The following is a 144,179-nucleotide window of genomic DNA, read 5'->3' as shown; positions in this document are numbered from 1 at the left end:
TTTCAGCTATAAATCTTCTCAAAACTCAATTTAGTAATCAGTCTCAAGGCAACAATAGTGTTGAAGGCTGAACCGTAGTCAATGAGTAGGATTCTTATGTAGCTGTTCTTGGTGTCAAGACGTTCTAGGGAGGAGTGAAGGTCAAGTGATATGGCATCTGATGTGGATCTGTTGGTCTAATAGGCAAATCAGAGTGGGTCAAGAGTAGTGGGGAGGCTGGAGTTGATTAACACCATGACCAGCCTTTCAAAGCACTTCATGACCACCAAAGTTAGGGCCACTGGGCAGTAGTCATTGAGACATGCTGCATGAGCCTTCTTAGGCACAGGGATGATGTCTTCTCCTACAATTAAATAAAGGGAAGGATTAAGAGAACAGAAGCAGACATGGCTGTTACTGCTGGTGCGGATAGAGAGAAGTGATGAGGTGTTCCAATATACTGAAGTAAGGAACCACCCAAGGCTACGCAGGATCAGGGATGAAGAAGTTCTAGGTGGGATGAGAGATGGTGAGGGATAATGGTACAAGCAATAATCAGACTGGGAGAGCATGAGCCTTGGTGGGGAGGTGGTGGACTAGCCAAGACAGAGTAAGCATGAAGTGAGGAGTGAACAATGTGCCACTTACCCTGGTGAAGCAAAGAAGGGCATTGACTACCTTGTGGTTCTGCTAGCCATTCTTCCACACCCTTGAGGCTCTCCCAGGTAGTGACCTCAGACCAGACTGCCAGGATCTGGTATCATGGCCTCCTCTATTGGTCCTCCAGAAATAGAATGCCACTTTTTTGCAACCCCTTGTCCAGCAGGATCTCCAGGTCCCTGACAGAGAATAGTGGCAGCATTGTCCCTGTCATGAAAATTCATGAGAAAAATGGGCAGGTTTGGAATGCCAATGCTTGTCTGGTTGCACAGAGGCCTTTTAAACATGGCATAGGTGCCAGGGATGCTGGTTTTGGTGGATATCCAGTGAATGGAGAACCGTTCTAGGAATGGTACAGGGTAAGATGGAGCCAGAATTAGATAAGAGATACACCATATGGGCAGAGTTGGTCGCTAACGAGGGGAATTTGAAATGATGTGCAGCAAGTAACCCACCTCCTGACCCCCCAAGGCAAGTCCATCATTTACAAAGCACATTATTCCCCACTTGCCTGAATGAGTACAGTTCCATTTACACTCAAGAAGCTTGACTCCATCCAGGACAAAGCAGCCTGCTTGATTGGTATTGCATCCACAAGCATCCACTCCCTCCATCACACACAGTTGCAGCAGCGTGTACTTTCTACAGGATGCACTGCAGAAATTCACCAAAGATCCTCAGACAGCACCTTCCCAACCCACCTTCCTCTACCATCTAGAAGGACAAGAGACACCACCACCTGCAAGTTCTGTCCAAGCCACTCACTATCTTGACTTGGCAATATATTGACGTTCCTTCACTGTCGTTGGGTCAAATCCTGCGATTCGCTCCCTAAGTGGATCAACCCAAAGCACATGGACTGTAGCGGTTGAAGAAGGCAGCTCACCACTACCTTCTCAAGGGCAATTAGGGATGGGCAGTAAGCGGTGGTCCAGTCAGTGATGCCCACATCCCGCAAGTGAATTAAGAAATTCAAGAAATCCTAATATTCTTTGTGGTGAAATGCCGCCAAAACATTCAATGTAATTCACACAGCTGACAAAGTAATATTCTGCCCTTTGCTTCCCTGACTCAGTACAAACCCTTTCAGACCATTACACACTTGTATTGCAGCTACCTCATGAATTTTGCATTTCCTTCTACCTTGGCTTTTTCTTTTGGTCACTCCCAATGAGCACCCACATCGTATGTTAACTGATTGAATTGTCTTATTTATAATTCTATCAGTATGGTGCAAGTTAAGTGCTGTGTCTTTTCTCAACAAAAGCAAGATATTTATCTGAAACACGCCTTACTATTTCTTCAGTCATCAAAATACTTCTCCAGTCTCTGTAAAAATTGTAGCAGCAATGAAAGTTCACTACAGTAACTTTCTCTAGCCTGATCAGACCAATGAATTAAATAAAGGCTGTCATGCTAGGACCCTCATCTCTATACTGAACATATCTTCAAATACTCTTTTTCAATCACTGAGCTCATAAGTTAAGTGGAAATTTTGGCCTAATATTAAATATGCTGGTTCTTCTCACAGCAGTAAGTTTTATATTTCATCTTCTACTTTTCAAGATTGGAACACCACTTTTTTTTTTCAGAGTTCATTCAGGAACTAGGTTTTTATTTTCGTACAGAACTCTATTGATTTTGTGCAATTGAAAATGATATTTATCACGCAGCTTCCCTCTCCTATCAACCTATTATCTGACAGAATGTTTTGTTAAAGAGCAACCTGGCTTTGATGTAATGAACTGCAGATGTTGTTTTCAAATGAATCAAAAGTCAGTCAGCGCAGCTACATAGCTCTATTTTATCTCCCACCTCATTGCCATTTTTGTTGGTTTTTACGTCTTTGCACAAATGAAAGATCAAACACCTTTGTACTTGACTTTGTAATTATGCAATCATGGGAAAAGATTACTATTATGATCTAACATTGATATTATATATGTTTACACTTTTTTGAAATCTGGCTGCAACAGTAGTCAATGAGAATTCTAAAATCCCAGTAATATTTATTTTGAGGGAATACAGAAAGGACTGCCAAACTAGTTTGTCTTCCTAACAGATTTGGTGAAAATGTTGAAATCTTTGCTACAGTGTATGTTGCAGTACTTTGTCATTTCGAAGCTATATCTTAGTTTTTCACTCTGATTAATAATCCCATTTGCATTCAATTTTGTTTCCTCCGATAGAACTGCTCGGTTAGTGTGCCAAAGTATTTCCATTTTTACATTGTTCATTAAGGGAAGCATTACAACAAGCATATTTGCCACACTAGTGTTGAAACAAATCTTCATTCTATGACCAATTTTAACAGAATATTGCCACTGACAATATGACATGTTATGTCGCATGGAATTCACCAAACAGAAACAGCCCTTTCAGCAGAACTGGTCTATGTCAAAACATGCCTTTTCCCATCCCACAACATTTCATCTCATCCAGCCATTTCTTTCCACTTCATCCATTAATCTGGCTTTTCCTTAAATACTATTTGTCTGAACCACTCCTTGCGCTATGTAGCAAATTCCATATTTTAACCAATCTCAGAGTAAAGATGATATTCCTGAATTCCCTATTGGAGTTGAAGAGGACTTTCATTCATAAAACTCCTTCCACAATGTCACATTTCAAACCTTGTTAAAGCCTATAAACAGCTCTGTTGTTTAGAATTATAGTCACTATTGAAAATTAGGAAATGCAGTTTTATTTCTGGTTATCTAACAGTTATGATCTTCGACAAAAGGAATCATTTAACTACTCCTAGGTTTTAAAAATCTCAGTCACCAACTTAAAACAAATCACCTCTTTTGTTCTTCTTGACATCATGGACAAATTTTAGGTCCTTCTTTTTAGTTGCATGTAATTATTATATTTATCTTTGTAAATGTATATTTTCTTACCCTTGGAGTTTTAATAGCCCAGCAGCAAGCTTTTGTGCTTTTAAAATTTGTTCTATTTCTACATATTTGCCTCACAGCTCAATGAAAATTTGGCATCCCACATCTTGTCTCAACACACACACAAACAAACTGAGATAAAAACAGTTAATATAAAAATTGAATTTAACTCAGTGTCTTAATTTTATTTCGGGTCTGATGCTTTTTAGTAGGAGCTAATTACTGCAGATGCTGGAATCTACTGGAAATAAAAAATTGCTGGAAATCACAGCGGGTCAGGCAGCATCCATGGAGAGAGAGCAAGATAACATTTCAAGTCTAGATAACTGTGTTTAGTTGAATTGATGTTTTGACTATTCTGAAGGTTTTGAGAAAGAAAAAATTACTTAGAATCATAGAATCATGGAAACATACCATTCAGTCCACAAAGTCCATACCAACCCTCTGAAAAGCAAGCTAACCAACCCACAATCCTACCCTATCTCCTGACCCTGCATTTCCCATGGCTAATCCACCTAGCCTGTGCATCCATGGACGCTATGGGCAATTTAGTATGGAGGGGCCACCTGTTCTGCACATTTTTGGAATTAGCAGCTGTAAACATTCCTGTAGTTGTTCTCCAGTGAACTGAAAGTTGACACAAATCAGATGAGAGTCCATCTTTTTCAAGATATTGCAGTTAGATACTTTGGCTGCTTCAGCGACAGTGGTGATCTAATGGTTTTGCTTGCTCTACTTTCTCAGTTTGATAGAATTGTCCTGAAAGCCCGTTGGAATTGTGCTAATATACTTTTAGCAGGAAGCAACAACAGCCACCTCATCATGTGACTGTTCATGAAGTGTCACGACATTGTCCAAATAACACCAGTTTTTTATAGTCAAACAGGTTTAATTGGAAGCACTAGCTTTCGGAGCACCGTTCCTTCATCAGGTGGTTGTGCACTCCGAAAGCTAGTGCTTCCAATTAAACCTGTTGGATTATAACCTGGTGTTGTGTGATTTTTAACTTTGTACACCCCAGTCCAACACCGGCATCTTCAAATCTTGACCAAATAAGGTGTTGTGCTAATCCAATAAACTGGTTGAGTTGGTTTCTCCTCCCTGTATTTTCAGTCACAGGTCTTTTGTTTGAAAGGAAAATCATTGCCATTTTAATGAAGGTGTCAAGGTGTCTGACCTACAATGAGATATGTCCTCTTTGCCTTCTGTGACAGTAAGGTAGTTTTTTAATCCACAAGAGACATCTGGTAAGTCTTGGAACCCATCTTGATTTTCAATCTTTTAAATGTAGCTTTTCCAACATAGCACTAAAGACGTAAAATAGTGTCATCCTGGTACTTGGTATGAAGTTAACATTTTCTCATCATCATCATCATCATCTCCACCATGTGCTGCCTGTCTGAAAGCAGGTCCTTTGTCCATAGTAGTATGTCCTGAGGCTAAGTGTAGAGGCGGTTCCAAACAACAAGAGCAACTTCCTCTGAGGGGTGGATTGCCAAATTAGGTTCTTTTAAGCTCATTACAAGTGCATGTCTGGAGTGTACGCCGAGTTTCAGTGGCAGGTCAATGGAATGTTCTACCTGTCCCTGGACCTTTTGTACTCAGACCTCCAGACACCATATTTTTAAAAGCATTTCCACAGTCACGCTCCACCAGTGCAGAAACGTCCATCATCGTGGGTAATGTATCTAATGTAGATTGGGGTCACATTCTGATGATCACAGCCCCTGTTTTTCCATTTCCCTGCAATTTGGAAGCATGCGGTCCATTTATTAACCCCACTTGCCCTTCAACATGTCAAGAGATCTGGTGAAAACCAGTGCCGTGTTTCAGCGACCCCTCCCGAAGAACAAGGCCGGAAGAAGCTGTCAAACGAAGGAAGATCCTCTTTCCAAGAGATGAGTCTGGCCCAAGTCACTGAGCCAGCCCAGATGGTGGTGGCTTTGCCAGTCAGTGCCTATGACACCTGGAGGTGTGACTAAGTAGTCCCACTAGAAAATGATAGATCTCTTGTGCACGGATAGGGCAAGAGCTATTCGATCCACCATGCCCTTATAAATGCCAGTTGCAGCCATTGCACTGGACATTTCCAATGCATGCCCCATTTGCAATCAATCTCTGTCACTTCAATGCACCGACCTATGTTATCTAACTCACAGCACTGTGCAGCTGCCTCTCTCCTATCTTTCATAGATCAACGTTTCCATCTGAGCTGCATGGCTGGACAACCAGCCAGAGGGTCCACGCACATGGAGTGGCCTGCAGACGCATTGTCCTCTGGAAGTCACTGCCACACACAGACCTTGGAGGTCAGATAATATTAGAGGGTATGTTACTTACAACACTTAACAATTCACGTTCCATCAGCTCATTGACATTGCATCACAACTCAGAGAACCTAGATATCATAGAGTTTCTCACCAAAGGCGTACTAGGGCCCCCAACACCAACACAAAAGCAGGCTTTGGGAAAAAGCACAGTCAACAAAATGCTGCTCTAGTACAAATTATAGCAGAAATTAAAGTTCGCTGCTGCAGCTTTCTCCAGCCTGATCAGACCAATGATCTAAACAAATGCTATCATGCAATGGCCTTTATCTCTATACTGATCATATACTTAAATATTCTTTTTAATCGCTGGGCTCATAAATAAAGTGGAATTACAGGCCAAATCTTAAATAACTGGATCTTCTCACACAAATTTCAGATGCACACATCACATAAAGTTTTATTGGGTTGCCACGAGATCCAACTCTTTCACCACAATCAACCATCTTCCATTCAGAGCCTGTCACTTGTAAAAACATAGAAACATGGAGCAGGAGTAGGCTATTCAGCCTCTTAAGTCATTCAATCTGATCATGGCTGTATCATCGAGCTCAGAACGCTAGTCACTCCCCCATATTCCTTATCCCTTTAGTCACAAGGGTTATACCTACCTTTTCTTGAAAACACAGAATATTTTGGCCTCAGCCACATTCTGTCGCAGAGAATTCCACAGGCTGAAGACATTTCTCCTCATCTTAGCCCTAAAGAGTTTACCCCTTATCCTTAAACTGTGACCCCTGGCTCTGGAATCCCTCATCATTGGGAGCATCCTTCCTGTATCTGACCTGTCTAATCCTGATGAAGCTTCAGAGGTTTCTATGAGATCTCTCCCCCTCATTCTTCTAAAGTCCGGAGAATACAATCCTAGCTGGCTCAATCTCTCCTCACACATCGGTCCTGCCATCCCAGGAATCAATTTGGTGGAATTCACAACTTCCCGTACCACATCCATCATGCCAGATTCACACAGGGTCAGTCACATTAATAGGGATTCACAACTCTATCTGCTTCTATTGCTGCTCATAATCCCAGGTTAATGTCTTTTCATGCCTCTGTCCTTCTGCGGGAGAAGACTGTGCAGAACCAGTGTGAGTGTGGGTCACCATATGGGGCTGTGGATCTGAAATCAGGATGCTCGCAAAAATTCAGGAGTAGGCCAACTTGGCAGGAGACCAAGGTGAGTGTGCATGTGTGGAAGAGCAGTTTGGATACCTGCAGCCATCTATGAGAAATCCTGCAAATCATTCCAACCACACATCAAACACCAATAAACCTCAAGTGAGGCTTCTGCATCTAGGGACCAAGAAAGCTTTTTGTTTTTCCTCTGAAACTCTGGATCCCACTCACAATCCAGGGTCAGGCAATGAAAAAACCCCAACAGCCAGGCCCATCTCTCCCAAAGAACGTGCCTGAGATGAACAGCAAGAACCTCAAAGAAAACAGAATAAAGACTGTCCTCCCCACCCTCCGCCACTGCAGAGACTGCCACCGCTGGGCATAATGTGTCGAGGGTAGACTGGGCAGGGTCACATTCTGATAACCACAGCCCTGACACAAAACTGCATGTAGAGGAGCAAGTAACAACCGAAGACTCTGACACCTGGACGACTGCTGGAGAACAACCCCTGTCATAGCATTAGTCATAGAGATGTACAGCACGGAAACAGACCCCTCGGTCCAACCTGTCCATGCCGACCAGCTATCCCAACCCAATCTACTCTCACCTGCCAGCACCCAGCCCATATCCCCACAAACCCTTCCTATTCAAATACCTATTCAGATTCCTTTTAAATGCTGCAGTTGTACTAGCTGATTCTGAAACAGGTGATGAGACCCTGGACTCAGTTATCCAGGAGCTGAGAGAGGTGCGGGGACTCGCAACATGTAGCAAAGGTGCCAAAGTTCATGCACAAGCTTGAGTGAAAAGCCAAGGCATCTGCCCAAGTTCTGTCTGATGTCATGGCTGCAGTAAGCAGGCATATGGCTGCCTCCAGTGAGTGGCAGTAAGCATGGGGAGCCAGGTCCAGCAAAATAGTCAGTATCTGGAGGGTATGTGCCTGCATCTTTATTCCATCCCTCAAGCCACAGATGTGTTCACTCAATAGCTCAGTGACAGAGGCCAGCAGGTCTTGACCTCACTCAAGCTGCCTCAAGAGGCAAAGGAGGTGCAAATATACACGGCTAGACATGAGGAGCAAAAGGCAGGCAACCAGGAATTGGCCTCTCAGAAAGCTCCAGAGTTGTCACAACAACTCTCCTCCACTAGGAATCCAAATGTGGATGTGGTTGCGCCCAGAATTGTGCAGGATATGCCCATTGTGCCAGAGCCATCAAGGTCCACTGCCACCAGAGGACACCTGCCAAATGGCAAGGAGGGAAAACAATCAACAGGTTTCTGCCGGCTCAGCTGCAGCTGTCAAAGCAGGACCCAGATGTAGTGGTCGGAAGAGAAGGATGAAAGAGTGCTGAAGTCACTTTGAATGCTTGAGTGTCAACCTTTGGCAGAGCATTAAAATGTAAATAGATGCCCTATAATTTCCTGCATACCTGTGGTCTTCTGCAATCTCTTTATACTTTTAACGTTTTGCATTCCCTTCTGGAAAAGTTTAAGGGGAAATAAGTACGCTGGATATAGACACTAAAATAAAATTAAGAACTGCATTTGCTGGAAATCTGAAGCAAAAGCAGAAATTGCTGGCAAAACTCAGCAGGTCTGGCAGGATCTGTGGAGAGAAAGCTGAGTTAATGTTTCAGGTCCAATGACTCTTCATCAGAACTCATCAGGATGGGCACCTGCGCTTCCGGTATAGTGTAGCAAAGATGCTTTCCTGCACAGGTCTCATCTGGGCAGACCAAACTTTCTGGGAAGTGAGAATATAAGCCACATGGTCGTGTTGCATCTGTCAATCAGCATGGAGTAGCCCCTCTATAACTCTGTGATGGAGAGTTGTGAACACAGCTCAGTCTATCACGCAAGCCAACCTTCCAACAATTGACTCCATCTATACTGCTCACTGTCTCAGAAAGGCAGTCAACATCATCGCAAACCCCTCCCACCCCGCTTATAATCTCTTCTGACCTCTGCCATCAGGCAAAACATACAAAAGCTTAAATACACATACCAACAGATTCAAGAACATCTTCCCCACTGCTATTACATTTGTGAATGGACTTCTCAAATTTCAAATCTCATGTTAATTTTGCTTTTTGTGCAGCTTCTCTATAGCCGTAACTTTGTATTCCTCCCTCTGTTCAGTCACCCCATCATCTTTGTTTGGTATGAGCTATTTGTATTGTACCTAGGTACATGTGACAGCAATAAATCAAAACAAATAGACAATGTCCCTTGCACACAAAGATCTGTGTGTTACAAACATGGCCCCCAATTAAACCCATAGAGCTCCATGCTGATAGCCTGGCCATCAAACTGAACAAGAGCTTAATAGTGCAAAGGAAATAAAGAAATTACAATATATGACAAACCAAGCAATGTAAGGTTTCACAATTATAAAAGAAACACTCCCTTAGGAGCTGAAAGGCTTTTGCATCAAACTGGCTATTACTTCTGAGTTCCCGCAATTACCCATGCAAAGTCATTAGTTCTCAAAGTCAACAATTGTTCAGTTCTTGCAGGCTTGTCCACCTTGATTTATTACTGCCCTAACTTCCCCAGGAGCAGCATTAGCTCCCTCTTCATTTCCATCTCACTGCCCTGACTTTTCATCCAAGGATACATGTCCATCTCCTCTGCTAAGAAGTCATCCCATCGTGGAACTAGATTGTAAGACGGTACAGCAAATAGGCACTCCTCATAAGACTCTGTCCACGGATAGCTCAGTGTTGCTCCTGGTTAGTGCAGGCAATGGATGCACATCTCCAGAACCTCAGTTGTCTGTACCATGATAGTGGGCCACATTATCATGTTATTTGGCTTCAACCTTAGAGTCTCACATTAAGCTCATTAACCATGCCTTCTGACAAAATTCCTTGTCATCCACAAGGCAGCCCTGGAGATGATGGGACATGCCAAACATTTGAGGAACCCAGCAGAATGTAAGCATCATGGCAGCTCCCAGGATAGTGGGTGCATACCTGCAGGAATTGGTGCATGTGGTCACAAGAAAGCTGGACCCTGAGGGAGTGTTGACGAGTGAGTCTTTGGAACACTTTGCCACAGGGAGCTGAAGGGCCAGAGTATTTGTATATACTTCAGGTTGAGAAAGAAAGATTATTGATCATTAGGGGATTTAAGAGTGATGGAAAAAGGCAGAAAAGTGGATATGAGGAGTGTCGGATCAGAAATGATTCTATTGATTGACAGAGCAGGCTCGAAGGGCCAAATGGCCTTCTTCGGTTTTTATTTCTTTCCTCGTGGTTTTATGCATCACACTAAAAAAAGACATTTGTTCATTCAGATCCTCAGCTTTACCTGGTACATTGGTCTTACAGGTGGCCTCCCACGAATATCAGGCCAGTGTATCTGGACTGTTTGAGTGCTTCCCTGTTGTCTACAGTCAAAAGTAAAAGAGAACAGAAACACCAATAAATACAGTCATGCTTTTGGAGATGAGGCATTCATGCAGGTAGTCAGGTAGAACAGTGCTGTGAAGGGAGAATAGTACAGTTTAGATTAGATTAGATTCTCTACAGTGTGGAAACAGGCCCTTCAGCCCAACAAGTCCACACCGCCCCTCCGAAGAGAAACCCACCCAGACCCATTCCCCTACCCTATATTTACCCCTGACTAATGCACCTAACACTGTGGGCAATTTAGCATGGCCAATTCACTGACCTGCACATCTTTGGATTGTGGGAGGAAACCGGAGCACCCGAAGGAAACCCATGCAGACATGGGGAGAATGTGCAAACTCCACACAGACAGGTGGGAATGAAACCCAGGACGCTGTGAGGCAGCTGTGCTAACTACTGAGCCACCGTGCCACATTCTGAAACTTTAAAACAGATTGGAGAGAGGTTACAATATTGAAGTAAAATAACGTACTACAATGGAATATCAATGCATGTTCTTCAGTTTACATCATTGCACAAACCTAGATTCCAATTAAATGGCACAATTCCTAGCTGTCACTCTGTGAATTTCAACTTTTTGTCTAATAATTTAGTTTACAAATGGAACCAAACTTTGGCACTACTCATGTTCACCTATTCCCTATGCAAAGGATTCAAGAATTACACCTGTATCAGAGAGTGAAGTTAAGTTGAGTTGATAGTGGTGTATTGGTAATGTTGTTGGACCAGCAATCTGAAAGCTGAGTTAAAACTCTGGGGATGTGTGTTTAAATTCCACCACAGAAACTGGTCAAATTTAAATTCCATTAATGAAATGAAAGGTAATCTTAATAACATTGACCATGACAATTGTCATCATTTCTTGCAAACATCTATCAGACTCACCATATGACGTGTGGAGAAGGAAACTGGCTATCCTTATCTAGTCTGGCTTTCAGGTGAGTCCAGACGCAGAGCAATACAGTTAACCATTCAGTTGTAGAGCAATTATTGGAGGGCAACAAATGCTGGTATTGCCAATGGCACCCACGTTCCTTGATAGAATAAAGATAAACCTCCCAGGCCCTGTTACCAGATAAGTGGATGGAGGACAATGCAAATAAAGGTGAACCAGAGAAATTTCTTTCAGAAAACACAAATGCCACTGAAATTGAGAAAATATCTACAGCAGATCTGAATTTAAAAGACATTATAAAGGATCTTGTAAGTTTTGAGCACATAAACGGAGATACCCAAGTGTCATCCTTCAGTTTATCAACTACGTGAGTAAATGCAGTTAAGCCCTTCCAGTGACTATGTGAAGCATTTTAAAATCTGGTAAATATTTCAGTTGCAAGTTGCAATTTGGATATCCACCCTATGGCCATGGATAATATATGTTGGCAAGATGTGCAACTCTAATGTTTACAGTGCACCCAGACCCACAGTCCAATTGCCAGAACTAAAAAATTTACCCCAATGTGAAAACCACCAGAATACAATTATTGGGAACATGGGACTTAAAAGTTAAACCTATAAAATAATTTATAAAGGCAACTGAACAGCCAGTGTGAATTAAAGTTTGTCTCAGGATGGGCCACATTTGAAGTTTCACTACTGTAATAAAGTACAAAGCACTTAATAAGTTGATACAAAGTGAATAATATAATATATATAAGAAAATTCTCAACTGCATCTCTTTGTTCAAGGGAAGAAAGAATTGTACTTAGTACGTGCATTCAAATTTCATGGAAACTGATGAAGTTTATTTATTTCAAAACATTGGTGTTCTCTAATTTACAGTGATTCTTAAATGCATGTTAGACACGCAATGTTTCCTGCCAAAATTATGTATTTGTGATGCATCTTTTGTCATGGTTTGATCCTAAAAAATGCATTCGGGTAAATCTGCAGTTTTGCAACTGTTTGAACTCCTCCGGCTCTTACATTTCTGAAGTGCCTTTTTAACCAACTTCTGTTTCATATCCTGCCTGCTTATAAAGATAATAGATGTTTAATGTCAATCATTTTATGTCTTCTGGTATATTTTTCAGCTTGATACATAACAGCTATATGTTGAAGTCATCAAATAGAATTGTTTCTCAGATCTGTTATATTTTAGCTTAGCATATATGCTACCATGCAACTTTGATTTGCACCCATGATAGGTCTAGATTCATGTTTAGCATATTGGCAAGAATTGCATACCAGACCTACATCTTCAATTTTCTGCCTTGTACTTATTTTTCCTGGATAATATTGCAATCAGAAACATAACAACATATGTTTGGAATACAGGTATGCTGAACATCCATGTACTTTAGCCAATACCAAATTCTATTGAAATTAAAATTCCAAACATCCTTCACATTCATTACTGCTATAGATCAGACCAGATTTCCTCAAAATATATGAAGAAGGTAACCTCTTCCCTAACTTTTTCTTATTTGAAAGGTAAATGTCAAGTGCTGTGTTTCAGTTGCAATTTGATTGGTCAAACTACTCGACGTTAAGGGAAACACAATTTATTCGAACACTGTAGTTAAAATGCAGCAAAAGAAAGAAGAATTTGGAATAACTTCAATCTATTGGAATACTTTAACAGAATAAGAGATGCAGTAACTATTATGAATTGACTGTTCCAATGCAGTAACAGCCCATAAACACACCATTGGCAAAAGCCTAATCCAGAACACAGATTTGTCTTGCATGGAATCCAACAGCCCGGGAAGGGAACCCCCAGCTATTGGCTGTAATCAAGAGAGGGAAAGATGTCTTCCACTTCTTCAAGACCCCAGCAGTGACTGCTGAAAGCTAAACCTAAGATCCCTGGTTTTGTGGGTGGGAGGTTGACCACACACAGTCAGGCTGCTTCTGTTGTTCCAACTTTTAAAAAAATGCCTGAAGATTCAAAAGTTGTTTATCTTCTCATTGTCTGATCAGCACCTGTCTCCCAATCTCTTTCTAAAAGAACTCAGGACAAAACATACCTCTTAAAGCCACAGCATCATCACATTATTAATATAGGAATCCTGATCATTATGTTAAAGGAAGCATTGCAATTATATACATGACCACCAGACATTCCAAAGGCAATAAGGTACTTCAGAATGATATCACTGCTTTAACTTAGGGGAAAAAACAATCATTTGTGTGCAGCAAATTCCAACAAATAGCAATGAGAAGCAGCATAATAAATTATTTTTTATCATGTTGATTGAATGGTAACAATCAGTCAGGATAATTCTGCTGCTCTTTCAAAAATGCAAGGAACTTTCATTTCCACTTGAGAGGGGCCTCAGTTTAACACTTCATCTAAAATCCAGGGCCTCTGCCAATGGTGCACTTTCAATGCTGTACCAATGTTGATATTCTGTTTAAATCTTGGAGTGGCACTTGAACTCACAGCCTCCTGATTCAGAAGCCAGCAGCACTGCCAAGCTAGGCTGCCCTGCAATCCCATGAATATACAAATGCTTGGAGCAATGCAACCAGGAGAAATCAATTGTGCTTCATTATCTGAAAGCAGAAGGTTTCTTCCCCTCCATCAGACATCTGCAGTGAGATTTGATCAATTGTTACACATCTGTTTGTTTAAGTGATTTTTTTTAACCACTTCCCTTTAAATGACGGCTGCTGCTGGCACCACTATTTACTGACGACAGCAGCGTGATGAGAGCTTTAATACAAGAAAATAATTAACTCAATGCTTTGTAACAATTGTACTCCAGCCATGTAAGTACATAGTGCTGGCTCAGAGCAGTGACTCTGCCAAGCCCAGTTCCCAAGAGATGCCATCACCATTTACATTAAAGCGAAAATATTCAAAAGAAATCTGCAAGCGGAATGGCAGTTCTTTGATTTCGAAAGGAGGTACTGCAGGGCGGAAATATGGAGCTAATTATGTGGCACACATTTGATGATCTCATGATCACATGGCACAGGGTAAGCAGTGTCTACTTTCAAAATTATAACTGTATTTTCCCAGCCCAATTTTGAGCACCGTTTGGGACATGGCACACACAGGATTGAATGCCCCACCCATTCCCAGGGCAAACGAGGTCTTTTGGGCAAGCAAGCGGTTTTAGTGTGGAGATCATACCAACTTCCTAACTACCCCCTAAACAAAGCTCAAGGTGGGCATGGTGGCGGATGCCTGGATGCCAGTTGAGGTCATGAAGTACCACTTCAGGGCCTCAATCTACCATTTTAGTATTAATCCAGTGACAGGCGGGGAATTTGCCCCCTATAGAGGCCACTTAGCGAACTGCCAGCAGTCTCTCGGTGGGGAATGGGCCATCATTGCGCCTCTATGCCAAATCGAAGCACCCAGCATCGGGAAGAGGGGTGTCAACTGAAAACCACCCCTCTGTGCTCACTTCCAACCCTTTCTCGGATCGTTTCTCCAATCACTGGACAAGACTGTCATCACAGTTATCAAATCCCTCCCGTTGCTTCACTCAGCTGAGCAGTTTGGTTGCAGACAGGAATGTGAGAAGTCTAAACTAACCTCCGACATTATGTTTTTACAAATGCAGGAACGTGTATCAATTTATTTTCACTATTTATGACGCATATCAGCTTCTCAAAAAGCACATTGATTGAACAGAAAAACAAGCAATTAAAATAGAACCAGAAACAGAAATTGCTGGAAAAACTCAGGAGGTCTTGTAGCATCTGTGGAGAGAAATCAGAGCTAACGTTTCAGATCGGATGACCCTTCCTCAGAACTCGGATGCACAACATCCACAGATTTTTTGGGTTTTTTTTTTAAATAGAAACAGAATGGTTCCAGAGATGTTCATATCCGCTGCATCGCCGAAACATCATATTATCTCATTGCGACAGATAGTATTTAACCTACTGTCTATTCCCAATTTTTCCGGCTTCTGGTTCATATTGGTTAATCTCCAATGGTCTTCTGTGGTTTGGAGGAAATGCTGCTCAGCAAAAGTGTGCATAGCGCTGGAGGAAATTTTCTTTAAAATATGCATAGCCAGCAGAAGACAAAGCTTGATTGGTTGCTGGGAAATTCGACTTGGTCAGACTTCCAGATGAAAGATACTTTGGTTGAGTGAAATGCAGATCTCAAAACTTTTCTAACAGTGAAGAACAAATGTACGTTGAGGGAGAAATATAGAAGGTACGGAATAGTTTGTTCAGATTATCCAGGGAGAAACCTTTCCCTATTTTAAACATGTACATTCTGTCTTTAATGCTGTGTGATACTTTTACAAACTTATGCCAGTTTGTTAAACAGAGGAATTAAATTAGTGGCAGAGTATGGTTTTCTATGCAGTGCAGTTTGAGGAACCCAGAAATTCAAAATTGAGGTGCCACAGCACCACCACGAATAGAAGTGTGTAATTACATTGTGGTACCTCAATGCAGGCAAGTTTCTTTATGGATGTTGTTAAAAGAATTTATGTTGAAGAGTGTTGATAAGCTTTGAATATATTATGGATAGCTCAATGTCATATATTCAGTCGTGTGGATGGCACCCTCTGTCAGAAGTCATATGCTAAAGACTGTTGAATTATGAGATTTCTCACAATGCGTTCATGGTAGAAAAATGTTACATTTTATTTTGAGAAGAGAATTAGACACTAACGACAATATCTGCAGAACAACCATTTGTAAAGTGGATCATTTTTGGAGGTAATATTAAATACTAAATATTAAATACTAATATTAATACATAAAACCGATTCCTGATGAAGGGCTAATGCCCGAAACGTCGATTCTCCTGCTTCTCAGATGCTGCCTGACCTGCTGTGTCTTTCCAGCACCACACTCTAGACTCTGATCTCCAGCATCTGCAGTCCTCACTTTCTCCTACAAAACTTACTTGTTCATTTTAAAAGGATACCATCATCAGGCCAAAATAAAAAACATGTGGGTCTTATTATCTGTCAACAAATGAAGAGTCTTCTTTCAGTTCATTTGTGGCTCGTTTGGCATTTGCATCATGAGATTCCTGATTCATGTCCCTCTCCAAGTCTTGAATACACAAATCAAAACTGATGCTCCAATGTATTACAGATGGAATATTGCACTGTCAGAGGTGATGCCTTTCAGATGAGATGTTCGGCCAAAGCTACATTCGCCTTCTGGAGTGGAAGGGAAAGATCCCCTAGGCACTATTTCAAACAAGAGCAGGGGGGTTACCACCAGCATCATAGGCAGTACTTGCCCCTCAGTCAACATCGCAAAAACAACTTATTGAGGTGGATAATATCTCTTTATCCACACCACATGAGACCAGTGCACAGCCGCAGTGCTGCTCAGCGTTTGCAGCATTTGCATTGCGAGCGATGGTCATAGAGAGATTTTGTTTATTGGATCTAAGCTGAGTCTTACAAAAGCGGGAACTTACCAACACGGTAGCTCATAGAAAATGTCGTGTCAAAATCTGTCAGAGGCACTCCATTCTTGAGAACTAGAGGGCATAGCTTAAGGTGAGAGGGGAAAGATATAAAAGACACCTAAGGGGCAACTTTTTCACACAGAGGGTGGTACGGATACGGAATGAGCTGCCAGAGGAAGTGGTGGAGGCTGGTACAATTGCAACATTTAAGAGGCATTTGGATGGGTATATGAATAGGAAGAGTTTGGAGGGATATGGGCCGGGTGCTGGCAGGTGGGACTAGATTGGGTTGGGATATCTGGTCGGCATGGACGGGTTGGACCGAAGGGTCTGTTTCCATGCTGTACATCTCTATGACTCTATAACTGTATGCGATTGGCCTTTGAACTTGCAAACAGAAATGTTCGTTTCTTCTGACTGAGGGGGAAAGGTTTCAAATATCGTCTCGTTGCCATCACATTGTCATTTGACAAAACTTATTGAGTACAAATTGGCTGCTAGATTTTCGACAATAATAATGATTACATTTCAAAGGAATTTCATTGGCAATAAAATATTTTGAATACTGGTCATGAAAAGTGCTACATAAATGCAAGTCTTTTTGTTTCATTGGAAATTGAGTTTTTAAAGCTGAGAGAGGAATAGACAAGACAACTTTTACATGTTTGAAACGCTTGGATTATTAATTATTTTAGCAATAAAATTCTGGCGGAAAATTATTTTAGAACCATTACTTATTGCATTACCATAAGGGAACATCTTATTTAGAAAAGCTCAGTTTTAAGAAGCTGATTACTGACTCTAGATTCAGCATGTAATAAATACAACAAAAATATAGCAAATATGCAATTATTTAATGTGGGAATGTTTCTTATTTCTGTTCAAACATTATGTCGATCAAATATGCAGGTTCTGATTTTAATTTTTGTTTTCTTCACTTTAGCCACTCTGAACCAGAGGTGCTGCATTGGTCAGTTTATAAATCCTCCTGTATAAAGTACAGCCTTCTTGTGTAGTCCCTCAAATTACAAAAAAAAAGCCAGCAAGAAAACATGTCACAAATGCGTAATTCGCAAGTGCATAATAAGAGCTATTAAGATACAAAATTGTCATGGAGCATTTTATTGTGAATTACTTTCCTGGAATTAAAGGTTAATTTTCTTTTTGGGAATTTGAGTTGCAAGCTAAGGTGCAATACTTTTCCAACGTTCCAACTGGATGCTGATTTTTTTTTCCCCCTTGACTGGAGGAGGCAAATTTCCTTCGACCCATCTGTCTGCTTTGGTGTCAAAGTATTGATGGGTGGCAACAGCGCGGGAATGATCCACTTACTCTGCCATTACATTTCTGGCTTTTGTGTTGATGCAAAGTGGTTTCAGATGTGCATGACTGTCAAACTCATAATACACCTTGCGAGCTCTGTCTTATGAAGGGCACTGTAACATGGCCGTAATGGTCTCAGACAAGCAACTGCGCAGGGCAACAAACCTTTTGGAAAAAGAGAATTTTGCAACTGACACTCCAGGCTGTGGGAGCTTGGTGCAGAACTTTTCTCCACAACTAGGTCAGTTTAAATATTGGAGGAAGTATGGGCTGAACTGTTTGCTTTATTCTGATGATCTGATGAAATCGGACTTTGCACCGCACTGCCAGTGTCCGACACCCACGCAAAGTCCAATGGGGGATTTCTGTCATTTTTCGCCTCCTGGCCTTTCCAAGTCAGATTACCTCTTCACTCCTGAACTACATTTCTGTTCCTGCATCCACCTACACAGAGACAAAAAAAAACGCCCTGTAAATGGAAGGAATGTGACGCTTTCCACTGACTTACCTTGACGGTATTCCTATCTGATAGCCAAGTTTGAAATGTTTCAAGATCAACTACCTTAAAGTGCGATTAACGATCTTTTTTAAAAAAAAAGGTCTCTGTCAATTTCAGGCTGATGAGCAGAGATGGTTCGGTGTTACATTTGAAATTCTCTGATGCAGAATCCCTGACTGAGAAGCAGTGTCAATGTGTTCAGTATATAACTCCACACTAGCCACTTTAAATGGATTTCGTTTGACGTGCTTGTGTATCAGAGATAGCCAAAAATGTTTGATCAACCAATAACAAATATGATTCTAACTAATGAAACTATGGAGTGTTTACTTCTCAAAATATAAATTGCATTAACTGCCTTATAACAGGGATACTCTAAATTTTGATTTTGTTTTGTAACTTGACCACTCTATTTTGATTATGTTTCCAAAGCTATAAAAAAAATAGCAAATTTCAATTGCATTTTCTTGGAAATTTATTCTATGCATTTGCAAGCAAATGAACGTGACATATGACTTGACTTGTTCCTTTCTTTCATTGTAATATCACATGCATGCAAACATTTATCCATCGACAATGTGGGTAGATAAGAAGGCAATAAAATCTGGCAATCGGAAAGCCTGAAGATCAGGAGGAAATGATTTAACTTTGCCACAGGCAGGGGACACAAAGTGACTGGCCCAATATTGAAATGTTTTAATATCGTGGCGGGATGTTCTTCTGGGGCAGTATATGGTTAAACAGTACGAAAAGTAACATTCATAGCATCCTGCTGTGCCATAATGGCTTAGTGCCTAAACAGACAATACTGCACTGTTGTACTGAATCATTACTCAATTTAAAGATGTAAAGTATTAGGAGAGATACTAAGTTGTGAAATAGCACGTAAAAGTTTGACTGCTTCACGGAAAATATTATCAAAAGAAAAAATATTGTTGTAGTATTTTAGCATTGCGTTGAGCAGAACATTCCCGTTCAGATGTTCCAATTTTCAGAGACTGCATTTGTACAAAGCACACTTTGGACTCTGTTACAATCCCCAGAGAGACTGATAACTGCTTAAAGGAAATTGAAACTTTCGCTGAGTAGCTGAAAGGATCTCCTAACTTGATGTAAAATATCAAGACCTTTACCTACAATACGCAAACTAAATGCACAAAGTTAAAAATCACGCAACACTAAATGCAACATCGACAGGGCATTATTTCAGCAGGCAAGTTGTATGCTAAACAGTCGAAAAGATTCCCTAATTAACATACAAATTGCTTTCTACGTCTTCCATTAAGTACCGCTTCATTCCTCGGGAACTGATCCAAACTAATTCTTACTTTTTTTCTTGATCGAGCTTAGTAGCTTTTATTCCTAAACTGATTTTCCTGTATGGTCTGGGGATCCCTCACTCTACCTCAAGGTATTTGAATTTGCCAGCTTCGTTTAAACGTCTGTGACTGGGATCTCTTGAAGCCCAGTTAAAGCTCCTTCGCACATTTTGTCTGGTGGATGACAGAAACATATTGCCTCTGTCTTTCTCTTGCTCTGTCTCTGATTCGTGCAAATTGATCTTGTCTGTGAACTTTGGTGTATTTGGGGAACCAATTCCAATCGCATGCGCCTTATATCCAGGTATTAATGTTAGGTAGTTTTCACATGCACACCTCAACTCTTTTTGGGTAAATTGCAACCATTTACAAAATCTAACAATTCTAGTGCCTCCTCGGAACTGAAAAAACAGCAGTCTATCCGCATCAGCACGACCCATCTGGTCAGTGCTTACAAATGTGAATATCTTGTACTTTCTTCACAGTCAGAAAACCTGGCCTTCCGCTATAATTAGATTAGCTTAGATTACAGTGTGGAAACTGGCCCTTCGGGCCAACAAGTCCACACCGACCCGCCGAAGCGAAACCCACCCATACCCCTACATTTACCTCTTATCTAACACTACGGGCAATTTAGTATGGCCAATTCACCTGACCCTGCACATCTTTGGACTGTGGGAGGAAACCGGAGCACCCGGAGGAAACCCACGCAGACACGGGGAGAACGTGCAAACTCCACACAGTCAGTCGCCTGAGGCGGGAATTGAACCCGGGTCTCTGGCGCTGTGAGGCAGCAGTGCTAACCACTGTGCCACCGTGCCGCCCACGGCTCTTGAGCAATCAAGCCACACAAACTTGTTATGGACCAGAATTCTTAACAGGTCACATGACCCCATTCATCCGTCCTTCGTACCCCAAATTAAGGGGAGAGGACTGAAACACAACAATCTTATAAACCCTGCAATAATAACAGAAAGTGTTGGAGGAACTCACCAGGTCTAGCAGTATCTGTGGAGAGTGAAACAGTTAACATTTAACAAGTAATAAGACTTCTTCAGATCTTAAACCTCATATGTGTAACAATTCTCAGTGCATAATCCTCACATTCCCATGTTCTAAACAATATAAATCAATAAGTGACAATAATTGAAAATGGTGAACTGAATGATAACTTTCACAACGAGAAATAATATTTGCTACATTTTCCAGTGTAGGAGAACAATCGAGTTTAATTGTTGAATTCCAAAGTTTTCATTTACATTCAGTTAATACGTATGTTTTGTGTATTTCTGCTGTCCCAGGAAACATTCAAATAGGTTAACCCAATGCTTTTGATTTTTAATACATTTTCATGTTGTATGACAGAGGCGAATGCCGTGATGGTTAATGGAGAAGTAATAAAAATGTCAGTGAGATGATTGAAATATTTATGGGGTCTATGCAAATATATTATATTGACAGACACAAGGACCATATATGATCGGACTGTTCAACGTGAATAATATTCTGTCCTCTCACTCTCACCAATGTGCTGATATGATAGAATGCCTGCTTCCCTAATCAGAAATATAAGACAGTGTAACTATGGTCCACAGGCTGAAAGAGAAAGCAATCGTCAATGTAACTTAAAGGCAAAACTAAAATAAGTAAATTATTTTGCAAAAATAATTAAGAGAATGTGTAAAATGCTATAAATTATGAATTGTGGCATCATTTTTCATCAATTAAGTGTTATATGGCATGCGTAGGAGCGCAGTATTTAAAATAGCAAATGTTAGGAATGAAATGTTAGACCACATGTTTTAAAACACTTCAACATTTCTATTGACCTGAATTAATCTTATGAAAGATAGAAGCTTTATTATTGCCCATATTTAGTTCACACGAAGTTTTCCCCATTATTATTGTTTGATTTTTCAAATATACATTTTGGCGAATTTTGAGCTTAAATTAAGGGATTTATCGACTTGGAAATTGACATTTTGCAAAGCCTGTACCATAGCCAAGAACTTCTAAATCAGATGCAGTCAAAGCAACATGCAATTAAATGCTACCATCTCTCAGCATTGTGCTTCAATCCCATCAACCGACCAGAGGAGTATTGCAACAGTAGTAGGTTGTGGGCTCATTCCTGTTCAAATTGATTGAAGATTAATCAAACATTGTAACTAAGTATAAAAGAAACAGTTTCACGTCTTCTTCCTAGCTGACATTATTTAAATCCTAAAATACAGCTATGGTTTATTATGCTAAGCACCGGAAAATAATGAAGTATTTTCGGTAGAGAGAAAAGCATATAATATTGAATATTTGGCAAATACTTCAAAATAATTATAGTGTTTTTTATCGTGTGGCCAGAATTTTCTGTACAATGTGAATAGCATAATCTATGGAGCTCAAGGTAATATTAAATGCTGCATGCATAACAGTAGGAGACTTAACCCCAGCTAACAAAGTTATTATAGGCACACTGCAGTGGGGGAACATAAATTTTCACAAACCAACAACTTACATTTATACAGCATCTCTGATAAGAATATGTCCCTAGGCATTTCACAGGAGCACTATAAAACAAAATATGATGCCATGCCACGCAATGAGACAGCATGTGCCCAAAAGCTTTATCAAAAAGATGGGTTTTAAGGAGGAGAACGGTAAAAAGGTGTAGGGAGGGTATTCCAGACTTCAGGTCCCAGGTAACTGTAGGTACACCACCAATATTTAAAGTCAGCGATGTTCAAAAGGCCTGAATTGAAGTGTCATGATATATTGAAGATATGTGGAGTTGGACTACATTATAAAGATAGAGAGGGCTGAGGCATGGAGGATTTTGCAAACAAGGATTTATTTTAAACCAAGGATTATTCGCTTGAATAAAACATTTTACAACAAGATTTGGGCAGAGCAGACCTTCCCAAATCTTGTTCTGACAGCCTCACTGGACGTCAACTTAAATGAGCCATCCTTCTAACTTCCCAGCTGCAAACTGCTTTATACCTTCAGCTTAAAGAATCTGAAAAACAATATCCAGCCAGGCATGCTTACGTCTGGTGGATTTGTAAGTTAGCCCAGAAATGATTATATGTGCCTGAGCTTCCTGCAACGCCTGTTTCCAACTCACAGAGCTCTTTAAATGAAGGTTAACAACTTCAGGAAAAGAAAGGTTGTCATTGCTTTTGATTAGTTCTCACCTCAAGCAACGCCAGATGTCATCATGATTCGTCTGTTGCCAATGATAGTCATGGAGACATAGAGATGTACAGCACGAAAACAGACCCTTCGGTCCAACTCGTCCAGGCCGACCAGTTATCCGAATCTAATCTAGTCCCATTTGCCAGCACTTGGCCTATATCCCTCTTAACACTTCCTATTCATCTACCCATCCAAATGCCTTTTAAATGCTGTAATTGTACCAGCCTCTACCACTTCCTCTGGCAGCTCATTCCATACACGTTCCACCTTCTGTGTGAAAAGGTTGCCCCTTAGGTCCCTTTTATATCTTTCCCCTCTCACCTTAAATCCTCTAGTTCTGGACTCCCCACCCAGCTATAGCTATATTCTATTTTATTTAACAGTACTCCTATTTTAAACAAGGTTAGCACACTTACTGTTCAGACAGTATGCACGTATTTTAACATGCGGCAAATTGTCATGTCTGTTGTGGAAACGTTTCATTTCGTATGTTACTAAACATTAATAGCAGTGCTACCCCGCTAGGACATGCCTCCATGCAGAACACTACTAATACTTGTTGTCGGAAGGGCACATTTCAGCTTACCCCGTTCCCTGGTCGAATCTGTCAGAAATTCTCACAGCATAACGTTACTGTGAGATTATGTAAATGATGCTGTCAAAAAGAAAAAAATCTAACTCTAATTTTCTCCTAAAATCTGAAACGATTTGGATATCTGTCAATTTTAAGAATGGGGTTTCTGATGGTACTTACATCAACACTTAGCAAGTATGAGAACAAGCATTATTAAGAAGCGTCAATCGTAATTTATATTGATCGTTAATGGAAGAATGTTGGATTATACGAATTGTGAATAACACACCAGACGAAAGAGGTAGCACAATCTGAATCTGTACGCAGGAAGGTTTGTACAACTTCTGTCAAGTGAAATGCAGCAGATGTACACTGGAGGATTTTTTTATTGTGGACATTCATAAATTAAACCAAAATTTTCATATCATCAATGCAGATGCTTTTCATATAATCACAGAATGCTAAAACCTACTAATTGCTAGTGGGAGCTTTCGATAGCACAGATATCGTATAAACCAGAGGTCTGTACCCAGAGTGATAAACACAAACTGTTTAAGGCCACGTCTCCCGACAAGTACGATATTGGAATGATAGGGGTGATCACAAACAATACAAACTATCAGAGCTGTTTTAATTCTTCTAGTTGCGATTATGTACTTTGCTTCGCTGAAATTTAGTCATTGGAAGATAAAACAGATGTAAAACAATGAATTCAAACAGGCGCACGGACCGCGATATACAAATTATAACTCTTGGTAGCACTTTTGACTGTTAGTGTGGTTACATGTTGTATGGGGCAATCCAGGGCAGTAGTAAAACAGCCCGGGTCTGAGCCTTATCGTCATCCTTCCAACTTTTAAGAAAAGCAAAGGGGCGCTTCATGAGAAAGATACAGATTCCCATCTGTGAAGTTACAACGATTCTCATCACACTCTCTGAAAATTGTTAGCATTTCGCAAAAATCTGTCACTAACCTCTCGTCTGATTGGCTCTCCATTTGCGAAATAACAAAGAAGTTAGTCAAAATACATGGAGGTGCACGGTCTTTAGAAATCAAAAGTAAACAAAAGTTTTTTTAAAAAATAGTAAGTGTCTGGCTGAAACTAAATAATGTGAAATCTGAAGTGCTACATATTTATTTTCTGGGTCACAAATCCCACGACACCAGGTTATAGTCCACCAAGTTTATTTCTGAGTGCTGCTCCAAAAGCTCGTGATTTCAATTAAATCGGGTTATTTCGGAGTACTGCTCCGAAAGCTCACGATTTCAAATAAACCTGTTATACTAGAGCCTGGTATCCTGTAACTTCTGACCATATCCACCCCAGTCCAACACCGGCACCTCCACGTCGTATTTATTTTCTGAATGTCATGTTATGTAATTGCTGTGCTGATTCTGTCAATATAGCAGGTGGTCGTATGGCATGGCAACTGGAATTAAGTCCTGGGCTAACGGATGTCCGGAATAAAGTGAATGAGGGGGAGAAAAAAACAACCAAATAGGACGATTTTTGTGAGGAGTTCTGTGCACCAAGAAAGTGGGTTGTTTTTTCTCTCTGTCTCATTCACTGTTGACCCTTGAAGAAAAAGGTTTTTTTTTGTTATTGGCAATTCAATAATGAAACAAATAATGTTGCAAATGGCAAGCAACAGTCGCCCCATACATATACACACACATACACACACACACACACAGAGGTATGATGCATTTCTCGTCTGGTTTGATGGTTGTTTTATTTCAACATAAATGCATTTTTAAATTCAAAATATAAAAATATAAAATGGACCGCGGGGGGCAAAAATATTTGTACATTTACAGTCTCGGATATACATCAAAATGTTCACAACTTGTTCACATGGTCTGTGGCGCCAACCAATATCTGTATGCGTTAGCCAAGGGTCTGGGTTCATAAAGCTATATTCAAACACACTATACATTACTGAGGAAGTCTCCCATTGCCTGTATGGGAACGGGTGGTATTGTATTTGTGGGCGAAGCCTGCATTAATGAACAGTAAAATCGGGTTTCTTTTTTTGGTTATATTATGGCTTATATTCCTATCAGCTACAATACAAATATGATTTCTCGACATTTCACAAATATATGAAACGAGATCAAAACAGATCGGCCTCCCCGTCACCAACACCGCGTCTGAACTTGAGGAATTGTAATTCACTGGCGGCCAGGGGACAGAAATGCCTTTAGCGGATCCAAGCACGAAGTCTTCGAAATATCTTTGATTATTCCCAACAGTTCCTTAAAACCGAAATGACATAAAACAGCAGACCCAAAGTTCCTGGGAGGAAGCTTTTATCGTTCATTCGATCTCCTGTGGAACTCCGTTTGTTTCTTGAAAGAGGGCACCATCGTTGGTGTTACGCTCGGAGTTAAGTGTGTGGTGGGAGGGGGGGATGTCTTTTACGTGCTGGAGGCTGGGATTGAGAGGCCGTGCGCACTGCTAAGAGTTTCAGGGGGTTTGTTAACAGGGCTCACGGGTTTTCTCTCTGACGCTGAAAGAAAAGCAGGGAGAGAGCGGAATAAAAAGCCTTGACAATTCAGACCTGAGAGTTGCTCACTCAGACAAAGCAGCTTTGTTTTATTTTAGCTCTTAGTTAACAATACATCAAATTATCTGAACGAGGCAAGGATGACCAAAGGACTTAATAAGGAGAATTCATTAAGATTCCTTTCAAGCCCAGACATATTCATGCGCCAACAAATATCTTGATATTATTCAAATTACTTTGCCCCAAAAGCTGTACATTTCGCGTGTTCAGAATGGTAACTTATTAGAATTGGAAATACGGTCAGTAATGCGATGATTAGAACACACAGTATCCCTTTCCTCAATAAAATGTAACTATTCAGCAAATATGGAAACTGGATCTCAAAGCTAAAATTGAATTTATAGGTTAATCCCCAATGTGGTTGCAAATGTTTTCTTAATAATCGAAAGAGCCCTTTGCTGCGGCACTTTTTTTGTTTGGTATCTGATTTTAAAACAGCTGCATCTGCGTGAAATGCCCAGATCTGAGTCTACATTGAGACTGATATTCGCATTTAGTATCAAACAAGAGAGTCAGCATCTCTATGGGAACGTTAACCTGGTGGATATTATGATTTGGAGATGCCGGTGTTGGACTGGGGTGTACAAAGTTAAAAATCACACAACACCAGGTTATAGCCCGGACTATAACCTGGTGTTGTGTGATTTTTAACTCTGGTGGATATTAACTGTCTTGCTGTGCAGTTCCAGCATTTTCGTGTTTCTGCCGCTTTTCATTTAACTGTTTCTACTATCAACTAACACACGGTGTTTCACGTTTATTCTGGTGTTAACCTATTTTAGGAAAACGAGTCGATTTGTTTAATGGAGGCAAAACGACGCCTACACGTTGTTTTCAGGAAAATGAAACAATATCAAAAATATCTCTCGCCTCGTGAGGATCGAAAGGACAGCATTGGTTTGTGGTTGGAAAGTGAAACACTGAGATGTGGAAGGGGAAAATTCAGAATTGGCCACCTCAGCGCAAGAGTCGAACTCCAGTTCCTGTGGACCCTGTGGCCATGGCAAGTTCGCCAACATGACAGAGCGAAGGTGATTCCAGATTCGGTTCAACTCGGCACCTAATGGCATATATGTGTCAAGTAGCCCCATTTCGTTACTAATGTAGTTAAAAATCATCAGCTGATGAAGGAGCAGCGCTCCAAAAGCTAGTGCTTCCAAATAAACCTGTTGGACTATAGTCTGGTGTTGTGTGATTTTTAACTTTGTCCACTCCAGTCCAACACCGGCTCCTCCACATCGTTATTAATCTGAAGAGAGACGGTCTGTCTCTGCTACCTGGGGTTGCATGCTGGGGAATTACGCCATAGTATTAATTTACGACAGATAGGCGAAGGGAAGGACATTGTAATTGTCAGAGCAAACGAATCTGGTTTTTAAAATAATTTTAATGACATAAATTCAGGTAACTGGCAAAAACAAGGTGGCATCGTCTGAAACAGCCATCCCTCTGCACTCTCACCTTGCACTGTCATAATGTACCTTCCACACTTCCGGTGTGTTCACCAGATTTGCTTAGAAAATCGTTTCTTGCACAGATGCGCAATTCGAGATTAGCAGCCCAATATCTGTCAGCCCATCTCCCCACAATTTCGTGCCCTGAAATCACTCGACAATTGGCAGTGAGATCCAACATCGTTGATGCGTTTGCTTTAGATCAGAGCAAAACTCCGATTCCACACAGTTGGGATAAATTGTGTGTGTTTTTTTAAGAGAGTTATCAGTACCCGAGGCATCCAAATCGAGTCTCTCGCGGGAATGCATCTATCTGAATTGGCTCTAAATGCTTTGCAAATGAAGTAGGCGCCCTCTGGATTATAAGGACTCGCTGACATTTTTGCTTTCGTATGTGCAAATATTAAATTACTACTGCAAAATGTATCCTAGTTTCCTCGATTATGAATCCCAAACGCCCCCCAACCCCAACCAACAAAAAACTCACATGCAGTTTAAGGAGAATGTAATCATCTAAAGGTTAGGATGCTGAACGGAAACTAAATACTAGCTGCTGGGCCCGAGCTCGAGGCTCCTTTCCATTGTTGTTCATATTCACACATTTTCCTTGAACGCATTGGGCCAAGGTATTCAGAAGCAACAAGTAAAAGCAAATTGAACCCAGCACTACATTTAAACATTTGGAAACATGTACTTTTGTAGCGTGGGAGTGTTAAAGTTGCTGCCTTACCCACCCAATTACGTGGTGCTTGCGAATACAAAAACAGTTCACTTGCTCAAAAGTTTCAAATTCAAACCGTTGCTTCATTTGTTTGAACTTCAATACTTCCTCTGTCTGTAAATCCTAACACCACTGTTTTTTTTTAATCTAACATGCATTTTATTTTTGCATTTGCGAATTGTCACATTCAATATGACCAGATGTTTTTTTTTAACGAACGCTGCGTTGATTTGACCACAGAAATCAAAGGCAGCTCCGACACCCACTGTTAATGCAGGGATTGGCTTTGGCCAGTAAAGGTCGTCAGTTGGTGAATGGGCCAGTTTCAATCATTAACAGTAGCCCCTAAATCTAACGCTGGTCAAAGAGAAAACAAAGTAAAGGAAATAGTGGACTTCATAACTTGAAATCACATTTTGTTTTAATGGTTGCCACCTCAGTTAGCTCAATTAGCATCTATTTGCAATACACACAGGAAAATTCTAAATATTCACAGTACAGACAACTGTGACAGCTTGTCACATACGTGCTTTTAACTACCATAGTGCAATCCTTTTAATATTAGAGCTCAAGGTCTAACTAGCAGATTTTTTTTTTCTTCTGGAGTGTGGGAATAAAAATAGTGCCGGATAAATAGAGCCAATTGGTTTCAACTAATTCAAGCAGGTTCTCACGTCTAGACGCTATCGCTGCAAACGCGAAGTACTGTAGACAATATATTGCAAATGGTTGGAAAAGAATTGGAATTTTGGGCGAGAGCTTTTGTTCTTTGTCAGTAGTGCTGGAAAATTGAACATTGATTTTGGGACATGTTGAACATGTTGGGAAATGGTTTGTCAGATGAGGTAAATAAAATACACTATTGGGCATATAGTTTGAAATAAGACGGCTCAGTATTAATTGGTGTCAAGACAGTTCAGGATATTAATTGGTAACAAGACATGTAGATAATCTGCACTAACAGTGAGAGCAGAAAGGTCTGGGGTAAACTGCAACTGGACACTGCCTTACATGGGTAGCGAGGAGTGCTTTCAAAACATAGCGAATTACTTGGATAAGATTCGGAGATGCCGGTGTTAGACTGGGGTATACAAAGTTAAAAATCACACAACACCAGGTTATAGTCCAACAGGTTTAATTGGAAGCACTCTAGCTTTCGGAGCGACGCTCCTGATCAATCACCTGATGGAGTGTCGCTCCGAAAGCTAGTGTGCTTCCAATTAAACCTGTTGGACTATAACCTGGTGTTGTGTACTTGGATAAGGAGCACTTTAATAACTGGAACGCTCTGCGTCAGATGACCGTGTTATCCACTTCATATTCTCATTAGCCGAATTATCACAAAATAAGTGAACGCCATCTTTAGTTAGGACGGTTACACTCGGCATGGAACCTGTCCGGACAAGCATGGAACTGGTTAGAAAACAAAAAAATTGCTGGAGATCACAGCGGGTCAAGCAGCACCCTTGGAGAGAAATCAAGCTGTGATCTCCAACATTTTTTCAGATTCCACCATCTGCAGTAATTTGCTCCTACATTGAACTGGTCAGTCCTGCTGGGAGATTTGAGAGTACATGGGTGGCGTTGCTTTATCGTTACCATTTTAGCTTTCAGCTGCCTCCATAGAAGATGGGTCATGAAATTTAAGTGCACAATAAGAGTTTGGAATGAAAGCTCAACTCTATTCAAGGGTCTCGAATTGATTAAAGACTGATTCTTAACTAGCAGTAGCCGCTGAACAACATCTGACTGATAATAGGGTACAAAAAAAAGCACAAAAACTTATGAATCAATAATGCACACCTTGTCATTTTCAGCTGAAATACTACGTGAGAATCCAACATCAACCCACAGTAACACAGCTCCTTATAGGCTGCCTCTGCGCACCGTATGTATAGATTGGTGGGTCTCTAGAATGAAACAAAAGCAGCTTTTGGAAAATATAATTGCCTTTAGATTGTAACTGTTCCAAGAGCAATAAGCAACATTCCCAGAGTCGAATGAAAGCAAACGCATTTTGCAGCAAAGCCGCCGCCACAGAAACGCGGTCCCTTGACTGAAAAGGGCACATTGAACAACTTCAAAGAGGGGGAATGGCTGCTTCCTACATGGAAAATGTACTTTGAGACCCGCTGAAACTCCACAACTTCACTTTCCTGTCACTTACATGGTGCTCTGACAAACAGCTATTTCATTCTATTGCTCTGCATTACGCGAATGGGCCCTGGTATCAAAAGGAAACCGTATCACTTTTTTTAACTTCGATTTAACAATTCTTACCTGGAAAGACGCACTAAGAAATTTGCCCTTTTTTTTTCAATCAGCTACTTTTGTTTCATTCCAGATGTCATGAAAACACCCTCATTTTTGCTTTCGATCGGTCCGACTCAGCATTATTTCGGTTTGTTTTAGAGGAAATGGACCGTGGCCCCGTGTTAACGAGCAAAGCCATTTACCTTCTCTGGCTGAGAGGTGTTTGAAGGGCATTGGTGCGTGAATGTCTCCTCCGTGCATGGTAATCCCGGGCCCTGCCGACTGGGAGAGGCCGCTGCTCTGGGACTGCCAGTGATGTCCACTCATGTAGCCGGCTCCAGGGCCACTGTATACTCCATAACCCGGCACTTGGTTGGACGAGGGGTAAGGGCCCACGGCGCATGCAGGAACAAAGCTGCTCACAGCTGGCAAGCCAGACGGAGGCTGGAATACAACAAACACGGAGTTTGTTTTTACTGTTTAGTTGCTATCAGAGCCAGAGGCACACAGAGAGACAGAGAGAATAGGAAGGCATCACTCATTATGTGAAAACATGTGGGGAGGGGAGTAGGGGTGGGTGTAGGTCAGTACCTGAGGGTATTTGAGATCCGGGTCTATCGCCTGCTTCTCAATCCCGTTGACACTTTGAGTTGATGAGAAAGCAGCCCGATTGACGTTGTTCCAGTCTTCCATTTTGGTCTGATAGACGGAAGTCTCCGTTCCACCGTGAACGGCTAAAATGCGTGTTAAAAAAATACAAGAACAAAAAAAAATTATCATTGCGCGTGAACACCGCTGTCACATTTCGCGTACCCTGTAACAGACAGATCCGAGTTGTATTTTCATTCCTTGGTGCAGTGGAAATGTCGCTGGAACATTGAATTGGATTTCTCTCCAAATGCATTTTAACCACAATCTTCCTCTCTCCCAGGCAGAGTCTTTAATAGCAGTCTTCATATCATGCATGCATGTTCATGTATAAAACTATGCTTTTTTAAAAAAAAAGACAATTTATCTGTACGACTTGTGTTGTTTAGATTGTCAGAAGCCGTTCAAATGCAGTGGGCTGGTAGAAATGAAGGCAGGCCTATTATATATCACTCCGCTCGGCCAAAACAAAACAGCAAATCCTGTACAGGGCTGGCTCTGCAGCACACTGTTAACATTGAAGAGTATTGTCTCGGGCGAGTTCCACAATCTATCAACATTCAACGTTGCTTCTAGACTTTTATTTTATTGCACTTTTTCTCGTCTTCCACGGGAGAGAAAAAAACACTAACAATGGATTGCATTGAGTTTAAACTTCAGTTTGAAAAAAAATTGGTTGTTGTTTTTGTTTGTGAAAAGCCTGCAGGTAAGGAGGAAGGTTCATTGAGGCAGGGACACGGGGTTCAGATAAAGTGGGAAGTATAGGCCGCAAGGGCGCTTCCTACACAGAGAGGGACAGATGAGGAAACAGAGGGGGAAAACTTTGTTGTTTAATGTTAGTCGGAGGAATGTCACCCATTATTATACTCGGAGAAGTGGCTCAATTTAATTTAAAGCTATTGACAGGTTACAGGAGAGGCCTAGAGGATGGATTTACTGAGAACAAATATTAGATGCTGTGTTGTGGCCTGTTCCTCTTGGCCAGTCGTCCAGTGATGACAAGACCCATGCATATTACATCCATTAATGTGCTTTGGCAAATATCTGCTGTAATCATAGATCTGTCATTCGCTGCTTTTTATTACAATTGTAGGTTTATTGGTGACAGGCGTATTTTCGAATGACTAAAGAGAAGCAGGATCACAAATCAATCCCGGATATGCTATCAAAATGTTTACGTTTTGTGTGTGTGTGTCCATTTGTAATTTTTTTAAACACAATGCGGCCCCAATCTTTCTTTGCTTCTGCCCCGTTTCAGGCCGTTGGAAACCAAGAGAGGGGTGTTGGAAGCAGCACTCACCTGTCTGCTCGACGATGCTTCTGAGCCCGAGGATGTTGGTGACGGAGTGAGCGGACGGCCAGGTCCTGTGGATGCCAACGTGGCCGGGCACCGGGACGCCGGCGGAGCTGCCCACCTTGGTAGCGGCCGGGGACATGTGCCCGGGGTAGGAGTACTGATAGAGAGGGTTGTAAGGCAGAGCGGCCTGGGGGGTCAGTTGCTTGTGGGCTTCGTAGTGACCGGAGGTGGAGGACAGGTTGCCGATCTTGTTGCGAAGGATCCTGCTGATGGAACTGACCGAGGGCACGTTGTACTTGTCACAGACCGCGTCCGCCAGCAGCCGGTCCCGGATCTCCCAGGCGAAGATGCCCGGGTCTCCCTGCTTGTATTCCCTGATGTACTTCACCACGGTCGGGGTGGTGACCCTGGGCTTGCTGCCTCCTATAGCTCCCGGCAGGATGGAGCCCGTCTCGTTGTACCGGGCCAAGATCTTGCTCACGCAGCCGTGGGAGACCCGCAACTGGCGGCTGATATCACACGGCCGAATGCCCAACTGAGCCAGTTCCACTATCCGCAGGCGGATGGCGTTGGGCAGAGGTCTCCCGTTCACGAAGACGCCCCCCAGCTGGTTGACCTCTCCGTACGTCTGATCTGCGGGGCAGGAAGGTAGGAACGGGAAGAGACAACAAAGTCATATTTAACTAAACGGCCTGCGGCGGAGGGCTCCTCCGGCAAGTTTTGAGGCAAATGAAAAACTCCAGCTTGCGACGCAAGTCCACGCGGGTGGGGGCTTATAATTAACTATAAAGTGGTGCATTTTGGGCTCTAGTATTTCCATATTATCAACACCCCTCCAATTATGTTAGATTTCCCCTCTTCCCTTACCGTGAGCATTTATAACGCTGCAAAACACAGACACTACCTTATTTCTCAGAAACAGGTCCTATCCGTTTGTAATTCTGACTGTTGCCATTAAACTCAGCTCTCCCCCTCCCCCCCCCCCCTTCAATATTTAGCCAACATCGCAACCTTTGTAATCAAATAAACGGGCTAGCTTTGCCCTTTCTCCCCACTTCCCAATTGTAAAAACGTCCCTCGAAGTCTAATCATTCAGCGGCGAGAATTCTCTCGCCCCAGTTCTGATCCTTCGCGTGTACAGAGCAAGTTCCCTGCTCTGTTATCAAACCCACGCCACTGAACCATGCGAATAGTAGTTCGCTGCTTACCCATCGCCCAACGAAGCGAGAAGTATTCCGCAATCTTTCTTTTTTGAGTTTGCAGGGGGAGGGGAAAGAGGGGTGACACAGAGAGAGAAAATAACAATCCTCCTTTTGCAATGGCTGATAGCTTTTTTCCCCTTTTCTTGGTATCGTCTGACCTGGGAAATGGAGTTGAGCTAAGAGGCTGTAGCCGTGCTCTCTCTCTCTCTCACACACACACACACACAGACGGATAGACACAAACACATACAAAACACACACACAATGCTTTTCCGCCACTGGAGCAGTCGAGTGGAGAGGGAACAATATTCAGACGGGGCTGCAAGCTAGACACAAGGTGATCTTCACCCGATTAGGGCAAATTTGTATATCCTAGAGGCTGTAGTTAGTCCAGATCAATTTTACGCGTTTTTCCACGTCAGTCTGGATGGTCACGCTGCGCAGTTCTCATTAGTCTGTCGCTGGCTTTCTCCTCTCCCCATTGGCTGGCCTGTAGCAGAAATGATTCATTCCGCTCCCAGACTTTCCGCCTTTTTGGCAACTCCTCAATGTCAGGAGGGAGGGCAGCAGTTACTGCATTGCTAGAAATTGCGATTGCAATTCGCGAAAGCATAAAACGCCCGGGTAAGTCGATGCTGACAGTAGCACAGCCCCCAGTCACCACCCCGTTTTATGAAATAACATTTTTGCCGGCTAATACAGGCTTTTGTTTAAGTACACGCAAAAGTTCCCCCATCCTCCCGAAACACTCACCTCACTTCGATAGAGTCCACTCTACTCCCATCGAAAATTTAGTCTGAACGTTGGAAAGTTACACATTATAAACCCTGAAGTTAGCAGGAACTTCAGCGACTTTTTAATTATGTAATACTTAAACAAAGTATGAAAGCTGTATAATTACACAAATATGGAAATACGTATCATGGTAATCAGTCTGCTTTGGCTGTCGGATGCTAGAGTTGGCATTATATGATCGAAGTACTTATCCATCAATTAAACCGTGAGCTACCGCTTGTGAAAGTAGCATTGAACTGTACGATTGCTTCGCTGGTCCTGGGTCCACTTTTGCCTGTCATTTATATAAATAATTTGGATGAGAATTTGTAGGAGGGCATGGTAAGTACGTTTGTAGATGGCACCAAATTTAATGGTACAGTGGACAGCGAAGAAGATTACAAAGAGTTCTTGATCAATTGGGCCAATGGGCTGAGGAGTAGCAGCTGAAGTTTAATTTGGGTAAATGGGAGGTATTGCATTTTGATAACACAAACAAGGACATGACTTTAATGATAGGGCCCTGGGTAGTGGTTGTAGAACACTAGGGGTTCAGGTACGTAATTCTTTGAAATTTGCATTACAAGTAGACAGGAGGGTTAAGAAGGCATTTAGCATGCTTGCCTTCATTGCTCAGACCTTTGAGTACAGAAGTTGGGACATCATGTTGTGATTATACAGGACGTTGCTGAGGACACTTCGGGAGTACTGTGTGCAATCCTGGCCACCCTGATGTAGGAAGGGTATTATTAAACTAAGGAGAAAGTGAGGACTGCAGATGCTGGAGATCAGAGCTGAAAATGTGTTGCTGGAAAAGCGCAGCAGGTCAGGCAGCATCCAAAGAGCAGGAGAATCTTAGCCTGCTTGGCACACTTTCCTCATTCCTGAAGAAGGGCTCATGCCCGAAACGTCGATTCTCCTGCTCCTTGGATGCTGCCTGACGTGCTGCGCTTTTCCAGCAACACATTTTCAGCTATTATTAAACTAAGGAGAGTTCAGAAAAGATTTAGCATGATGTTGACGGGGGTGGATGTTTTGAGATATTAAAATAACTGGAAAGTCTGGGACTGTTTTCCGCTGGAGCGTAAGAGGCTGAGAGGTGACATTTTTGAGGTTTATAAAATAATGAAGTGTATAGATAAGGTGAATGATAAGAGTCTTTTCCCTCGGGTGTAGGAGTGCAAAACTAAGGGGGCATATTTTTGAGGTGATCGGGAAAGATTTAAAAAGGACATGAGGGCCAACATTTTGGTACGGACCGTGATTCGTGTGTGGGATAAACTGTCAGCGGAAGTGGTGGATGCAGGTACAGTTGCAACGTTTAAAAGACATTTATATAAATTCACAATAGAAGAAGGTTTGGAGGGATAGGGGCCAAGTACAGGCAGGTGGGACGAGTCTAGTTTGGAAAGGTTGAACCGAAAGGTCTGTTTCTGTGCTGTATGACTCTGTGTTTGTTCATGGCTCTGAAAAGAGGCAGAATCAGTTCAATATTATTTTGCAGGACGAGAAAAAAAATCAGTATAATCAAAGTTGGATTTCGAAGATCTCCACTTTGCGGAATGCATCTATTTATAATAATATGATTGATCGCATTTTACTTCAAATTTAAAACAAAAACTTCCATGGTGATCTTTTTTTTTCTTCTAACTACTTTGAGAAATGTATATATTGATCAGAGCACTGTTTCCCCCAAAGCACGACATTAATGGGCTTTAGGGAGAACAAACAGTCCAAGCTTTCTATTCAGGGACAAAATGGAACATTTAAACAATATTGGCCGAGATGTGCATTGTCACCACCACTGGCCCCGCTCCTAAGCTTCCCGTGACATGGCAATCAGGCTTCGTAAGGCGTCTGTGAAACAAGGGAGTCTGTGAAATTATCCGAAATTAACTGTGGAAATTAACCAGAAGATCAACTGCCCGGCAGTAATGAAATAATTTCAACCGCGTCTATACAAATCAATGCTTCAGTCACCAATGCATTGCTTTTCCCAAAAAGAAAAGCTGGAAGATTTTTGGAGGTTACAAGGTGAGACCGATCCCATTGCATGGTTGCAATTACGATATAATCAGGTTACAAACAATGTAATATTCTTCAGATTACATCCATCTGCATGTTAACTATTTTACAATCACTATTCTTACAACAACCGGCTGGGGAATGGTGGGGATGGACTATCCATGGTATAGTTTCATAGAGGGGGAATGGATTGGTGCAGGTTGTCTCTACCTTCCTTCCTCGTATACACTGTCATCAATGGAGAATTACAGTGAGGGTCTGATCGAAAGTTTCACACTGAACTCTTACAAGGATTTTCACCAGCTTTCAAAGTATTCCGAGTGCAAAGAGCTTTCTGTCTCTCTCTCTTCCCTCCTCTCTCTCTCTCTCTCTGTCACACACACACAATCTCTCTCTCTCCTCTCTCTATCCTAATCACTGAAAGCCCTTTTTGAGGGCAACGTTAGTCGCTTAAGTGATAACGATATCGGCAGCAAAGCGCAATCTGCCGACCGTATGTCTGCCTGGGGGGCGCACCTCGTTAATCTGCTCATCCTTTACACAGTTGAAATAATAATATATTCGTTGTCCCACAGGTCACACGAAAACTGTCAGTGGTCCTTGGAAGCTACAGTTTATGACTTCAGGGCGTGCCTCCCCTTGTTTCTCCTGTAGAGAACACACATGTGAGAGATCAGCTCGGGTCAAACTTGCAACCTCCCCCAACCAAACAAGCCCCTTTCCTAATCAAAGAAGTTTGGAGGAATTGGGGGCAGGGGAGAGGGTGGGAAGTGACCAGATAAATAAGAAGAGACAGGGGAGTGCTGGTGATGGGGTGCAGGGAAACCATGGGGTAGTGGAGTTTTTGGGAAAAATAACAAAATTTAGCAACAATTAGACAGCCCCGGCTCCCATTTGAAATCTCATAGCTTTGAACAAGAGGGATTAACACCTTCTCCCTCCATCCTCACTCCGCCCTCCAGTTAAATAACACATGTAAATCGATTTGAATATTAACATCTCCATTGCTAACACCAAGGGTCAGAAATCGCTCGGACAGCAAGCGCAGAGTTTAATCGTTTGACTGTCCCAAATGATTCGGGACAGTCTGTGTTAGTGGATCACTAAAGATCACTCAACAACACTAAACAGTGACAGCACACCACCTCCCCCTTTAAATGAGTTGAAATGACATCGGGCTGTTAAATCAGAATGAATGATTTGGAGATGCCGGTGTTGGACTACCACCTGATGAAGGAGCTTCCAATTAAACCTGTTGGACTATAACCTGATGTTTTGTGATTTTTAAATTAGAATGAAAGCCGCTTATTTATTAGCAACGGGTCAATCGATTTGTGATCCATTCCAAGGTGACACACTTGCCTTTTCTCAGTGAGAAAATCACACCTAGTATATTTGCCGCAGGAATTCGTTTTAGTGTCTGAATACAAATTAAAATTAGCGGCTAAGATTAATTCAATGAACGTGGATCGAAGCCTTGAATAAATATTGGGGGAAAAAGTCACCCCTTCGTTCCCAAATTGCAAACAGCCTTTCAAAGATTGGTACCCGAAAAGCTTGCAACAGGGATATATTTTGGGGTATTATGTATTGGCTGCTGTCCAGTTCAGTAAAATCGCACGCATATATTTTGTCCGCTGTGTATGTGGATTGCTGGGGCTTTGTTTTATTAACAGGAACCGTCAGACTCGTTTGAAGAGTCAAAATAAATCAGAGCTCTATTTGATGTCTGCTCACTTCTCGGGAACTGTTGTGTTAAAGCAAAAATGCATAGGCGTGTGAACAGGCCAAAACAAAAATGAGGTACAGTCATCAACCGCCCGTATCCGGTACAATTTCTTAGTCAACCTTAAATCGAGAAGAATAAAGAGTACCAGAAAGGAACGTGGGCAAACCTCCCCTCTACCCTGGGTTCTATCAATTAGATTCTGGGTGCACTGTACCTAATCTATGTTGACCCAGTGCAGTCCTATAACCAACAGCTACCTTTCCTAACTTATCTCTCCAAGGTGGTGTTCAAAATTCCAATTGATCCAACCTCAACTGCTCTTTCTTTTGGAATAAATTCCACGTTTCTTTTTTTTAAGGAGTTGGAAAAGGTAGATGTTTTTGTAAAAAAAAAGGAGGAAGTGATGTGCTAGCCCGGGTTGAGCTCAGCAGGTTTCACGGATTTTTGCAATTTTTCATGAGCTAAGAAAAAGCTGACACATCAAAAACTGCAAGATCGCAAAATGGTTCACTGGAAGGTGACCCACAAAAGGTGACATCGAAATAAAACAAAACTTGCCTTTGTGTAGCACCTGAGCCCCTGTTTGTGAAGTGCAGTTATTGTTGCCATAAAGACAAAACCCGGAAGACATCAATATTCTGATATTGTGTATGGAGAGGGTGGTTGATTCAGGGGTAAGTATTGACCAGCACTCTCGGGATATCGGGATAACTCCCCTCCTCTTCAGCTTTTACACCCACAGGAACAGACAGTTAAAACTTCGACTCCCTGCAGTGTGGAAGCAGGTTATTCGCCCCAACTGAGTCCACACTGACCCTACAAAGAGCATCCTACCCAGATCCAGCCCCCCCCCCCCCCCCCCCCCCCCCGCAACCCTGCATTTCCCATGACGAATCCACCTAGCCTGCACACCCCTGGACACTATGGGTAATGTTGCATGATCTGTTGCACTCTAACCTGCGCATCTTTGGACTGTCAGAGGAAACCGGGGCACCCAGAGGAAACTCACGCAGGCAAGGGGGGACTGTGCAAACTCCACACAAATAGTTGCCCGAGGGTGGAATTAAACCCGTGGTCCCTGGCGATGTGAGGCTAGCCACTGAGCCACCGTAATGCCCTATTTGGTTCAATATTTCACCCGAAACAGGGCACATCCGATATTGCAGCGCTCCCCATCTTCAATCCGATCTACCTCAAGTACTGCACTGGACGGTCGATCATAATATTTCTCTGCTTCAGCCCAGGACTGCGAATTCTATCTGGAGCTCTGTGACTGGAAAGTAACCGGTGTAAAGGTTTTAAAGGGACATCTTAAAGTCTTTACTATGCTGTGCAGATAGGTCGAGTATTTTAATAAGCCGGGAGCGAATAAGTGGATATGCACTATCTGAACCAGGGTGGAGGGCACTGAATGGCCCTCCCTTGTTTCTGTTAATCTTTCTTCCTGAAGCACAAAGGTTGTGGAGTTTAGAGAGTGAATCCTAAAAAAAAGTTATGACAGGGAGAAAGCTGTAGGGAATGGCGTTAAGTTTAGACACACTGGAGACTAAAAGGGTAAACGGGTTGACATTCCACCCATTGGAGGTTAGAGGAATGAGAGGCGATTTAATTGAAACATACAGGATGCTTAAAGGGCCTGATTGGATCAATGTTGAGAGGATGCTGTCCCCATGGGAGAGTCCGGGACCAGAGGGCATAGTCTCAGAATAAAGGAGCGCTAATTTAAGACTGAGGTGAGGAGGAATTTCTTCTCTCCAAGGGTTGTCAATCTTTGGAACTCATTCTACAGGGAGCTGCGGGGGCAGAGTCCATGTATATATTGAAGGCTGAGAGAGATCGATTCTTGATCAGGAGGGGACTCAATGGTGCTGGGAAAAGGGCAGGAAAATGGAATGCTGAATCGGTCATGATCCTGTTGAATGGTGGAGTAGGCTCAAGGAGCCGAACGTCCTACTCCAATTGTTCCAATTGTTTATGGAGACTAGGAGTGGAAGTTTGCAGCAATCACAGGACACTACAGACCAGGAGGAGGTCACGCAGATGGGGAGGGTCGAGTTTGTAATGGAATTTGGAAACAAGGATAATTGTTCAAAAATCGAATTTCTAGATAACACTCAATCAGAAAATGAAAACAACAGAAGCACCCAAAAGTCAGCTATGCAGCCTGGAGACAGCGTATTATAAAGAAAATGCAATTCAAGTGAAAATCCCAAACTCTGTCTGACCCCGCGAGTGCCCGTACCTCATTGTGAGAGGATGTCTTGAGTTTGAATAGAAGGGTGTCTCCCCCTGGTGGAGATCGCGGGCAGGGTGGTGTTTGGATGGGGGTGTGTTTCGGGGGGGGCGCAGTTATTGTCGAGGGCTGGGAATGAGCGGCGAGGTCTCAAGTAACGCTGGCTGTTCGATGACAAATGCATTGCTGAGGGGGGAGTCTGCACTGCAAAAAAAAAATAAGCCCCGTTTTGCAAAAATGCCACCGACCCACGGGCTTCCCTGAGTGAGAGGAAACAGCTTTCCAATCAAGGTAAGGTTGCCGCGTCTCTGTACGGATCAGTTCAGAAAACACGAACGTGCCGTGACTGAGTGCAGAACAAAACCTCCGAATGCTTCTATTCTTGGCTACAAGTTGCAACGCATTCAGAAGTTAAAAAAAAAGTTCAGTTTTACATTTCGTGGTAGTTGTATTTTCTTTAAAGCTGTCGGAGCAGCATTCGACGTGCTGCAAGGAAGCGAGCTCACTGTAGCTCGTGAAAAACAGCATCAAGTCTGCAAAGTTGTTGTTAAATAAATCAGTGCAAAGCATTGGCTGTGTTTTTAAAAGTGCAAGGACTGAATGCTTGCCGGTCTTACTATAACATAAACCGTCATTTCTTTTTGTATTGACTACAAGAGATGTATCGAGCAAGGTCACTGTTGGTGTAGACGTTGCATGCGAGGGGATTAAAAACAACCCAACTGTATGGAACCGGCGGGCGCTAGTGTTCAGCTTTTGCTGTATATTGTATGTGTCAGAACTACACTGTGCATGGCTTGCCTTGAATTGCAGTCTGTAACATCATAACTTCTTCCTAATGAAGGGCTTTCGCACGAAACGTCGATTTTCCTGCTCCTGCTTGCTGTGCTTTTCCAGCACCTCTCTGACCTAAACATAGTAACTTAGTCGAGAGTGTGGTGCTGGAAAAGCACAGCAGGTCAGGAAGCATCCGAAAAGCAGGAGAAGCGAAGTTTCGGGCAAGAGTCTTTCATCAGGAATTATACCCCGGTATTGAGACATCGAGAGGCGAAATTACAAATCTGAACCAAAATTGACCGACTTACTTTATTGATTCCCTCCCCCATTAAATTCCAATCCTGAAACTGACGTGATCTCCTCTTCGCGGTCGAAGGAGTGAAACCAAAATAACTCGCGCATGGCAATGAATGTCGTCGATGTCAGGGATTACTTTAAGGCAATTTTCACTGAGATGGGCCGCGTTTCTCATTGCAGTTTGAGTGAGATTGTGAGTTAGAAATTGATTGTCACGAACAGAAATTGCTGGGGAAACTCTCAGTAGAGAGTAAGCAGAGTTAACGTTTCGGGTCCACTGACCCTCCTTTCGAACTTATTTCTTGCAAAACGCACTTGCAAACAGGATCCAATTTCTTTCAGTGGATAATGCATGGGTTTTTTTTTATGGGTCCCATAATGCTTATTTAAAGAGACCATTTTGGATTAACGAACGGCTAATGCGTGTATATTTCTGAAGCTTGTTTCCCTTTTAATCGACTAAAGCAAACAATTCCCTGGGTTATAGTAATGCCATTAAAAAGGGCTCGTGTCGTGCTTCGGAGGTGTAAACGAATATAACTGAATGAGCACATTTAAAAATAAAGCCATTAATATCATTAAATATTACTGCGGAACAAATTGTCTGCAGCTTCTAGCTATCCCAACGCGCTTTAAAACAAGAAAAAGAAAACGCATTTTGAAAATGCATGATTCACACGATTTCTGTTAATTGTCAGAAATGTTTTAGGGCAGTAATATTTTGGATTTCATATCTTAAACCAAAACTCTCATTTTGGTTTAGAGAGTCCAGAAAGGACCAGAATATTGACAAATACATTTTAAATGGGAACAATGTGATTTAATTTCCCCCAGAAAATGTCCAGTAACTTTAAAAAAAAACCGTGTTTCTGGGAGGATTGAGTAGAAAATACTTCTACACCTTCTGACATTTGTAAACGAGTTAGTTCCCAGGCAGTTGGAAAATACACAATTATGCTCATTAAAGGAACTAAATCATTGCACGCTGAGATGGGGATTGCGATTGTGAAGGCTTTTGTCACCCCCCCCCCCCCCCGCCCCCATCCCCCCCTGCTGATGGCAAGTGTTAATTTCTGTCTTCACCGTGTCTGCATTAGGAACTGTCATGAAAGGGCGTTGGGACGTGTATGTTAACCAGTGATTAATGCACCCCGGGATTAGTTTCAGCACAGGGACACATTGAGTACATAAACTGCAGCCGGGACTGCATCAATCACCCGACAAGGCTGAGTCTAGATGGCTTGTTGTGCCCTCGGTTCTCCGGGCAGACTAGCGCAAGCAGCGACTGACCGTATCAAACTGCCGTCAGCCTATTTAAATTCGCAAAGGCCGATTTAGAAATTCGTCTTTTACCCTATCCGCAAGTGTGTTTGAATTTAATTCACTCGCCCCTTATCCCAACGCCGTGCTGCCGGAGGAAATCTGTAACCAGCAAAACCAATGTCACAAAACAAGCCTTTCAGACACGATAAATCTGAATTCTCATTGTCTCTCGGTTGACCAAGAATGGACACGGGTCTTTCGGAGCATTTCCACAAGAACCGTTTCCCTCAGCCAGATTTCTTCAGCAGCTATATTTTTTTTCATAGATTGAAAACAGTGGATGCGTGTCTCGAAACACGTTTAAGATAATCTCTTGCAATAATTTCCCCAGCAGGATTGGCAGTTCTTTAGAAAGAATCTAAAATGAGATGCAGATTTTTTTTTGAAAAAGAAAGATGTAAAGTAAGACAAAATCTGAAACACACGCCTCGAATTTTGATGTCAGCTGTGAATTTTGGGGAACTTCTATTTAATATTGTGCAAAGTAATAATGTGATGTGGCTGTTCCAGTATTTTCAATGATGCTCGCTGTTACTGGAATCCTTTCCACTTGATTCCAGACCCACTCTTAACAATTTCAAAACACAATTTCAAAATAATTTTCAATCACCGGGTCTGCCACTTTAAATGAATTCGATTATATGCTTCACATTATGCTTGGCATGAGTCGGAGGAATGGTTGAAACTATAGCTGGATTGCAGTAAAAGCTATTTGCCCACTCGGCTGCATCTTGAGTGACTATTGTAGTTGCAGGGATTGGTTGTATAGGCTTGCCCAGATTAGGATAAATAGCTATCCTTAAAAGCCCCCCTAAAGTACTACCTCACGGATCTGTCTCCACGTCTAATCACTTCCTTCACCGCGTGCAGATTATCCAAGCAGCTGTCCAGCAACAACAGTATCGCTTCGTTATCTCAGACTCGGACGGGGATAATGCTTGTACAGTCACACGAACCATTTGGCTCGGCGATGGTTCGATTCTCCTGTGTACAGAATAGTATTTTCTGACATATATGGTTTTCATTTTCCTTTCACGCTCCCTCTGCATAAACTGCTTCTGCCGTGTTTCTTTTGTGAGAAAGAGAGTAGAAAAGAAGGCCGAGCCGCCGGTTTTGATTTACTGTGTCAGTTTGTGATCTCATTGCCCAGTATGGAAAATATTAGACTGGGTCCAGATTGCGTGCAATAGTCAGACCAAGAAGCAACATGGGGTAAAAATAAAACCGGTCTTTATAAAATTATGGAAGCGAGTGATACAATAACTGACTGTATGCACCTTCTGCTTTCTGGCAATTGTATTTTGAACAGAATTGATGTTTGTTTAACTCGTTACTGTGTCGTCTCAGTGTTTCTTTTTCCAGGCAATGTTGATTATTTCATTCTCTGTTTTGTTCTGGGGTAAATCCGCGTTAGAAAACGGTTTAGAATGAATGCAGATTTAGACATGCCATTAACAGGTGAGCATGTATGCATGGTTCCACTGAACTTCGCTTTCCTAAGCCGTGGAAAGAAAGAGATCTCCAAACAGTGGCTTTAAATCCCTTCAAGCAGTGCATCTGCAAGTGAAATGCGGGCCTTTCTTTGGATTTGGCGAACGTTAGTATGGTTGGCCGTCCCGTTTTGTTTGCTGAATATTAATTCCCATGATCTTCCTCAATCCGATGATATGAGCATGCCCCCGCGTGCCTGGCGTTTGTTCAAGGGGAAATACAATAAAGTCTACAGCGATTATTAAGTACATGACATCTCATTAGAAGCGGCGAGCAGTTGAGAGGTTTCCTTTCGCTTTCTGAGCACGGAATACGAGGTTAGCTCTTTAACCCAGCAGCTTTCCACTTCACCCAATTGGCCTCTTCACATTTTACATATTTCGAGGGCAAGGGCCCTCCACAATAACATGGTAACTTCTCCCGTGGCACCTTATCTGACGCCACTTGTACAGCAAGCACAGTCGGAGACACAGCAGCTGACAGCAGCTTTGAAAAGCATGGCTGTCCCACTGAGCCACCCAGTTTAAATTTCAGCAAGACTTGGAGAATAAGTGCACCGCAGCCTAGGTTGTGGGTCACATAGCTCGGTAATGTTGCACCCTGCCACAATCATTTCAAAAGAGTTGAATTTAATTAGCTGTTATTCTTTTTAAAATTAATCTGATCTGTTTGAGTGTGGAAAACAGCCTATAACTGTTATGATAGCATTTTAGTTATATTTTCAGAATGCTATGTAAAAATCATTTATTCACAGATACGACGTTGCAGAAAACAAAATGATTTTCATGGAAAAAAATTGAGATGTTTCTTATTAATGGCATCACAGTATAAAGAACATAATATTTCCTCCACAAATAACTGACGACTTCATATCTTGAAGTTTTCAACAAATTGGACTGAATTTTCATTTTTTTTAATAGTGGCATCCTCCTGGTGTTTTACATACAGTGCAGAAAGAGGCTATTCAGCCATCAACTCTGCACTAACTCTCTAAAGAGCATTCCACTCTCCCCTGCTCTGCATGGGGTGTTTACAGTCGTCAGCCCACCTAACCTTCATATCTCTGGAATGTGGGGGCAACCCACACAGACAATAGACAATAGGTGCAGGAGTAGGCCATTCTACCCTTCGAGCCTGCACCACCATTCAATATGATCATGGCTGATCATTCTTAATTAGTATCCTGTTCCTGCCTTATCTCCATAACCCTTGATTCCACTATCCTTGAGAGCTCTATCCAAATCTTTCTTAACTGAATCCAGAGACTGGGCCTCCACTGCCCTCTGGGGCAGAGCACTCCACACAGCCACCACTCTCTGGGTGAAGAAGTTTCTCCTCATCTTTGCCCGAAATGGTCTACCCCGTATTTTTAAGCTGTGTCCTCTGGTTTGTCACTCACCCATCAGCGGAAATATGTTTCCTCCCTCCAGAGTGTCCAATCCTTTAATAATCTTAAATGTCTCAATCAGATCCCTTCTCAGTCTTTTAAACTCAAGGGTATACAAGCCTAGTCGCTCCAGTCTTTCAGCATAAGGTAGTCCCACCATTCCAGGAATTGACCTCGTGAACCTATGCTGCACTCCCTCAATAGCCAGAATGTCTTTCCTCAAATTTGGAGACCAGAACTGCACACAATACTCCAGGTGTGGTCTCACCAGGGCCCTGTACAGCTGCAGAAGAACCTCTTTGCTTCTATACTCAATCCCTCTTGTTATGAAGGCCAGCATGCTATTAGCCTTCTTCACTACCTGCTGTACCTGCATGCTTACCTTCATTGACTGGTGTACAAGAACACCCAGAAGTCTTTGTACTGCCCCTTTACCTAAATTGATTCCATTTAGGTAGTTATCTGCCTTCCTGTTCTTGCCACCAAAGTAGATAACCATACATTTATCCACATTAAACTGCATCTGCCATGCATCTGACCACTCACTTAACCTGTCCAGGTCACCCTGTAATCTCCTAACATCCTCATCACATTTCACCCTGCCACCCAGCTTAGTATCATCAGCAAATTTGCTAATGTTATTACTAATACCATCTTCTATATCATTAATATATATTGTAAAAAGCTGCGGTCCCAGCACTGATCCCTGCGGTACCCCACTGGTCACTGCCTGCCATTCCGAAATGGAGCCCTTTATCATTACTCTTTGTTTCCTGTCAGCCAACCAACTTTCAATCCAAGTTAGTACTTTGCCCCCAATACCATGTGCCCTAACTTTGCTCACTAACCTCCTATGTGGGACTTTATCAAAAGCTTTCTGAAAGTCCGGGTACACTACATCTACTAGATCTCCCTCGTCCATCTTCAGAGTTACATCCTCAAAAAATTCCAGAAGATTAGTCAAGCATGATTTCCCCTTCATAAATCCATGCTGACTCTGACCTATCCTGTTACTACTATCCAGATGTGTCGTAATTTCATCCTTTATGATAGACTCCAGCATCTTTCCCACCACTGAGGTCAGACTAACTGGTCTATAATTTCCTGCTTTCTCTCTCCCACCTTTCTTAAAAAGTGATACAACATTAGCCACCCTCCAATCCGCAGGAACTGATCCCGAATCTATCGAACTCTGGAAAGTAATCACCAACGCATCCACAATTTCTCGAGCCACCTCCTTCAGTACCCTGGGATGTAGACCATCAGGCTCCGGGGACTTATCAACCTTCAGACCTAACAGTCTCTCCAACACCAATTCCTGGCAAATATAAATTCCCTTCAGTTCAGGTCCTTCAGCCACTGTTACCTCTGGGAGATTGCTTGTGCCTTCCCCAGTGAACACAGATCTGAAGTACCAATTCAATTCTTCTGCCATTTCTTTGTTCCCCGTAATATATTCCCCTGTTTCTGTCTTCAAGGGCCCAATTTTAGTCTTAACCATTTTTTTGCCTTTCACATACCTAAAAAAGCTTTTACTATCCTCCTTTATATTTTTGGTCAGTTTACCTTTGTACCTCATTTTTTCTCTGCATATTTCCTTCTTAGTAATCCTCTGTTGTTCTTTAAAAGCTTCCCAGTCCTCAGTTTTCCCACTTATCTTTGCTATGTTATACTTTTTCTCTTTTAACTTTATATGTTTCTTAACTTCCCTCGTCAGCCATGGCCATCCGTGCCTCCTCCTAGGATCTTTCTTCTTTTTGGAATGAACTGATCCTGCATCTTCTGCATTATACACAGAAATATCTGCCATTGTTCCTCCACTGTCATCCCTGCTAAGGTATTGCACCATTGAACTTTGGCCAGCTCCTCCCTCATAGCTCCATAGTTCCCTTTATTCAACTGAAATATTGTCACTTCCGTTTGTACCCTCTCCCTCTCAAATTGCAGATTGAAGCTTATTGTATTATGGTCACTACTTCCCAATGGCTCCTTCACTTCGAGGTCCCTGATCAAATCTGGTTTGTTGCACAGTACCAGATCCAGAATTGCCTTCTCCCTGGTAGGCTCCAACACCAGCTGTTCTAAGATTCCATCTCAGAGGCACTCCACAAAGTCTCTTTCTTAAGGTCCAATACCATCCTGATTATCCCAGTCTACCTGCATGTTGAAATCCACCATAACAACTGTAGTAACATCTTTGCGACAGGCCAATTTCAGCTCCTGATTCAACTTACATCCGACATCCAGACTACTGTTTGGGGGCCTGTAGATAACTCCAAAGAGGGTCTTTTTATCCTTAGAATTTCTCAGCTCTATCCATACTGACTCCACATCCCCTGATTCTAGGTCCCCTCGTGCAAGGGACTGAGTATCATGCCTTACCAACATGGCCACCCCACCTCCTCTGCCCGTCAGACACAAGGAGAACTTGGAAACTGCACACAGACTGGAATTGAAGCCAGGGCCCTGGCACCATGAGGCAGCAATGTTAATCATTGTGCCAACATGCACCTTCCACCAGGAAGCAAATCCTGACATGGTCTGTCCAGTGTAGCTCTCATTCAAAAATGTCTCTGTAAATTGTCTTCTCTCATCCCTCTTTAAGGGGCAGGGACACATCTCCAGGAACTTTTGTTCATTCTTTCACAGGACTTGTACATCGTGGCAAGACTATTTCCCTCATCCCTAATTGCCCTTGAGTGAGTCACCTCGCTGAACTCTAAAATCCATGTTTTGACGGTAGAGCCACAGTGCTGTTGTGGGGGGGGCCTTTCCAGGATTAAGACCCAGAAACAATGAAGGAACAGTGACATAGTTCCAAATCAGAATGGTATGTGGTTTGGATGGAACAAGTGGCGTCACTCACATACGTTTGTTGTCCTGTTATGCCCTTGTGGAGGTCATACGTTTAGAGGTGTAACAAGAACACAAAGTCTGGCTTCTCAATCCAAAAGGCTTTGAAAGAAAACATTGAGCATTTTCACAGACTACAATTGTGTAACTAAATTAAATGCATTTCTTGCAATTTCAGTCAAGGAAGGTCAAGTGGCACACTAGATAACATCCTTGCCTCTGAGACAGAAGGTCCAGATTTGAGTCCCATCGCAAGGCTTGCCAGTGATGGAAGGTGTGTTCATAAAGTGGTCAAGCACATTAATTATTGACATGTAAAACCTTCTAATGTATCAGTGACATGCAATAAGAATGGGAGAGTCTCCTGGTCAACCATACTTGATGCAGAGTAGTGTCCCTCAGGCTGTAGCCTCTGGTAACAGGTTGATAACCTATTCCAAGAAGTATATCTAAAACAGACTTACATATGTGTTTTGTCTGCCTCGTGCATCATTACCTGCAGAAAGCTTGTAAGTCTTTGTTTTACATCTTCTTACATAGTGCAAACCTTAATGGCTCAGGTTAATGGAAACGTTAAGTTGTTCATTGAATTTTGTTTTTATGAACACAAATTGAGCAGGTTGATTAGCTTATCGTGCTAAATGCTCAATTTTTATTTATTATTTATGAATGAATAAAGCAAATTACTCTTTGCCAAATGGTCTACTATCTACAAGTTCAGTGTTGCTTTGGATTTGATTTTTAAATATAAAATTCGAGCCAACTAGGTACAAAACTGATGCTGAAGTTTATCTAAAAACATCGTAAAGTCTGAAATATGAAGTTTAAGGCAAGGCTTGTTTTATTCTGCTCTGTTCCACATAACGAAGGAATCGAATCATTATGCATTAACTTCATAACCAGAAGACCTGTTGAACATCAAACTATATTTAGTTATACAAGTGAATAATCCCATGCAGAGATTCTAGATCTGAGTATTTTGTGCCCTTGATTAAATGATCTTTGACATAATTTAGGATATCTGCACAGGACACCTTAATACATCTTCCACTACGACCCCCCCCCCCCCCCACCACACACACACACACACACACACACCAACACCACCACCACCACTTCCTGGACCTCTCCATCTCCATTTCCAATGACCAACTCAAGACAGACATCGACTACAAACCCACTGACTCCCACCGCTACCAAACCCATTATACCTTCTCCCATCCTCCCTCCTATAAAAACACTATCCCTTACTCCCAATTCTTCTGCCTCAGCTGTATCTGCTCAAGGAGGAGCAATTCCAATCCAGGACATCCAAGATGACCACATTTTCCCTTCCCATATGATCAACAATGCCCTCCAGCACATCCCATCCATTTCCAGCACCTCTGCCCTTGAATCCCACCTCTCCAATTGCAACAAGAATACAATTCCTGTGGCCATCACCTTACACCCTACAAATCTCTGGAAACAGCACATTATCATCAGCCATTTCCATCACTTACAACCAGACCCCACTACTAGAGATATGTTTACCGCCCCACCCCTATTGGCATTCCGCAGAGACCATTCCCTCCAAGACACCCTTGTTAGGTCCACACCCTCCAACAACCCATCCTCCACTCCTGGCACCTTCCCTTGCTGCTGCAAAAAGTGTAAAACTTGTACCCACAACTCCCCCCTCATCTCTATACAAGGCCCCAAAGAATCCTATATATGGCAGAGATTTTCCTGCACATCCAAACACCTTACCTACTGTGTCCGTTGCTCTTGATGTGGTCTCCTCTACATTGGGTAGATAGAATGCCAATTCTTGAAACGTTTCAGAGAACATCTCTGGGATACACTCACCAAACAACCCCACCACCTTGTGGCCGACCACTTCAATTCCACCACTAAATCCAAGCCACCTGATGACTGGGGAAGAACATCTCATCTTCCACCATAGGACCCTCCAAACACACGGCATTAATGTCGACTTTACCAGTTTCCTTACCTTTCCTCACCCCACCTCATCCTCTTTCAAACCCTCCAACCCGGCACTGCCCTCTTGAACTGTCCTACCTATCCATCTTCCATCCCCCCTATCCAATTCACCTGCCCATCCGAACTATCACTATCACCCACCACCTGCATCTACCTATCGCCTTCCCAGCTACCTTCCCCCCACCTCCACCCCCACCCTTTTATTCATAAGGACCTTCCCACCCACATTCCTAACGAAGGGCTTTTGCCCAAAATGTCAACTCTCCTGTTCTTTCAATGCTGCCTGACTGGATATGCTTTTCCAACATCCACTTTGACTCTGATCTCCAGCATCTGCAGTCCTCACTTTCTCTCTGATAGAATAGTGTTCTGCTGGCCTTTGCCTGGTCTTAAAACAATAATCTTGGTGAAAGCAACAAAAGCTGGAGATCTTAGCATTTATGGAGAGACAGTGCAAGCTAACATTTCAAGGCTAGATGGCTCTTCAGCAGTGCTGAAGTGATGTGTGGAGGGGATAGCATTTATGCTGTGGTTTGGGGTTGGGGGCGTGTGGGGGTAGTGGGTGCAGAGTGCTGGTGGAGAAAAGGTGTTGATAGTTCAGATAAAGTGATCAGATGAGAATCACCTAATCTGAACTTTCAACATTTTTCTCCACCAGCATCCTCACTCACTACCCCTACACCTGCCCTCTGCCTCCCACTTCAATGCTATTCCCTCCACACTTCACTTCAGCTCTGATGAAGAGTCATTTAGACTCGAAACGTCAGTTTGCTCTCTCTCCATGGATGCTGTCTGACCTGCTGTGATCGCCATCATCAGTTGTTTTCAGTACAGATTCCAGCATCTGCAGTAATTTATTCCCATCATAATCTTGGGTCTATTCCAAACATTAGTGAATGCACTCGGTTCCCTTTAACTTATATACGGCATAATGATATCTCTCTGTCATGCATGGCTCTTTGCTCATGAACTTGAGTGCCTGAATCCAGCAGGCTACATCTGACCGACACTACTTGTGAAGTGGAGTGTCAGTTGTTGCTATGGAGAGCACAGTTCTCTGTCTTATCCTTTGCATTTTAAATGAATCGTGAAACAGCAATGACATGCTTGTACAAGTTATAAAGCAACTGGAGTTGGAGTGAAGGTGCTTATGTGGATAACAGAAGCACCCAGGCTGAAATGTCACATGTTGCTCTGCTGCTTTATTCTTGATAATCTGTGACAGAATTCCATCAGAGGCAAGCTATTGCCAAATTTTATTGGGGCATTACTTTGAACTCGCTTTGTGTTGGTGCAAAGCAGTATGGATTCAAACAGCTAAATTACAGCCACAACAAATATAAGATGTGAGAATATGCCCGTCAGCCCATCCTGAAAATATTACAGGTTTGTTTTTGGTGCTTTTGAACAAAGCCCAGAAATTATAGAGAGAGAAACAGAGACAGATTAGAAAGCCAAAGGGAGGATGTGAAGAAAGACTGGCAGGTGAAATAATGTAAATAATAAAGGATTTTAGTAAGACACAAAATTGAACCAATGTACTAAAAAAGGGTAGGGCTGACTGGGGATGATTCAGTAAACTATTACATGGAAGACAAAGGAGCAACAAATGTACTAAATTAGTATTATCTTCAGGTTTTCACAGGAGAGTGTTGGAATGAATGGTTGCAAAGTAGGAATTGGTGGTGTATTTAAATGAGATAGCACGTGGGCGGCAGGGTGGCTCAGTGGTTAGCACTGCAGCCTCACAGTGTCAGAGACCCGGCTTCAATTCCTGCCTTGGGTGACTACCTGTGTGGAGTTTGTACATTCTCCCTGTGTCTGCGTGGGTTTTCTTTGGGTGCTCCAGTTTCCTCCCACAGTTCAAAGATGTGCAGGTGAGGTGAATTGGCCACACTAAGTTGTGATAGTGTTCGGTGATGCATTAGTTAGGTGCATTAGTCAGGAGAAATGCAGGGCAATAGGTCTGGGCAGAATGCTGTCCGGAGGGACGGTGTGGACTTGTTGGGTTGAATGGCCTGTTTCCACACCTATGAAGGATTCTATGAAGTGTGTGAAAAGTGCACATTTGTTCTTTCATTCATCCTACAATGACACTGGGAGAATAACAAAAGCACTGCTGATCGCAGTCTTGGAATCTCTACAATGCAGAAAGAGGCCATGCGTCCCACTGAGTCTGCACTGACCCAGTTCCCCACCCATGCCTGTAACTTCATGCAGGGTTTTACCATGGCCAACCCAACTAATCTGAATACTACAGAGCAATATTTAGCATGGTCAATCCACCTAACCTACACATCTTTGGACTGTGGGAGGAAACCAGAACACCCAAAGGAAACTCTCACATACTGTGCAAACACCATACAGACAGTTACCTGGGACTGGAAGTGGACCCAGGTCCCCGGCACTGTAAAGCAACAGTACTAACCACTGAGCCATCTTGCAAAATGTTTTGGATATGGAAGATGTGCTGTAGCAGTGCAGGTTTGTTAATGTAATCCATCAGCTCAGAATTTATCAAGAACAAAGCAGGCCAGTTGAATGACACCCCATCCACCACTTTCAACATTCACATTTCCACCACTGACCCATTGTGATTAGCATCTACAAAATACATTGTAGCAACTCACCCAGGTTAGTCTGAAAGCACCTTCCAAACCCTTGACCTCTACCATATAAAGAATAAGGTCAACAATGCACCACTGTCAGCAAATACCCCTCTAAGCCCCATACTACCTTCAGTCAGAACTATATAATCACATTACTGTCATTTCTGGGTCAAAATCTTGGAATTTGCTTCCAAACAGCACTGTGAGTGCACCAACCCACACAATAATTGCATCAGTTCAAGAATGAAACTTAATATCACATTCTCAGGGTGTTGAGGGATGGGCAATAAATGTTTATCTAGAATGTTGTCTTAGCCAAAAATTCCGGCATTTCATGAACAAACACAACAAGGTAAATATTTATAGAGAGAGACAATTCAGCTAATGAGTGGTTTATAAGCTCTAGAAAATAATGAAAATTAATGCTCAATTAGAAAAAAAAGGTTTGCGGGTTTAGTAAGGACACCTGGGACAGATGTGTGAAAGTCAGACATTTCTGACTAATTAAATGGAGTTCTTTCAGGAAAAAGTGGAGAACAGTAGAGTTTGAGTATGTGGGTTTTCAAGAGGAACATCATAAGACCCTGCAAAGCTATCCAGTTGCTAAAATTAAAATACACAGTATTAAAGAGAATGTGACAATGTGTATCTAAAGTATGGGCGGTATGGTGGCTCAGTGGTTAACACTGCTGCCTCACAGTGCCAGAGACCCGGGTTCAATTCCAGCCTTGGGCTACTGTCTGCATGGAGTTTGCATGTTCTCCCCATGTCTGCATGGGTTTACTCCAGTTGCTCCAATTCCCTCCCACAGTCCAGAAAAGATATGCAGGTTAGGTGAATTGGCCCTGCTAAATTGCCCATAGTGTTCAGGGATGTGTAGGTTAGATACATTAGTCAGGGGAAATGCAGAGCAATAGGGTAGGAGAATGGGTCTGCCTGGGAGACTTGGTGTGGACTTGTTGGGACAAATGGCCTGTTTCCACACTGTAGGGATTCTATGAAAGTAGATTAATGGACAGGAAAAATTGAGGATATGAATCACTCTTGGATCAGAGCAAAACGAAAGCAATAATACCTTCCACAGCTTGGGGTTGGATGTTTTACTCTTCTCATTGTTTAAAACTAATAACAATTTGGGTCTGGGGCTGGCAACATTGTCAAAATATGGCAGCTCCACAGCTGTAAAGGTGTAATTATGCATGTAGTTCCAGGAAGATGTGAGTGAGTTAATAGGTTGAGGAGGTGTATATTATGTTCAATTTATGATAGAGAAAATTCATAGTTAATACAGGCTAAACGCATGATGGTAAAATTAATGTAAACTTTTTTCTGCGTATATTATGACTTGTGTTATCAATTAGTCTGAATGAATATTTAGTAAATAAAAGTTAAACCTGCAGCACCATAGTTCATATGTTAAGGACTTGCAGCTGCATTTTAAGATTTGCGAGATCAGAAAGATCCTTATAGCAGTGCTCTTTATCTCACTGTTTGGATTCTATTTTGTTTGCTTTCAAGTTCAGCAAAACTTCCCTAATCTTGGGCCAGTCAGTTATATGCTGTGACACTGAAAATTATGAGTAAAAGGGACTGAGACACTATAAGTGGTTTCATTAATGTATTGTTAACTCTATACAACCCAAGTTAACATCGAACACCATTTAGATTGAAATTTTAATTGTGCTCATATTTTTATTTCCTGTTTCATTTGATCATCTTTCTTATTCTTCATGTTATATTTTAAACTCTTTTTTTGCCCGAGTTAATCCAGTTTAAACTTACAACTATCGTGTGCAGTTACATACCATCTAGAAGCTAATTTTTGAGTTGAGATCTGGGATGATATGGCCAAATCATGTCCACATGGCTTTTGCAAAATCTTTTTTTGTAGAAGAAGAATCTCAGCTCTGACAACACATTCTATAGCCAGATGTCATACATTTAAAATAATTAACGTAAGCACTGGAGGGAAAATAAGGAAAGTTTTCTCACACTGAATGTTGTTGATATTTGTAATGTTCAGCCTGAAAGGAAGCAAATTTCATAGCAACTTTTTAAAGTCAATTGGATATATGCTATAGGAGCACTTGGTTGCAAGGTTATGTGGAAATAGTTGAATTACATGCCTAAATTACAAAGATAGATGTTTTGGCCTCCTTCTGTGTTATAAGATTATGTGCCCTTCACAGCCAATGAATTATTTTTGATCATCTCTGCATTTTTTATTCACTCATGGGACATGGGCATTGCTGACTCACCAACATCTGTTGCCCTTTCCTAGTTGCCCTTGAGAAGGGTTGGCTGCCTTCTTGAACCAGTGCAGTCCATCTACTGTAGGTTGACCTGCAATATTCTTACAGAGGGACCCAGTGATTTTGAAGGAGAGTGATATATTTCCAAGTCAGGATGGTAAATGGCTTGGAGGGGAACTTGCAGGTAGTGGTGCTCCCAGGTACTTGCTCCCTTGTTCTTCTAGGTGGAATTGGTCATGTGTTTGGAAGGTGCTAGCTAAGGAATTTCTGCAGTGCATTTTGTAAATAGTACACAGTGCTGCTACTGAGCATCAGTGGGGGAGGGAGTGGATCCTTATGGATATGGTGCCAATCAAGCGGGTTGCTTTGTCCTGGATAGTGTTGAGCTTCTTGAGTGTTGTTGGAGCTGCACTCATCCAGACAAGTGGGAAATATTTCATCACACTCCTGACTTTGCCTTATACGTCGGTAGTGAACTCTGGAGAGTCAGGAGGTGAGTTACTCACAGCAGTATTCCCAGTCTCTGAAATGCTCTTGCAGCCAATGTTTATGTGATGAGTCTAGTTGAATTTCTGGTCAGTGGGGTATTTAGTATGATAACAGCATTGAATGTCAAGGGTGGTGGTTACATTGTCTTATTAGAGATGATCATTGTCTGGCATTTGTGTGGTGTGGATGTTACTTGTCAATTCTCAGTCCAAGCCTAGATACTATCTGGATCTTGTTGCATTTGAACATTGACTACTTCAGTAACTGAGGATTTGCAAATGGTCCTGAGCATGCTGTAATCATCAGTGAATGTCCCCATATTTGATGGAGGGAAATTTCATTGATGAAGATGGTTGAGCCCAGGACATGACCCTGAGGAACTCCTGCAGAGATGTCCTGGAGTTGAGATAACTGACTTCCAACAAACATGAGCTGGTATTTTCTAGGTAATGGCAGCAAACAGTTTTGACACAGGAAATCCCATAGGCAACAGTGAGATTAATGACTAAATAACCAATGTTTTGGGATGTTGCAAAGGCCAGGACACTCATAACAATTCTCTGCTCTTTAAGTAATGCCATGAGACATTTTCTTTCTCTGAACTGAAAGGGAAAGTAACACTTTGGGATTTCATTTCTTGTTTGAATGACTGCACGTTACCATAATGCAATATCCTCTCACATTGAACCATTGTCCTAGATTATGGGTTTAGCTCCTAGACTGGGGCTTAAATCCATGCTCTCTTAACTGAAGTTTGCAGGGAGGAGAAATAAAAAGGTGAAGCTGTCCAAAGAGGGAACTGTGAGCATGGTGCTTTGATAGCATCTCATCTTTATTCTGTGGAATCAAAAAGTACATGTCCAATTTGATTTATCTCAAAACTTTTAAATTTCAACTAATTAAAAGTTATCAGAGCAGATGGAACACTTACTATAGAACGGACAAGAACACATAGCTGAGGTCGCTTCAGAGAGAGAAATAAGTGGAGGACTCATCAAAGATTATTGAACTTTTAACTTAATCCTTTATTTTCCCAGTCTGAACTACGAAAGGCTTTAATGTAAACTATTACCTATTTCCTAATTTTTCTTCTTTTCTATGAAGTACTGCTTAACTTTTCAACTCTCGGTTCTCTTACTACTTTGTACTTAAGCATTTTTTTGTAGCTAGGCACCTTGGCACCTAAGATGATGCCATGTATGGTGACATTATACACTTATCACTATATTCCTGTACTTGAGTACATGTGACAATAAAATCTAAAATCTAAATCTAAAAAGACCACTACCATTTCAACATCAATAACATTTCATTCCTCCTCAGCTTGTGTTGAACAAATGTTTTAGAATAATCTGAAATTCAAGACATGAATGGGGTGGCATGGTAGCTCAGTGGTGAGCACTGTAACCTCACAGTGCAGGGACCCAGATTCAATTCCACCCATTGGGCGATTGTCTTCTCCTTGTGTCTGAGTGGGTTTTCTTCAGGTGCGCCAGCATCTTCTCACAGTCCAAAGATGTGCAGGTTAAGTAGATGGGCTGTGCTAAATTATCTGTAGTGTCCAGTGATGTTTAGGTTAGGTGGATTAGATATAGGGAATGCAGGGTAAGGTAAGGGGTGAGTCTGGGTGAGAGTCAATGCAGACTCAATGGACCAATGTCCTGCTTCCACACTGTAGGGATCCTATGATGCATGAAAATAAGTTTTTTGATAATGCCAACTCAGTGTGTTAAAAAATATTCCTGATCTCTTGAATAATCAGTCATCATATTTTTTTAAAATGCTGAGGTCAGATGATTATATCTATTTTATTAATGTTTGGGGGATGTGGGTGTTGCTGGCAGGACCAGCATTTGTTGCCTTTCCCTAATTTCCCTTGAGAAACATTTCATATCAGCTTGGCTAGAAAGGACTAGGTTTATAATAAACTACAGTCACATTTGAAAACTGATATCGCAGATTTTTTTGTGACTAAGATCATGCAAATATCAATTGCACATAATGTTTTCAAAATTCTGCATTAATAATGAAAAGTACTTCTGATTGCCAGTCATGTGCTCATATTAACATATGACTGCGTGCAACAATCCTTGCTTACACTGCTAATTTTCTTGCTAATGCTGTTTTTGTAATACCCAACTTACTCCTAAACCAGCCAGACTGGTTTGGTTTAATATGACTAAGACCTGCTGTTTGATTTTCTGTCCATTCTTAAACCAGTTGATTTATTCTAAACATTTCACAAATCACGGAACAGGAAAAAAAATCATTCGGCATAACAACCTACCTCTTCACATGAAGGAATTCCTTCACATCTCCCTCAAATTATGTAAACTTGCTCAATTTGCTGATCCGACCCATTTAATCCCTGGTGGAAAATGTCCGCAAATGTGTTCCTAAGAGCTAAACTAAGCACAATATCAGAATATCAGTTATTGCATTTTGATTCCCGATTAGCCACTGTCATGTTCTATGTAGTATTAATAATGTCTGTCAGTATTTTGTAGTTATCAGCCCATTTATAAATAGATACTTTGCTGGCTTTTCAAAGATGATCTTAATTGGTACAGCATTAGCATGCCTTTTGTGCTTGATTATGCCATATTGCCACTAACAGTGAAAAGTACAAATCCTTACCTCTTACTTCTTCTAAGTTCTTTCTGCTTGTCTGTTTTTTTACTTAACCTTCTTGCTCTGTACACACACTAAAAGTTAAATGATCTACTCCCACGCATTTTATTCAGCCTTCTCAAGATTGTGAAGATGAAGTTTTGATCTTTCCAAGTCAGAGAATTGTCTGATTTTTCACTGCCAACCATGTTTAGACATTTAATGATTATTAGCTTTGTAAAAAAGAAACTAATATTGTTCATATAATGTCATATTTCTGTAGATGTTTTGCTTCTAAATAAATGTTTAGCTGCTCATGTATCTAAATGCCTGTGATGTTACCTATAGACTTTAAATTTCTGAGAAGTCTGAGAGTATTCTAAGCACTATTGCTTTATACTGGCACAGTATTTTTGTCATTGGAGGATTTAAATAGATTTATTAAACAAAAAAGCAATTCAGTTTTTTAATATCTCAATCCTGTCATAAATTTAAAGTATTATAAATAAATTCACTTTACGTAGACAGTGTTGCATTGTAGTGAAAAAGCCACGAGTTACCATTTTTGTATTTACAGATTCAAACAAACAGCAGAATCTAAACATGTTGCTTTGTTAAAAGAAAATCAACAGAAATATTTCCAAGTGTTGGTTATAAAGGTGTTGCACTGTGACCCAGTTCCTTCTATCTTGAGAGATCACAGTTAAAGTTCTCTGCTGATCTGCAAACTTGACCTCTCCTCATTTCCTGTAGTCTGCAAAGCAAGACAGACCATCCCCTCCCACCTCCTTTTCCGAAATCCAAATTTTGTTGCTTTACATTTGAATGTCTCACAACAGTCAAATGATTATGGTTCCAACTTACACAGTATCCTGTCTAACAGAGGAACCTTTATCTATAGCCATATACACCAAGCATACAATATAGAGAAAACTGACCAGAAGAATTGGAGGAGAGTTGCTGAGAATTTTCACGGCACAAAAATTTAGTATTAATTGGAATGCACTAAATGGGTGGTGGAAAAGTAATTTAACTGTACCTTTCAAAAGGAAAATGGATACATAACTGCAACAATTCAAGTTTATACAAATGGATTAACATTGCGAAATATCCCAAATAGTTTATCAGATATGTTTGAGGTTTTCAAAATCATGGGGAATGTAGGAAGTGTGGATTGGAAAAAATGTTCCCACTCCTAAATGGATCATGAACCAGAAAGCACAGTTTTGAAGAAAAATGAAATCACCCAGCGAGTGTTTTAGAGTACAAACATGGTGCCCAACATTCAACTGAAGCACTCAGGAAAACACTAGATGATTATTTGAATGCAGAGAATGAGCGAAACTATGAGGTAAAGATATGAGATTGCCAGAAGTTAAAATGCCCAGAGCACTGGTGCAGGCATGTTGGGCCCAAATGGCTTCCTTCTGCACTGCAAAAGTTCAGAGAATCTGAAGACAAGATACTGAGCCATGACAGGAGGTATCAGGACAAGTAACCAAGAGCTTGACCAAAAAAGGCCAAGGAGGGGAAACAGATGGAGACATTTAGAGAGAACATTCTGGATTCAACCCTAAACAGCTGTAGGCATGGCCATACTGAAAATGATGGAAATCATGGACACACAAGAGGCCAGGTTTAGAGGCACGAAGATACCTTAGAGGGTGTACGGCTAGAGAGAAAGAGGGAGAAGGCCATGGAAGAATCTGAATAGAGTGCTGAAATCAATGTGTCGTTGGGTGGAAAATCAATGAGCAAAGTAGTGCTGGGTGAATCAGACTTGGTGTGAGTTATAGACTGCAGTGTGTTAGATAAACTTAAGTCTCCTAAAGATAAAGGATAGTCCAGAGGTACCAAACAAATGGCTGAGGGTTTCAGTAGAAAATAGCCAAGACCCAGGTGGAGATAGTCTACATTATGGAGGTGGAAAATAGCATTTTGTTGATACAGAGGAAATGGGATTGGAAGCTTATCTCGGGCTCAGATTAGACCCAAAGTGGTGCAAATCTGGTTCAGGTTGAGATAGTAACAAGGATGAAGGAGGGAATTTGTGTTGACCAAACAAGTGGGAACCAGAGACATTGAGAAAGAAGCCATTCACATCATTAAGTTCATGCCGCCTGTCTACAGAGAAATCTAATCAGTCTTGTTCCCCCACTGTATGCCCCATATTTTTATATATGCCTGTTTACCTCATGTCTGTCCAATTTTGAACAGTTGATTGCCCACTTCCACTACCCTCATAGGCAACAGATTTCAGGTCATTACCACTCACTATGTTAAAAAAGATCCCCTATCCCTCCTGTTTCTCTTGCCAAAAAAAACCTTAAATCTGTGTCTCCTGGTCCTTATGTCATCAACTAATAGAATTAGCTTTACAGTGCCTTTACCATCTGACCTTTCACAATCTTGATTACTCTGTCAGATCAACCTCAATCTCTTGTTCCAAAAAGAACAAATCCAATCTAGTGTTGTAACTAAAATCCCTGAAACAATTCTGATCTCATCTACATCCTCTATATCCTCTTAAGGTCCGTCATGTCTTTCCAAAAGAATGGTAACCAGGACTCGACGTAAATCACCATTTGCACACTCCAACCATAGAACTTTATGGTTCAACATAATTTCTTTGTTTTTTTTTATTCAGTGCATCTGTTTGTGAAGACCAAGATCCAGTCTTCATAGTGTTTCATTGGAGGACTATACTCGTCATCCAAAAAAGGATGCCAAAACTAGCAAAACAGCAAATTTGGGATCTAGGAAGGAGATGGTGAGGTACTGCTGAATGTCATTGACATATACAAGGAACTTAGGCATTATATTTTTGGATAATATTGTTGGGAGGCATCACATAGATGCGAAATAGAACACAACAAAGCTTAGATCTTTAGGAGACATAGCTGTAATTTTATAGAAGCTTGAAGATAAGCGATAAAAGGTCATCCTTCAAATATTACTGGATTCATATCCAGAAATGGAATCCACTGAGGAGAGTTGCAACAAATAAAATATAAATTTCCACCCTGTATATTTGAAAAATCAAATACTCTGGGGCTTTGTACAAAAAAAAGGTGATTAATTGGTTAGACCTTTCAAATAACCAGTATAAACATGGTGGGTGAATGGCCTTCTCTCATTCTATATGATTCTATGACTTTCAAAAAATAGAAATAATGTTTTAAAAATTAATCCATCCACAACAACATTTGTGATTTTTTTTCTAAGAAGTTCCTTTAAGCTCATGATTTTCAGTTGTAATCATGTGGTCAATAATTGTAGTTCATGATGTAGGTGTCAATTGATAATATTGATCAAGTTATGATGTTCAACTATTCTTCGATATGGAATTTACATGACAATTATGCTAATTTTTTATAGTGATGGTTTTATTCCAGAAAACTAGTGAAGGATAGAACTTAAACCAATCTTTGTACTCTGTTATATTTATTGATAGCAACACACATTCTAATACACCTTCTAATCTAACCATGGACTTTTAGTCTGGGTTGAGTTATAGAAGACTCAGAGGGCAGTTGCATTAATGCCCACAATCTGCATATAACAAAATAATATAATTTTGTTATATGCTTATATATATCCTAACAGGCTTATATACAACTAAATTTGTTGCTTGTCCACTGAAAGGTGAAAAACTAAATTATTTATGGTTAAACCAGATAAAATTTGGGAATGCCAACATGATCATGCTACAATTTTGATGTCATGTTCACAGCCATTTTTCAGCTTTAACACAAAGACTACTTTCTCATTCCCACATTCTGATGGATAGCATCAAGGCGACTTCCAGGATTACATAGAGGCAGCTGAATGAAATCCCATGACTGAAGGGGTACTGCCACTACATAGTCAATGATGCTTTACACTGATTATGATAATTGTAGACATTTCAGCATTTACTTTAGGATTGCATTTATTTGTTCCAAACATCTGCTGGCAACCCTAACAGTATCTAACTATGGATAGCCTATTTGATTTTGACATGATGAAGCACATATTTGCTTAAAACAAATGCGATCATTTTTTATTTTTCAAAAATGTTAAGAAACAGAAAACCTATTTAGAGCCACACAGTCAAAATGTTTTGTACAATAATTGCTCGTCTTAAAATGATCAAGGTATTGTTTAAATTAGATAGATTTAACAGTGCAGTGGAAAGACAGCATTCATAGAACATAGAACAGTACAGCACAGAACAAGCCCTTCAGCCCACGATGTTGTGCCGACCATTGGTCCTCATGTATGCACCCTCAAATTTCTGTGACAATTTCACTTCTGCACAGTGTATTCAATATTTTTCAATCGTCGGAGATCTAACCTATGTTACTCTGCATCATTGTCACGTTCGTGAGCATAGCTTTAAGTTCCCAGCGGTTACTCTTTAAGTGTTGGGAAAATGGACAGCATCAGTTTATCGTGTCATCAAGGAGACGCGGTAGAGCAAAAGCTGGCATTTTATTTTATGTAAATCCACCTTCACACTGAATTGGTGCAAAGTTAAAAATAATACGAAATAGCCCTTCAGAATTAGACTCAGACAATTTGAGATCTAAAAACAAAATGAATTCGTGCAGTAAAGAAACGCATTTTTCAGAAATGGAATAATTCACTCCGATCTGCAAACAGTTAAGTGTCCCTTGCTTCCGAAGTACTGGGTTGATTACACGGCTCTTTCAGCTTTGCTCGTCATCCTCTGAAATGTTTCAAGACATATCTGGCCTTTTTGTTTTTAAATAAACACATTTATACCACGTCTGATTCGATGTGCTGCAATTTAACACTTCTTAATAAATTCAATTAAATTATAACAAATGTGTTAAACCTCCCTCAGAGCCTTGGGCATTAAAACTGAGAAAGAGAGAGAAAACCTCGACTCCAATTCTAGAGTTTAAATTACTAAGGGTAACAGCAGGGATTCTAACTTTATTGCAATTGGCTTTAAGACTATGTACTGCACTTAACTATCTTGCCTTGCAATTTCTCTCTTAGCTTGCCAATGGAATTCTAATAAAAAGAGAAGGCAAGCCCCATGACAATAAATGACTTTATTTACTTGACCAGTATGTGAGAGATGCATTTAACAAAGTTTATATGCTCACCACTTTAACACTGCAGGATCAAAATGTGGAGAGAGAAGTGGCTCCTTACCCATGAAGGGGAGGCTGACAGTGGCATCTGCAAGATTTTGAATAGACTTTATTAATTAATTGAACTCAGTTGAAATTTTGGAACTGATTCGAACCAAATTAAATCAATTCCTTCATTAGACAGATAAGGTGCCAGTCCAGAGTATATGTCTTTGATTATTTTTTTGATGACCAGTTAATTGTGTCACAACTGATGTGTTAATGAGAAAACCAATGAAAAAACATGTAGCAAATTGCAGTGCGATCAGTCTGTATGCAACTGAAGTTTTACTATGTGCTCATTGAGAATTTGTTACATTCTCCCAGTCAAGCCTTGAAAGAAAGTTTTATCAATGTATTGCTCCCAAGAAAACTGTGCCACCAAATTAAACGATAGCATGGCTTTGTAAAATATGTGTAATTGTGGGATGTGCATATTCATAAAGTAGAGGAGAATTAGGGAAATACTTCAGGAAAAAAAGTATACAGTTAATTTTTTTTAAATGCAGCATTTGCACTGCGAGTTTTTAAACAATTAATGTAAGAAGACCATAGCATGATTTGACACCTAAAAATATTCATTGTCAACTCTGCATTCCTATTCATATGAGAATGGAGATTCTGAAATTGCACTGGCATCTGAACACTGAAACCTTATCATGCATTTCAAATTGTTCTGTTAGTCAACCTGTAAGATCTGTTGAACTTTCAGTAATTCATTTCACATAAGCTGAAAATTAAGATAAGCTGTGCTGTCAGACAGAAGGGCATGCTTCACTGTTTTAATTAGCAACAACGGAAAAATTCTAAATTTACATGTTCAGTTTTTATGCAAACATACACAAAATGAAAGGTACACTGTAATGAAAAAGGACACATCAAAACTTCAAGCAAGAGGATGCAGATAATTATATTTACTGAAAGTCTAAAATCTGTTCTTAAAATAAGTTGCCCCTTGCAAATTTCTTTTTTGTCATTCCCTGTTGATTTACATAAACTAAACAAAATTCAGTCTGAAAATTTTAACATTGCTACTACAGAAATTGCATATAACAGAGAAGGTGTTCTATGTCAGACAAAGTCAATTTGAAATACCAAATGTGACTTTGCAATTTTTTTATTAGCTTTGCTTAAATATTGCTATAATGGCAAGAGGTTTGCTTTGCAACAGAAGTTGATGGCAAAAGTTTATGGGAGTAATCTGAAATTAAGCCAATCTATTATGAATATTGGTAAAATAATTTAATTAAACTTATTAAAATTTCATTAAAATCAATTATGTGTTCTCAGAAAATATGGAGCACTAAAGCCTAAAACAGAAAAAAATCTCCTTACAATGGATTCTCTGTGAATGTAGTGCAGAGTAAGAATCCTCTTTTTGATGCATTTGTGCATTTCCTTTATGAAATTATTTTACTTGCTGGTTCAATTATATTATCATAGAACCCCATTTTGTAGTTGCTATTAGACATCTGAAAAGCTGATAGTTAGCTTTGCAAATATTGATGTGTGTTATAGCTATTAAAGATACCTATTTCACATACATTCACAGAATATATATATGAATGCTTCAATGTGTTCACAAAATAGTTCCATGATTACCTTGTTTTTAAAAAAAGATCACAAATTTAAGAAATAAACTATTGGATTGTTAGAACAGCAATTGTTAAGAACAGATGGTCTTAAGTTCTAGCATCATTCATACATGATCAGTTTCACTTCTATATACAGTAGTAAAGTTTGGTGAATTGAACAGAAATCAGTGTACACAATCTTTGTAATATTCTTCACAGACTGGAATCGTAACTACTGCAATTAATTCGCTGTCGGAACAGCGTTTTTCTCCAGCAAGTGTTGACATTAGGAAATAACCAGTGTCAATGTTGTAGAATAATACTCTGTGCCAACCATAAACTTCTGAATGGATATATTAATCACCTCACCCGCAAAATGGAGTCACTTCAGTTGCTGGAAACAATTACTGAATGAACGTTTACGTGAATGAAACATTTCTCAGCCTCACCATTCTCTTTTTAAGATTTAATTTTAGTAAATTATTATGAACTGCCAAATTAGTGCAAAGGTTGTTAAGACTTTTATTAACTGTTTGCCGAGCATTAAGTTTTATGTTCAGTTAATTTGCAACATCAATTGTTTCTAAAAATCCTAGTCAAGAAAATGCCAGTTTTCTCAATGGTTCTTAATTCTATTTTTCTGCTGCTGGATTTATATTTTAAAATTTCCTATCCTCTAATTACAGAGCTTATTTAGGTAGATATAAACTGTGATTTTGATTGAATTATAATTAAACTTAGAACATCAGGCAAGGTGGCATCCTTTGATTAAAAAGTAGAAAATTCATCATCTTGCAGCCATAACATGAATCTGACAAAACAGATGGAGACCAATTGGTCCACTGTATTTGTGTGGACTCTTTTATCCAGCTAGTTCCACTCCCCTGCCCTTTTTCCATAATTCCTGCAAACCTTTCCTTTTTAAATATTATCAAACTTTCTTTTGGGGAAGCGATGGAGCCATGGTAGTATTGCTGGACTGGTAATCCAGAACTCCCAGTTCAATGTTCTGAGGACACTGGCTCAAATCCCACTTTGGCAAATGGTAAAACTTGAATTGAATTCAGTGCGATAAAAAGCTAGACTAATGCAACTACTATTGGTACAAAAAAAGATTGATTCATGAATGCCCTTTAAGGAAAGAAATCTGCCATCCTTACCTAGCCTGGCCAACATGCAACTGCAGATCTGTGAAAACGTGGTTGACTCTTAACTACCCTCTGGGTAATTAGGGATGGACAATAAATGCAGACTGAGCCACCACTGCCCACATCCAATGAACAAATAAATACATACATTTCTATCAAAGGATCACCCTACCAGCCAAAATATTCCACTGCCAGGGAAAGACCTGCCTGACCAATTGAATGTTTACAAGCAAAACGTCTTAAGGGCAATGCTAACATCAAAAATTGAGCGGGTTAGGGAGAGAGTGCAGGAACTGAACTGGAGGGAAAATAAAGCAAAACATACCCCATGGTGCCCCATCTCACTCTAAAGGCATCAAGAGCATTGCTGGACACAGCATGTTCCCTCTCCAATGATGCATAGAAGTTTTCATAGAATCCCTACAGTGTGGAAACAGGCTCTTCAGCACAACAAGTCCACACCAATCTTTAGAAGAGTATTCCACCCAAACCTATTCTACATTTACCCCTCATTAACACATCCCTGAACCCAATGGGCAATTTAGCATGGCCAATTCACCTGACCTGCACATCTTTGGATTGTGGGAGGAAACCGGAGCACCCAGAGGGAACTCACACAGACACAGGGAGAATGTGCAAACTCCACACAGATAGTCACCCGAGGTGGGATTTGAACCCGGGTCTCTGACACTGTGAGGAAGCAGTGCTAACCACTGAGCCTCCGTGCTGCCCCAGCCTAATCAGAACTACAGAGAATAGCCAGGCAGTGGGCAGCAATGACCCCTCCCATCACCCCCATTCCACTTCCACAGCCCAATGCCTGGACTTGTTTATAGCCAGCTTGGCCAAGCCCAGGGGCAGACACATGAGGAGATCTGCCCATACCCCTCCATATCAAGTCACCAAAGATTAGAAGCATAGGGCTGAAGTGCAACCAAAACACAACTTGAGGTTCTTCACATAACCAAAAAAGGGAGTGCAAATACACTTAGTCCATGGACTCCACAGCGCCGCAGTATAAACAGCTAGGCTAGAAGTCCGTGTACCATCACAATCTGCTCTTATGCAGGATTGATGCCTGCAATACCCTCCACCCCAGTTCCCTGATGGAATGTGGGAGGACTTTTATGTCAGATTGTAGAATGAATAAAACAAGTTATCATGGGACCAGAAATGCTTGGAGTGCAGGTCTAACACAAAAGGAAAATACAGCAAATGTTGTAAATCTGAAAGAAAAACAGGAAGTGTTGGAAGTAGCCAACAGTTCAGGCAGCATCTATGGAGAGAAATGAAGAGTTAACGTCTCAGGTCAATGACTTTTTTGTTCAAGCATTGCCTCTAATGTCAAAGGAGAAGGCATTATAACAGGTGTCCAAATACTTGTTTGACCCTAAATATCATCTTAAATTTCCAGCAAAAGATGTAGCAGTAATGCAATAACACATTTAGCTAAGTTCCAAAAAGTGACAAAGAGACAAAGTGACAACGAATGATAACTATCACATAATCTCAGTATTCAACACATATTTCTAAACACAAGTTTTTATTGTTCACTTTTCTCAACTTCCCTAGGTCACACTCTTTTCAATCTTGATCATGCAATATAGGCCTTGGACCTTTGTCTTGTTCTTTTTTTATAGTTTGAAGGGCCATTACAAACATTAACTCCACTGGGCCCTTGTAATCTTGTCCCAGATACTTACATGATTAATAGCAGACAGGAAAAAGTAATATAATGCACATACTTTTATTCTCTCTGGTATTTCAAGTGTCAATAATTTTTCACTTGGAAGCGTTTATACAATACATTTAAAACAAAGTAACATTGAATATGCATGCCTCCATATTCAAAGTATTACGAAATTGGGAAAGGAATGTTCTGAACGACATTCAACTTATAAAATAATTCCATGGTGGAGCCCTGTTAAAAACAAACTTGCTTTTATAATTAGCTTTAAAGTAATCTGTTAAAACCAATTCTTAACGCAGTATCCCTAATTTGCATTGTTAATGTTGATTCTATAATAACTTGATGTCGTCATCAGAAATCCACTGGACTACAGACTTTCTAAAGCCAAAGTATAGATTTTGGCCTGATTACTCGATGGACAAAGGAGGACCTTGCATTTATCTAAATTAAACTCCTCAGCCCATTGGCTCATCTGATCAAGATCCCGTTGTAATCCAAGGCAACCTTCTTCACTGTCCACTACACCTCCAATTTTGTTGTCATCTGCAAACTTACTAACTATTCCTCTTAAGCTCACATCCAAATCTTTTATATAAATGATGAAAAGTATTGGACCCAACACTGATCTTAGTGGCACACCACTGGTTACAGGCCTCTAATCTGAAAAACAACCCTCCACCACCACCCTCTGTCTTCCAACTTTGAGCCAGTTCTGTATCCAAATGGCTAGTCCTCCCTGTACTCCATGAGATCTAACCTTGCTAACCAGTCTCCCATGGCGATCCTTGTCGAATGCCTTACTGAAGTCCATATAGATCATGCCTATCACTCTGCCCTCATCAATCCTCTTTGTAACTTCTTCAAAAAACTCAATCAAGTTCGCGAGACATGATTTCCCACACACAAAGACATGTTGACTATCCCTAATAAGTCCTTGCCTTTCCAAGTACATGCACATCCTGTCCCTCAGGATTCTCTCCAACAACTTGCCCACCACCGATGTCAGACTCCCTGGTCTATAATTCCCTGGCTTGTCCTTACCACCTTTTTTAAATAGTGGCACCATGTTAGCCAACCTCCAGTCTTCTGGCACCTCACCTGTGACTATCAATGATACAAATATCTCAGCAAGAGGCCCAGCAATCACTTCCCTAGCTTCCCACAGAGTTCTAGGATACACCTGATCCGGTCCTAGGGATTTATCTACTTTTATGCCTTTCAAGACATCCAGCACTTCCTCCTCTGTACTATGGACATTTTTGAAAATGTCTCCATCTATCTTCTCACATTCTATACCTTCCATATTTTTTTACACAATAAAGATTAATGCAAAATATTTGTTTAGCATTTCCCCCCATCTCCTGCGGCTCCACACAAAAGCAGCCCTACTGATCTTTGAGAGGCCCTATTCTCTCCCTAGTAACTCTTTTGTCCTTAATGTATTTGTAAAAACCTTTGCATTGTCCTTAACTCTATTTACCAAAGCTATCTCCTGTCCCCTTTTTGCCCTCCTGATTTCCCTCTTAAGTCTACTCCTACTGCCTTTATACTCTTCTAAGGATTCATTTGATCTATCCTGTCTATACCTGACATTTGCTTCCTTCTTTTTACTAAACCCTCAATTTCTTTAGTCATCCTAGTTTTAAAATAGTGATGGAAAGGGATAGACCAGATCTCAAAGTTGGGTGGATGAGAGTGGCCGTGGAAGGTTATTGGTTGGGACGGCATGAGAGTAAGAAACAGAGTGCTTGGAAGCCTACATCGTGGCGGGTAGATGTGTACAGGGACTGGATGTCCGCGATGAAGATGGGGGCCAGTGAAACAAAAATCTTGGAGGAGGTGAAGTGCGTGGGTGGTGTTCCGAATGTAGGTGGGGAGTTCCACTTGGCTGGCTGTGCCTGGCTGAACTGGTCCTCACCCTTAACACCTTCTCCTTCCAATCCTTCCACTTCCTCCAAACCAAAGGGGTAGCCTTGGGCACCTACATGGGACCCAGCTATGCCTGCCTTTTTGTCGGGTACGTTGAACAGTCCATCCACCAGCGCCAACCCCATCTGTTCTTCTGCTGCATCAATGACTGTATCGGCGCTACCTTGTGCTCCCACGAGGAGGTTGAGCAGTTCATCAACTTCACTAACACCTTTCACCCCGACCTCAAATGCACCTGGACCATCTCAGACACCTCCTTCCCCTTCCTGGACCTCACCATCTCCATCTCCGGCAATCAACTCAACACGGACATCTATTACAAGCCTACTGACTACCACAGATACCTTGACTACACGTCCTCCCATCCTACCTCCTGTAAAAATGCCACCCCTCATTCCCAATTCTTCCACCTCTGCCGCATCTGTTCCCAGAATAAAAAATTCCACTATCTCAGTCCCAAGCCTCCAACTCGGCACCACTTTCCTGACCTATCCATCACATTTCCCATCTATCCGTTCCACTCTCATCTCTGACTTATCACTTTCTCCCTCACTTACATCTACCTATCGCATTCTCAGCTACCTCTCCCCCAACGCAATCCCCCTCCCATTTATCTCTCAGCCCCCTGGCCCACAAACCTCATTCCTGATAAAGGGCTTATGCCTGAAACGTCGATTCTCCTGCTCCTCAGATTCTGCATGACCTGCTGTGCTTTTGCAGCACCACACTCTCAATTATGATCTCCAACATCTGCAGTCCTCACTTTCTCTGGGTATGTGGATCGGAAAGGCTTGGAGGGATATGGGCTGGGTGCTGGCAGGTGGGACTAGATTGGATTGGGATATCTAGTCAGCATGGACGAATTGGACTGGAGGGTCTGCTTCCATGCTGTACATCTGTATGACTCTATGACTCTAATAGAATTATGGTCACTGGCCCCCCACTGACACCTCAGTCACCTGCCCTGCCTTACTTCCCAAAAATAGGTCAAGTTTTGCACCTTCTCTAGTAGGTACATCCACATACTGAATCAGGAAAATTTCTTGTACACACTTAACAAATTCCTCCCCATCTAAACCCTCCATACTATGATAGTCCCAGTCTATGTTTGGCAAGATAAAATCCCCTACCATAACTACCCTATTTTTCTTATAGATAACTGAGATCTCCTAACAAAGATGTTTCTCAATTTCACACTGACTATTGAGGGTCTATAATATAGTCTTAATAAGGTGATCATCCCTTTCTTATTCCTCAGTTCCATCCAAATAACTTCCTTGGATGGATTTCCGGGAATATCCTCCCTCAGCGCAACTGTAATGTTCTCCCTTATCGAAAACACCACTCCCTCTCCTCTCTTGCCTCCCATTCTATTCTTTCTGTAGTGTTTGCATCCTGGAACATTCAGCTGCCAGTCCTGTCCATCCCTAAGCCATGTTTCCGTAATTACTATGATATCCCAGTCCCATGTTCCTAAGCATGCCCTGAGTTCATCTGCCTTCCCTGTTCGGCCTTTTGCATTGAAATAAATGCAGTTTAATTTGTCAGTCCTACCTTGTTCTCTGCTTTGTCCCTGCCTGCCCTGGCTGTTTGACTTGCGTCTTTTCTCAACTGTATCAGTCTCAGATTGATCTCTTTCCTCACTATCTCCCTGGGTCCCATCCCCCCACTTTACTAGCTTAAATCTTCCTAAGCAGCTCTAGCAAATCTCCTTGCCAGTATATTAGTCCACTTCCAATTCAGGTGCAATCCATCCTTCTCGTACAGGTCATTTCTATCACAGAAGAGATTCTAATGATCCAAAAATGTGAATCCTTCTCCCATACACTAGCTCTTCAGCCATGCATTCATCTACTCTATCCTTCTTATTCCAGTCCTCACTAGCTTGTAGCACTGGGAGTAATCCAGATATTACTTCTCTCGAGAACCTCCTTTTTAAATTCCTACCACTCTATATTCTCCCTTCAGAATCTCATTCTTTTCCCTTCCTATGTCATTGGTTCCATCATGTACAATAACCTCCTGCTGGCCCTCTCCCCCTTGAGAACATTCCGCACCCTTCCTGAGACATCCTTGATCCTGGCACCAGGGAGGCAACACACCATTCTGCTTTTTCGCTGCTGGCCACAGAAACGTCCCTAAACTCCCACCTCCGACAAGAAGAGCATATCACTCTACTAAGGGCAATTTTTACTTCTTCCAATCTGCAGATGCAGAAAATAGCACTGTCTTCATTTTGGTAAAGGAATTGAAACCGGCTGTTCAAATGGTCACCCAAAATCTTGTTAAATAACAGTTATCATTAAATGTGCCTGTAAGTGTTCATCAGTGAGGCAAGCAAAGGTTTAGTGATTTTGATTCACAGTAAACGGTCTTATTGGGGTAAGTGTTGACATTGATTTCAAGCATTACTTTAAGGGAAGTTCACTACTTAAAGGGATGCTTACCCTTTAATGTTCACTTAATGCTGGAGGTGCCAGCCAGAACAGTCTCTGGAGGGTGGATTGTCACCATGGAGAAGGTAAATGGAGATCTATTCAGTTATCAGATCCTCCTGGTGCCTCAAATATATGTAAATAATTGTATGTATAAGAGAGGTCATAGAGTCATAGAGATGTACAGCATGGAAACAGACCCTTTGGTCCAACCTGTCCATGCCGACCAGATATCCCAACCCAACCTAGTCCCACCTGCCAGCACCTGGCCCACATCCCTCCAAATCCTTCCTATTCACATACCCATCCAAATGCCTCTTAAATGTTGCAATTGTACCAGCCTCCACCACACCCTGTGGCAGCTCTTCACTCTTCTTGGATAGAGTCAAAGTCCAATGGTCTGTTTGTTTACTTGGTATGCAACTGCACAGAACCAAACTGCATTTGTGACAATGTATCTGTACAAAGTCTTTTTTTATTGAATAAAATATGTTTTTGAAATAAAAAAATCGATATTCACCATGCAGATGGAAAACAGGGTGCTTTCTGTTGTCAGAGACCAGCCTCCACCAGGAAACTACTTTGAGTTCAAACTTTTTGGAGGGACAGGCTGGGAGTCTTAACTGATGAAGCCTTTATGAGGATAATTGACCTGTTCAGGAGTGCAACTCCACACATTTCAGAGAAATGCATGATGGAGAAAATAGAGACAGGACTTCCACATGCATGATTTTGCTGTTGTTTTCTCTCGAAATGTCCATCTCTGTTCGAGTGTAATTCGGGTCCTGAAAATCTGAGCTACTAATTGCATTGGAAACAAGGTTTGAGGAGTATAGCTAGGGCTGTGGATAGGACTGTAAGTTAAAGACAACAGGTCATTGTAGAAAAAGACAGAGTGATTAGATTAGATTACATTACAGTGTGGAAACAGACCCTTCGGCCCAACAAGTCCACACCGACCCGCCGAAGCGCAACCCACCCATACCCCTACATTTACCCCTATACCTAACACTACAGGCAATTTAGCATGGCCAATTCACCTGACCTGCACATCTTTGGACTGTGGGAGGAAACCGGAGCACGCAGACACGGGGAGAACATGCAAACTCCACACAGTCAGTCGCTTGAGGTGGGAATTGAACCCGGGTCTCTGGCCCTGTGAGGCAACAGTGCTAACCACTGTGCCACCATGCCGCCCACAGAAGTGGGTCAGGAAGGGACAGAAGGTATAAGAACAATTGTGCATCAGTGAGGAATGTCTATGCAGGCAATAGTCATTAAAAAAAAGTAGTAAAAACATTACAAGTCAGTTACTTACAATCTGTATTAATGACTCAGTTGAAGAGACAGAATGCATATAAATTTGCTGATAGCACAAAGCTAGATGGAAATATAAGCTGTAAGGAAGACTCAGAAAGGTTGCATAGAACGACAGATGAGTTAAGTGAATAGGTACTAAGATGACAGATGGAGTATAACATGGGGAAGTGAGAGGTTATTCATTTTCTCATCAGGAGAGACAAGCAGAATACTTTTCAAAAGGCATTATGTTTATTAATATTGATAGTCAAAGTGGCAGAAAGGGATAGATTTTTGGTAAGCAAAAGGGTAAAAAGTTGTCAGGGATAGGCCAAATCATGGATTTGGGGTTACTATCAGATCAGCCATGATCTTATTAAATGGCGGAGCAAGTTTGAAAGGCAAAATGGCCTAATTCTGTTCCACGTTCATGTCAGTATACAAGTTAGTTTGCAGAAACAGCAAACAATTCAGAAGCCAAATGATATATTAGCCATTATTGCAAGGTGTTTGAAGTTCAGGATTAAAGAACTTGTCCTACAATGGTGCAGGCCACACCTGAATAGTGTTTTAAGTTTTGATCTCGATACTGAAGCAAGATGTACTTGGAGGTGGTACGGCAAATGCTGATGAGATTTGTCCCCACAATGAGGGAGTTGTCCTATGATTTACCCTCTGTAGTGAAGAATTCCAAAGATTCACAGCATTCTGAGAGAAGAAGATCCCCTTCATCCCTGTCTTAAATTTGCAACCTGTTGTTCTGAGATTATGCCCTCTGGAGTGAGACTGTTCCACACGAGGAAACAACCTCTCTGCATCTACCCTAACAAGTCCCCGAAGAATCTTGTATGTTTCATTTTTTTTCTAAATTCCAGTGAGTACAGGCCCAACCTGTGAAACCTGTCCTCATCAGACAATCTGTCCATACCTCAGATTAGCTGAATGAACCTTCTCCAGACTGCCTCCAATGTCAGCTCATTTTTCCTTAGACTCGAGCCCAAAATGATTCATAGTATTCCAACTGTGTTCCAACTCGTGCCTTGTATCATTTTTGCAAAATCTCCTCACTTTATTACCCTTTTCCCTTTGAACTAAAGATCAACATTATTTTTGCCTTTCCTGTTACTCACAGAACTTGAATATTAGCTTTTTGTGATTCCTGGGAAAGGATTTCCAAATTCCTCTCTTCTGTAGCTTTCTACAGTCTTTCTCCAATTATAATAATATTCAGTTCCTGTATTCTTCCTGCATAATCCCACATTTCCTCCACATAATACTCGATCTGTCATTTTTTTGCCCATTCACTTATCCTGTCGATAGCAGAACTCTTTGTTATCCCTACCGCTTGCCTTCTCACTTATTTTTTTGGCATCTGCAAACTCCTTTCAAATACCCATCTGACCAATCACAGTCATGCAAGTTTGATTTTGCAGCCAGAGTTCATAGGGACATAGAATCAGAGAGGCACAGAGTTATACAGTACAGAAAAAGACCTTTTGTCTAATCAGTCCATATTGAACATAATCCGAAACTAAATTAGTCCCACCTGCCTACTCCTGGTCCATATCCCTCCAAACATTTCCTATGCATATACTTATCCACATGTCTTTTAACCAGTGTAATTGTACCCACATCCACCACTTCCTCAGGAAGTTCATTCCACACGTGAAGAATCCTCTGTATCAAACATTTGCCCCTCATGTCTTGATAAAATCTCTCTCTTCTCACCTTAAAAATGTACCCCCTGGTCTTTAAATCCCCCATCCAAGGGAAAAGGCAATACCATTAACGCTATCTATACCTCTCATTATTTATAAACTTCTGAAAGGTCACCTCTAAGGCTCCTAGGCTCCAGTGAATAAAATCCCAGCCTATCCAGCCTTTCTTTATAACTCAAGCCTTCCATACCTGGCAACATCCTGGTAAATCTCTTCTGAGTCCTTGCCAGCTTAATAATATCCTTCCTATAACTGGGCAACAAGAACTGGACACAGTATTCCAGAAGAAGCCTCACTAGTGTCCTAGACACTGTCTAGATTTACAGGAAATCGTTGAAAACAGTTTTGCACCTGGTAAGTCACTGGGCTGCAACCAGACCAGGGGGCAATTATAGCATAGGAGCTAGCTCACTCAAAGAGTGAGATCACATATGAGTTCTGCAAAACCGACGCAGGTAAGGAATTCATTGGGGTAGCATTTCAGAAGGACGCTGATATGTATTTACAGTGAAATGCTTGATACATTGGAATGCCTGCCAGGAATCCTGTGATCGACGTCAAGAAGCATGGAGGATTATAGCACCAACTTGGCACAGGTCCCTGTGCACAGCTTGGAGCCCATTCTCTCCAGCGCGGAGGCCAACTCCACGCGCACAATTGTAAACCCAACCATGATGTAATGTCTGATGGCCAATCTCTCAGCTGGAGCGCAGGCAGCAGCTTCCAGCTGAGGTCTGACTGCTGTCAACGGAAGCTCAATTGAAACAGAATTGGCAGAGCCTGCTCACAGAGGGATGAGCAGGCAATCAGCAACCCCCTGCAACAAGGCCAAGGCTTCACCCCTAGAAATGAGGGCTGCAGTAGTGTAGCCTGCGTCAGTCTGAGCAGAGTGAGGTGAAATGAAGCACAGTGTAGGAAAGTGAAGGCAGACAAGGGGGAATTCTCCTGAGTGTTCTGAACCTTGTGATTAATACAGCTGTGTGTGACGGGGGTCTGAGCAGGGATGAAGAGAGTTAGATGCATTCCTTAAAGAATCAGGTCAGATCATTGAAACACCTCTTGCATCATTGCCATGATTTGGATGTTGGGCTTCTGTCATGAATGGACTTTGCCACCTGGTCCCATTGCCAGTCCATGTGATGCCCTTCTGCTCTTATGAGGGAAAGAATATGCCTCATTCAATCCACTCCCAGGTCAAAAGCCTCCAAAACAGTCTCAGCATTGCCTCAGTCATTCTACTACCTGCAAAATATATTTGCCAGCATCCCCAGCTGGGTGTTTCTCCCCTTTTAGTGGAACTGATTGCCTTTAAATCCCAATGTCCTACACTATCCTGACAGACAATGAGTAACAGAGCTATGCAGGCTGGAGTTAAATTAATGGATGAGGGGTGTGAATGGCTTTGAGTGCAATCAGTTTTCTGAACCACCTCATCACTAGCCCTTTCTGCCTATTTTAAAGATGGTTTTAAAAGCATACAAGCCATTCTCAAGGTTTGCACGATCAGTTTTCATGGGGAAGGTTGTTTTGATTTTCTTTGGTGTGGAGAGGTTGCTCTCACACAGCCCTGATCAATGGGTATGAAACAGATGATATGCCATGCCATGGCAATCTGTGAAATGGAGCATGCAGACTTACATGAGGGATGTGGCAGCAGAACACTAGATCAGATTCCTCCTAGTTGTGCTGGGAGCTACTCCGTCAAACCACAGGCAGGTTATAGTCCAACAGATTTATTTGGAAGAGCAAGCTTTCGAAGCACTGCTCCTTTGTCAATTAGCTAGTGGGATAGGATCATAGGACACCAAATTTATCATAAAAGATTAAAGTATCACACAACTGATGCAAATTGAACAAACCTAACCTCACTATGTTGAGAATGTAACTTTAAAAACGTTCTGGGTTTACATATGAAGGAACCAAAACTAACATGATTATTCTAAAACATGACAGACTTAAGCTAAATTTGTTTAATATTACATTCCATGACACTGCAATCCTGTTGCTATAAATTCTGTGACTTATGATTCTGCTCCACTATCACCTGATGAAGGAGCAGCGCTCCAAAAGCGAGTGCTCCGAAATAAACCTGTTGGATTATAACCTCGTGTTGTGTCATTTTGTTTACCCCAGCCCAACACCGGCACCTCCAAATCAATTTAGAACTTTAACTTTTGATCTGTTCTATCCTTTTCCATTTTAAAATTAGTAGAATTATGATCACTTGCCCAAAGTGCTCCCCCACTGATGCCTCAGTCACTTGCTCTACCTATATTGCTCCTTCTCCAGTATGTATCTGCATATTGAATGTGGAAACTTTCTTGTACACAGCAAATTCCTCCTCATACAAACCCTTTATACTGTAATTGTGACTTTGGACCATCATCCATCAACTTTTATTTAGATGTGAAACTTGAAAGCTTTGGAATGGGGCGGCCCAGTGGTTAGCATTGCTGCCTCACAGCATCAAGGTCCCAGATTTGAATGCAGCCTCAGGTGACTGTCTGTGTGGAGTTTGCACGTTCTCCCTGTGTCTGCATGGGTTTCCTCCCACAGTCCAAAGATGTGCAGGTCAGGTGAATTGGCCATGCTAAATTGACCATAATGTTAGGTGCATTTGTCAGAGGGAAATGGGTCTGGGTGGGTTACTCTTCGGAGGGTCAGTGTGGACTTGTTGGGCCGAAGGGCTTGTTTCCACACTGTAGGGAATCTATTCTAAACAGAAAATTATAGAAATTCACAATTAGCACCTGAAATAGAAAGAGAAGTTAATTGTTGGCAGAGTAATCCTTTCAAATTATTCTCTTTCTGGTGCAAGGCTACAAGCCAAAATGCCAACATTTCTTTTACGGATACTATTCAGATTCATTTTCAATGTATTTTGTTTCCATTGCAGATTTCCACCACTTGCTGTTTTCTTTGCTCATTTAACTATGAGCTTTTGGAGATCAATAAAAGGATCTGATCACTCTCAAGCTGAAAGAACCTCTCCATCTGGATACAAAGCATTGTACAGGCTGCAAACAAGTAATTAAGATCAAGATGTGGAATTGGTCTGGGTAGAAATAAGAATTGGCAAAGGGAAGAAGTACATGGTAGGAGTAATCTATAGGCCTGCAGTGGGGCACAGTATAACCCAGGAAATATTGCAAGAAAGGTACAGCAATAATCATGGGTGATTTTACCATGCACACAGATTGGAAGAATCAAATTGGCAAGGATAGCCTGGAGACAGAGTTCATTGAATGCAATAGAGATTGTTTCTTGGAGCAATATGTTGTGGAACTAACCAGGGAGCAGGCTGCTCTGGATTTGTTTCTGTGTAATGAGGAGAGATTACTTGATGACATCATAGTTAAGGATCCTCGAGGGAGTAGTGACCATAGTATGATGGAATCCAAAATTCAAGTTTGGGGGTGAGAAAGTGGAGTCCCATGGCCTTGTTCTGCAATTAAACAAAGGAAATTATATAAGGATGAGGACAGATTTGGCCTGAGGAGATTGGGAAGGAAGGTGAAATGGTAAGACAGCAGATGAGCAGTGGCTGATGTTTAAGGAGCTACTCAATTCCTCACAACTAAAATGTATCCCAGTGCGGAAGATGTTAAGGGAGGTTTAAAAAAAACATACTTGGCTAAACAAGGAAGTCAGCAACATTATAAAGGCAAAAACTAAGGTATATCACAAAGCAAAGACCAGTGGCAGGGTGGACAATTGGGAAAGTATCAAACATAAACAAAGGGATACTAAACAGTAATAAAAAGAGCCATGGTACATTATGAAAGAAACTAGCACAAAATATCCAAAAGGGTAGCAGAAGCTTTTGTAGGTGAATAAAAGGAAAGAGAGTCGCTCAGGTGAATGTTGGCCCCTTGGAAGATGAAACCGGACAGTTAATAGTGGGGAACACTGAGATGGCAGAGATGCTGAATCAATACTTTGCCTCTGTTTTAATGGTGGGGGACAATAGTATTATTCCTGTTGGAACAGGCATGTCAGAGGCAATAGATAAGGTAGAACTTAGAACAATTAACATCGATAGAGTCACGGTATGAAGCAAACTGTTAGGATTGAGAACAAACAAGTCCCCCGGTCCTAATAGCCTACATTCTAGAGTATTAAAGGAAGTGGCAGCTGGGATAGTAGATCCATTGGTTACTATATTCCAAAATTCCCTGGACACGGGAAATGTTCCAGTGGATTGGAAAATGGCTAATATAATGCCTGTATTCAAAAAGGGAGGGAAATTATGGACCAGTTAGCTTAGCATCTGTTGTTGTGAGAAAGTGAGGGCTGCAGATGCTGGAAAGTCAGAGTTGAAAAGGGTGGCGCTGGAAAAGCACAGAAGGTCAGGCAGCCTCCCAGGAGCAGGAGAGTTGATATTTTGTGCAATAAGCCATTCATCAGCCTGCTGAAGGACCTATGCCTGAATCAGTCACTCTCCTGCTCCTCAATGCTGCCTGATCTGCTATGCTTTTCCAGAACCACACTTTTCGACTCTAACATCTGTTGTTGGGAAAGTGTTAGAATCAATTATCAAGGAAGCAGTATCAGGATATTTGGAAAGTCAAAATGCTATCCATCAGAGTCAGGATGATTTGATGAAGGGCAAATCATGTTTGACTAATTTGCTAGAGTTCTTCAAAGAAGTAAGAAGCAAAAAGGATAATGGGAATGCTGTAGATGTAATTTGTCTGAACTTCCAGAAGGTGTTTGTTAAGGTGCCTCACAAAAGGTTAATTCACAAGGTTGGATTATATGGAATTAGGGGTAATTTATTAGTTTGGATAGGTGACTGGCTGATGAACAGAAAACAGAGAGTCGGAATAAATGAGTTTTTTTCTGAATGGCAGAAGTAACTAGTGGGGTGCCACAGGGTCCAGTCCTTGGGCCCCAGCGATTTACAATCTATATTAACTACTTGGATACAGGGAGAGAAGGCTCTGTAGCCAAATTTGCGGTTGACACAAATATAGGCAGGATGGTAAATTGCATTCAGGAAATAAGAACCTTGCAAGTGGGATGTAGATAGGTTGGGAGAGTGGGCCAAAATGTGGTAGATGGAGTTTAATGTGGATAAGTGCAAGGTCATGCATTTGGGTCGAAAAATGTGGGAAGGCAACCTAATTATCATAATGGGGAGAGACTTTGGGGTGCTCTGGAGCAGAGGGATCGAGGTGTATTCATTCATAAGTCCCAGAAAACTAGTGTGCAGGTACAGAAGATAAAAGTGAATGGAATATAAATGCAAAGATACATTGTTGTAACTATACAAGGTATTGGTGAGACCACACCTGGAGTATTGTGCACAGTTTTGGTCCCCTTTTTAGGGAAAGATGGAGTGGCATTGGAGGCCATTCAGAGGAGGTTCATTAGTTTGATCCCAGAGATAAAGGGTTTGTCGTAGGAAGAGAGATTGAACACTTTAAGCTGAGAGTCTCTGGAATTTGGAAGAATGAGGGGAGGTTAAATTGAGGTATTCAACACGTTAAAATGTGTGAATAAAATAGACGTGGAGTGGAATCATCCCCTTGTGGGGCATTCTGGGATGATAGATCATAGTCTTAGGGTAAGGGGTAACAAATTTAAAACAGAGTGGAGGAGAAACTACTTCTCCCAAAGGGTTGTGAATCTGTGGAGTTGGCTACCTCAAAGTGCGGAGGATGCTGGGACAGTGAGTAAATTTAAGGAGGAGTTCGACAGATTGGTAATGGGTTGAAGGGTAAAGGGGAGAAGGCAAGAAAATGGGGTGAGGAGCATATCGGCCATGATCGAATGGCAGAGCAGACTTGATGGGCCGAACGGTCTAATTCTGCTCCTATATCTCATGAGATGGAAATGTGTTGCTGGAAAAGCGCAGCAGGTCAGGCAGCATCTAGGGAACAGGAGAATCGACGTTTCGGGCATTAGCCCTTCTTCATTCCTGAAGAAGGGCTAATGCCTGAAACGTCGATTCTCCTGTTCCCTAGATGCTGCCTGACCTGCTGCGCTTTTCCAGCAACACATTTCCATCTCTGATCTCCAGCATCTGCAGACCTCACTTTCTCCTCCTATATCTCATGAACTCATGAACTTATAAGTAAGGCTTCATGCAGTTGCATTTTACACATGCGCAAGTGTATGTATGCACTGGAAGAAATACAAAGAAACCTACTTCAAACTTGTACTGAAAATGCCTTGGAAAAACCTCATAGGCTCCTCCAAACTTGATCGTACATCGTGGGAAGCACAACAATATCAGGGACTCTCTGTCTGGCTGCATAAGGCAGGCGCTGAAAATGTGTTGCTGGAACAGCGCAGCAGGTCAGGCAGCATCCAGGGAACAGGAGAATCGACGTTTCGGGCATAAGCCCTTCTTCAGCAGCCTGGTTCAGATGAATACCGTGCAATGCTAAGCTGCCTTTTGCAATGTCATTTGTGAAGGATCCTTGTGACTGCAGTCCATTTTTTTCAAGCAATGTTGAACCCTAGATTCATCCCCTGTTGGCTCACTCAGAGGAGTGTTTGTTGGCAAAATTAGGTTGTGCTGTTTCACCTTTTTGCCAAAGCCAATATCACTCAAAACATTCACAGATCTTCAGAAAGCTTTGCATAATTTGAGTCATATATTCAGACTCATAGAATCAATACAGTGTAGAAGCAGGCTAGTTAATCCATTGAGTCCACACCAACTCCCCAAAGAGTGCCCCACCCACACCCACCCTAATTTTTAACCCTACATTTGCCATGGCTAATCCCTTAACCTACACACCACTAGACATTATGGGCAATTTTGCACAGCCAATCCACCTAACCTGCGTGTCTTTGGACTGTGGGAGGATACCCATACAGACATGGGAGAATGTGCAAACTCCACACAGTTGCCCGAGGCTGGAATCAAACCCAGGCCCCTGAGGTTGTGAAATAGCAATGCTAACCACTGTGCTACCATACCACCCGAATTCGAAAGATCTTCATGGGTTGATAGTTCTGAGTTAACAGTAATGCAGTCAAACTCTGTGTTTTGACTTTTTAGTGAACTACTGGTTCTGTGAGCCACTTCATAGAGATAGTTCAACCTGTTTTTAACTAATAGCAACACTTCAATATATATAGCGCAACTATCTAAGAAGATGGAAGTTCTCTCTATATCAGAGCTCTTGTGGATTCAGCACAGACTAGATATGCTTCCAGTGATTAAGAAATAGAATTCTGACCTCAAACGAGGACAAATGGGCCCTATTGGGGGATAGCCAGTGATGGGTTGTTACTTGTGATCAGGCATAGAATCAGACATTCTTTCCAGAGAGAATGGAAAGGATATTAAAGGAGGGGCAACCAATCAGTAATTTTTTTTCATTGAATTTCACAAGTGACCTGAGCACCCTATTGATAGCGGGTAGATTTTCTGGCTGCTTGACACAGATAAATGCTGGAAACTACACTTTCAAGATTCAGACAGGTGTAATGATGAAAGACACAATGAAGTGACATCCCTTTGTAGCCAGGCGAAAGTGAGGACTGCAGATGCTGGAGATTAGAGTCAAAATTAGAGTGGTGCTGGAAAAGCACAGCAGGTCAGGCAGCATCTGAGGAGCAGGAAAATCGACGTTTCAGGCAAAAGCCCTTCATCACGAATGAGGCTGGGAGCCTTGGGGATGGAGAGATAAATGGGAGAAGGTGGGGCTGGGGAGAAGGTAGCTGAGAGTGCAATAGGTGGATGGAGGTGGGGGTGAAGGTGATAGGTCGGAGATGAGGGTGGAATGGAAAGGTGGGAACAAAGATTGACAGTTGTGACAGGTCATGAGGATGGTACTGAGCTGGAAGGTTGGAACTGGGGTAAGGTGGGGTAAGGGGAAATGACGAAACTGGTGAAGGCCACATTAATGCCATGGGATTGAAGAGTCCCAAGGTGGAAGATGAGGCGTTCTTCCTCCAGGCATCGTGTGGTGAGGGATTGGCGGTGGAGGAGGCCCAGGACCTGCATGTCCTCGGCAGAGTGGGATGGGGAGTTGAAATGTTTGGCCATGGAGCAGTGGGGTTGATTGGTATGATCATCCGCCAACATTTCTGCCACCTCCAGATGGACCCCACCACCAGGGATATATCTCCCTCACCACCCCATCCACTTTCCAGAGACTGTTCCCTCCATGAACACCTAGTCAGGTCCACACCCCCCCAACAACCCACCCTCCCCTCCTGGCACCGCAGGAATTGCAAAACTGAGCCCACACCTCCCCCTCCACCTCCGTCCAAGGTCCCAAAGGAGCTTTCCACATCCATCAAAGTTTCACCTGCACTTCCACACATGTCATTTATTGTATCCATTGCTCCCAATGCAGTCTCCTCTACAGTGGGGAGACCAGACGCCTTCTCACAGAGCACTTCAGACAACAGCTCCGGGACACCCGCACCAATCAACCCCACCGCCCCGTGGCCGAACATTTCAACTCCCCCTCCCACTCTGCTGAGGACATACGGGTCCTTGGCCTCCTCCACCAACACTCCCTCACCACCCGACACGTGGAAGAAGAATATCTCGTCTTCCGCCTCGGGACCGTTCAACCCCAGGGCATCAATATGGATTTCACCAGTTTTCTCATTTCCCCTCACCCCTCCTTACCCCAGTTCCAACCTTCCAGCTCAGCACCATCCTCATGACCTGTCCCACCTGTCAATCCTCCTTCCCACCGATCCACTCCACCCTCCTCTCCGACCTATCACCTTCACCCCACCTCCACCCACCTATTCCACTCTCAGCTACCTTCTCCCCAGCCCCACACCCTCCCATTTATCTCTCCACCACCGACCCCCCATCCCCCATCCCACTTCCCCCATCGAGGCTCCCAGACTCGCACCAATTTTCCTGCTACTCAGATGCTGCCTGACCTGCTGTGCTTTTCCAGCACCACTCTAATCCTGATCCCTTTGTAACCCCTAAGACTGCATCCTACTGAGGTTCAAAGTGTTAATATTTTTTGGCCTTTGTCACCCAGTAAAACTGATTATATCTCACAGGGCTGTTACCTCTTAGATTTCATTGAATAACAGAAGGGGTTTGATCGGCTCAGTGCTCTAACCCTTCCCCCACAAACCATTTTGATGTTCCCATTTTACAGTCTTTTAATTCCAATTATGCAACTCATTTCTCTGGGGGTTTGCTTTGGACCCTTTTGCCCTAATTATTTCTTGCTAGGTACTCATACATGCAAAAAAACTTATACCTTGGAATTAAGAAGATGGGAAAAATTGATGGGTTCAATGAAGTCATAAAAATGAGTGCTGTTTAACACTCATTAAAGCCGGTAATCGATTACATCTTTGATCCTTGTCTTTGTCCAATGGTGGCAGAGAGATTAAGAGCCCATATGTCAGTCAAAGATTGATGAAGGCATTAATCTCAAAGAATGCAAATGGCCCCATTAAAAACCTTTTCCTTCAGTCATAGTGGTCCTTGTGGGAATGGGTGGAGACTTTCCCTGGCCTGGTGAACCTTCCTGATGAAGGGCTTTTGCCCGAAACATCGATTCTCTTGCTCCTCGGATGTTGCCTGACCTGCTCTGCTTTTCCAACACCACACTCTTGACTGATGAACATTCAAGCCGACATTCATGGGGAGCAAGTCCAGAGATGTTGAGCTAAAATATGTTTTTTTGTGAGTTTGCTTTGTATGATAGACATTGAATGGTGTTTGGAACTTGGACAAATCAGCAGCATAACTAGAATAAATACAAAGTTTCGACTTGCAAATTTCTACAATACTGATCTGGAAATTTATTGTGTTTGGGTTTTTCTAACTAGTGGTGAGTAAATTATTGTTAATCGACTGGTTTGAACAAGTTGTGACACACCTCTGTGGATGGTGGGACTTGATCCCAAGCATTCCCAAGACCCTCCTCTGTATCATATTTAATTATACCAGGCTGGGTTCTGTGCTTACCTATGTAGATTGATTCCCCAGCAGATGAACTAGATAAAGGAGAGGAAGGCTTCCACAGGCTTTGCTGGGTTGAATTGGACTCCTTGTTCCAAGTTTGTTTTTGGAAAGGAAAGGACTGATCAGGGATTGTCAGCATGGCTTCATGCATGGGAAATCATGCCACACTAACATGATTGAGTTTTTTGAAGAAGTGACAAAGAAGATTGATGAAAGCAGAGTAGTAAACATTGTCTATATTGAGTTCAGCAAAGCATTCACCAAGGTTCTGCATGGCAGACTGGTTAGTACGATTAGATCACATGGGACCCAAAGGAAGCTAGCCAATTGAATACAAAATTGGCTTGAAGGTAGGAGACAGAGAGTGGTGGTGGAGAGTTGCTTCTCAGACTGGAGGCCTGTGACCAGCGGTGTGCCACAAGGATGAGTGTAGGGTCCAATGCTTTTTGTCATTTATATAAATGATTTGGATATGAATTAAAGAGGCATGGTTAGTAAGTTTGCAGATGACACCAAAATAGGTGGTGCAGAGGACAGTGAATAAGTTTATCTCAGAGTACAATGGGACCTTAATCAGATCGGCCAATGCGCCAAGGAGTGGTAATTGGAGTTTATTTTGATAAATATGAGGCATTGCATTTTTTTAAGACAAACCAGGGCAGGACTTAAGCAGTTAATGATAGGGTCCTGGGGAGTGTTGCCGACAAAGAGACCTAGGGGTGCAAGTGCATAGCTCCTTGAAAGTGGAGCCACATAGGGTAGTGAAGAAGGTGTTTGGCACTCTTGCCTTCAGTGGTCATAGCACTGAGTATATGAGCTGAGATATCATGATGTGGTTGTACTGGACATTGGTGAGGCCACTTTTGGAATACTGTGTATAATTGTAGTCGCCCATCTATAGGAAGGAAGTTGTAAAACATGAGAGGGTGCAGAAAAGATTCACATGGATGTTTCTGGGACGGGAGGGCTTGAGTTAAAGAAAGAGGCTGCTTAGATTGGGGCCTTTTTCCCTGGAGCTGAAGGGAATGTCAGAAGCTGAAAGATTACCTTATAAAGGTTTATGAAATCATGAGGGGTATGGATAGGGTGAATAGCCAACTTCTTTTTCCTCATGTGGGGGAGTCCGAAATAAGAGGGCATAGGTTTAAGATGAGAGGGGAAAAGTTTCAAGTGGACCCGGGGAGTAACTTCTTCATGCAAAGGGTTGTGCATTTATGGAACTAGCTGCCAAAGGACATTTTGGTGGCTGGTACATTTGCGACATTTAAAAGGCACCTGGGTGGGCACCTGAATAGGAACAGTTCAGAGGGAGATGGACCAAATGCTGGCAAATGGGACTTTGTGAGAATGGGATGTCTGACCAGCATGGATGAGTTGGACCGAAGGATGTGTTTCCGTGCTGTATGACTATGCTTCTATGATTCTATAATGTTCTCATCTGTTGTGTGAAATAATGTAATGCATATGGGATACGTTGGATTCGCATGTGGCAGACAACTGGACCACAATTAGGTGAGAGGGGAAATTTTTCAAGTGCACCCAAAGGGTAACTTCTTCATGCAGAGGGTGGTACATATATGCAATAAGCTGCCAAATGACCAAAATTAGACCAGTTCAAATGGCACCGTAAACAATACAAGCAGATGTAACTGTTTATAAATGACCTCTGAGTGAAAAGATTGTGGTTGATCCTCTTCAACGCCACTGTAAGTTAATGTCACAGAAAATGAATGGAAAACTTCCAGCACATATAATGGGCAAGGCCGTGCAATAAATTCCAAGGTATAAATCAATTTCTAAAGAGTGGGTTTTTAATTGTTATTACACTTAACAAATATTGGAAGTCTACTCTCAGTGCAGCTATGATTCAGTAAAGTTCATCATATCCTTTGTCATTAGGGTCGCTGATGGTTTTTTTGTATAATAAACTGGATGAGAGAGTTGCATTTCAGTTCACATCTATCTTGATTGCCTCACCTCAGTCATACCTTCCTGCCCCTGACCACTGACGAGATCAGAGTCGAAATGTCTGGTGCTGGAAAAGCACAGCATGTCAGGCAGCATCCAAGGAGCAGAAGAATCGACGAATCAGGCATGAGCCTTTCATCAGGAATTTCTCCCACTGAATAAATCAGCAGAACCTATTCTCAGAGCCACGATCACCTCCAGGGATAAAGTATGCAAGTAACTTTTCCCATCCTTGATGTGACTTTAAGCGTCTGCAATTCAGTATTCAATTCATAGCCACAGCTTCTTATGCTGCAAACACTCAACACTTTCCATTCAGATTCCACTGGCATCCAGCAGCACCCACATCCTGCAATTGCAATATTTCACCTACCTTGTCATCTTTATTGCATTCTAATTAATTGAAGTTAAGTAATTCATTTATAATTAATAAATCCCAGTGCACCCAAGAAGATTTATTAATGCCCACAAGCTTCGCTAATACAATTTAAACTTTGCAATTCGTAATAAATTGCCTGAGTTTTAAAAGATAAGATAAACAAGTAAAATATTTACCAAGCTTTCTGTGTAAGGTGGAAGCTGGTGTCTGCAGACAGTGACTAGAGGTTCTGTTTACACACAGTATCAGTTTGAATTTAAGCCCAGCACTGTCAAACGCTGTAAAAATACCCCTCTGTTCTGCACCAGCAACATGCTTCCACCTGAACTATGAAAGAACATGCACTATTTCAATATGAAGTTGGATCCAGAAAAACTCAAAGCCTTCATGCACCAGTGTAGCAATAAATGTGGATAATCATTTCCGAAGAAGTCTGGCCTGAGTGTGTGTCAATGTGCAAAGAACCCACACAGGGGAATACAATCAAACATGTACCTCTCAAAGAACATGTTGAAAAAAAAAGTCAGACTTCTGTATGTGGAGCTTACTATGTGCAATTAGTTGGGTTACTCTAGGACTCCTGTAATACAACAAAGAATGCACATCATTTTATGTATTAGGATTCCTTAACGTCATGAAAGGGTTACATCTTTTATGTTTGATCAATCAGCATCAGAAGTGAACCAACATATTGGAATCCAGCTTTTCACAGAATTAAATTAGGGGCGTGTGCAAACAGTAACTTCAGTTAATCACTGCAACCCAGAAATCTCATAGGCAAAACCTTAAAATAAATATATAAAGTTGTTTTAAGCTGCTTTCAAATATTGGAGCAGCTCCAGAAACATTGCATGATAAATGACAAACACTTGGGCTATCACAATATACTTGAGGGGAGGTGGTGGCGTAGTTGTAATACAACTGAACTGACAATATACTAGACCCAGTGGATCATGACACAAAATGGTTGAATATTAGACCATTACTATTAATATGACAGAAGTGGGAGTGGATGGTGAGGCCAAAGGAAGTAGGATATAATAATGAAGCAAGTTCAGAGACAATAAAATAAGGCTTTCATTTCCACATCATCCTCCACAGGCCACAGGCTTTTCCACAGCCATTGAAACCAGGATGGCACTGTGGGCCTGGTTCATGTCATACAGACTTGTAAGAAGTGGTCTCCACCCCTCTTCAGAAACAGAGCTCTCCAAGGGCACCCCGGTGGCTCAGTGGTTAGTAATGCTGCCTCACAGCGCCAGGGACCCGGGTTTAATTACAGCCTTGGGTAACTGTCTGTGTGGAGTTTGCACATTCTCCCCGTGTCTGCATGGGTTTCCTCCCATAGTCCAAAGATGTGCAGGTCAGGTGCATTGGTCATGCTAAATTGCCAATAGTGTTGGGTGCATTAGTCAGAGGGAAATGGGTCTGGGCGGGTTACTCTTCGGAGGGTCGGTGTGGACTAGTTGGGTCAAATGGCTTGTTTCCACACTGTAGGGAATCTAATCTAATCTAATATAATCCTCCTTTTGGCACGGAATTCAGAATTAGTGAAATTCAGGGATCACTGAACTCAGCACAGACTGGAAATGAACAAAACGTCTCACTGACTTATATATTCAACTGAGGAAAACGTCGTTCCTCTTCAATACGATCATGAAATCATTTACCTGTACATCCAATTCAGCCTTGGTTTAACATCCCATGTGATAAGACAAATTATACCTCTTGCAGTGCAGCATACACTCGGTCAAGCACTGGAGTGGGACTTGAGCCTAGGACAGTAAAGAATGCTACTGACAACACTTCTGGCATAATGTCATTACCAATCTTAATTTCAAATCAGCAGATTGTTTACAATATACAATAATCTTGAACTGACAAGTCTTCCTGGTGCCCTAAAATTATTTCCCCATCAAAGCATGGTAAAGAATTTAAGAAAAAGAGCGCCTAAGCTTTGATAACAGCACCTGAACAAGGGTCATTGGACTGGAAATGTTCACTCTGCTTTCTCTCCACAGATGCTGCTAGGCCTGCTGAGTTTTTCTAACAATGTCTATTTTTGTTCCTGATAATATGCTGGCAAGCCTTTTGCATGTCAGAGGACTGCTGCAATGGTATAATTGTATATCATTATAATTGGTGCAATGGTATACATCATTGTGGAATGGGGTATACATTGTGGAATATTAATTCTAGTTGGTGATTCCCCCCTCACCTTGACTTTCGAGGGGGTGAGTAGTTTGAAACTGTCAGGGAGGAACTGGGACATGTGGGCTTCCAAACAAAGTCTATACCTCATCTCTTCTGAGTTAAAATATCCTGCAGAACCTCAAGCCATGTGTTTACCGTAGAAAGTTGTATATTCATCAGATGTAGAATCTTACAGTCAGAGGTGAAAGTTTGCAACTCAGGCCAACTATAATAGAACCAAAGAGTCATACAGGTTGGAAACAGACATCAGTCTAATTCACCCATGCTGACCAGGTTTCTCAAACTAAACCAGTGCCATTTGCCTATATTTGGCCCATATATCCCTCTAAACCTTTCCTATTCATGTACATGTCCAAATGTCTTCAAATGTTGTACTTATACCAGCATCTACCATTTCCTCAGGAAGTTCATTCCACATGCAAACCACCCTCTATGTGATAAAATTGCCCCTCGGGTCCCTTTTAAATCATTCTCCTCACTCCTTAAAATTATGCCCTCTAGTTTTGACCTCCCTTAGCCGAGGGAAAGATCTTTGCAATTCACCTTATCTATGCCCCTCATGATTTTATAGACCGCTGTAAGATCACCCTTCAATCTCCTACACTCCAGGAAAAAAAAGCCACAGCCTATCTAGCCTCACCCCTCTAACTCAAATCCTCCAGGCCCAGTAACATCCTCGTAAATCTTTTCTGCACCCTTTCCAATTTAATAACAGCTTTCCTGTTGAAGGGTGACCAGAACTGTACAGTAGCCTCACCAATGTCATGTACAGCTACAATATGATGTCCCAACACCTGTATGCAATGCTCTGACCAATGAAGGCAAACTTGCCAAACTTTAATGGAAACCCTGAACTGGTCTTCCCATCCCAGTTCAAATGTCAAATTTCTGGTGCAGCACTTATTATCCTTGTTATGTGAAAAATTATTTCATAAGATATCTGACTGCACATTTGTGGGAGCGAAAATTAACATTAATCAACCCTACAGGCATGTTGTGAGTTTGTTGCTGTTGAATATATATCATACTCCAATTCAATCTTTATAAAATAGAACATTGCTGATGCTGCAAATAATGCACAGAGCTTTACATTTGGGTGAGGATGTGAAACAAGAAATACAAATTTAGCTTCCTGCTGTACAATTCTCCACATTTCGCTCTCCATCCATTCTCACCTATTTTACACTCCCTCTCTCCCTACTGCCAAAATGGGAAATTCCACTCTATGTTCCTTATGCAATGTAAACAAATTAGTCGATAAAGTCAGAATAGTCAAATCATTTCATACGTGTGCTAACCTGTTGGTTATTTATATCAGCCTCTTCACTTTAGCTTATATCCAAAGGCTTGAAATTGTTGATTTCAGCAAAATGTTCTATAACCAGTCCCTGCCCTACTCCTAGCCTCCCTCTCAAGCCCTCATGAACAGCAGCTACATAGTCAAAACTTCAAACCAAATCTTCAAAATGCAAACCATTCCAGCTGGGCTAAACTTTGAAGTTCCATCACTTTTGTTGGGTCAAAATGTCAGAACTCCCAACCTACCAACACCACTGGACTCCTTGCACCACATGGGCCAACCCTGTTCAATGAGATGAGAAGCCACCTGCTGGAGGGCACTCAGGAGATAGGGCAATAAATGCTAGTCTTGTCAGACTGAATTCAAAGGGATACACTAATTGCTCAATTGATGCACTTTTTCGCTGAAAGAAAATTGAAGTGATTAATGGATAACCAATTTACTGTGGACTGCATTTCACACTAGTACCTGTATATCTATTCAAATAAGTCAAGTACACAATCATGTCATTTTAACAATGCATAAAGTGCCAATCTGTACCTCAAGGAACCACTCATAAAGAATTCTCTAATGGGTTAATCTTTTTCTGTGAATATTTTGAGCTTGCACCATCTCAATGATCAGTGCAAATAATTTGCCATTGACCAGGTCATAAACTTTGGACTCTGATAAAACACTTCATTCTCTCTATAATTTGTAATCCTTCACTTTGCTAATAACTTAAATTAAATGAAACAAATAGTGCATTTTCAGTGAAAATGTGTTTTCCATGAAATTCTTGCTTCACATGCCGCTTAAGTGACTTTTTTTTTCTAATAGAAACATCTAAGTGAATTGTTTCAGTGTTAATTAAATTGATGGCAAGGGGGTTCATGTGGTAGTGTCCCTATCTCTGGAAGTGTATCACAACATCTCTGAACAGGTTGATTAGAAAATATCAAAAGTCATTGCCATTCGGCATTAGCATGGTGGCTCAGTGGTTAGCACTGCTGCCTCACAGCACCAGAGTCCCAGGTTCAAGTCCAGCCTCGGGCGACTGTCTGTGTGGAGTTTGCACATTCTCCCAGTGTCTGTGTGGGTTTCCCCCAGGACCTCCGGTTTCCTCCCACAATCTAAAGATGTGCAGGTTAGGTGAATTGGCCATGCTAAATTGCCTGTAGTGTTAGGTGCATTAGTCAGAGGTAAATGTAGGGGAATGGATCTGGGCGGGTTGCTCTTCAGAGGGTCAGTGTGGACTTGTTGCGCTTAAGGGCCTGTTTCCACACTGTAGGGAATCTAATCTTCTGCTTGTCATCTCAGGCACATATGTTTCTTCCTAATTCATTTGTCAGGGGGAGGGGGGGGAATGTCACTGGCTAGGCAACATTGATTGGCCATTCCGAATTACCCAGGAGCCAACCACATTGCTGTGGTCCTGGAGTCACATGGAGGACCAGACTAGATGACAGATTCCCTCCCTAAAGCACATTAGTAAATGAGCTGGATATACAACACACCTCTTCATTCCAGAGTTTTGATTGAATTTTACCATGTACCCATATCCCCCAGAGCATTGTCGTTTGTCATTTCACATAGAATATTAAACCAAGGCCTGAACTAAATCAGATACAAATGATTTCACGATGGTATTAATGAGCAGGAATGCTTTCTTCAGTTGGATATATAAATCAGCAAGACAACATTTTGCTCAATTCCAGGCAATGCTGAATTCACTGACCTCTGATTTCACCAATTCTGGATCCATTGCAGAAAGGAGGAGATCTGTATTTCTCATGAAGGGTGCAGAGGACTTCCTACAAGCTTGTATGATATGAAGCAGGTGAATAGAGCACTCCTGGATGCTTGGTTGGCTGTGAAGTGCTTTAGAACAGCTTGGGGATTGTAAAAGACGATGTGGAAATGGAGGTTCAATTTTGCTCTCTGTAAACTTCATTGCTTCATTAATGTGTCCTACTTCCTTCGCCCTCACCATCTATTCCCACCTCTGTCATATTAATGATATTGATCTAATATTCAATCATTTCTGTTATGACCCACTTGGGAAAGTGCACTGATACTTGAGCTCCACACCTCCTGCTGTAAAACATACAGAACCACAGCTGATTAGCTGACAAGAAAAGTCACATTTTATATACACAGTATGAGGTTTTAAAGGTGTGTTCTCTTAAAAAGCAAGATGCACATACAACAGCCCCCACTTTCATCTAGAGTGCTATCAAGCAGTACTTAATTAGCAATAATCTGCTCATTGCTCATCTGCTCAATAATGATGCTCAGTTTGGGTTCACCAGGGTCACTCAGCTCCTTATCTTCCTTGAGTCTTGTTTCAAACATGGACAAAATAGTTGAATTTCAGAGGTGAAATGAGAGTAATTGCCATTGACATCAAGACCACATTTGACCGAGTGTGGCATCAAGGAGCCCTCACAAATCTAAACTCAATGGAATCCAGGAATTCTCTCCTGGCACAGAGGAAGATGGTTTTGGTTGGCGGAGGTCAGTCATTTTAGCTTCATGGCATCTTAGCAGGGGTTTCTTGGGGTTTTGTCCTAGACCCAACCATATTTGGTTGCTTCATCAAAGAACTTCCCACTTTCACAAGGTCAGAGTGCAGAAATTTGCAAATGATTGCACATTCTTCAGTATCATTAACAGCTCCTCAGATGCTGAAGCAGTCCATGTTCAAGTGCAACAAGACCTGGACAATATCCAGGCTTGGGCTGACAGTAGCAAATAATGCTGGTACCACAGAAGTGCCAGACAATACACCATCCTCAACAAGAGACAATCTAACCACCAGCACTTGACATACAACAGTGTTACTATCACTGAATCCCCCAACATCTGGGGAGCTACCATTGACCAGAAACTAAACTGGGCTATTTAATAAGTACTGCAGCCATAAAAATAGGACAGATGCTAGGAACCCTGCAACACATAACTCACCATCTGACTCCCCAAAGGCTGTCCAATAGCTATAAGGCACAAGCCAGGCATGTGATGGAATCCTCCCCACTTGCCTGGATGAACGCAACTCCAGTAACACTCAAGACATTTGACACCATCCAAGACAAAGCAGCTCATTTGATTGGCACCACATCCACAAACATCTGTTCCTTCCATCACCGTCACTCAGTAGCAGCTGTGTGTACAATCTACAAGATGCATTGCAGAAATTTTCCAAGGCTCATTTAGACAGCACTTTGCAAACCCATCACTGTCTGGAACATCAAGGGTGGCAGATATAAGGGAACAACATCATAATCAAGACACTCACTGTCCTGACTTTGGAACTATGGACCGAATCTTTCATATTTTTGGCTAAGACTGAGATGTTTTGAGTTGTTTAGAGGCTTTTCACCGCAAAGTCTAGTGAGATTTTTCACTTTTTCTTGACCAAACACGCTGCATTAATTATCTACTCCACCAGTATGGCATCCCTAACATCTAATTCTATTCCCCTCCTACCACATGCTGGTTCCCAAACAATTGACTATTGAATGGATATCCACCGAAAGACTAGTGTCCCTCGTCATCTTTGAAAGGCCATTGTACACTTGGGCAAGTGTTAATCATCTGGCAAAGCCCCTCACTGGCAATGTCATGGTACAGCAGTCACAAAGCCATACTGCTCACCAGTACATAAACAGCATGGCTGACACTCCTTCAAACATATAGCCCTCTCGTCCTAGTCACTGTTTAACTACCGAGGCCACACAATTTTCCTGTTCCTAAATTAAGATTGTCTCCAACGACACCTGGGCAGCATTGTATCTGTATCTATGCTCCATATCAGTTAGGGGACCGTCCAATAGGGTCATCAGCCAAGATCATAATGGGTAGCCTTTGTCCTCCACTAACCAGCCTTAACTCTGAAATGCACCAATTATCTGAGAGTGATCCAACATGTAGGAGTGTTGGAGGCTGCCAGGGGAGTGGGCACACACTGCAGGGAAGATGTAATGGTGCTCACAGATCACCTGTCCATGAATGGATTGGAATCCACTCCTGATGTCGAATTCCGCAGCATTGTGATACAGCCCTGTCAATGTCACCTGTGTACAGCTGATGGCACCCTGTATCAGGGAGAAGCCAGCTACATTCCCAAATCTTACTGCCTGGGCCACAGCACTGACCACGTGACCAGGAACTGAAATCAACTGGCATGATCTTGCTCCGAGGGCGTGGGTCACTGTCCTGGTGGGTTTGTTGGGCACACGACTGAGAGATCGCACACAGGTCTCCTATCGCTCCCTGGAAGGACAGCATCACATAAAACAGCTGTCACCTTCACAGCCAACAGAAAAGGATGACCTCCCACTTCTCAGCCTTAGCATTCGGCAGAGTTCTGTCACAGAGTGCTGAGAAGCCCAGAACCTGCAACTTGCAATCCCAGTAAATGGGGTGAGAGCCAAAAAGGCTGTGGTCATCCTGTGGAGCCCATACATTCGGAGGAACTCTGAAGCTGTGACCTATCCCTGAGCTAAGTGCTGCTCATTCTCCACAGAGTACTGTTGCAGCTCTTGGGCTAGCTGTTGGCCTTGGTTCTCCTGAATCCCATTTGCCTTCTTAAGGAAGCAGCCATGGCAACCAATATCTCTCCTGCAGCTGGGGACATGATTCTCATTGGAAATTCCCGTTGCGTGGGAGGGGGGGGAATTACACAGAAACCGATAAAACTTTAACAGAACTAGACACAGTAAACACAGGAAGGATGTTCCCGATGACTGGGGAGTCCGGAACTGGGGGTCACAGCGTAAGGATACAGGGTAGGCGATTTAGGACTGAGATGAGGAAAGATTTCTCCGCCCACAGAGCGGTGAGCCTGTGAAATTCAAAAACGGAATGTCTTCAAGAAGGAGTTAAATATAGTTCATAGGGATTAAAGAGTTTGGGGAGGAAGTGGGAATAGGGTGCTCAGTTGGATGATCAGCCATGATCATATTGAATGGTGGAGCGGGCTCGAAGGGCCAAATGTCCTACTCCTGTTCCATTTTCTATGTGTCCATGTTTCAGTCATCTCACTGATACTTATGGGACTTATATTTAGGACTGAGTTGAGGAAGAACTTGTTCACCCTAAGCGCTGTGAATCTGTGGAGTTGCCTGCCCAATGAAACAGTTGAGGCACCTCGTTAAATGTTTTTAAGGTGAAGATAGATTTTTGAACGGTAAAAGGAATTAAGGGTATTGGTGAGCGGCTGGGTATGAGGAGCTGAGTGCAGGAAAAGATCAGCCATGATCCTATTGAATAACAAAGTAGGCTCAACCACCCAGATGGCCGAATCCTGCTCCTATTTCTTATGTTCGTACTGTGTGCAAATTAGCTGCCATATTCAAAATACTTTGCTGACTGTAAAGCACAAAGTTTGTGAAAAATGGCATATCAATACAAGTCCTCTCTTTTCTGTCAGGGAACAAATTTAAGTGAGTCATGCCTAATTTGTTGGCACACTACTAGATGAAGCATTGAAGTACCATAATTTTTCTTTATAAAACCCAGTACATATACAGTTTTAGGAAAAAAAATGACATTTTGTTCATGATGCTACCATCATCAGGTAATAATAATGAATGCTTAACTCTGGTGTTTTTACATTTTTTAACAGACAAATATGATCATGCCTTCACTCTCAAATATTGTGCAACAAAAGCTGCACCTTTCAAATCAGCGTTATTTTAACACTGCGGTGACCTAGACAAAATCTCAGCAAGTGTTTGTATCGTGAAGCTTTTCTATTTTTAATCTGACATTCAAGACATTCGTTCAGTTATTGGTAGCTGGAGTAGGAAGTAAAGAATTGATACTTCTTATCACAATGGGAGAATCATGTAGATGATTCCATATCAATTAAAGTGGATAAGATAGCAAATGATATTTTGCCACTAAAATTCAAAATGCTTTGTGCGAAGTAGCTTATTCTATGCGTTATGTTTTCTTGTGCCACACAAAGCATTGTCGGTTTGAACTGCTGCAGAATATGTGGTCTGATGCAAGCAAGAACTTGCCTGAGTTGAAATGAAGTGGTGTGAGACCACCTCCACAGTACTTTGCTTTGACTTCACATTTTCAGCAGTACAAGTACAACCATTGCCTGGCATACATATAGTATGATCTCAGGCCTTTCACTGGACCACCTAGGAAATGCTTACAGGTCATTTTTGTTTCCCTCCTTTCGATTCACAAAGCACTACCTGAAGCAAATTGGTCGATTGCTGTGAAAAGTATTGACCTATGTGGTGCAGGATACATCTGCATTTGTACATTTAGGTAAAGGCCGATGGACAGAAGCTGTCAGCTTTACTTCAGTTTTGGCAAGTCCTGCTCGTAAACTGGTCACTCCTGTTTAGTAACATTCCTATCTTATTGTGAACAAATGGTGCCCTTCAATGTGTTTGAAATGTATGCTTGTATTTTCAAAATCAAACATACACAAGAGTACACAATGATGCATGGACCCAACAACTAAAGCTTCTCACAATTGTTGTAAAATATAGACAGTAAATTTTCACCTTCCACTGTCTGATTTTAATATCTGAGTCCTTCTGAAGTGAAAGAACATGGCTGCAGTGATCACCTGACCACAGTTTAAGGAAAGTTTAGGAAACCAATGTGTAGTAAATTAAACTGATTGAAATGAGATAACCATTTACTCTAAATATATCAAAACCATCAGGCTGAGTCAGGAGTCAAGAAACTCATGTTCTCTACTTTAATTTGCATTTGTATGTGAAGTTGCACACATTGACAAGTAAGGGTTGTCTGCAATGGTCCAAACTAGAGAGAAAGCAGATTCAAACTCAAGAATACACAGATGAACTTAACTGCTTCGTAGGTCATCACAAAGAGGGAAAGCAAATGGATTAGTAGCAGCAATGATTAGAAGACTGCCTCCTTGTTCCCTTTTCAAAATTTCAAAAGCTCATATCAAATCAGGAAAAATAAAAATCCATTCACAGGAAACTCCAGGATAAATACAATCTTGCTACTATTGAGGAAATAAAACAGCAATTAAACAGCTTGGTCTCAGGTTCAACTATAATAACTCAAGGTTTCTAAAAGCATTTTAAGATGCATATTTATTATTTTCCTATTGTACTGGACATTATTTCCCTTTTTAAAACTTTATACCTGTCTTCCAATATGTATTGGAAAAAGTAATTTAGTATTTGTCTCTGGGTTAGTAGGTAATAAAATTCCTTTATTTTATGAAAATCCTCTAATTGGTATCTTGATTTTGACAACTATATCTTACTTGAAATGTGATATGGTTGTGTGCTAAAAAAGAAATAACATACTTAATTCGATCAACTGAGGGGAGCTGATTTACCCCCTCACTTGGTTGTAGCAACATATAAGGAATTTTATTTGAACTACTGAGTAGAAAAGAGGAATCTGTTTGGTCTAACACACATGTTTGGTCATATTCTACCTGTTTCAAGGTGGGAATCATATTACAAGTCTGATGCAAGTCTCATCATACTTGTAAACCAATTCAGCCGTGCTTGATTCGCGTCATTTTAGTGAATGCTTTAGCAACTATTCAATCACTCATCACAGCAGTATCTCGAACTGTTATCATAATTCTGCAAAGAACTTGAAGTGAACCATGAGCTGAAGGAAAGTTGTCCAAGTGCCAAGATTTTTACGCACTTGCGAGGCCATGTTCTATGATTCTTTCTTTGTTGCACTAGAGTATTTCAATTTAACCAAATATTAATTACCTTTTGGCAACCAGAATTGATGGATTGTTTCAAGCTATGAATCACTTACAAGAATTTCTAAAGTGCTTAATGTGATAACCAATCTTACAGGTGCCACATTATTTCCAGACTGCAGAATATCATTTCCCAGCTAAGCAAAAATATTTAAATTTAAAGACATTTGAGAACCAGAAAGCAAAAGATACAATTTCTATGATTGATGCTGGGAGCAATACAATGGGATTAGCAATTATAATCTCATTTTTTTATTCATATTGGAACGTTTTTTTACTAGTGGTAACATCCCAATTAGAAATCTCTGTCCTACTCCAATGACAAGCCATACCTGAGTATTTTATTATCTGTGCTGAGTTACATTACTTTCCATACAACAACCAGTTGCTATAGTATTAATGCACCAGCATTATGTTAGGTTAAGGAGGCAAGCCAGTAGTCAATTACGGAGAAAGGTATATGTGCTATGGAAACAAAAGAAACTCATGATTTGAGGCTGTTCCATGGGCAGGGTTTTGTGGAGACTGAAATATGGATAGAATGATTAATAATGTCCTACACAATTACATAAATCCACATGAAGGTTTATCACACTCATGTAGAACAGCATCATAAATCATTTCTGGTCTTGGCATCTTGAAGATTCCACCCTTTGTATAGTTTCCATTTATCCTTGACATTTTCATCAACATTGACATTTGATAGTAATATCCTACAACATTTTCCACAAGTAAGGGATGCCACTCAAATATAAAGGGAATTTTCATGCCCTTATTTCGGATAAGAATATACTAATTATAAACCTCCAGTGAAATACTGTGAGGTGATCAATTTCAACTTATTAAAGCAGCAACAAACTTGTATCAAGTTTCCTGAAACATAATTATTGTAAAGGAGTGAAATATCTTTCACCTTTAGCCTGCATGTCAACATCAAGCACTCTATTGTGCATTAATTTGGCAGGTTAGATTTCTTTTTATTTCTTTGGTCACGTATCTTTTTTATTTATTCTTGCCTGGGATGTGGCTATCACTGACCATGCCAGCACTTGTCACCCATCCCTATTACTTGCTAGGCCCTTTCAGAGGATAGGTAAAAGTCACCCACATTACTGGGTGTTCAAGTTGCACGCAATCTAAACCAGATAAAGATAACAGATTTCCCTCTTTAAGGGCATGAGTTAATCAGATGAGCTTTTACAGCTATTAATAATGGTTGCACAGTATCAATTCTAAATTTCACTTTTCATTTCAGATCTTATGATTTGAATTTAAACTCTACCTGCTGCCATAGTGGGATTGGAATTAATGTCACAGTAAGATAGTCTGAGCCTCGGAATTACAAGTCCAGAAAATTAACATTGCACCACCATCTCTCCTTCAACATACAGTCAAAGAGTCACAGAGATGTACAGCATGGAAACAGACCCTTCGGTCCAACTTGTCCATGCCAACCAGATATCCCAACTCAATCTAATCCCACCTGCTAGCACCCGGCCCATATCCCTCCTAACCTTTCCTATTCATATACCCATCCAGATGCCTTTTAAATGTTGCAATTGTACAAGCCTCCACCACCTTCTCTGGCAGCTCATTCTATACAAGTACCACCCTCTGCGTGAAAACGTTGCCCCTTAGGTCTCTCTCACCCTAAACCTATGCCCTCTAGTTCTGCATTCCCCCACCTCAGGGAAAAGACTTTGTCTATTTATCCTATCCATGCCCCTCATGATTTTATAAACCTCTATAAGGTCACCTCTCAGTCTCCGAAACTCCAGGGATAACAACCCTAGCCTATTCAACCAACATCTGAATCATTAGGTTTGTGATTACCCTTCGTGACAGCAATTTAACTTCATTTTGCTTGCAGATTATTTCCCAATGGTTTCCCAAAGTGAAACTGATAATTGGGTACTGATTGTTGCTGTTGTTAATTGTTGCAGCTAAGGCATGGTTTCGAGACTATAGGTTTGTGCAGGTGCAATGCCCAAGTACATTTCATTGAAAAATGGGCCTTGATAAATCTGAGGTGTATGCAAGTTCATGACTGAGAGTTAGAATGTCAATATTTCAATCTGCAGTATTTTAATGTGGTGCTTCTTAACCAATAGGGTCAGTTGTTAACTTGGTTGAGCTGATATTGAAAGCATTCACAATATCAGAATTGAGTTGGCAGTCTTAGTGCCTGACTGAACCCGGTGGTGTGCCCAATGACATTTTGAAAATGGGTTGCTAATGAGCATATTTATTACAGGTGGTCAGCCTCTTCAATGTATACATGAAGGTTCTTGGCAAATAACTTTAAACACTTCTAAGACCAAACAACTCCTTAAGATACTTTATCAGCAGACTTTGCACCTACTAACTTCCAGTCCCATTCATTAACCCAGTGTTGATAAATCCCTTGGATTTGATCATCATCACCTCAGTTTTAGAAGAACTGGGCTATAGAAATAATAGATGCATTGCTGGCAATCTTCCAAAATTCTTCAGATTCTGGAACAGCTTCTGCAGTTTGAAGTGAGCAAAAAAATCAGTTCACTATTTAATAAAGGAGGCAGAGAGGAAACAGTCATCTCCAGACCTATTAGCTTGGCATCAGCCGTAGTGAGGTGGGTCAGTTAGCTCAGTTGGTTGGATGGCTAGTGGCATTGCAGAATAAATAGGGGGAACCAATAGGTGTGATGTATTTGGATTTTCAGAAAGCTATCAAACAGGTCCCACACTGGAGGTTAGTAAGTACAATTAAAGCACATGGGATTCAGGCTAAGAGAAAGTTAACAGACTGAAAGAAGAGAGTCTAAGTAAGTAAGTTATTCTTGGGCTAGCAGGTTACCACTCGTGGGCACCACCAATAATAACTGCCTGGGCCCTAGTTATTCACAATGTTTCTCAATTTTGGATTTGAAGAACAAATGGAATATTTTCAAGTTTGTAAATAATATAAAACTAGGTGCGAATGTAGACTGTAAGGAGGATGTAAAGAGGCTTCTGGGGGGGTTTGACAGACGGGCAAGAGCATGGCAGATGGATTTTCAGAAAAGTGACTGTAAACCCTGTTACCTTGATAGCTTAAAATATTTTGGTTTTAGTTTAATAAAGTTAATTGACTATTGTCAAATTCTTTCCAATAGCCATTGCATCATATGATGGACAAACATCACAGTCACAAGTATCTGATTTATTTTGAATCCTCTAAGTTGGAATTGATGGCCAAGTGTTACTACTGCCAACACAGTTTGACCATCTCTTCCCTTCTCATGTGTATCCAAATTCACAGGGTATATTTCAATATGCAGCAATGGCTAAAGGCATCTATTACGGTCAATAAATGTGCTCCAGTTGTAATAGATGGTCACCTTGCTAACACTTTTGGCACAGTTTGATTAAAATGTTCACCTGTCGTAGATAGCCACAAATGCAATTCTTTCGAATAAATCTGAGATCAGTTTAGTCAACCCAGTCATATTTCCTGGTAATACATTCATATATTGCTTTACTTTCCATTAAACCTGATACACTTTTCCAGATAGCATTTAACCTGAACTTATATTTGCTGCTGATGCAATGTGATTACTTATGATGAGATCACTTGGTTGCCACGCCAGACTGTACTTCAACAATGACTACAGCAGCAAATCTTCTCTTTTCTGATGAGTCAGTTGCTCTCGGGCAGAACAGCGGGGTTAGTAACATCAGACCTTTACACTTTTTACATATTCAAATTCTATTTTCATAGAATCCCTACAGTGTAGAGGCAGCTCATTCATCCCATTGAGTCCACACCGACCCTTCGAAGAACTTCCCACTCATAGACACCCTCGTCCCCTATCCCTGTAACCCTGCATTTACCATGGTTAATCCACTTAGCCTGCACATCCCTGAGCACTATGGGCAACCTAGCACAGCCAATCCATCTAACCTGCATATCTTTGAACTGTGGGAGGAAACTGGAGCACCTGGAAGAACCCCAGGCAGACACAGGGAGAATATGCAAACTTCAAACAGCAAGAATGGAGTCAAACCTGGGTCCCTGGTGTTGTGAGGCAGCAATGCTAACCACTGAGCCACCATGCTGTCCATGTTTCTGCCCTTCTTCAATGTGCATTGTGAGTACTTCAACCACATTTTCACAATTAGCCTTGTTTATCAACAGGTATACTTCACCTTATTTGCCCATCTCCAGGATAATTTACTGGATCTGTGCACAGCTCTCCAGACTGTCGCATGATGCACAACTGTGTTTTAAATATGACTTCAACGCCAGGAATCCAGCCCAGTGCCAGCAGTGGTGCATACGACAGCCTACAGTGATGGGAGGATAGGACAGTGATGGGTGGGTGGGGACGCAGAGGGAAATGGTGCATGGTTAATAAATTAAGTTGGAGATGAGAGTGTGATAACTTCACTAGGCCTCACAAAGAGAAACCCTCCATGAAAACTTTCCAAAAATGACATTTAGCCAATTTCTTGTAAGATTCAGCCAATAAGAGTTCAAGGTTTGTGAGAAGATTTGTAGCTTGGGTGCTCGTTGTTGTAGTTCTGTTCGCCAAGCTGGGAATTTGTTTTACAGATGTTTCATCCCCTGTCTAGGTGACATCCTCAGTGCTTGGGAGCCTCCTGTGAAGCGCTTCTGTGATGTTACCTCCGGCATTTATAGTGGTTTGTCTCTGCCGCTTCCGGTTGTCAGTTCCAGCTGTCCGCTGCAATGGTCGGTATATTGGGTCCAGGTCGATGTGCTTATTGATTGAATCTGTGGATGAGTGCCATGCCTCTAGGAATTCCCTGGCTGTTCTCTGTTTGGTTTGTCCTATAATAGTAGTGTTGTCCCAGTCGAACTCATGTTGCTTGTCATCTGCGTGTGTGGCTGCTAAGGATAGCTGGTCGTGTCGTTTTGTGGCTAGTTGGTGTTCATGGATGCGGATCGTTAGCTGTCTTCCTGTTTGTCCTATGTAGTGTTTTGTGCAGTCCTTGCATGGGATTTTGTACAAAAACGGATACCCGCGCAATTTCATCAATAGATGCCTAAGGGAAAGACAACAGAACGAGGACATGCCGCAACCCAAAGGACTAGCCACACTACCATACATCAAGAGCATTTCCGAACTAACGGCCAGACTACTGCGACCACTGGGACTCATAACGGCACACAAACCAACAGCCACTTTCAGACAACAACTCACCAGAACGAAGGACCCGATACCCAGCATGAGCAAAACCAATGTAGTGTACAAAATCCCATGCAAGGACTGCACAAAACACTACATTGGACAAACAGGAAGACAGCTAACGATCCGCATCCATGAACACCAACTAGCCACAAAACGACACGACCAGCTATCCTTAGTAGCCACACATGCAGATGACAAGCAACATGGGTTTGACTGGGACAACACTACTATTATAGGACAAGCCAAACAGAGAACAGCCAGGGAATTCCTAGAGGCATGGCACTCATCCACAGATTCAATCAATAAGCACATCGACCTGGACCCAATATACCGACCACTGCAACGGACAGCCGAAACTGACAACCGGAAGCGGCAGAGACAAACCACTATAAATGCCGGAGGAAACATCACAGAAGCACTTCACAGGAGGCTCCCAAGCACTGAGGATGTCACCTAGACAGGGGACAAGATGTCTGCAACACAAATTCCCAGTTCGGCGAACAGGACCACAACATCAGCCAATAAGAACTTAACACTTAAACTAAAAGACTCAATTGTTCTATGTATACTCACCCAACCTCCTAAAGTCCACCTCCATTAAAATCTTTGTCGTCTATGTCCTTACGCACACCAAGTCCAATCTGTTTTCACCCATGAGCTCACTTGCCTACATTGATTGTTGATTAAGTAGTGGCTTGGTTTTAAATCCCACATCACCAGGTCATAATCCAACAGGTTTATTTGGAGGCATTAGCTTTTGGAGCACTGCTCCTTCATCAAATAAACCTGTTGGACTATAACCTGGTGTTGTGTGATTTTTAACTTTGTCCACCTCAGTCCAACACCGGTACCTCCAAATCATTAACGAACAGGGTCAACACGGCATTAGGGATGAATGATGTTTGTCTCTTCATTAAACGGTGTTGCACTCAGCATTTCAGATCAAATTAAATTATTACTCCTCAGATAGGTTCACTTGTTAAGTAAGTGAACTTCTGGTCAATTCCTCAAGGAAGAAACTACATGACAAGTCATGCACATAGTGTTATGTACAGGTTACAAAATCAATTTAACCCAAAGTTGGGAATACAAACATGCACAAGTGTAATTGGCTATTTGACATTTCAGCCATCAATCATTATTGGACAGAGTTGCTCAGCAGAGTAAGCAAAGATGTTCACATGAATAATTCAGGGATAATTGGAACTTGAGTATGAACAATAGCGGGAGCCAGAATCTGAAGTTATAAACTGATAAATTATTTGTAAGAGTAATTGTTGAGATAACTGACGGCTATAACTTTTAACCAGCTTGGTAATCCAAAAGTGCAATTCTCTGTGTTTAATAAGATTCTCAGCTAACACAACCTCATCCTGACATGCAACATGATGACTTTAATCATTCCTTTCCTGGAATGCAATCTCTAGCGTCAACAGTGTCAAATCCATGAATCTAATCGCAACCAGTTATCTGTTGGGTCTCGGATTCTGATTTCTTCTGTTCAGGTAGTGATATCAGAGCTGGCTTCCTTTTTCTTTTCTCAGTCTCTGAGAACTTGCCAAGAAGTGATTCATTTAGCTGTGTCTCTAATGGCTAGTGTGGCCACAATTTAGCTTCTAACTTCTGGAAATCTGTCCGTTCAAACAGCATTGTAGTGGGAAAGGAATTTCTTACACAGTCTTTGTAAAAAGTTCTCATTGAAAATAGAGGAAAAGTGTTTTCTTCTGATCATGATTAAAAGATTGTGACTACAGCCAAGAGATGAGCTTTACTTCTTAATGACCCTCATGCCTGAAAATCTCATTTCCTTTTGTTCTCCATTCCCAACAATTCAACTTGGAATTCAGAGCAATTCCACTTTTACAATGAAATTAACAAAGCTGGAGATCACAGTGGATCAGACAGCATCCATGAAGAGAGAACAAGCTAACATTTCGAGTCTATATGAGTCTTCATCAGAGCTGAAGTGAAATTTGGGGAGGAGAGCATTTTTGCTGTAGTGGTTGGGGGGGGTGGGGGGGTGAGGGTAGTGGATGTAGGGTGCTGTTGGAGAAAAGATGTTGATGGTTCAGATTAAGTGACCAGAATGTGAGAATGGCAGAAGTGTGGTGTGTCTCCTAACAGACCTGAAAGGATAGACAGTCCCACTGGTTTGGGCGAAGAGGAGAGAGGATATGATAACACAATGTAACAAGCGAAAAGAAAGGGAGGAAATTCACAATTTGAAGGTGTTGAACTCAATATTAAGTCCATTAAGTGCAATATCCCTTAACTTTTAACAAAGTGATTCCGCAGGAATAGGAGGGATTGTAACATGTTTACAAGTTAATAATTGCTTGTTCTCTTGACCTAAGCTAGATTTAAAGACTTTACAACTTAATTGCTTCAAAGATAGAATGAAGTGTTCTACTGATTGCCTAGATTATATGGAGTTCATCCTTGGATACCTTGGAGTAACTGCTTGGCCAGTCTCACTTAACAACCTGTAGGAGGTTTATTTTATAGACCACTCTTCCTTTGATTCTTCACACATTTTGTCCTGGAGAAAACTGTTCAGGGAAGAAGAAAATTAGCCTGGCACTCACTCCAAGAGGCAGTTGCATTGCTCAAATTAGATAGTGATAGGAGTGAGTGGCTGTAGTTGAGATAGGTATGGAGACCCTAAGGGGTGGTAGTTAAAAGGAGCCTCAGCCTCTACAATTGTCCAACGGCTGTTATTATCAATCCACAGGGCCATCACTTATTGACCATCCCTAATTATCCAGAGGGCAGTAAAGAGTCAACTACATCGCTGTGTGGTTTGGAGTCACATACAGACCAGACAAGGTAAGGACAGTTCATTTCCTTGTCTAAAGGGCGTTAATGAATCAGATGGAATTTCCCCCTGATAATCAACAATACTTTTATGATCATCATTGAATTCTTAATTTCTGATTTTTTTATTTTTATTCAGATTTTATTTATTAGTGCAATGTGGAATGAATGTAATAGCAAGAAATCATGATTGCTCAGCAAGTATAGAATCCAAATGGGTGGAGGGAAGAATTAGCAGGGGGAAGAAAACATTGATGGAAATAGTCAACAGGCCCTCAAACAGTAGGACAGAGAATAAATCAGGGGATATTGAGGGCATGTTAAAAGAATTAATACATTAATCATGGGTGACTTGAATCTTCATGTAGGTTGGGAAAACCAAATTAGCAGAAGTAGCCAGAATTCATTGCATATAATTGGAACAGTTTCCAAGACCAATATTGTATGGATTCAAAACAAGGATCAGAATATTTGGTAATGAAGTGGATTTAATAAATGATCTCAGAAGGATGTTGTAAAACTTGAAAGGGTTCAGAAAAGATTCACAAGGATGTTGTCAAGATTGGAGGGTTTGACCTGTGGCAGAGGCTAAATAAGCTGGGGCTGTTTTCCTTGGAGCGTCAAAGGCTGAGGGATGACGCTATAGAGGTTTATCAAATCATGAGGGGCATGGATAGGGTGAAGAGATGAGGTATTTTCCTTGGAGTGGGGGAGACCAGAACTAGACAACATAGGTTTAGGGAGAGGGGAAAGATTTAAAAGGGGCAACTTTTTCATGCAGAGAGTGGTGTGTGTATGGAATGTGCTGCTAAAGGAAGTGGTGGAGGCTGGTACAATTACAACATTTAAAAGACACCTGGATGGGTATATGAATTGGAAGGGGTTTAAAGGGATATGTACCAAGTGCTGACAGATGGGACGAAATTAATTTGGGTTGAAATGAAGGGGCTGTTTCCATGCTGTCCATCTCTATGTCTCTAAAAAAAATCCCCTCAGAAACAGCAACTATAATGTGGTAGAACTTAGCATTCAATTTGAGAGTGAGGAAGTTGGGTTAGAAACAACTGTGCCAAACTTATGTAAGGGTAATCGTAAAGGAATAGAAGCAGAGTTGGCTGGAGTGGCCTGGGAAATAGTAGCTCAAGGCAGTTGATGAACAATGGCAAACATTTCAGAAAGTGTTTCATGACTAACAGCTAAGACATATCTCAGTAATAAAGAATAATTCTGGGAAGCGGGTAAACAAAGCATGGTGAATTAGCGAAGTTAAGGGTACGGTGAAATTGAAAGAAAAATATATAATGCAGCAAAAATTAGTAGTTATTCAAAGAATTGGGAAAGTTTTAAGAACTAACAAATGACAACCAAAAAATAATAGGGGAGAAGATGAACTATGATGGTAAACTAGCAATTAATCTAAGAATTGATAGTATAATTTCTGTAAATTTATAAAATGGAAGTGAGAGTTCAAAGTGAATTTAAACCTCTTAGAGAATGAAACTGAACAAATGATAATGAAAATTGTGACAATGCTGTCACTTTAAAAGGTTTTTTTTGAAGAGTGGTTATAAAGTCAGAAGCACTGAGCAATCTACCAGAACCACTAGGTAAACAACTTGTGAGGCTTTGCAGGTTTTTTTTAAAATGCCCAATGGGTGTGGCCAGCTCTCACAGATCAAGCTTTCTGGGTTTTGGTTTTTTCAGCAGTCAGAAGCTGTTGGGGTATCAGAAGATTTGGACGCTCCAGTGAACGATTCCTAGCTACTACTTTCACTGGAATTTCCCTTGCTGTTTTTCCCTCCTGTATTGAAGAGCTGCATGTAAGAATCTGTGTCTGAATTTTCCATTTTGCCAAGGGGTGGCTTATGGGATGTTATTATATTCGAACAATTAATTTGTAATAGGTACTGTATCTATTTTTCGGTTATTGTTTAGAACAATAGTTAGATTGTTCTAAATTCCTCTTTGTTTTGTTTGTATTTTAACTGTAGTGTTCAAATAAGTTGTGTTTTGCTTAATGTTGAGTAATTTGATCAGTCGCATCACATCTGGAACAAACACTTCACATCTACCTTTAAAATAAGAAAAAAGTTACAGTCTGGGCTATCTTCTTAAAATATTTTGAGAGGGTCGGGTAACAGGATCCAGGAAATGGCAGAGTTGTTGAATAAATGTTTTGCATCAGTCTTCATAGTGGAAGACACTAATATCATTCCAAAAATACATAATCAATGGGCAAAATTGGGGGAGGAAACAATTGCAATAGGTCTCTAGAGAAAATGTACTAGGGAATCAAATAGAGCTAAAGGCCAAAAAGTTCCCTGGACCTGATGGGTTGCATCATAGGATATTAAAGGAAGTAGCCACAGAGATAATGGCTAGTAGTAATCAACATTTCGATTCTGAAAAGGTTCCTGAAGATTAGGTAATGTAATACCTTCACTCAAAAAGGGCAGAAGACAAAAATGGGCCAGTAAACATAACATCTATCATTAGGCCAGTAAACATAACATCTGTCATTAGGAAAGTTCTCCAGTTTATTGTAAAGAATTTAACAGAAGAGCATTTAGAAACACACAATATGATCAGGCACAGTCAGCCTGGCTTCATGAAGGGGAAATCATTCCTGACAAATTTAATACAATTCTCTAAAGGAGCTAACAAGTCAGACAGATAAAGTGGAAAAAGTGGATGTAATTTGGATTTCCAAAAGGTGTTCGATAAAAGTATGGCATGTAAGTTTACTTAATAAAATAAAAGCCGATTGTGTTGGGGGTAGTATATTAGCACAGATGAAGGAATGGCTGACCAATAGAAAACTGAGAGTTTGAATATGGGGAACATTTTCAAGATAGTGATGTTTAACTACATAGATCAGTGCTGGGATCGCAATTATTTAAAATAGGTATCAATGGCTTGGATGACAAATCGTCATTAATCCATCTTTTAATTCCAGGAATTAAAATTTCACCATCTGCCATGGCAGGACTAAAACCCATGTGTCCATTGCCTTGCAGTTAGAATTACTTGCACCACTACCTCTCCTAAACAGGAACCCCATTCATCTGACTCAGAGAGAGTACACTACCAATTGAGCCAATCGAGTCCTCTGTAGGCACAATTTCTACATAGTCTAAAATACTGAACTGTTGTAATATTTCTCAACTGCTTCTGTTCCAGTGAGAATGTGCCTATTTGATCAAATCTCTCCATCCCCTCAAACAATGTTCCTCCCTCCATTTGTTATGATATCCAGTTTTGCAGAGAGTGACCATAACTGCACACAGTATTCTGAGGGTAGATGAACTCATGATTTGTAAAGTGGCAGGATTACCTGACTAAGTTGGCTCTATATTGGCCTAGTAATAAGTCCCAATAAGTTCATTGATAGTCACTGCCTCTTGAATATAGTTGTGACAGCTTCAATTTATTGTCATCCCTCTTTTACAACGCACATGATCTTCTTACTATTTAAGCAATGGTCCCTTGCTGGATATTGTCGATCTGTGAAGCAAATGAAATTTTAATGTATAGAAATGCAGTGCATTGACTCATTTCCCAAATCATTAAATTTTGACTCCTGCTTCTATAGTCTACCTCCATTCATTTTATATAAAATGCAAATATAGCAACTAACAGTTTGTGACCACCCATCAGATTCCACTCGTCTAGTTTGCAGCCATTGAGAGGTATCCCTTTAGATTCTGTTGGCCAGACAAATATATAGCCAATGCAAAAATATTTCCACTGATCCCCACTCTCATCATTTTTCCCTGCCCAAGGACAGCACATCTGATGTCTTGCTCCTTTCTTAAATACTCCCGGGTCATTAAATTTGAATGACTTCCCATCACAAACCTGTTCAATTGCAATCTTGTTTCTATTTTGGTGCTCCACAATGTTATTTGTAACAGGGATTTTGATAACTTTACCTCGGAAGGCATTACACTCAATAGCCCATGGTTTTACAGGTCAGTAATAAATCAATAACAAAAGTCATATCTGACTTGATACCTTAACTCTGTTTCGCTATCCACAGACAGTAGCAGACCTACTGAGTCTTTCCAGCGCTTTCTGTATTTGCTTTAGATTCTGGGCCACTTTGAGAAATGACCCCTGGCTTGTCCTCGGCCCAACAGCTTGCTAGTATAAGGTAAGTGAAGGTAAACTTGTGCCAAATACCTGCTCCAAGTTCCTCTTTCATTCATTCCATTAAAATCCTTGAATGGGTCCTATCTGGCCTCTGAGATCTATTTACCTTAGGTTTGTGCAGCTGTGCAATAGACATGCTGCAGGTGATGTGAATGGTGAGCACAATTCATCGTTGAAACACAGTTCTCTTTCCAGATCTGATAACACTCCTCTTTTCTCCTTGGTTGAAAAAAACCGAGACAGAACATTTTGCATAGCCTTTTTGCAGCCTTAATTGCCAACTCCTTATCCAACCTAACTCCCACTAATGCTACTCAATGCTGAATTTTCTTTTGCTCTCTGCCTGGGTGGGCAACAGTGTTATAATCCTTAATGGGGCTCCCCAGTTGACACAGAAATGAGGAGATTGTTTCTCTCCAAGTCAAAAATCTTAGGAATTCTCTTTCTCGTAGAACAATGGAAGTCATTGAATTTCTAAAGCAGGGGTAGGTAGGTTCCCAACTAATGAGGCGTGACTCAGGGGTGCACATATGGAGGTAGGGCCATCAACCATCATGTGGTATGGCACAGCACAATAAGGAGCTGATTGGCCTGCGCGAGATACGTTCATATGTAGGCTCATATCTTGCGTCCAATTGACGATCTTTCTTTGTCATGCAAATGTTGTTTAGAAAGTCCTGGCTGCTTTTTTAGCATTACATTTGTCTTATTCCTGAACTATTTTCTTTCCTGGCTTTAAAGGCTGTTTAATTCTTATCCCAGTTGCTCCTCGGTGTGTTTGAGGCTGGAGTGCCTTTTTTCATTGCTTTATATGTGTCGACATAGCTTGGCATACCAATGTAGGGGTCCTCTTTGATAACTTCTGAGCCATCCATCGGGTCAGTAAGATTCAGAGTAGTTATAAGTTGTTTGGTGAGCTCTAAGTGAGGGTTGGTTTTCTAAGGTGGCAGGGTGGCTGGTTTGTAATACAAAGTAATGTCAACAGTGTGGGTTAAAATCAACTAGGTAAAAACAAGGACTGCAGATGCTGGAAACCAGATTCTAGATTAGAGTGGTGCTGGAAAAGCACAGCAGGTCAGGCAGAATCCGAGGAACAGGAAAATCAACGTTTCAGGCAAAAGCCCTTCAACAGTGTGGGTTCACCTACCCCATCTGCTGAGATTGCCAGGAAGGACTCTCCTTCCCAGTCTCTCCCCTCACCAGAGGGTGTGGTCAGCCTCAGCTTAAGCCACCATCAGTTGCTTCTCTGTGGTGAGAGAGCAACCCTGAGCTCTGGCAGGACTACAGTAACTTTATTTTTTATTTTTTTATTTTAGATTAGTTTTTTTTACTTTTCCTCTCCTCCATTCCACTTGTTTTGTACAAATTATTCAATATCAACCTACCCTCCCTTCCTGACACCCTCCCCTGCCACCGCAGGAAGTGCAAAACCTGCGCCCACACCTCCTCCCTCACCTCCATCCAGGGCCCCAAAGGAGCTTCCACATCCATCAAAGTTTCACCTGCAATCCACCAATGTTATTTATTGTATCTGTTGCTCCCGATGCGGTCTCCTCTACATTGGGGAGACTGGACGCCTCCTAGCAGAGCACTTTAGGGAACATCTCCGCGACACCCGCACCAATCAACCACACCGCCCTGTGGCCCAACATTTCAACTCCCCCTCCCACTCTTCTGAGGACATGCAGGTCCTGGGCCTCCTCAACCATCGCTCCCTCACCACCGACGCCTGGTGGAAGAACACCTCATCTTCCCCCTCAGAACACTTTAACCCCAGGGCACCAATGTGGACTTCACCAGTTTCCTCATTTCCCCTTCCCCCATCTTACCCCAGTTCCAACCTTCCAGCTCGGCACTGTCCTCATGGCCTGTCCTACCTGCCAATCTCCCTTCCTACCTATCCGCTCCACCCTTTCCTCTGACCTATCACCTCCATCCCCACCCCCATTCACCTATTGTACTCTTTGCTACCTTCCCCCACCCTCCTCTTTGATCTATCACCTCCATCCCCACCCCCATCCACCTATTGTACTCTTTGCTACCTTCTCCTCAGCGCCCCCCCCCCCATTTATCTCTCCACCCTGGAGGCTTCCTGTCTCTATTCCTGATGAAGGGCGTTTGCCTGAAACATCGATTTTCTGGCTCCTTGGATGCTGCCTGACCTGCTGGGCTTTTCCAGCAACACTCTGATCTAAACACTGCACTCATCTAGGAAGTTGAGAATATTCCAACACTCTCCTGCTTAGTGGCTTGTAGATGGTGGTCAGGCTTTTGCTGCAATGATTCTAGCCTCTGACCTGCTCTAATAGCCACAGTATTTTGTGACTAGTCCATTTCAGTTCCTGATCAATGGTAACCCCCAGGAGATTAATTGTGAGATTCAGCCACTGTAATGCCATTCAATGTCAACAGGGTGATGGCTAGGGTCATGGGATATGGACATTACTTGCTCGGCCAGCACTTATTTCCCATTCCTAGTTGCCCTTGAGATGGTGATAGTGAACTACCTTCTTAAACTGTGGCAGTCCTTTTAAGGTAGACACAAAACATTTAGAGAGGGAGTTCTAAGTGACATTGAAGGAATGGCAATGTATTTCAACATGAGGATGGTGAGTATTTGGAAGTGGTGGCGCTACCATGTATCTACTGCCATTGTCCTTCCAAATGGTAACAGTCATGGGCTTGAAAGGTGCTAGTGAAGGAGTCTTGGTGTTTTTCTGCAGTGCAGCTTGTAGATAGTACACACTGCTGCTACTGAGTGTTGGTGTGGAGGGGGTAAATGTTTTACTTAATCTCTACAACAGTCTTGTAATGCGAAGAGGAGGTCTGATTTCCATTTATATATTGTTTAATTGGTGCTCTATAAGTAAACAATCTTATGTGTTTTCATGTTTATATTTTTGAAGCTGTGTCCATAATCCATTGCTGCAAATGAGATATATCACTGCGATGGTTTCAGAAAATTCAAAACTGGATTTGGTCCCAGTCCCACTATCACCGTATTAAAGCACAGCAATTATTAATGTTAAATTCTCCAAATAGCACAGCAGCCTATAATGCTGTGATTGCAGCCTACAATGTTTGTGATTGAGCCAGGTCAACCTCATAGAATATGAGTTCCTTTACTGGGGCTGTTAATCTGGTCTAATCAGGGAACCTGGCTGACAGATTATAAACAGGGATGTCAGACATCCTGACAGCTGGCTCTGAGGGAGCTGGATCAGTGTCAAGAACTCTCTAAGTGTAAGTAAAGGGTGACTTCGTGACTGGATATCGGCCATCATGGAGTTATTTCAGTGCCAATTAGAGAAAAACACAGTCCTGAAGAAACTCGCTCGCGATAATTGTCTTTGAGTTGGAGTAAGCATCTCTGGCATCATGCTGTCATTTGGGAAGCTTGACTCATTCAGTCCTGTTGTCGAAGACTGGGATCAGTATGGGGAAAGAATGTGTTGTGTTTTCCAGGCATATGATATTGGGACAGATGAAGAGCAACGAGTAATTCTCCTGACAGCCTGTGGTCCTGCAGCTGTTTTGGTTATTAGGAGCCTAACTTTCCATGAGGCTCCAGATACCAAAACTTTTCAAGGGATGACAAATTTAGTTTAGGAATATAATGACTCCAAGCCTCCTCTCATTCTGAGATACTTTGACTTTACTCAGCAATTCGCAAATGAGGGGAGTCCATATCGGGATTTTTGACTTACTTAAGATGACTGGCAGAGACATGTGTGTTTTATTTAACCCTTAATGAGATGCTGAGAGATTATTAGGTATGTCGAATTAATGATGGAACTATGCAAACGTGCCTACTAGCTGAAGCCCAACTAGACTTCAAACAGATACAACAACTGGCCATCATTGAAAAATGCAGCAAGTGGATCTTATGGGTTACAGGGTATTCCAGTGGAAGTGAACACCCTCACCAGTCCAACTGACCTTGGGGAACACCACTTGAGTGAAGGCATTTGCAAGCCTTGCTCTGGACATATCCTGAACAGAGGGATTCTAGGTCAGCCTGCAGCAAAACCCCAAAACAAAGCCAGACTTCGGCCAAACTGTTAAAATTTTCTTCAGGATCTGGGCCAGCGAGCAATTAGAGTTCCTGCTGGTATGCAGACTCGAGACAACAAAAGACCTAAATTGAGTAAGAGAACTTATAGGCTAGTATCCAGGAGAATGTACACCCCGAAAAGTCCACCTACACCTTGGATCAGTTAAGTTGCTCAGCAACATCCAATTCACCACCAATCAAAATAAACCTCTCATTAAATGGTCCCCCAGTTCGAATGGAGGTCACACCCGTGTGGCTGTTTCTTTGATCGTAGAAACAGTCTTTAACAAAATTTGCTCATTACTCCAACCCTTACATTTGCGGAAAACCTCAGCTAGACTGAGAACCTATACTGGGAAACCTTTACAGATTAAGGGTACAACTTCGGTCCCAGTCTCTTCTGAGAAGCAACTGATTTAGTTGCCACTGACTGTAGTGAAAGGCTCAGGCCCAAGCCTGATGGGGGTGAAATTGGTTGCGAGAGATTCACCTTGATTAGTTCAACATTTTTCAATTAGAAATAGGCTGCCTGAGTGAAGTCCTAATTAAATACCCACAAGATTTTCAGGACGTTCTAGGGACTGTCAAAGGAGACAAGGCCAGCTTTCAGGTTGACCAAGAAGCTCTTCCCAGATTCTTCAAGGGCCACCCAATGCCATTTTCCTTCGGGGCAAAAGTAGAGGCAGAAACCCAGAGGCTGGAGAGAGAAGAAATCGTCAAACTAGCCCAGTTTGTGGGATGGGCAGCTCCAGGTGTTCCTGTTATCATAGAATCCCTACGGTGTGGAATCAAGCCCTTCAGCCCAACAAGTCCACACCGACCCTCCGAAGAGTATCCCACCCAAACCCATTTCCCTCCCTTATTACTGTACATTTTACCCTTGACTAATGCACCAAACCTACACATTCCTGAACACTATGGGCAATTTAGCATGGCCAGTTCACTTAACTTGCACATCTTTGGATTATAGGAGGAAACCAGAGCACCTGGACGAAACCCATGCAGACCTGGGAAGAATGTGCAAACTCCACGCAGACAGTCGCCTGAGGCTGGAATCAAACCTGAGTTCCCGGCGCTGTGAGGCAGCTGTGCTAACCACTGAGCCACCATGCTGCCCCTATTATGAAGTCTGAGGGTCGGTTTGCCTATGTGCGAATGTTAATCAAATGGTAAACCACTTCTTACAGCTGGATACCCAATGTCTCGCCTGGAGGACTGGTGCACAAAGCTGGCATGGGGGCTGTCCTTCACAAAGCTGGACATGACCATGCATGTACCTACAACTGCAGTTAGAGGAGGTATTTTCAGAAGTATACTAGAATTAATACCTATAAGGGTTCATGCCAATATGTGAGAGACTGCCATTTGGGGTATTATCAGCCTGTGCCATTTTTCAGCAGATCATGGAAACCATTTTACAAAGTCTAGCCTGTGTCGCCACTTATTTGGATGACACGCTAACAACAGGGAAGATCAATAGGGCCACTTAGAGATCTTGGACGGAATGATTAGATATTTCTCCCAGGCCAGCATGTGCCTTAGAAGGTAAAAATGTGTGTTCTGGGCACCCCAAATGACCTTCTTGGGCTACAGAGTCAACAAGATCATTGGTGAATAAAGTCAGGGCAAAGATGCCCCAACTCCCATGTCTGTACCGGTGCTTAGGTGTTTCCTTAGGCTGCTGAATTATTATAGAAAATTCATAATAACCTGGACTTCATCCCAGCACCTTACAAATGGCCCAACATTGGAAATTGTCATGTAGCCAAGTCATAGCTTTCAGGGAGGTGAAGGAACAGCAATCATCCTCTAAAGTGCTGGTACAAATGATCCCAAGCAAGATCTAGTATTGACATGCAATACCTCCCCGTACGGCATCGGGATAGTATTTGCTCATAGGTTACCTCATGGTGAAGAACGCCCAAAAGCGTAAACATTCAAGACTTGGGTAATGCAGAGCAAAATACGCCCAGATTGCGAAGGAAGGTTTGGCGGTTAGATTTGGAGTCAGGAAGTTCTACCAATACATTTATAGACTTAAATTTGTAATAATAATGGACCCCAAACCCCTGCTGGGTTTACTTGAAGAGGACAAGGGAGTGTCTCCCATAGCTTCAGGCCAAATCCACCGATGGGGTCTAGTACTAAGTGCACAAGTTGGATCACCATCTGGGAGACCAAGTAGCAAATGCTGATGCATTGAGCCGTCACCCACTGGCAGGTACACCACCAGTACTACCACCACTGGAAGAGTTCTAAACAGTTTTAAATTTTCTGGACACATTTCCAGTCACAGCCGACAATATCAGACTTTGGACAAAGAAAGATCCATTCCTGGCAAAACTGAAATAGCCAGTGGTGATGGGGGCTGGGCATGCATAGAGTTCATTCATCAAACACAGGGACAGCTGTAGAAACACCACACATCTTTTGTAACACAAGTACTCCTGGAAGTGTTGGTCACAGATAATGGGCCATCTTTTAAAAACACGGAATTTGAGTACTTTCTAAAGATGAACGGTATTCAGCATATAAGGACAGCACTATACTACCCATCATCCAATGGTCTGGTGGAAACAGCAGTCCGAACTTTGAATGTAGGATTAAAGAAACAGCCGACAGCTTCACTAGATACAAAGGTGTCCCAGTTCATATTTCATTATAGGACTACCCTCACGCAACTACAGGGATAGCTCCAGTAGAGTTGTTAATGGGGAGAAGACTCTGCACCAGGTTAAATCTGATCTTGTTGGAACTAGAGGGGAGGATAAAATGGCATCAGAAATGGCAATGCCAGATGGAAGACTCCAATAAGTGAGAGAGACAGTTTACTTCAGGGGACGAAGTTTAGTGTAGGGACCACAGGAATGGCCCTGCATCGGTAAGAGGTGTGGTTGACGCAAGGTCAGGTCTAGTGACATGTAAAGTTTGAGTTGGTGCAATGGTCCTGAACAAACACATAGACCACATGAAAGCTGCAAATGCACAAACGGTGCAGGAGAAACACGTACCCAGATCTTCCACAGCCTTTCAGATTGTTCCGGGACCTGTGGGTTCTCCCTCTCCATCAAGTTTTGATGATACCTCAGAATATGAGGTGAACACGGCGGATGTTGTTGCCTCATCTTTGCTGCATGAAGAAGAGAATGCATTTCTTCCGAGATGTTCCAGGCACAAGAAGTGAGCTACTGTGTGTTACACGCCATCCCATATCAGAGGCTGAGTTGGATGAGCACCCCTGGAGGAGCCACAACAACAAAAAAAAACCAGTGGTGCCCTAGGACTCAGAGGGGACGGGATCTAGTGATTGTAATGAAGTCAGCCTCGTGGACCTCATAGAATATGAGTTCCCTGAATGAGAACTGGCCAAATCAGGGAGCCCTGGCTGACAGATACGAACAGGCATCCTGGTCACCCTGAGATCTGGCTCTGTGAGAGCTGGAGCAATGTTAAGGACTCTCCACATGTAAGTAAAGGGTGACTTGGTGACAGTATTTCTGCTGGCACATGAGATCTCAACTTTCATTGTAAGAGGGTAGAAGACCCTTTGAGTAACTCGGGAAAGATTGAGTTATACAGGTCTGTCTCATGAGTGGGTTTAGGGCTATTGGTGGAGGAAGGGGAAGCAATAAGCTCACCCTTCTGTTATTTATCTGTCAGGCAATACTCACCATTTTACAAAGTCCATTTTCCCTTTTGAAATGTAATATGCCTCCAGGTCTTCATTAAACTGAGTGGTTTTATTCCATCCTTTTGCTTTAAAGTCTCATGATAATAGACAGAGGTAAGAATCAACTTTGATCAATAAATACTGCTGTATTTTGAATCCAGTCTTTGTCATTCAATTTTGTTCCCCATGAGAAGCTTTTCAGTCAATTCTTTCACTCAATTAAAATGTTCTGACATCTCCCTTGAAAATGTAACAATCGTTTTCTTTGAAGAGAATGGAAGTGGGTTGAAGGGAAGGTTTCTTGTTGTTGCAGTACTATCTCTGTCCAGCAGATGGTAATGGTGGACCATGTCTGTGGACTCTTCCAAACACACGTCATGGAGATCGACAGCACTGAAAAAGGGCCCTTTTGACCATGGAGTCTGCATCATCAAAAATAACCACCTTACTATTCTAATCGACCGTGGCCCATAGCCGTGTATGCCTTGGCATTGCAAGTGCAACATTTAAATGCTTCTTACATGCTATAAGTGTTTCTGGCTTTACCACAATGATAGGTAGTGAGCTCCAGATTCCCACCACCCTCTGAGTGAAAAAGTTTGTCCTCACATCTCCCCTAAACTTCCTGCCCGTTACCTTAAATCTATGCTCCCTTGTCATTGATCCCTCCTTCAAAGGGAAAGGTTCCTTCCTGTCTACCCTACCTACGCTCCTCAGAATTGTACACATCTCAATTATGTCCCTTCTCAATCTCCTCTGCATTAAGGAAATCAACCCCACTCTGCCCAAACTCTTCCACAACTAGAATTCTTCAGCCTCAGCAACATCCTGGTAAACTTCCTCTGCACCCTCTCCAGTGTTTTTGCATCTGGATGCCATTCCCATCCTTAGTGCAGTGCTTCTTAACCTTTATTTAAGGGAGTCTTTTCAAATGGATTAATAATCACAGACGAAGAAAGTGAGGTCTGCAGATGCTGGAGATCAGAGCTGGAAATGTGTTGCTGGAAAAGCGCAGCAGGTCAGGCAGCATCCAGGGAACAGGAGAATCGACGTTTCGGGCATAAGCCTGAAGAAGGGCTTATGCCCGAAACATCGATTCTCCTGTTCCCTGGATGCTGCCTGACCTGCTGCGCTTTTCCAGCAACACATTTCCAACCCAGTAATAATCACAGACCACAACCCCACCTACCACTTGCCTGAGGAAGTGATACATGCAGAAACAGGAACAGCATTTAAAAGGCATTGGGCAGGTACATGAATAGGAAAGGTTTAGAGGAATATGGGCCAAATGCAGGCAAGTGGGACTAGTTCAGTTTGGGAAAGTTGGTCAGCATGACGGGTTGGACCGAAGGGTCTGTATCTGTGCTGGATGAATCTATGACTCTATGTATGCCATTGGGATGTTGCCACAACATGTAAGTGATACATACCCAGCTGTTGTGATCCATGAAAAGCCTGCAGGCTGACACAATGGATCCTTTCTAACCTGCCTCCTGCCCTCAGAATCCATTCTCTGTGACCTCCCAGGATTCCCAGTCCAACTGAGGCCTCTCACTAATCCTCTTGTTTCCATTTTCAGAACTGCCTCGTTTCCAGGTGGCCAGCCAGTGATCCTGACTTGTGGGAGACTCTAGGCCCGAAGCCTGTACCATTAGCTGAGCTCTTCACTGCATCACTTGGGCTGACAAAGGGAACCAAGACATCGGTCAAGAGTTTGGTGCTGGAGAAGCACAGCAGGTCGGGCAGCATCTGAGGATCAGGAGAGTCGATGTTTCTGCCAAAAGCCCTTCTATCAGCCAACCATCACTGCTCCCAGTCTGTGCCGTTATAGCAATGGAATGGTTTCACCTCACAGAATGTCTATACAGTGTCAGAACCACCAGATTAGTTGAGCAACAATGTTTTCAGACGTCTTCCTTTCTCCTCTGCTTGTTTTTATAGATGATGTAGTGGTTAGGCTTTTGGACTAGGATGGACAAAGTTGAAGCTCACACAACACTGGGTTATAGTCCAATGGGTTTATTTGAAACCACCAGCATAATAAATTAATAGCACATAATTGCATCTTTACAAGCCAAATTACAGCGGTTCAGCCTGACACCATTTTCCAACATTTGGACCCCAATTTTTTATTCATTCAAGGAATGAAGGCATCACTAGCTAAGCAAACATTTATTACCTAACCCTAATTGTCCGGAGGGCAATTAAGAGTCAACTATATTTGCTGTGGGTCTGGAGTCATGTGTAGGCCAGACCAGGTAAGGATGGCAGTTTCCTTCCCTAAAGGGCATTAGTGAACCAGATGGGATTTCCCCAACAATCAACAATGGACTCATGGTTGTCATTAGACTTAATTCCAGATTTTGTACTGAATTCAAATTCCACCATCAGCTATGGCAGGATTTGAACCCAGGTCCTCGGGGCATTATCTAGGTTTCTGCATTAATGATCTAGCAATACTATCACCAGGCCATTGCATCCCCCATGGTAGATTTCATCACTTTCAATGAATATACCGTAATTTAGTTTGAATACAATGAAGGTTTCTCATTCTATCACCATTTAGGGCGATTAAAATATGTACCTATTAATTGTTTAGGGGAGGTGGTGAAATTTGAATTCAATAAAAATCTGGAATTTAAGAAAAATATCCTTTAGAGAAGGAAATTTTCCATCTTTACCTGGTCTGGTCTACCTTGTGACTCCAGACCCACAGCAATGTGGTTGACTCTTAACTGGTCTCTGGGTCATTAGGGCAATAAATATTAGGAGCAGCCTTCATAGCCCTAATGACCCAGTCGACAGTTAAGAGTCAACCACATAGCTGTGGGTCAGGAGGCTCACATGCCAGCCAGACCAGGTAAAGATCGCAGACGCTCCCAGATTAGATGACTTACAGTGTGGAAACAGGCCCTTCAGCCCAACAAGTCCACACCGACCCTCCGAAGGGTAACCCAGCCAGACCCATTCCTCTACATTTTACCCCTTCACCTAACACTACAGGCAATTTAGCATGGCCAATTCACCTAACCTGCACATTTTTGGACTGTGGGAGGAAACCGGAGCATCCGAAGGAAACACAAGGAGTAATGTGCAAACTCCACACAGACAGTTGGCTAAGGTGGGAATTGAACCCAGGTCTCCAGCGCCGTGAGGCAGCTGTGCTAACCACTGTGCCACCCAGCATTTATGAGATTTTGGAACCTCAGACTCAGAATCTGCTCCTGGTCTGTCTACATCATCCAATGGTTGGATATTTGCAAGTGTCTCAGATTCAAAAGGAATTCCAATAGTTCAGGCAGGCCCCTATGGACAGGGACAAAGATCAATGCTTCACCTCATTGAGTCTTCATCAAAAAGGTTTGGCTTATCCAAGGCCATTGATTTGTATTGTTGACTCTGTTTCCCTCTGGGGCACTGCCTGACCTGCTGGCTTTATTTTCAGCTCCCTTTGTTTGTGTTTGAGATTTCCAGCATTCACAGGAGAGTCATAGAGTTATATAGCACAGAAACAGACCCTTCAATCCAACCTGTCCATGCTATCCATAATCCCAAACCGAACTAGTCCCACCTGCCTGCACTTGGCCCATATCCCTCCAAACATTTCTCATTCAGGAACTTATCCAAGTGTCTTTTCAACGTTGTAACTGTACCTGCATCCACCACTTTTTCTGAAGTTCATTCCAAACATGAACTACTCTCTGTATAAAAACATTGCCCTCATGTCGTTTTTAACTCTTTCTCCTCTCACCTTAAAAATATGCCCCCTCATCTTGAAATCTCCCCCATTCTAGGGAAAACAGACCTGTCATTCACCTTATCTAAATCCCTCATTATTCTATAAACTTCCATAAAGTAACTTCTCAATCTGCTAAATTCCAGTGAAAAAGGTCCCCGCCTATCCAGCCTCTCTTTGAAACTCAAACCCTCCATTCCCTGGTAAATCCTGATAAATCTCTTCTGAGCCCTCTCTACCTGAACAATCTCTCACTTTAGTCTCAGTTTAGGAGTTTTCTTTCTCGAATGGAAAACATCATTCTTCTACACTGCTGCTCTTTTCTGTGGAGATTTAGTTTGAAGGGAAGAAAACCCTTTATTGAGTAAGAAAATCTACAAATTATGTATATATGCGACAGTTAATATTGAAAGAAAGTCATCCCAAAATAGCCTTACAGCGGCTACAAACAACAAGCAGATGAACCAAGGGTGTAAACAGAAATGGCTAAGTACAATCTGGTAGCCATGACAGAGACATGCATGCAGAATGACACAAACTGGGACCTGAAAATTGAAGAGTGCATTTCGGAAGGAGCGAAAACTTGGAAAAGGTGGAGGGGTGGCTCTGTTAGTTAATGATGATTTTAGCACAATGCAGAGGGATTTCAGAAAAACAGGTTGCAAAAGTGGTTTGGATGGAGAAGATAAATTATTGAAGGCAGGAAGTCACTCGTGTGAGTGATGTGCAAGGCCATCAACAGCATGGGTGGGGGGAGGAAGAAATAATGAGAGTTTTTCAGAATGATGCAGCAATAAACATGTTTGATTTTAATTGGCATATTCACTGGAAAATCCAACTTGGGAAAGACAGCCAAGTTGAGGAATTCATGGAATGTTTTCCAGTCAGACAGAATCAACATTGAGGGGAAACCTGTAATTAACCAATTAATTAGATTTCTTTGAAGAAGTAACATGTACTGTGGATAAAAAGGAACCAATAGATGAACTATACTTAAATTTCCAGAAGACACTTAATAAGGTAGAGCAGTGGATGTTGTGTACGTGGTTTTGGTAAGGCTTTCAACAGGATCCCACATGGTAGGCCAATCCGGAAGATTAAGATGCATGATATCCACGATGACTTGGCCACATGGATTCGGAATTGGCTTGCCCACAGAGGGCAGACGGTAGAGGTGAAAGGTTGTTTTTCAGGCTGGAGGTCTGTAACTGGTGGTGTTCTACAGGGATCTGTACTGTTGCTCTGCTGTTTGTCATACATATAACTGACTTGGATAAAAATGTAGATGGGTAGGTTAGTAAGTTTGCAGACGATACAAAGATCGTTTTCAGTGGTGGAGCGTGCAGAAGGTTGTCAAAGGATACAGCGGGATATAGATCACTTGCAGATATGGGTGGAAAAATGGCAGATAGAGTTAAATGTGTGTAAGCGTGAGGTGCTGCATTTTGGGAGATCAAATGTTAAGAAAAAGTATACAGTTGATGGCAGGACTCTGAATAGTATTGATGTACAGAGGGATCTTGGGATCCAAGTCCATCACTCCCTGAAAATGGTCATGCAAGTAGATAGGTTGGTAAAAAAGGTGAATGGCATACTTGCCTTTATTTGTCGGGGAATTGAGTACAAGAGTTCAGGATGTCATGTTGCAGTTTTATAAGATTTTGATTAGGCCACACCTAAGAGTATAGCATTCAATTCTGGTCGCTACATTCCAGAAAAGATGTGGAGGCTTTGGAGAGGGTGCAAAAGGGATGCACCAGGATGCAGCCTGGATTAGAGCGTATGAGCTATAAGGGGAGGCTAGAAAAACTCGGGTTGTTTTCTCCAGAGCGCTGGACGCTGAGAGAAGGGGAGACTTGATAGAAATCTATAAAATGATGAGATGCATAGATAGGGTTGACGGTCAGAATTCTTTTCCCACAGTTAAAATGTCTAAATGTCACATTTAAGGTGAAAGAGGGAAAGTTCAAAAATGATGTGTGGGCAAATTTTTTACACAGAGTGCGATAGGAGTGTGGAATGCACTGCCGAGATGGTCGTAGAGGCAGATACAATAAGGGCATTTAAGAGACCTTTAGATAAGCACATGAATATGGAAGGAGTGGAAGGAAAAGGGCTAAGGACAGGCAGAAGGGATTAGTTTAATTTGGGATTATGTTCAGCACAACATTGTGGGCCAAAGGGCCTGTTCCTATGCTGCACAGTTGTATGTTCTATGTTCTATGTTCTATGTAGGTGCCAGATCAAAGGACACAGTGGAAAATAAAAGTTTATGGTGTAAGCGGCAGCAGATTGGCATGAAAAGAAGATTAGTTGGCTAACACGAAACAGCGTAGATATAAACAGATCGTTTCTTGTTGCAAGAAGTAATGATTAATGAAATTTTTATAACTTATATAAATGGTTTAGATAAAGGGACTAAAGGTACGGTTGCTAATTTTGTTGATGAGGCAAAGATACGTCTGTTATTAAGTTGTGAAGAGGATGTAAGGGATTTGTACAGGTTAAGTGAATAGCCAAAGACTTGAGAAATGGAGTATGTAGGAATGTCAATGCATGAAAATGTGAAACTGCCATGTTTGCAGGAAGATTAAGAAAGGAACGTCTGTCTAAATGGTGAGAGTTTGAAGAAACTCTGAGACGAAGAGGGATCTGGTACTCTTCAGAATAAATCATAAAAGGTGGGTATCAGATTCAGCCAGTAATTAGAAAAGCTAACAGTGTTATTGTTTATTGCAAGGGGAATTGAATGCAGAAGTATAGATAATGTGCTTCAGATATACAGAGATCACATCAGGAGTATTGTGTACAGTAATCACACAACACCAAGTTATAGTCCAATAGGTTTATTTGGAAGCACTAGCTTTTGGAGTGCTGTTCCTTCATCAGGTGATTGTGGAGGACAAGATTGTAAGACTCAGAATTTAAAACAAAAGTTTACAGTGTGATGTAATTGAAATTATATATTGAAAAAGACCTGGATTGTTTGTTAAGTCTCTCATCTTTTAGAATGACCATGTTGGTTTCAGTTCTTTCATAAGTAAATGGCAAAACATTTTTTTAAAAGTTACCTTCTCAAGTGAACTTTGACAATTGGTGTCATGTCGGCCCACTGTTAAAGTTCATTTGAGAATGTAACTTTTAAAAAAATGTTTTGCGATTTACATCTGAAAGAGCTGAAACCAACATGGTCATTCTAAAAGATGAGAGACTGAACAAACAATCCAGGTCTTTTTTAATATATAATTTCAGTTACACCACACTGTAAACTTTTGCTATAAATTCTGTGTCTTACAATCTTAAATTCCACAAACACCTGATGAAGGAGCAGTGCTTCGAAAGCTAGTGCTTCCAATTAGACCTGTTTGACTATAACCTGGTGCTGTGTGATTTTTAACTTTGTACACCCCAGTCCAACACCAGCGTCTCCAAATCATGTGTACAGTATGGTTGTTTTATTTAAGGGAGGTTATGAATGTATTGTGAGCAGTCCAGGGAAGTTTTATTAGACTAATAACTAGAATGGACTGGTTGACTTGTGATGAAAGGTAAAATAGGCTAGGCTTGTATCTGCTGGTGAGTGTGGTACTGGAAAAGCACAGCAGGTCAGGCAGCACCCTCGGATGCTGCCTGACCTGCTGTGCTTTTCCAGCAGCACAGTCTCGACTCTAATCTCCAGCATCTGCAGTTTTCACTTTCGCCTTATGTCTGCTGGTGTTTAGAACAGTAAGGGAAGACTTGATTGAAACAGTTATGTATCTGAGGGATCTTGACAGGGTGGATGTGGAAAAGATGTTTCCTCTTCTGACACAATCTGGAACTAGGGGCTGGCGTTTAAGAATTAAATCTAATAAATGTGGAGAAGTATTTTCACACAAAGGAAGTCTGTTCCTCAACAGGTGGTGGAGGGAGAACCTTTAAATATTTTTGAGGCAGAGGTCGTTAGATTCTCGATAAACAAGAGAGTGAAAAGATTACTGGGAGCAGGCGGAAATATGGAGTAACAAAATCAGCGGTGATCTTATCAAATGGCAGAGTAAACTTAAAAGGCTGAGTAGTTTGACTCCTCCAATTCAGATCTTAGACACAGCAAGCATTACCATTTTAGACACAAAAGTGGATCACTCCAAAAGTAATTAGAAAACTGCTTCTGAACAGACAGAATGTTCTGTTGAAAGATTAATAAAATGATCCAATGTCATTGAAGTGCTTCTCAATCTCTCAGGTAGTATTTGGAAAGCACCAAGTCAACAAACTGATACCAGTATATTTTGAAGGAATCTAAACAATCTCCAGAATATGACACTCGTTATCGTTCTCCTAAGGACAGAGAACAAATAGATAAAATGTGGAATAAACGCAGAGAAAGTTAGGGAAACTCAGCAGGTCGGGCAGCAACTGCAGAGAGAGAAATAAAGTTAATATTTCATAATGACTCACCTCATCAGATACTACCAGGCCTTGTGAGGTTCCCCAGCATTCTCTGGGTTTTTTTTTCAGACTTGCAGCATCAGCAGCATTTTGCCTGTATTCAAATTACTTTAGTGACTTTTTTTTTAATAGACTACCAATTTTGGGAACCAATACATTAATATTTTACCAGGAAGTATACATCACAGATTGTACTACATAAGCCTTATTTAGTCTGGCAGGTATTGGAGTTGTTATTTCTTCTGAAATAGTCACACTAAGAGCCAAGAAATGATTGCTTCTTTGAAGGAGACATCATTTAAACAGTGCATCATTTAAACTAGCCAGCAGATGGCAGCATTGCCTTGTTTAAATACATGTACTGGTTTCCTAATGAGGAAAAAGAGGGCTGGGGTGGGGGGGGGAGGTGTTTGAGAGGGTTTTGGTGGGAAATTAAACCTGATATGTTAGTTCCCCACCCCCACACACTCCACCCCAATCCTCCAGTGTCAGCTGCAATGATTTTAACTGACATTCATTTGAGTCCAGTCAGACCACTTGCCACCGGGAGCAGGGATGATCAAGCGTCCACACCCAAGTAAGAGATGCGGTTTGCCCATTTTATTTGGGGGAAGAGAGAGTGGGGGTGTCCAAAGCAACAGATGTTGTGATTCTCCTTCCGAGACATGGAGGAGAATGCCTAGTCTCACAATTAAAGGAAATTAATTCGCTCACTTTGTCATTTTGGCACCCAAGTTCATTTCATAGACAGGAAAAGATCTCCATTGTAACATTTTCACTGAAAAGGCAGGAGACTGGTACTAGCTGAGTTGTGCTCACAGAGAGATTAGCATGAACAAGAGGGGCCAAATGACCTCTTTCTGCACTGGGAGTCTCACCCCTATCCACAACAAACCAATCAGCAATTGTTGTGTTGCAGTTAAAGTGACCCACCACTGTGTGCACAAGGTAGCAGGAAAGACAAACTAGGCAAAACACAGAGCCTTAAAATCCTCCTTTGGGACAAAATGCCTATTAAGAAAATTCACAAGTTATCTACATACAGCGAGAATGCAGGAAGAAGCTACAGCAGACAATGAGAGAACGTTGGGCCCATCTGCATTAAACTGAATATCTAAGAGCATTTGGTCAAGCTCCCTGATCTAACTCGCTTAGGTTATTTGTACCGGATTAATGATGATGAGTAGAGCTGGGCTGGGGGTCAAATTATAAACCAAGCTCTGGAGATAGATGAAGGATATCCCACTCTTCCTGACTCTACAGATACATAAAGAACAAAAGAGTTTGTTTGATCTTCATTGTCAACAACACCATTAAGGGCTGTCAACTTAGGCCACATTAAAAAAATCCATCATTAGCCCAGTAAGTGGTCTGGGAAGTTAATGAGGAAGTTAAAGAAGCAAGGCCTTACACTTGGCATTAGGATTTCGATTTTTATTACAAAGACCCCCAGTACCTGTGTCAGGGAGGATGGCCCTGCTACCAGACAGCTGTATACTTCCAGGAGGGGGCAGCATTGAGGAATCACTGTCCGCAACCTTTAAGATAACGATTTGTCCATAATAAAGGTGCAACATGTACCCATTTCACATTGAATAGAATCCCAATAGTGCAGAAGGAGGCCATTTGGCCCATTGACTCTGCATTGACTGACTAAACATCCTACACAAACCTGGGCCCCACTCAATCCATGTAACCACACATTTACCACAGCCAATCCACCTGACCTACACATCCTGGGACAATTAGCACAGCCAATTCACCGAACATGCACATCTTTGGAGTGTGGGAGGAAACTCACCCAGATACAGGAAGAACAGCCATCTCAAGGCAGAGAGTCACCCAAAACTGGAGTTGAACCCAGGTCCCTGGTGCTGTGAGGAGCAGTGCTAACTGCTGTGCCACATCTACTTTCCTTACTTAATGATAAAATGTAAGCACAGGTCGTGTTGAAATACACAAGTTTCGTTAACACAAATTCGCTATAACACGATTGATGAATTGGGGACACTCTTTCTAAAGCATGAAGTTTTAAACCATGTATTGGTTATAACGCAATTCTGGCCCCATTAATTTAAATGGTGCTGCTATTACGCGATTTTCTTATAATATGGGATGCACGAGGACAGAACTACTACCACATTATTTCAGAACTGACAGTAGTCAGTACTAATTAGGGGAACAAAGATGTCTTATGTTGAATGATTCGGAGATGCTGGTGTTGGACTGGGGTGTACAAAGTTAAAAATCACACAACACCAGGTTATAGTCCAACAGGTTTAATTGGAAGCACGCAGGCTTTCGGAGTGACGCTCCTTCATCAGGTGATTGTAGAGGGCTCGATCGTAACACAGAATTTATAGCTATAAATTCTGTGTTATGATCGAGCCCTCCACAATCACCTGATGAAGGAGCGTCGCTCCGAAAGCTAGTGTGCTTCCAATTAAACCTGTTGGACTATAACCTGGTGTTGTGTGATTTTTAACTTTATGTTGAATGGTTTCACTGTTGTCATTTTCTCTCCTTAATGTATCCCTAATGCAGAGAGATGTTATTGCTGTAGTGACTGTAATGAGGTCAACCAGTTGGACCTCATAGAATATGTATTTCCTGATTGGGGTTGTTGACCTGGTCCAATCAGGGAGCCCTGGCTGACAGATAGAAACAGGAGTGTCCCAGTGGAGGGCTCTCTACACGGGAGTCCTCCCCCTTTCTCTCGGGGATCTGGGGTGGAGGGTGCTGCACGCAGCAGTCCCCTGCAACCGCAGGTTGCGGTGGTTCACGGACTCCCAGCCCAACTGCTTGTTCTGTGGCGCTGTGGAGTCCGTGGACCACGTCTATATTGGGTGTGGGCGTTTGCACTCCCTTTTTGATTTCCTTAAAAACCTTCTCCTCTATTTTTGGCTGCACTTCAGTCCCACGCTCCTGATCCTTGGGCACCCGGTACGGAGGAAGGAGGGCAGGTCTGAAGATCTCCTCGTGGGTCTGCTCCTGGGCCTGGCCAAACTGGCCATCAACAGGTCCAGGCAGCGGGCCGTGGAGGGGGTCGTTAGGGCCGACTGCCTGCCCCTCTTCCGCGGTTACGTTAGAGCCCGGGTGTCCTTGGAGAAGGAGCACGCGGTGTCCACCAACACCCTGGAGTTGTTCAGGGAGAGGTGGGCGCCGCAGGGAGTGGAGTGCATTATTTCTCCCTCCAACTCTATTTTGATTTAGTCCCTACCCTCCCCTTCACTGTTTTGATCACACAGCACTGTCCCTTGCTGTGAAGGGCAGTGTTTGTCACTGGCCACCCGGGTGTTTTCCTATCTTCCTGGTGGTGGAAATTGAATAAAGATTGGTGCACTTTGTGTCTTTCACTGTGTCTCACACCTGCACACACACACCATGGGTGCTGGGGATAAAATAAGCACTACCGCACTTAGGTGGTAGTGTGGGGGTTAAATTTTAAAAAAAAAAAGGAAGTGTCACTGCCCTTTGATGTGAAGGGCAGTGTTTGTCACTGGCCACCCGGGTGTTTTCCTATCTTCCTGGTGGTGGAAATTGAATAAAGATTGGTGCACTTTGTGTCTTTCACTGTGTCTCACACCTGCACACACGAAGAGAAAAAAAAAAAAAAAAAAAAAACAGGAGTGTCCCAGTGGAGGGCTCTCTACGCGGGAGTCCTCCCCCTTTCTCTCGGGGATCTGGGGTGGAGGGTGCTGCACGCAGCAGTCCCCTGCAACCGCAGGTTGCGGTGGTTCACGGACTCCCAGCCCAACTGCTTGTTCTGTGGCGCTGTGGAGTCCGTGGACCACGTCTATATTGGGTGTGGGCGTTTGCACTCCCTTTTTGATTTCCTTAAAAACCTTCTCCTCTATTTTTGGCTGCACTTCAGTCCCACGCTCCTGATCCTTGGGCACCCGGTACGGAGGAAGGAGGGCAGGTCTGAAGATCTCCTCGTGGGTCTGCTCCTGGGCCTGGCCAAACTGGCCATCAACAGGTCCAGGCAGCGGGCCGTGGAGGGGGTCGTTAGGGCCGACTGCCTGCCCCTCTTCCGCGGTTACGTTAGAGCCCGGGTGTCCTTGGAGAAGGAGCACGCGGTGTCCACCAACACCCTGGAGTTGTTCAGGGAGAGGTGGGCGCCGCAGGGAGTGGAGTGCATCATTTCTCCCTCCAATTCTATTTTGATTTAGTCCCTACCCTCCCCTTCACTGTTTTGATCACACAGCACTGCCCTCTGATGTGAAGGGCAGTGTTTGTCACTGGCCACCCAGGTGTTTTCCTATCTTCCTGGTGGTGGAATTTGAATAAAGATTGGTGCACTTTGTGTCTTTCACTGTGTCTCACACCTGCACACACACACCATGGGTGCTGGGGATAAAATAAGCACTACCGCACTTAGGTGGTAGTGTGGGGGTTAAAATAAAATAAAATGGTGTCTCTAAAAAAAAAAGAGAAAGGAAAAAAAGAAAAAAAAGAAAAAGAGAAACAGGAGTGTCCCAGTGGAGGGCTCTCTACACGGGAGTCCTCCCCCTTTCTCTCGGGGATCTGGGGTGGAGGGTGCTGCACGCAGCAGTCCCCTGCAACCGCAGGTTGCGGTGGTTCACGGACTCCCAGCCCAACTGCTTGTTCTGTGGCGCTGTGGAGTCCGTGGACCACGTCTATATTGGGTGTGGGCGTTTGCACTCCCTTTTTGATTTCCTTAAAAACCTTCTCCTCTATTTTTGGCTGCACTTCAGTCCCACGCTCCTGATCTTTGGGCACCCAGTACGGAGGAAGGAGGGCAGGTCTGAAGACCTCCTCGTGGGTCTGCTCCTGGGCCTGGCCAAACTGGCCATCAACAGGTCCAGGCAACGGGCCGTGGAGGGGGTCGTTAGGGCCGACTGCCTGCCCCTCTTCCGCGGTTACGTTAGAGCCCGGGTGTCCTTGGAGAAGGAGCACGCGGTGTCGACCAACACCCTGGAGTTGTTCAGGGAGAGGTGGGCGCCGCAGGGAGTGGAGTGCATCATTTCTCCCTCCAATTCTATTTTGATTTAGTCCCTACCCTCCCCCTCACTGTTTTTGATCACACAGCACTGTCCCTTGATGTGAAGGGCAGTGCTTGTCACTGGCCACCCGGGTGTTTTCCTATCTTCCTGGTGGTGGAAATTGAATAAAGATTCGTGCACTTTGTCTTTCACTGTGTCTCACACCTGCACACACACACCATGGGTTCTGGGGATAAAATAAGCACTACCGCACTTAGGTGGTAGTGTGGGGGTCAATAAAAAAAAAGAAAAAAAAAAGAAACAGGAGTGTCCCAGTGGAGGGCTCTCTACGCGGGAGTCCTCCCCCTTTCTCTCGGGGATCTGGGGTGGAGGGTGCTGCACGCAGCAGTCCCCTGCAACCGCAGATTGCGGTGGTTCACGGACTCCCAGCCCAACTGCTTGTTCTGTGGCGCTGTGGAGTCCGTGGACCACGTATATATTGGGTGTGGGCGTTTGCACTCCCTTTTTGATTTCCTGAAAAACCTTCTCCTCTGTTTTTGGCTGCACTTCAGTCCCACGCTCCTGATCTTTGGGCACCCGGTACGGAGGAAGGAGGGCAGGTCTGAAGATCTCCTCGTGGGTCTGCTCCTGGGCCTGGCCAAACTGGCCATCAACAGGTCCAGGCAGCGGACCGTGGAGGGGGTCGTTAGGGCCGACTGCCTGCCCCTCTTCCGCGGTTACGTTAGGGCCCGGGTGTCCTTGGAGAAGGAGCACGCGGTGTCGACCAACACCCTGGAGTTGTTCAGGGAGAGGTGGGCGCCGCAGGGAGTGGAGTGCATCATTTCTCCCTCCAACTCTATTTTGATTTAGTCCCTACCCTCCCCTTCACTGTTTTGATCACACAGCACTGCCCTTTGATGTGAAGGGCAGTGTTTGTCACTGGCCACCCGGGTGTTTTCCTATCTTCCTGGTGGTGGAAATTAAATAAAGATTCGTGCACTTTGTGTCTTCCACTGTGTCTCACACCTGCACACACACACCATGGGTGCTGGGGAAAAAAAATAAGCACTACCGCAGTTAGGTGGTAGTGTGGGGGTTAATAAAAAAAAGAGAAACAGGAGTGTCTGCTAACCCCAGAAGCTGCCTCTGTGCTAGCTGGGTCAGTTTCATGTATTACACACGTGTAAATAAAGAGTGAGTTGGTGATGGGATACCATCCTCTGCAGAGTTAGTTCAATTCCCCTGATGGTAATATTAACATTGCTCCTTCTCTCATCCAGCTATGACAACATGACAAGCCAGCGTGTTTTTGTGCCTGCTGAAATGAAGGATTAGCAGAAATTCTCAGCCTGCACTGACTTTCACCTCTGCATCAGAAGTTTGTGCATTAACAATCTATCCAGGGTGATGTTTCTGTATGGTACGTACTGCCCTAGCACACAGTCTTTTGCCTGGTGTCCATCTAGCTGTATCAAGGGAAGGTGTAAAAGATTGCTTCAAAATAATCAGTCATGCCCCTCGCCTCATCCCCCCACAAGTGTTCTTTGCAAATTTTGGATGTTATTTTTCTCTTTTGCAAAGTGGCATCATCAAACACAAGTTGACCGTGACATGCACAGCAAGATCCCACAATGACCGAGTCACCAGTCAATGTGCTGGCCTGCATGAAAGCAAATATTGTATTTTTGAAACGGCTGAGATCCACTTTGAGAAATGTGAGGAGCCATCCAAATTCAATTACTTGTTCTGCCCTGTGAGCCAAGGACCCAATGTGTGCCAACATGTGAATGCCCTTACAGAAGCAAAGGACTCTGAGATATTTGAAAAATTCGTTCATAATTTTGTGAAACCTCACTCCCTGATTAGCAGTTGAGGTCATTGAGGTTAGTCAAGCTCGCCTTGAGGGCTATATGACAGATTCACTGATTGTCACAGTACAGAAGGAGGCTATTCAGGCATTGTGTCTGCATAAACGCTCCAAAACGAATCCTTCATGTCATTGTCCTGCCTTCCCACCATAACCTGCACATCATTCCATTTCAAATCACTCCCGATTTAATACATCGATTGAACCTGCCTCCACCACACTCTCAGGCAGTGCATTTCATTTGCTACATTTCCTTATGTAAGATTTGCATCTTTTGCCAAATTACTTGAAATCATTGTTCTCTTCTTCTTAGTCCTTTCATTTTATAATATTCAATAACTTTCCCAGACCTCCCCTCAGCCTTCTGTCTTCTGAGGAGAACAGTTTTAACCCCTCCAATCTCCATGATTAGTTTCATAGTCCTCAACTGAAGCGTTCGGTTTGCCCCTAATTCGCACAATCCATTCATTCTGCTTAATGGAGGATGTCTGAGCATCAGCTGAGGCTAGGGTCAGATTTGGAAAAGAGCTTTCTCCAATAACCAAACAGCTTCCCATACTCACCCAGTTATAGGGAGGATATTATTAAGCTGGAGGGGATTCAGAACAGATTTACCAGGATGTTGCTGGAAAGGAAAGATTTGAGTTACAAAGAAAGGCTGGATAGGCTGGGACTTTTTTTCACTGGAGCATTGGAGGTTGAGAGGTAACCTTACAGAAGTTCATAAAATCACGAGGGGTGCGGAGAGAGTTAATGGTGGTTGTCTTTTCCCTAGGTCAAGGGATTTCAAGACCGGGGGCACATTCTTAAGATGAGAGGAGGCGGATTTTAAAAAGACTGAAGGAGAATTTTTTTACACAGATGATGGTTCGCATGTGGAATGAACTTTGTGAGGAAATAGTAGATATGGGCACAATTACAACATTGAAAAGACATTCGGGTAAATACATGAATAGGAAAGCTTTGGAGAGATATGGGCCAGGAGCAGGCAAGTTGGACTAGTTTATTTTGGGATTATATTCAGCATGGACGGGTTGGACCGAAGGGTCTGTTTCCATGCTGTATAACTCTATGATTCTATTTAGACTCTCAAGTGAAAAGTGACCAACTGGTTTGTATCAGAGACGTGTAGGTGTCAATACAAGGATAATTGGAAAAGGAGAAAACAGGAAAAGATCAAAATGATACCCTTCAGCTAAGAATGAAGTTCCTGCAGAAATGAATACATATTAGCAGAAAAATGCAATGCCCGGGATTCCCTTTGCTGTTTTTGACACATTGAAAATCACTGGCCAGTTTGCCAATCAATATTTCCATTACATCTTCCTGAATAACTTTACAGTGTCACTAATAGCAAATAGGTCAATCCTTCCTTGAATATTAATTATGGTGCTAGCCATTTGAATTGTATGTCCTGATGATGGAACTCATGTTTTGTCATTTTATGATTTAAGAAGCGAATGTTGGAAAGCTCGTTTCTGAAAGCTAGCCACTCCACAAAGCATTGAATGACCTAAGTCATATTTCAGAATTGATTGCTAATCACTTTGAACTAGGTCACTCCATGAATAGGGCTTAGACAGTAACATATATTTATACATAGGACTATTAATGTAGTTAAACATCCCAAGGCAACTGAAATGACAGCGATCAGACAAAGGTTGGCAGGGGGCCATGTAAAGAGAGTTAGGAAAGGCAATTAAAAGTTTCTTCAAGCAAATAGGCTTTGAGAAATGTCTTTAAGGCAGAGAGTCAGTGACTTTTGAGGAAGGAAACTCCAGAGCTTAGTGTCTGCTCAATTTAAGCAGGATCATCACTAGATCTAGAAGGGTCATTGATAACTGGTGGAGGAGTCTGTTACAGGAACAACTTCACTCCGAAACCCAACGGCTGATGGCATTGACTTGGGAAAAAGGACAATTGGTCCTCCTTAAGACCATTTCTTTAAAGCAACACACTTATTCCTTGCTTTACTCCATTTTGACTGCACCTTTGCATTTTTAACCCCACGTGTTGTTGAGCGAGTGTAAGTCTGGTGTGGCTTGAGGTGACAGTAGGCCACCATGATGACAAAGAACAAACCTGCAACAGATGTATTTCTGAATGAACACCCGCACACCCTTTGTTGTAGCCGGAGAGATTGTGACGGACATTTGCAATTACTGCATTCTTTAAAAGCAAGCTAATAAAACTGCAACACAGAAGTAAGTATATTTGTATCAGATATGGGCAGAAGAATTATTGAATGATTAGATGTTATAGCACTAAGCGGCATAATGATCTGTTCAAGAGCTGACAGAAGATGATATATGGGACCTAATATAAAAGACAGCCTTGATGATGAATGACTGCAGATGAATTGCACACAGATACAATCCAAAGATAGAGCAAAGTAAGTGCCTCTAGAACAGTGAATGCTGGGCTACTCACACAGTCTGATTATTGACTGATAAAAAAGAAGCACAAATTAAAAAGTTTTTAAATTAATAGTGATAAAAATGTCAATCCTTATTGAATGAAGGGCTTATTACCGTAGAAATAAACCCTGCAGATCAACAGTCAGGGATAAATATGCAGTCCAGCACCGGTTCTCCTGCAGGTGGGGAGAATTTATCAAATCGTGTTTCAGATCCTATTGTAACAGAATGGTCTTTATGACTTGCAGTGCCACACAAGGAAACCTATTTATTCCAATGTTTTACATGCGTGGACTATGCAATTTCACAGGGACCGACTGATGGTCGGTCAGGGGATTCCATGAGCTGCAATATGAGGATCACTCGGATCCATCAGATACAAGTAGCCTTTATTAGCCTTGGCTCAGTTGGGAGCACATTTGCCTCTGTGATACAGGAAGACCATTAAGACGTACCTTAACTCATGTACCTGCAACAAAAAAGCCCCTGTTCCTTCTCTCACCCACATCTTTCAGCCAAATGAATGACTCTGAACTTTTGTATATCAAAGGACCTCGAATGTGCAAACTCACAGATTCTGAAGTTCCCAATTCCCAATCATTGGCTACAACATGGGAGTTACTGGCATGGGAAATGAGTGAATGCAATTCAGGTTGAATGAAGTGGTAATAATCATAATGAGTTGGTCAGCCAGCCAGCCAGAAATAAGGGCCAATTAATACTTGTCAGCAAAGATGCGCCAAACCTGGATGAAATAAAATTCAAATGTTCCCTTCTGCTTCTAAAACTGGACTCAGCATATGCATAAATAATCACGAAATAAATAATATGCATAGTTTCGAATTTATAAATAATATACATGAGCAATTAACATTTCAAATCCAGTATGACTCAGTTCTAAGATTGGTGGTGTAGTGGACAGTGAAAAAAGTTATCTGGGAATGCAGTAGGATCTTGATCAACTGGGCCAGTGCGCTGAGGAATGGCAGATGGAGTTTAATTTAGATAAATGAAGATGTTGCATTTTGGTAAGGCAAACCGGGACAGGACTTACAGATTCAATGGCAGGGCCTTGCAGAGTGTTATAGAACAAAGGGATCTAGAGGTTCGGGTTCATTGCTCCTTTAAAGTGGAGTCACAGATAGAGAAGGTGGTGAAGAAGGCTTTCGGCATGCTTGCTTTCATCAGTTAGAGCATTGAATATAGGAGCTGGGACATCTTGCTGTAGCTGTCCAAGACATTGGTGAGGCTATATTTGGAGAGCTGCTTGCAAATCTGGTCACCCTGCTAGAGAAAGGATATTATTAAAGTAGAAAGAATGCAGAAAAGATTTACTAGGATGCTACCTGGACTGAAGTCATAGAGTCACAGCGATGTACAGCATGGAAACAGACCCTTTGTTCCAACTCGTCCAAGCTGACCAGATATCCTAACCCAATCTAGTCCCATCTGCCAGCAGCTGGCCCATATCCCTCTAAACCCTTCCTATTCATATACCCACCCAAATGCCTTTTAAATGTTGTATTTGTACCAGCCTCCACCACTTCCTCTGCCAGTTCATTCCATACACGTACCACCCTCTGAGTGAAAAAGTTGCCCCTTAGGTCTCTTTTATATCTTTCCCCTCTCACTCTGAACCTATGCCCTCTAGTTCTGGACTCCCCTATCCCAGCGAAAAGACTTTGTCCATTTACCCTATCCATGTCCCTCATAATTTTGTAAACCTCTATAAGGTCACCCCTCAGCCTCCAACACTCCAGGGAAAACAGCCCTAGCCTACTCAATCTCTCCCTATAGTTCAAATCCTTCAACCCTGGCAACATCCTTGTAAATATTTTCTGAACCCTTTCAAGTTTCACAACATCTTTCCAATAGGAAGGAGACCAGAATTGCACGCAATATCCCAACAGTGGCCTAACCAATGTCCTGTACAGCTGCAACATGACCTCTCAACTCCTGTACTCAATACCCTGACCAATAAAGGAAAGCATACCAAATTCTTTCTTCATTGGTTTTGTGTTATAATGACAGATTGGATAGGCTGGGACTTTTTTCTCTGGAGCATAGGAGACTGAAGGGTGACCTTATGGAGGTGTATAAAATTATCAGAAGCATTGATAAGGTAGACATGGAGAGCTTTTCTCCATTGTAGGGGAGACTAAAACTAGAGGGCATAGGTTTAAGCTGAGAGGGGAGAGACACAAAATGGTCCAGACAAGCAATTCTTTCACACAGAGGGTGGTGAGGGTCTGGAACAGTCTGCCAGAGGTCGTCGTGGAGGCAAGTACAATTTTGTTATTTAAAAAACATTTACGTAGGTGCATGGTTTTCTCTCAGATTATACATGTAAGGTTAGTGTTGGATATGTATCCAACATATATCATGCAGAAGACTAAAGCAAGGCATTAATAAGGCATTGGGCATGATAACACAGTGAATGCTCCTGCACATCCTACTGACATGCCTTCCAAATGGGATTATATGAAAATGTAATGTGCTGGGAAAAGCACCAGTGATTTCAAGAGGCTGGAGTCCCAGCAGGAGATTGGTGGGCATTGCCCCCAGGAAAACAATCAAGATCTGGTTTTCTGAAATCCTTGCTGCATCCAGGAATTTAGTGTTTCTCATATATGGACTTGCCTACCAGTTGTATGGCAAATGACTGACAGGGTAGTGGGTAGACCAGACTAGACTGTCCATCCTACACCTGGAAAGTCCTTTATCGAGTGATGGTAGCCGGAAGACTGGGTGCTCAGCATCCAGAAATTCACGTAGACACTCAGGATATTGCACCTCTTGAGTAGTACCTGATTCTCCTTTGTTTTTCCTTGCTTCACTGCATCCAAGACTGCAAAGAGCAGTTACTTCTGCATGTGTTATTCTTGCCATAACCACTAGGTGGAGAATGAAACGTCCCAATGCTCAATCATTGTTTTTGAGCACATGGGAACATAGCTCTCTCTCTCTATCCTCTCTTTACCTTGCATCTTCTTTCTCTTTGACTATCTTTCTTTCTTCACTTCTCTGTCTCTCTTTTACCCTCTTTCTGCCTCCTCTAACCTCGCTCCATTTCTCCTCATCTCTTTGTGGGCAGCACGGTGGCACAGTGGTTAGCACTGCTACCTCACAGCGCCTGAGACCCGGGTTCAATTCCTGCCTCAGGCGACTGACTGTGTGGAGTTTGCACATTCTCCCTGTGTCTGTGTAGGTTTGCTCTGGTTTCCTCCCACCGTCCAAAGATGTGCAGGTCAGGTGAATTGGCCATGCTAAATTGCCCGTAGTGTTAGGTAAGGGGTAAATGTATGGCTAGGTTGCGCTTTGGCGGGTCGGTGTGGACTTGTTGGGCTGAAGGGCCTGTTTCCACACTGTAATGTAATCTAAAAAATTCTCTTGGTCTCTCTTCCTGACTATATCTTGCTCTGTCTCTTTCTCACTATCTTTTTGTGTAGTTAAAGCAATTACTTCATCAACTATAAAGATCATTTCATTCAGACCAGGCCAATCCTGCCAGCCAGAATGCTAGATGAACAGAATGTCACAATCAGAAAATATCTATTTTGGCGTCAGAGAGATGTACAGCACGGAAACAGACCCTTCGGTCCAACTCATCCATGCTGACCAGATATCCTAACCTAATTTAGTCCCATTTGCCAGCACTTGGCCCATATCGCTCTGAACCCTTCCTATTCATGTACCCATCCAGATGCCTTTTAAATATTGTAATTGTACCAGTCTCCACCACTTCCTCTGGCAGCTTATTGCTTACACATGGTGTATGAAAAACATTATCCCTTTGGTCCCTTTACAATCTTTCCCCTCTCATCTTAAACCTCTGCCTTCTACTTTTGGACACCCTTAGCTTGGGGGAAAGACCTTGGCTATTCATCCTATGCATGCCCCTCATGATTTTATAAATTTCTAAAGTCACTCCTCAGCCTCTGATGCTCCAGGGAAAATAGTCTCAGCCTATTTAGCCTCTCCCATAGTTCAAACCCTCCAGCCATGGCAATGACCTTGTGAATCTTTTTTGAACGCTTCCAAGTTTATTTCCTATAGCAGGGAGACCAGAATTAAACACAGTATTCCAAAAGTGGCCAAACAAGTGTCCTATAGAGCTGCAACATGATCTCTCAACTCCTCTGCTCAATGCACTGACCAATAAGGACAAGCATAACAAACATCTTCTTCACTACGCTGTCTATCTATGACTCCACTTTCAAGGAATATAAACCTGCACTCCAAGGTCTCTTTGTTTGTAACACGCTAAAGTCCTTACCATTAAGTGTAGAAGTCCTGCCCTGATTTACCCTACCAAAATGCAGCACTTCACATTTATCTAAACTAAACTACATCCGCCACTCCTCAGCCCAACTGACCAAGGTTTTCTTGGAAATCCAAAGGGAGAAAGCTCACATTGTATGATGTTTAAAACAAAAAGTGCTCATTTTAACTTTGGATGCTCAAATGAAATGGTCATTATTGAACTGGGTTGGCATACATAAACCCAATCTCATAATCTCCTTCCATTGGGTTCAGTGGAAAGCAACGTTGCTGTGTAAGGTAAGGGTACTGAAAGTGTTAATGTTAAAGCTGCATTAAGCTCCACCCAGTCTGATGATGTTGTACAGCTCTTGGGTAGAGAAAATACAATCAGATAAGAGTCACTGATGGACACAGACATGTCATCTCTGGCTCCTGATAGTCTCTGTGATTGGGATGAAGTTGTCAATGTAACTTATGCATAATGTTATCATTCAAAAAAACTATGTCGTATTGTTTAGACAAGGGCCAATTCGCATAACTGTCTCAATACTGGTTCATCCTAAAATATTGCCGTATGCCCTCGAAGCCTGCACAGGAAGGAAGGTTAAGGAGTTTTGTGTTGCTGTATTAGTCATGTCCCTACTTAGAGTCATGGAGTCATACAGTACAGAAACAGACCCCCTCATCCATGCCACGCTGACCAAGTTTCCCAAACTAAACTAGTCCCACTGGCCTGAGTTTGGCCTATATGCCTCTAAATCTTTCCTATCCACGTACCTGTCCAAATACCTTTTAAATGTTGTAATTGTATCTGCATCTACCTCTGGACAGAAGGTCTGGGTTCAAGTTCCATCTGTCATGATAGTGTGTCATAACCTGTCTAAACATGAGGATTGAAAGTGATTTTTTTTAGAAAGGAGCAGAGTGCCTCATAGTGCTAGGGTGCACTATCACCTCTCAAAATGACATTTTAATTTAAATGGTAAGTTTCCTTTGAAGTCCTTTACTTTGGTCATTTTACCTTTCACAGATTGCCAGTTCTAAGTCTTTTGTTCGAACAGTAATTGGTCTTATTTCAAAGCTGTAGAAGGGAGGTTTGGCAGCAGTACTCGATCCCAAGCATAAGCCTACAGTGCTTGGCACTGGAACATACTACACAATATTATATAATCTGCAGCCAACTCAATAGTCCTCTTGACCCGACCTGGCAGTTTTCCGGTGTTACATGGCAGTCTCCCAGCTGGCATGGCCTTAGCATGGTCTCCCACTCTCAAGGTGATTCCAGAGCAATCTCCCAGCCTTATGAACTTTGAGGTGAGGCCCAGTGAGGATGAGAGGCTACATGGGGGCAGCACAGTGGCTCAGTGGTTAGCACTGCTGCCTCACAGCACCAGGGTCCCAGGTTCTATTCCAGCCTCAGGCTGTTTGGAGTTTGCACATTCTCCCCATGTCTGTGGGGTTTGCTCTGGTTTTCTCCCACAGCCCAAAGATGTGTAGGCCAGGTGAATTGGCCATGCTAAATTGCCCATAATGTTACATGCATTGGTCAGAGGGAAATGCGTCTGGGTGGGTTACTGTTCGGAGGGTCGGTGTGGACTTGTTGGGCTGAAGGGCCTGTTTCAACACCGTAGGGAATCTAATCTAATAAGACATAGGAGTTGAAGTAAGGCCATTCGACCCATCGAGTCCACTCCGCCATTCAATCATGGCTGATGGGCATTTCAACTCCACTTATCCGCATTCTCCCCGTAGCCCTTAATTCCTTGTGACATCAAGAATTTATCAATCTCTGCCTTGAAGACATTTAGTGTCCCGGCCTCCACTGTTTTCTGCCACAATGAATTCCACAGGCCCACCACTCTCTGGCTGAAAAAATGTCTCCGCATTTCTGTTCTGAATTGACCTCCTCTAATTCTAAGGCTGTGTCCACGGGTCCTAGTCTCCTCGCCTAACGGAAACAATTTCCTAGCGTCCACCCTTTCCAAGCCATGTATTATCTTGTAAGTTTCTATTAGATCTCCCCTTAATCTTCTAAACTCCAATGAATACAATCCCAGGACCCTCAGCCGTTCCTCGTATGTTAGACCTACCATTCCAGGGATCATCCAGTGCCAGCATGTCCTTCTTGAGGTGTGGGGACCAAAACTGGACACAGTACTCCAAATGGGGCCTAACCAGAGCTTTATAAAGTCTCAGTAGCACAACGGTGCTTTTATATTCCAACCCTCTTGAGATAAAATCACACCAATGTGGTCTGGATTGGTTAACCATTGTTCTGAACTTTTCTTTCTGCAATGCTGGAATTTTTATTTCTCTATTTGCTAAGATATTGTAACTGAAAAAGCTGTGCCTAGGTACCTTTGTACCTAAGCTGGCATTGTAAGTGGCGACATATAAACTTTTCACTGTACTCATTTACATGTGATAATAAAGCTGATTAATTCATTCAGTCATTCATTCCTTATTTCGTTACCCATTTTACAGCTTTGGCCAAAACTAGATTAATCTTCAATTGGTTTAACTTCTACTAAGAGAAGAAATCTTCCCATCAAAACTTAGAAATGTGACACCATAGTTTAACTGATGAGTAGGAGAGGGTTTGTCTGAGAGCTGTGGCTAAACTTCATTGATTGTAAAACATTTGGGGATATTCCAAGTAGGCACGACAAAATTTCATTCTTTAGTTCAGAGTACAATACAGCAGTTAACCTGAAAGGATATGTGTTTTTAAATGTCAGCAACTTGTTTTCTAGTTTCTTTCACAGTGAAGAAAAATGATGTGCGTTTTACAACCTTTCAATGTTACTGTTGGAGAATAGCTCCTTACCTGGAGTGCCAAACCAGCTTATTTCATAGAATCATAGAGTCCCTACAGCGTGGAAGCCGGCCATTTGGCCCATCGAGTCCACACTGCCCCTCTGAATAGTATCCCACTCCCAATCTACTCTATCCCTGTAACCGAGCATCTCCCATGGCTAACCAACCCAGCCTGCACAGCCCTGGACATTATGGGTAACTTAGCATTGCCAGTCCACCCTCACTTACATATGTTAACTTATGTGGGTGAAGACCAGAGCACCCGGAGGAAACCCACGCAGACACAGGGAGAACATACAAACTCCACACTGACAGTCACCCGAGGCTGGAATCGAATCCAGGTCCCTGGCTCTCTAAACACTGAGATTATATAGTAAAGAGTTAACAAAGATCAAAACACAAAGAGGTTAATTTGCCTGTTTGTCCAAGGAAAATGTTCTTGGTATAGAGGGAGTGCAGCAGATGTTCACCAGACTGATTCCTGTGATGGCAGGACTGACATATCAGGAGAGCAGGAATCATTTAGAATTATATTCACTGGAGTTCAGCGAACTATAAAATTCGAACAAAACTAGACAGGGTAAATGTGAGAAGGATATTCCCAATGATGGGGATGGGGCAGGGAGCCAAAACCAGGGGGTCACAGTTGAAGGATACAGGGTAAATCATTTAGGACTGAGATGAGGAAAAATGCCTTCAGTGCTGAGCCTCTGAAATGCGCTACCTCAGATAGCAGTCAAGGCCAGAACATTGTATGATTTCAGGAAGAAGTTGGATATATCACTTGGG

General features: G+C 42.2%; 1 protein-coding gene and 1 long non-coding RNA gene across 10 annotated transcripts; one reads left to right on the top strand and one right to left on the bottom strand.

Annotated features, from left to right (window-relative positions):
- Positions 1-17,574: 17,574 nt before the first annotated feature.
- On the bottom strand, positions 17,575-34,161 carry LOC122553068 (paired box protein Pax-1-like). Of its 3 annotated transcripts, XR_006312611.2 has the most exons (6): positions 33,796-34,161; positions 32,591-33,220; positions 31,234-31,376; positions 30,846-31,086; positions 30,193-30,299; positions 25,368-26,157 (listed from the first exon to the last, which is right to left on the bottom strand). XR_006312611.2 is itself a non-coding variant. In XM_043696545.2 (5 exons), the coding sequence occupies exons 1-5, from the start codon at positions 33,797-33,799 to the stop codon at positions 18,472-18,474; spliced, it is 1,053 nt and encodes a 350-aa protein (XP_043552480.1). In that variant the 5' UTR covers positions 33,800-34,161; the 3' UTR covers positions 17,575-18,471. The 3 variants fall into 3 exon arrangements, 2 of the variants coding, with proteins under 2 accessions (XP_043552480.1, XP_043552479.1); XM_043696545.2 differs by lacking the exons at positions 25,368-26,157; positions 30,193-30,299 and adding an exon at positions 17,575-18,506; XM_043696544.2 differs by lacking the exon at positions 30,193-30,299.
- A 6,544-nt stretch (positions 34,162-40,705) lies between these two features.
- On the top strand, positions 40,706-134,828 carry LOC122553067 (uncharacterized). 7 transcript variants are annotated; one of them, XR_015758523.1, is made up of 6 exons: positions 40,706-40,841; positions 78,455-78,585; positions 106,955-107,049; positions 108,742-108,857; positions 120,493-120,650; positions 133,307-134,828. It is a non-coding gene; the product is annotated as an uncharacterized LOC122553067 (long non-coding RNA). The 7 variants fall into 7 exon arrangements; XR_015758521.1 differs by lacking the exons at positions 120,493-120,650; positions 133,307-134,828 and adding exons at positions 48,857-48,952; positions 61,269-61,391 and having other exon boundaries at positions 108,742-109,370; XR_015758524.1 differs by lacking the exons at positions 120,493-120,650; positions 133,307-134,828 and adding exons at positions 48,857-48,952; positions 61,269-61,396 and having other exon boundaries at positions 108,742-109,370.
- The last annotated feature ends 9,351 nt before the right edge of the window (positions 134,829-144,179 follow it).

Source organism: Chiloscyllium plagiosum, unplaced genomic scaffold (assembly GCF_037043375.1).
Source record: "Chiloscyllium plagiosum isolate Xiang-an unplaced genomic scaffold, Cpla_swu_hap1 HiC_scaffold_10, whole genome shotgun sequence".
Classification (NCBI taxonomy): Eukaryota; Metazoa; Chordata; class Chondrichthyes; order Orectolobiformes; family Hemiscylliidae; genus Chiloscyllium; species Chiloscyllium plagiosum.
The sequence above is the reverse complement of the archived record's forward strand: the minus strand, read 5'-3'. Positions and strand labels throughout refer to the sequence as shown.

What these genes read in the sequence shown, in the direction of transcription:
- LOC122553068 (XM_043696544.2), bottom strand. An exon ending in AAGCATCGTCGAGCAGACAG is followed by an intron (nt 31,377 to 32,590) that starts GTGAGTGCTGCT and finishes CACGCATTTTAG; the next exon opens with CCGTTCACGGTGGAACGGAG. An exon ending in CGGATCTCAAATACCCTCAG is followed by an intron (nt 31,087 to 31,233) that starts GTACTGACCTAC and finishes GTTGTATTCCAG; the next exon opens with CCTCCGTCTGGCTTGCCAGC.